The sequence below is a fragment of the Falco biarmicus genome, chromosome 6, assembly GCF_023638135.1.
Source record: "Falco biarmicus isolate bFalBia1 chromosome 6, bFalBia1.pri, whole genome shotgun sequence".
NCBI classification, from domain to species: Eukaryota; Metazoa; Chordata; class Aves; order Falconiformes; family Falconidae; genus Falco; species Falco biarmicus.
In genome coordinates, this window is record NC_079293.1 from 18,454,473 (window position 1) to 18,585,830 (window position 131,358).

At 38.8% G+C, this 131,358-nt stretch overlaps 1 protein-coding gene across 1 annotated transcript; it reads right to left on the minus strand.

The window, feature by feature from the left end:
* Nucleotides 1-35,665: 35,665 nt before the first annotated feature.
* Nucleotides 35,666-100,571, minus strand: FAM83B (family with sequence similarity 83 member B). The gene is made up of 6 exons (XM_056344659.1): nt 100,487-100,571; nt 93,375-93,493; nt 85,465-85,968; nt 52,163-52,327; nt 44,103-44,227; nt 35,666-41,931 (listed from the first exon to the last, which is right to left on the minus strand). Exons 3-6 carry the CDS (start codon nt 85,906-85,908, stop codon nt 39,582-39,584), a joined length of 3,084 nt encoding a protein of 1,027 aa, XP_056200634.1. The 5' UTR covers nt 85,909-85,968; nt 93,375-93,493; nt 100,487-100,571; the 3' UTR covers nt 35,666-39,581.
* Between the last annotated feature and the right edge of the window lie 30,787 nt (nt 100,572-131,358).

The window sequence follows — 131,358 nt, forward strand, 5'->3', positions numbered from 1 at the left end:
GGAACACAACATGGGCCAGTTGCTCTGGAGCTACCAGAGCAAGACAAGTGCCATCTTCTAGCTACACACACTGCTAGTGCTAGCTCTGCAGGGGGCTAATTTCAGCCTGTTTTGAACACTCTCGGTTTTGGGGTATTATAAGCTTGTTTTGAATTTCCTTTTATCACTGTCATTTGCATTAGTCTTTGGACAAAAGGACTTTTCAGCTTGAGAAGCTCTCACTTACCTCCCACTGCATACATGTCCAAAAAGTAACCGCTCAGGCTGTATGTTAAAAACAAGCATCCTTTCCTTCTCTACACCAGCCAAATGCTTTCTGGAGTTTCTCATCACTGACTGTTGGCAGTCAACTGAAAATACCCCTACTGTGGCTGTGAAAGGGAGAGTTAGAATTAAGACTTTAATGATTGCTAAGAAGACCTGACAACAATAAAAGGGGATAATTAGCAATAATTTAAAGAGCAGACTATTGTCACAAAATGTAATTTCCAAATCCAGTTCTCTCTCCTCTTTTCTGAACTAATAAATGTTTTCTGGTTTTCCAGACATAAGCTTTCCACCAGCCCTCAGCACATTGTGGCTGTGCTAGGGGGACATTATTGACTCCATTAGCAATCTGCTAGTCAAGGTTCCTAGTGAAGGGGTTTCTGGATGTGATGCTGGATGGCAAGCTTATTAGAAGGGGAATATGTGGTGTGAACATATTTTTAGTGCTACCCAGCTGTCCTTTTTGCCTTAGTCTTCCATTCTGTGAGTGCTTGTGTAGTAATATAACATCATAAACCACATGAGAAATAGCTTAAGAGCATAAGTAATATGCCAATACACCAATTTTCAATAGTAGATGAAGCTCAGAAACAAGAAAAAGAAGCAGAAGGCTGAGTAGGGTTTTCATAAGAATAGAGGCCATGCTGCCATATCAAAACCAAGAAATGAAATATGATTTCAGTTCAGTTGCTTTATAAATAAAATAATTGCTGGGAAACTGGAGGTCTGGGATGTCTGAGTAATTGCATGCCTAAATGAGCAGAAAAAGGGTAAAGTATAGTTGTCTATAAGCACATCAAGTATCTCATTTCTAATTACAGTTGATGGAGCTATTCTTGATATTGGTGCAGGGAAAGTAATTCAGATCATCTTTCAGCAAAGACCCACAATGAAATTCAGTTGCCTAGACATTGATGTCAAGCATCATTTCAGTTGGTCTGTGGTATAATATCTGGTTTCCAGTTGTCTCTCCAGAAGGATGCAAACCTCCCATGCAATCTGTGTCCCTCAGTAGCTATCTTCCACATCCCACGAACCAGCACTAGGGGACTGCACAGAGGCAGCTGGATCCTGCCTATAATGCTTGGTCAACTAACTCACTCCTTTGTCTGTAATCAAAACTTCAACACATATGGCACACTTACACACCTAAATGGGAGTCTTGAACTCAGTCGTGCTTCCAAAAAATGTTATGAAAACTCTGTAGTTGATAAGAAGCCCATGCTGTACACCAGACTATTTGCTATTAGCTGACATGGCTAGATGAATTATACAGTTACCTGATTTCAGCAGAAAAATTAAGACCAAGTGAAATAGATAAATGTGTCTTAGGTGGGATATATCCCATGTTTTATTTTATGTGTTAGAGGGCTTCAGAAGCTTATAGAATAAACAGAGGTGATGGAGTAGAACAATGTAGAGTCACTCAGCCTGAAGAGATCTCAGGAGTCCATAGTCCCACGTCCTGCAGGGTTGGTTATGGGTTCTGACCACATTGCTCAAGGTCTTATTCCAGTCAGGTCTTGAAAATCTCCAGGGATGGAGACTGAACGACCTCTTTGGGCAATCTGTTCCAAGTGAAAACTCCAAATATAACACACGTACTTTGAGAATGTGAGTTAGAGCTTAGTTTTCAGAAACGTGTAGGCATTGCATGCAGTCCTGAAGAGGCTGAATAAGAGGAAGGAAAGGATTTAACAGGCATCGTATCCACAGACAATGGCAAATCGCAAGGAGTTTTGCAATAAGTGTCACTGACAAAATCAGTCTGGATACCACACTCCTGTTTCAGGACAAAAGATGAGAACAACCTGACAACAGATGAAGTCATGCACAGCAGGCAGTACGTGTAGGCCTGACTCCATCTTTGCCCCGTAGTTAAGACTACCCAGTGTCCCACCCAGCTGCTCTCAAGAAATTAGATGGCAGATACAGAAAAGTAATGGGGATTAGAAGAACAAAAGAAAGAAGAAAGTAAAAAAAAAAGCACAAAGTAAAAGCCCTTACCAACAATACTTAAAACAAGCTGAGTCTTGGACTCTCTCTAGAGACAACTAAAGCAACCCATTTAGCAAAGAAGGAACTATACCATTACTGGGAAATGTAAGTGGGTTTACAGTGGTGTCTTCTCTAATGGGAATGTTTATTCTGGCATAACTACATAATATAGACACTTCTATTCAAGGAAAAAACACTGCTATTTTAGGGGAAAAAAAAACCAAAAAACCAAACAAACTACTCAGAAGACCAGAACAAGAGATTTACGTCTTTTATTTGTCTACCAGTACTTCCATGAAGAATATTTAGTCATCTGCAGGTGTATTAGAAATTTTCTATTAACAGCAGGTTTTATTAGAGATGTTTGAGATGTATTTTCAACAAAAACAGTGACACTTACCAACTACCAATAGGTTTTCTGATAGAGGAATGGGTAGTTCCTATCTCACCATATATGTGTCATGTTTAAATTTGCTCATTTATAAGGTCAGAGAATTATAGGGAAAAAAGCCCCTAGGACCAAGAAATTATAGTCAGATACATCAGAAAAAACCCAGTATGTCCAGGTAATGAATTGTGGAGATGGGATGATAACCAAATAACCAGGAACTGTAGAAGTTATTCAGTCAGTTTGAGAAACAAATTGGTTTTGGCACTTTACACCATTGTGATGGAATATTTAATTAAAAATTAAGAAACTTGTCCAGCCTTTCTATTTCCTGGCCCTAACTTAGCTAGGTCTGTTAAGAAACCTTTCTTTTATGAGGGTAAATTACATCCTGTCTGTGAACTATGGAAACTTCACATTCACACCTCAGCTGTGGAGACAGAAGCATGATCACCATCATCTGTTTCACTAGTGGCTGGGTGCCAAAGGAACATGGAAACATAAGAAACTTTAGGCCATGTTCTTTTCTCCTCTGCTAAAACCCCTTAAAAAATAAGGGAAGCCTTTCTTTGAAAAGAGGGGGAAACTTTTGCACAGTGTGGAAAATGTCAAAATCCATAAGAAATAAATTTTTTCTTAGATCCTTAAAATAATTTGCAAGATTTTCAGTTCATTAAATCTGATGTTACCACTTGCAAAGTAAGCTACATATGTTCAGATCAGTGTGGAACGAGCAACTATTAGTTCTTAGAGTAGCAATTAACATTTAATCTAGAATACCCACCAGGTAGAATATTGTTGCTATTTACCATTTAGGATCACTGGTTTTTAAGTTAATGTTTACATGAAGTCATACAGTACTTTGCTGCGGGCAATACTGACTCAGTACACCAGTTTCTTTAAACTGCCAATTTTCAGAGCACAGAAAACATACGACCAAATGAGATATGAATAAGCATTAATTTTGGAGATTAGTTCTTGACTTCATAGGGTGTTAGCTGAAGTAAATGAGTAAAAGTAAAGACAGAAAAGGGGATAACAGCTAGGGATATTAATAATATAATAAATAGCATCTTTTAAAATTAAGTTGACTGTTATTATATAAAAACAACAGCTGGCAAATACAATCAGCCCACAACACAGAATGAGTGTGGAATGGGAAACTGTTCCTCCAAAAGGTGCAGCATCTGTTTTCTTATCATCCTTCCCCAACTACCAACTGGAGCAGAGAGGTGTTGCAACTTGTTTCCCATCCCTTTAACTCTTCTGGCATTATAAAGGTTTCTGTACTCCTCCAACTCCAGCAATGGATACCTCTTTATTGCCGCTGCATTTGCTTTTGTCACCTGAAAGCTGCTTTTTAGCTCACCCACACCAGGCCATAGAGGCCAGCAGAGATGACTGGGAGGAAGGAGGATTAGGTCGAAGAACCTGACTCATATGAGAGATCAAAAAAATTAAAAAAAATTAAAAATTGTTCACCATGTCTTCCAACAGAATAATATGGGCTATTGAATAAAACCAGAAGGTGGCTAAGCCCCTCACTCCCTCCCCCGTTCCCACCCACCCCCAAGAATGTAGTTCTTATCAGTGTGGGTGTAAGCTCTGAAAGTCCCTGTGTGAAAGTGATGAAAAGATGTGAATGCTGAATTTCATATAGCTAAAAAAAGGGTATCAGTTATGGCCAAGGAAGAAAAGATTCAGTGAAGGTTTATTAAATGCACATCCACCTCTTGATAAAGAAACTCTGAGGCTGCAGTTTGCTGGAAGTTCAAAGAGCATCCTGATGTCCTTGTACACCAGGCATCTGCTGATGGCCACTGGTGATGATGTGATGCAGAGACAGATGGGCTGGTGCAGTCACCCTTTCTGTTCTCCCTGTCTGTATTCCTCTTATGTTTAAAAATTGCTAACAGGCTTCAGATTCTCTAATGCTCAGATAGCTGATCCCTAATGATTAGAAGAAGATGAAGAGCAAATAGCTCCTACTTCTAATTTTCCACTGTAGCTGTCACAGAGGAGACAGAATATGGCCCAGCATTTCTCCAGTAAAAGTAAGAAAAAAGATGAATGCTCTGACTAGAAATGTTCTCTTGAAATCAACTCACTTCTGTGCATGAATACTGACAAACACTGAAATGAGTTTCAGCTACCTTTCCCTGTGGGAAATATCCTGGGATCTTGTATGGGAATGAAAACAGAGATCATGGAAATCATGACTGCATGCAACTAAGTGAAAAAAATTGACTTTTGGGAAAGATTATCTATTTAACCATCTGTCTAGGGCTCTCAAAACCACTTTGAATGAAATCTGTTTCTTCAAATATTTTGCTGAAAATTTTCACTAAAGATTTCAGAGTCGTATGATGGCGACAACTAAATCTTAGCACACACTGTGTCAAACAATGATTGGAATGTATCCTTAAAAAAATTCCAGATGGAAAAAGATATATTTATGCAAATGTTCCAAAATAAGATGATTTTGCGTAAATGTAACAGATATAACTATGGTTTTAAAATTACCGTAACCCACAGAAGAAATCTTTATACTTGGTAATTCTGTCCCAGTAAACTGGATTGTTTTGAGCAAATAGATGCAAGATCCTTCTGCATGACTTAAAGGTCATGGCATCACTGGAAAAATTATTTCCCAGCAATGTCTCCGGTGCCCTTGACTTTATTATGATTTGTCCATTCTTAATATCTCTGTTTATCAATTTGGTATCCTTACTGGCTACATCATGCATTTTTAAAGCAAACATTGCAAGTCAAAGGATGATCCTTTGGAAATGGAAATGTAAAATTTTGCAAGATTTTCTGCCTAAAGGAAAAAAGTCACTAAATATCAATTAAAAGTTATCAGGCTTTTACTATTTAAATACATCTGCACATATTTAACTGTAGGATTAATCTGGCTAGAATATGTCATTTGACCTTGACTAATTTTCCGTAACTCTCTCCTTTGTGGAAAAGTATGAGAGCTGTATTGATACAGATAGATCTAATCTCCTGAACAAACAAGTAAAATGGCAATTTTGAGGAATAAAAAAGGTGGCTATTTACTCAAAATATAACAGCATCTTAGTCTTTTGTCTACCTGTAAGGATACTGATACTAAAAGTGTATAATGTAACTTGTAAAAATATCACCCTCTGTAGCATGTAATTCAAAACCCAACAAAAACTTTTTGTATTTGTACCAGTCTTGAAGAAAAAAGCAAATGAGGGAAGACAACAAAGTTATACAGTCACATTTTTAATAACAAACCATTTCTATTTTCCAGATACTGGTGGGCTGATAATTTTAAATCAAGGCCCCTACTTACTGTTTCTTGTGAATAAATCAAATATTTGACATGTAAACCAAGAAAACTATTTAAATCCCTCATGTTCCTTTTCTAATGGCATATTTTGTAATAGTGTACCAAAGCAGTACTTCCAGCTTTTGTTATAAATTGCTGTGAAGAGGTCTTATTGTGGAAACATTGAGATAAACTTTAATGGTTACAGCAAGAAGACATTTAACTATGTGCTTATATTGTGTTTTCTGCACATTTGTGAATGAAAACACAACTTAACCATATATTTTAGCAGGGTGCTTTCATTCTGCAAAGCTGTAGAGTTCTTGTTAAAAAATAGTGATACTAAAATGCTTTTGTATATGTTTTATACTGAAGAGTTTAACCAGCAGACAACAAATAATGAGTAAGTCACACTCAGAGAGTCTAGAAAAGATGTTTGATCTAAACCCTACAGGATCTTTAAACCTTCATGCTCCATATAAATTCAGTGATTAGAGTCCTCTGAAGTTTCTGAATGCACTTTGGCTGCTCCAAAGAACAATGCTGAAGCCTGAGGAATCCAAGTGCATTGTATCCGGGCAGTGTATAGGGACTATCAGCCATGTCCTGCATATATTGCATTCAAAGCAACCACAATCTCTAGAATATGAACTTCTATATTCAGTCATTGTTCCCTAGATGCCTACTGTTTAATCTTCTTTTATCTTCTGAAGTCTACACAGAAGAATGGTATTAAAGGTCTATTATCCAACGTACTTTTGCTCCCCCAGAGGTATTTATGCTTGTACTGTTATCTCAGCTGTGTCACTGTAAAATCTGGAAGAGCTTCAAGGAAATCAGTGCAATTACTTTAGATTAATGTTGTTATCTCTTATGTCCAAATGTTGCTTTTAGTCATGCAAGACATTTAACTTGTTCTTATTTCTACATAGTGGTGAAAAGAAGTCATTATCAAAATAAAGTAATGGCGTGGAGCCTTGATATGGTCATGAGACAGAGACGAGGTCAGAAATTGAGATACCAGTTCTGGTGATTCTGACACCTTTGCTGGTCATAGGTATCTCCACCAAATTCAGTGAAGTAATTGGTAGCTGAGTAAAGCTATCAAGGAGCATACTCAGGTGTACTGGAAGTACTCTGCAGCTGCAAGATCTAACAAATGAAAGTTCAGCAAAGTTTCTGCAGAGCTTCCAAAACATTGTGGCATCAGGGCAACAGGATGCTTAAAGTATAACTGTAACCACAAGAAAAGGAAAAGCAAGAAGACTACCAGTTCTCAAAATCAGACAGGTCCTTAAATCCCTTTTTAAATTGGGGATTACCTTTTGACTGTGTATATACAGAAGGCATGATTTGAATCACAGAACCATAGAATCTTAAAATCATTTAGGTTGGGAAAGACCTTTAAGGTCATCAAGTCCAACCATTAACATAGCATAGTCAAGTCCTCCAGTAAAGATGTCCTTAAGCTCCACATCTATGTATTTTTTAAACACTTCCAGGGATGGCGATTCCACCACCTCCCTGGGCAGCCTGTTCCAATGCTTGGTTGCCCTTTCAGTGAAATTTTTTTTTCTAATATCCGAACTAAACCTCCCCTGGCATAACTTGAGTCCGTTCCCTCCTGTCCTATCACTTGTTATCTGGGAGAAGAGATGAAGAATGATAATAAATTAGATAGGCTTAACTGAACTGTGGTACAAAATGCACTGGGCAGCAGGTGGTAACATTCCTCTTTCTGCCTTTGAGTTTAATGTCAGAAGTTGTGTATTACATTTTATTAAGACATCGGAAGACTGCAGACATGTTCCCAGGTTTGCAGAAAAACATTCTGTAATTTGGATTAGCTCACCGATATGTGAAAGGAACTGGAGATGCTTTGTGGTCTTTTTTAAAGCTCAGAAAAAAAAGCTGCAAAATGAAGTCTTTGCTAAGCAGAAAAAAAGGATGAAAGATGAACAATCAGTCAGTTGTATAAGGAGCAGTCAGTATCTGTAGGTAGAAACTGTGTATGAAGAAGCAAGCAGGAAGACTGCCATAGAAGTGGGAGATCAACAACCATGACTTCATGAGACACTGACTAGATTGATAAACTGCTGTGCAAAGAATGAAAACAGGATGTTGATGGTCAGAAGACATTAATGTTCCAACCTGATTACTACAACAGGCAGGTAAAAACCTACCATTCCTTTATAAAATAGCAATTCAACATTGATCTGGTACAAATGTCAGAATAGAAGTGTCTTGGGTTTTGTGTGTGTGTGCTGGGATCCTGACATTACAGAGCTAAAATAAACTTAATGAAAATGGAAAATATAATCTCTTTGTAGGATAGAATTTGCTCTAGGTTTTTCTTCATCCCAGCCTCCAGCATGACCGACTATTATTAACTGGGAAGGAGAGGACTGCCTGCTGGGTAAAGTGAGAGAAGGTGTTACAGGGGCTCACTCCATCTGCCTGACTTTCCATGTGACCTTGAATGAGCCATTCAGGGCCAAATTTACTTCTTATGTTTTATTCTCAGTTTCCATTAAAATGGGTCTTTCCCCTTCGATAATGTAATTAGAATTAATTTTCCCCTTTTCAGGGGTTAATTCATTTGGTCTAAATGATATATTATTTTCTATTAGGTCCATTCATGTTAACTGACCTAGTCAAGTTAACGTAGCTATGTAAACTTAGCTGCTGTGATGCTGGGCAAAATTGTGCTCCCTGCGTTGAAGAATTTCATCCACAAAAATGATGGTAGAAATGGCAGTCTGACTCAGGGAGATACAACAAGACTAATTCATTAGAGCCTTTAAAATGCAGTTCATAAATGAGAAAAACCTGTGGAGTCTGGTTTTAGGCAGGTGCAGTAATAGTCTTTCTGCCTCCTAGATGGAGCTAAAGCACTTATCTGTTCTGTCTTGGCTTGTGGCATGGGGGAAAGCAAGTAACATGCCAAACATCATTGCCTTCTCTTGCATTTCATTATTAGTATTACCTGCAATTTTAGACACATTTTAAGAACACATTTTATGGAATAATAATAAAAAAGTTTGGTCTCCATTCTCCATGGATGATGTTTTCTGAGCGTAAATAAGTCTAAAATTAACAGACCTTTTTTTTACTTCTTTGCAGCCAGGCACTGCTTCTCACTAGATATATGCTTCAGCAGGCACTGCCAGGTATCCAATTCAGCTTTCTGGGTGGTAAATGTTCAGTTTTCTTCCCGCTAGTCCTCATAAACGATAGATAAAGGACTTTTGGCCCCAGGAGAGAGACTGAACATATAGTCTAGATGAGACATTTTCGGTGTTCTAAAGGAAGAGACACCACGCTGTTGAAAGCGAGGAATCTGAAAATGAAGCCTACAAAACAAGAGACCATTATGAGCTGAATGTAGACACAAAACCAAAGCAAATCTTGCAGCTTTATTTACTTGCAAACAAAAAACACAATCTAACAAAACCTAGCAAAAAACCCCCAAACACCACCAAACCCCAAACCCCCACAAGAACAAATGCAATAATGCCATTCATATATATATATATATTTTTTTTTTTTTTCTGTTTCTTGGAAGGTTAAGAAAAGGGCATTTATCTTTCAGGGTTCTGGTGAAACTTCAGTGAAGACATAAGCACATATATAAGTCTATCTGTCTATGCAATTCAATACCAAAAAGTATACTAAGTTGCTAAGTAATTTAATTTTCACAGCCTCATTTGTGACAAACATCAGTATTCAGTGCACTCTGCATGCCAGTGGTTTGGGGTGAGTGGACAGAACTAAAAAATGGAGGAGACCTATCAAAACAACCACAGGGTGAAAGTGGAAAGGAAAGAACCAAAATCTCTTCACACTGTACCAAAAGACAAAAAACAACAAATGTGATCAGGGTCTAAGAACATTAAAATCATAATAACATCATACCTAAAAGAGAATTTTTCACAGTTTAAGAAGAGAAAGAGGACAAAGGAGTGGCTGGTGGCCAGTGCACCAGCTGCAGGCCAGCATCAACTAGCATCTGGGAAAAAGATGCTGGCTGGCTGGAAGATAAGGCAGTGAGTGAAACTGCTACAGCAAGTTGACAAAGCAGGGGCACTGCAGAACAGGTAAGGTCCTTTCCTCTGTGCTACTGTGTTTCATGAGTCCAAAAGCATAGACAGAAGCCAAGAGATCTGAAGTGCGCCCAAACAGGCGCTGCTGGATCTTTATGTCTGGCATCTGGCCTGTCTGCATTGCTTGTGATTTTAATGGCATTAATTTAATCCAATATCTTTTGATGGTTTTTAATTATTTAATTTGCTGCTTGAGATGGGTTTTAATTATTTAATTTATGTTTGCTTCCTTATGTTGCCGCATATAATAATCTATGACACTGATCCTACAATGACTTCCTTATTGGTGTGCTTCTTTTCCACTATGGATCTGCACAGTGTGTTCTATGCATGTGATGTGGACTTTCCTCACTTCTTTGAATTAAGCAATAATTATCCATAAAAACTATGCACTGAAATATATTTTAATTCAAGTCTGTAGGGATTTTTAACTCTGTGATAGGAATAACCTGCAACACACTTGAACTAATCTACAGAGATCAGTTTAATGCAGCAGAACAGAGTGGAAATATATTAATGTGAATATGCAAATGTAGTATATTCACTTGGTAATGAGTAGACCATGTTGGACAAGCCATCTATAAATGAATATGTAGACAAATCTGTGTAACCAGCAACTCTACTTCCTGGTGGGACTGCAAATGCAATCTTTTTTTATTTTATTTATTATCTTTAAAGCCAAGGGTCTTTGTTTACCCTATCCTTCTTCCCTGCCAGGTTCTTTCCTCTTATCTGTAACAGAATCCATATGCCTTAGGGGAATGAAACCTTTAAAATTACTACTTGATATTGAAAATCAGGTATTTATGTTGTGATGCTAATCATATGTTGTGGAAACAAAAGTATTGGGAAATCATGCTCCCGCTTTAAAAATGGACATGCATGGTCATGTTGTTACTACACACAAGCTTATACCAAGTTTTCACAAGATAAAATCTTCTGAACAGGTTTGAAATAATAGAATTCTGGACTACCATTGATATTTATCCTGTATCATACTCTGAACCTGGAAATCAATGAAAAATACTTTGTTTTAATGTTTTTTGAGTCCTAACTACCTTTAGAATCTGGTCCATACCTTCATATAGGCATTAAATGAGATTTTTAGCTAAGGGCATAATCCCTCCTTGAATTTCCTTGTGTGAAGTTGGAGTGACAGTGTGATACTGTTTTGATACAGTACAGCTTGTTCTATAGGCATACATGCCTCGACATGCCTGCTCATTTGAAGCAATGTACTCTACACGGTATGTTTCATAAGTTAATAAATATGTTTTAAATCCAGACTGGGTTGGTATCTGGAACCCGAGGCCATAAATCATAGAATTTCCCTGTAAGAGTCATACATCAACTCCAGACCTCCTAACTGAGTGATATTATACCACAAAATGGAATCACATGAAATTCAGGCTCCCTCTCACTATATCAATGTATTTCCTCCTCCGAGCGTGCCCAAGTATTGCAAACACGCAATCCTGATTAACAGAAAAATTCTCTAACAGCTTTCTAGTTTATGGACTGTGGAGTCCTCTGAAAAGTTACTTATCAAAGATGGAAATATCCCATGCCCTATAAAACGTGTTAGTGCTTTGTAACTGTGTTGCCTGTGTTTTGGCATGGGACACAGTATAAAGCAGGCTGCAATAAGAAGCATTACATAAGCCTTTAAAGCGGATCAACGCCGGCCATATCTTGTCATCTTCCTATGGCAAAATCACTACTGAAGCCTCGACCAGCTTCTCAAACACAGCAAATGCAGTTCATACTATCTGGTAGACCTGGTGACACAGCTGAGAAAAACTCTTCTGAGGTGTACCCTAATGCTTACATCACTTGTCCTTCAAAGGATCTATGCTTATGTATGCCCAGATGTTTTATTTTAATTTAATTTGGGTATGTTTACAGAAAAACATGTGCCTGAAGGCTTAGGATGGAATTAGCGCATAGCATTCACTGGAATTCAAACAATTTATGTAAAGAGAGACTTTGTCCCTGTGCTTTGACAGAGCTGCCATGGAACTAGTTTGCACTTGGAAGAGGGAGTGTCAAGGCAGGTTGAAGGCTTAGCTGAGAAACCAAGCCTATAGTCTAATCTATAGCTGAACACAGCTGAAAATGATGGTTAATTAAACTGCAATTACTTTCTGACAGAATTTGCATGTCAATTGATGATAGAAGGGAACAAGCACGAAACTGATGCCTGGGATCATGGAACCATCCAGTCATGATGGCCCATGGATACAGAGCTGACTGGCTTTGGGATTACTGCAGCCTCTGTGAAATGGAATGCCTTCAGTAAGAAGGTGTTCAGAGGCTTTTCTTCATGACTGTTACTTGAACTAAAGCTGGGGAAAACTGACATCTAAATAAAACACTTGTTTTCATAGGAAAAGGGATTCCTCCTGTGCCATTGACTAGCTGTTAGGTAGCACTCAGTTTAGCGTGACCTGCAAAGAAGAAAGAAAGTGTGATCCATGGGGAAGCCGGACAAGTATGAGAAGCAAATAGACAGCATGCAGGGACTGAGACCATGGGGAATGCTGGGTTTGCAGAAAAACAAGTTGCACGATTTTATGTGATAGAAATCACTCTGGAACACAGATATGCCCAAGGAGAATGGACATCAGAAAATTAAGGTTTTAAAAAGTAAATAATAACTTTACAGTCTTCAGAATGATGCTCAGAAGACTGTAACAGTGCTAAAAATGATTGATGAGAGAGACCACAGAGAGATAATTGGGTGGCTGTTTTGTCTTAGCTTTTAAGACTAAAACCAAGAATGAGGAGAGAGGAGATGTGCTGCAGCATTGATCAGTCTGGTATTCACATTAAAAATCAAGAATAAAAACTTGGTAATAAGAGGCTTGGTTATTTTTTGAGGTACCTTAACCCTGCTTCTAGGAGAGTTTGTTGAGAAAAAGTGAGCTTTGCTTTTACATGTTAAAGAGAATTAGCAGGGAAAGATTAAAACTGTGGTCAAAACTATGATGCTGGTAAAATGCAGAAGAAAATCATGAGGTCAAAAGTGAAAACAATCCAGGACTAGGAGACAAAATAACTATATTGTATCCAATGAAAATAATAATAAAAGTTTTAGGTGAACTCAAAAATATTTTCTGATTTTTTTGGTCCCTCCAATTTTTTGGGGGTTTTGTGTTTATTTTTAGTTAAAGAGGGATATTCTAACTGTCACAGGCACAGAGTGGAGTTCTGCTCTGACAGAAGATCTGCTCATGACCGCTTTTTGGAATAGGACAGTTCCATCAGTTCACAAGGATGACAGACAACTTCATGACAAACAACTAAAAGAGAAAAGAAGAAATCTTGAGTAACCTTCGCTGAATACAAGGAAGTGAATATGGGCCTAACTTCAGTACCTTATAAGACACTGTGAAAGACACTAACTTATAATACACCGCATTGTATTTCCATCTCTGATGAGCAGTTTCAGGCAACCCAACAAAGATGGGATACTACAAACGGTAAAATAGTTCAAACTCTAGTGCTGGCCAGAACCTGAGAAATAAGCATCACATGAAGTACTTTCTTCTGTCAGCAAAGCAGTGCAATGTGGGTGGAAGAGTGTGTCTTTAAGAGGATCCAGACTAATACTAGCAGATTTAAAAGGTGACAAAATTTAATGGATGCATATTTCATGCCTAGAGACATTATGCCTGAAAAAAAAGACAATTGTCATGTATTTTGTCATGAATGCCCATACAGGCAAAAGTGCAAAGTACGCGGAGAATGCTTTCGTTACCCAAAGCAGAAAACTTTTCAGACTTGAGAAATCACAGCCCATTTTTAGAAAAGGTTGTGACAAACCCCTACAATTTTAAGGTCAAGAACAACATGGTCACAATTACCAGCCTCTGACAGCTAAATCACACCAGCAAGAACTGTGATAAGGTATTGACAGCAGATTTTACAAGGTGTAGCGTGCTGAAGTTCAGCATATGAGCTGATGAGTCACAGCACATGCCAGGATATTCAAATGGATGTAGTACCAAACAGGAATCACAAAACAACTTGTGACCCCCCTGGACTCCCTAGCAGCATCAGTAGTCCAAGCCATGCTGTAGATCAGCATACTGAACGGTACATGAAGCTTATTGGCATCATTCAGGTTCCCATGGTGTGACTAATTCTCGTTAGATTTGACCCCAGGAAGTAAGACAATGATGCAGACTGCAATCAGATAAAGGAAGGAAAAGATGTAGAAAGACTGGATCCTGGAGGGAGGTACACAGATTGCAGGAAGGAAGAGGCTGGAAGTGCCACTGTGACAGGGCTGATGGGAACCTACCTGCAGCCACACCACCTTACTTAATTCAGTTTTACAAGCACTGACTCCTCTGACGTGATTATGCCCTATGCAGCACACAAAACAGGAACCATGCTGCCCACATACAGACAGAGAAAAAAACACAAGGAAGTCCAAATAGGACACAAAGGTCTGAGACCTGACCCTGATATGGGAAAAAAACATGGATGTGAACAAAAGTTCATCTTCTTCATTGTGATGGAAGACAATGGTTTCAGAGGTACGGATATGAGATGAACCAAGTGCTACACAATAAATACAGTGGTGACCCAGCTCAAGCGGTAACATTTTCATAAGTGCTTAAGTGAATATAATACATAAAAAATCCCAGATTAACCCTAAGTGTTTGCTATGTAGTGCAGCAGGCATATATCAATTACGTCTCAAAAACTACTATAGCCACATTTGCTCCACACTGCACCCCAGCTAATAAAGATGTTTCAGTAAGGCTGGTGCATATTGCCTTTCTGCATCTGTCATTCTTCTAGTTCTGGAGCGGGCTCAGTCATTGCTAGCTTGCACAAGCAGACACCTAACTTGCTTTCAGAATAGAACTTCCCTTTTCAAAATAGTTGTATGTTTTCTTCAAGAATTACTGGGACAGACTTTCTCATACCTATGTCATGTAGGAAACTGTAAAAAATTGTATTCAAGAGAACTAGTACATGTATATATTTTTTCACAAAAAAAATTATATTCTGTTATCATACAAGATGATACGTCATTCTCCCATTTTGATCTATTATTGAGGAAGAATCTTATTCCTATATATTGCCCAATGTAGCCATTAGATTTTGGAACATATGTAATGGAAAATATAGTAGTAGACTACAGCGATCACTATGATTTTGATCACTATGATTACGAAAAGGACCTGCAAGCTATCTCCAATCTCTAGGCCACAAAACACCAACCTAACATAAGATGAATTGAGCAAAACATTCAGGAGTCAACAACAACATCAAAAGCCCTTCATTGCTAGGCAATTCATAGGACAGGGCAGTGTTACAACACAGAACTAGTACACTATATGCTCATTCCAATAACAGACCCAAATGGCACGTGTCGTAACCAAATGCTCATCGTCAAGATATCTTTAAGACAGATCACAAGAAGTAGTCACATGCTAGACAGATGAAACACCTTGATACTTTTAAAGAGAGATTATTTTTTATTTTGTGCTATAATTTTCCTCTGGTATGGCAGAGGAATTAAAATATTTTTTGATGAATTTCACTGGTGTGTATTGACTTAAAGGGACCGTCTCATTACTGCATTACTGGTGAGAGAAAATAGGTAGGTAAATTAAGTAAGCCACTTACCACCTTGGAACATGTATCTTTTCTGCATCAGTGAGCATCTGACTTTGCAAAATGCAGATCTTCAGACCTTTAGTCTTTGTGGAAACTGCCACATGAATCCAAATTACTAGTTTGAAGAGAATTCACATCTTTTCTTTTGTGGGAATGAAGTTGATGTCAGGAAGGCATGAACCATCCTTCAAACCCATCAGGTGACAGTTACCTTGTTCTGATTCTGAAAACTGATCTCCAGACTAGAGTAAAAGAGCACTTGTTATTTCAATGCATCTTCTATTTTTTCTCTTCAGTTTCTGTTAAGAATCGGTGTTTCCTTTTTTTCTGCCCATCGTACAAATAATAGCACATATCTATCTATCTACCTGTGTATATTAATTTGCTTTAACTCTGGAGAACAAAAGTTCACAATAAAAACACCTACAGGGCACATCAATTAATTTATTTTCATCTATCTGAAAAATATTATATATAGATATAGATATACACACACACACATATATATATGTATATATATATAAAACTATCTACAACACTCTCTAAAATCATCATATGGCAGCAGCTTTTCCTTAGGAAAATTCTGGCACTGGTCAAATGGAAATAATTAAAATGAAGTCATTAGTACTTCATATCTGAAAAGTATTAATTGATTTTTCTCTCCTTTTCTGTATGATTAATTGTAAGTTTTAATGACTGTTTTTAGAATAAGAGAATAATTGTTTAGGAACTGTTAATGCTGTTGTTATGATCAAAGATTTGGCTCCTGAGGGTATTGATCTAGGACTCTAAAGACTGACTTGAGATCCAGGATTATGAACTTTACAGTGAGTACAAATGCTACAATCTCTAAATGCTCGGTAAATTGTATTTTTTTATTTTTCCTAAAATGTTTTTCAGGAGGAGGAAGGCAACTATTTCTGACGTGTTTGAAAGTGGTGCTTGCGCAAAGACATGGCCTTAAGGGTACTGAAGGACACAAGTCCAGATAAAGGCATTTGATACATGTTACCTGCTCAGGGCTTTGAGTAACCTGATCTAGTGAAAGATGTCCCTGTCCACGCCAGGGAGGTTGAACTAGATGATCTTTGAAAGGTCCCTTCCAACCAAAACCGTTAAACAGTTCTATGATTCAATAATGTGAGAAAAGTTCTTTCCAATGTGGCCATTAATTTCCCAAGTTTACCTTAGCCTCTGAGTCCACGATAAGCTTGAATTTGCACTCAGTTCCTTCAGTTTATTTTAGGATGACAAGGACATCCTTTTTCACAGTAGTTTTTGCATTTTACCATTTTGCTTACGACAGGCTATGCAAAAGGGCACTCATTCTTCATTAAGTACCCTAAGCTAAGAATTGGCTTCTGTTTCAAAGTATACCTCCTAGGACTAGCAACTGTGTTATTTTATCTACAAAAATCTAATCAGTCTAATACAAAAAGCTATTAAAAGCATTACTTGCTTTTACCTAGAATGCTCCTAAAGTTGATGGCATGCTATTTGAATGCATCTGTTAGCATACTGTATTATAGAAAGGACCTTGTCTGAGGTAGTAATCAAATTAAACTCTAGCTATTTTCTATTGAAAGCGCATTTTGATTCACTTCCCAGCTATCTTTCTGGAAGAAAGGAAGTATTCAAGAATGGTCAAAGAAGGAGCTTACCTGGGACAAGTATAATATAACAAAACAAGAAAAAAAGAGTTTAGGACTTTGCTGTAAAAGACTTCAGTTATCTCTTTTGACTGTGGTAGTATCTGGGGAGTCAGAGTTAGACCATAGACAAAAAGAGACACACAGAGATAAAGGATATGTTTAAACACCCAGATAAGCCAGGATTCAGCCTTTTTCCATCTAATATTGCCTGACCTCCCACAGTTTTTTGCACACAAATTCACAGGTAGGTACAGAGACTGATTCAAATCCAGAGGTCTCTGGAAAGTGAGAAGCTGAGAACATTTGGCACCCCATCACGTATCAAATAATCCCCTTTGTAAATACATGGGTCAAGCACAGGCAAAGTCAGCAACTTTTCTGCCAGCAGCTACACAAAACCAGCTCTTCACAGTCATAATCATGGTTGTCTAGCACAAGAAAAGCAGAGTCAGTCTTCGCTTTCAAGGGCTTCAGATAAAGAAGGACAAGATATATAAAGCTGAAAACACATGCTCACATTGGAGTGGCAGGACTGTTATTACATGTTGCGCATCTCTTCCCACCCTTCCTTTGTTGACCCCCACAATTTTTATATCTGGACAAAGTGAATTTTATTACAGGAGAATAATATATTAAGATTTTTTTTCATGTTAGCTGATTTTTTTTTCATGTTAGCTTGCTCGTTTACATTATCTGAAAAATAGCTTAACAAACAAGTTGTATAATGGTAAGTAGTCTTCCTTCTCCCACAGTATTCACCATTTCAGAGACTTAAAAAGTCAAATTTGATTGTGTTATTGGTAAGACAAGAACTGTTATGGCTGCTTTCTTTGTGTTGCCTTCATGACACATGTTGGTTTGAGTTTTATGGGCTTATGGCAATAAATAAAAATGAAGAACCGTTTGGGTTCTATCTGCATTGTTTCAGAAGTCTTGCTCTTGTATGCTCTCTCTCTCTCTCCTTGCATTGGCAAAGCTGGAATGAGCTATCATGCCAGACAGGGGAAATCTGTCTCAGATTTTGTTTACTACTTAGAGTACAACCTGCATGAATAATACAGTTTGGGAGCTAGTTAATTCTAATTAAGAATGATATTTGCACATTCCTTTCTGAGGCAAAACTCAGGATGAAACCAGTCAAGAAAACAGCATCTGCTAAGCTCAAGATCTTTGGTAGGCACTAAAACTTTTAATCTTCATGACAGAATATGTGTTTCCCTGTGACCTCAGAAATTAAACTCCCTTCTTTAGCAGAGCAGTCCTGCAGGTAGCGGGAGACACATATATGCCAAGGAATAGCACTTCCTCCCTCTGCAGTAATAAACATGCCTGAGAAGCATTGCAAAGAGGTAGCTTAGGTCAGATTTCATACCTGATGACTTAATTGAAAGCCTGTCTTCATGCTACCCTAATCTTACATCTGTTTCCATGGAGATGCAGGTTTTGAATGCATTCATCCCTGAATTACTTCCACTCCTTTGTTATTAGGCAGGTGTGCAGCATGCAAGACAACCACGCCAGAGAAATTCTGCATGTTCACATTGCTCCAATGAATATGAGCCTTTCTGATATTTTGTAAGCTGCACTTTCAGGTGAGTCAACAGGGAGTATCCTTAAATGGATAACCATACACATAAACAAGAGCCTTGACTTACAGACTTAATAGTCCATATGGGGTACACCACATCTGAGGCCAATCTAAGAAATTTCAGAGTAGATGAATAAAAAATGTAATTCCCATTAAACCCCTTTTTATGATTTTTTTTGTTGTTGTTGTACAAGCAAACTTTCCCTGTGGCTGTGTCAGTGCCATTACTATGGTCTTGTTCTTTTGTACAGCAAATTTTCCCCCTCCTTAGAGCTAAACTGCAAAATCTCCTTTTGCACTAAGCAGAGCTCCAGGTCCCACTTTCTGACACGAATATCATAGGTCATGTCCTATGTCATTTCAGGATAGATTCAGAGAAGAAATTTTAGAGAAGAATTGATCAATTCTGCTTTGATATAGTTCACATTTCCTTAACAGTTTATCTTGCAAATTAGTTATTGATTAGATTTTACTGACATTTGTAGTTGAGATCTGAACCAGGTGTTTTTTATGAGCAGTACTGTGATTCAATGCAAATCAGTGCAGCACTTTATAAAAAAGATTAAAGCTGAAAATTTAACAGCATGTACCAAATCTGCATTCAGAAACAAAAAGGTGCCATTACAGAGCACATAAAATTTCCCAGAGTGTTAAAACGAAGATTCACAGCACACAACGCGTAGTATTTTCTCCAGGGTTGAAATATTCACAACTGAGAAGAAAACAAGAGAGTAACTGGGTTGGCTGTAAATCAAAAAGGAACATATGAACTAAAGGCTAGTTCAGTGGAGCTCTGGTCCTTGCTCCCTCCCCAAACATCCATACTAGAAGGTAATCAAATTGAAACAGAAGCAAGTAATGCCACAAGAGGAAGGGACACAGAGGGAATCCTTTTTTTCACCATTTGTAGCCAATTACCTGGGACAAAACATCTGTCTAAGGCCTACAGTTTGCCCTATTGAGTCCTTGAAGATATTGGTCAAACTCACCGGCTGACAGCCTAAGGCTTCTCAGCTTTAGTCCTATAAAATGATGTCACCACTACATATTTGACAGCTATACCTAGAAAATACTGAGTAGGATTTTAATCGTAGGATTTTAGTCATGGGTATTAACTAACTACAACTTCACACAAAGTAACAACATTAACAGCAATAGAAGAATATTTATGGATTATGGCTGCGAGTAATGACTTCAGTGCAGGTGATCCTGACTCACACAATGGTACAGCAAATTTTCTGAAAGGGATAAATACACATGAGACTTTTGTCTGATCTCATATCACTGAAATGCAAGAATATCCCTGCGAAGGTCAGTGGGTTTGTTCAGATGTAAAACAAGTGGGAGAAAACGCAGTTTCCTCCAGATACCGTGATCATCATTAATACGCAATATTCCCAAACAATGCCTAGCAAACTTCGAACAGTAGCTGCACATTTAAGTATCATAAAATACTTTGTGTTTACTAGTTGTTTTCTTTCCTGCATGCTGTTTGTAAGAGGTTATGAAGGATTAACTACACAGGAGACACAGAGATGCAGGGAAATGTAGCCAGTTGTTGAGTGAACCATCCACACATGAGCAGGACCCTTACTTGTGGCAGTTTCCCTGCCTAAAACAACAGGCTGCATCATCTACTGGGTATTAATTTTTAACAGCAGACCTTTGAAGTGATTTCAAAGACATGAGATGATTAAAACAGATAAGAGGAAGCAAAGGGAGAGGCTGGAACACAGGGATGGATGGGCTGGGGATTGCACGCAGGAACCCGGCCAGCTGACCTGCTCCCAGCTAACACCATACACTAACACAACAGTCTCCCTCCAAGACTGTAGTACTGACTGCTTTCAGGCAGTCAGTGCCTGCTGGTTTGTTTCATAAAGAAAAATGTTCTTAACTGCTCATGACCTCCACCTTGTGAGCACGGCAGACCCTGACTTGCCCGGCTCTGAGGGGTGAAGGAAGCATCCTGAGGTGCTCAGGAGTAGTAGCAGAGTGAACCAGGTTTAGGAGAAATTGCTCATCTGCAGGGACTGCATCTGGGGCTAGCTGTGAATTGTCCGTGACTGATATAACTCTAGCTGAGAGCAAAAATATTCTTTGGAATAAGTACACAACATATCCCTTGCATCCCCTGAAACTTATTCTAAGACATCATTCCACAGAATATTCTTAATACAGAGTGGAAAGCAAGCAATCATTTCCTTCTATTTCAGAAAAAAGTTTAATGCAGCTGCAGTGTTGCAGCAGCAATTACAGAAACATTAGTGATACAATTAAAGGAACTTTTTGAAAGTTTTATCCATTACCTCACAAACTCATGAAAAATCTCATTATTAGCATAGTCGGCATTAGCAAGCTACACTTTTGAAAAAAGCAATGCTTAGAAATTTTAACTGCCCAAATTGGTATTGTGTTGTGGCTGGAATATCAATAAGGTGCGAAAAGCCTTTCAGAGCATCTAAAACTAAATCTAAATTAATTTAATTTAACTGATGTGTCAACTAACATTTAATTAAAGGACCATGTACTATTTGGAGAGAAAAAAGGAAGGACTATCTCATGCAGTTCCAGCACAATGCTATTAATTTCCCACTCAGAACAGTGTAAACTTTAAATACTCATTTATTATTTGATTTCCCTCATTTTGCTTCATTTTGATTTTGTGCCTGACTGAATAAGAGGGTTTGGGTTTTTTTGGGGGGTGGGGGAGTGGTCTGGAGTAATTTTGTGGAACACCTTTGATGTTCTGTGGAGCAACAGCAGTTCATAGACACAGGCTGAATGATGCTAAATTAAATCAGGAAACATTAAATCTGTCAAAATAAGATCTCAGAGCAAACTTTGTAGCCACAGAGTTGGCTTACATAGACACAGTCTGCAGAAGATAAAACAAAGTTGAAAAATGCACAACGCAGCTTGCACATTAAACCCAAAAGTTAGCATAAATAAATACTGTGCATCCCTTGAGGATACTTTTTTAAGGAAGACAGATTGTCGCGTGAGAAGAATAGCGATAGCTCCAAATGCAGGAGCAGGTACAGCTTCAGGCTTCATGCCGGAAGGGGAGAACTGAGGTTTCCCCCTCTCCTACCTGCATAATGCCGTTCTGCCTCCTGTGCCCCATGCTGGGGACATGCCCGCGGCTGGGCGTTGTATGCAGGGCTGGGAATGGGACACGCCGCACTGGGCTGCTGCTCAAAAGTGCAACTCCTCAAGCTTCAGCAGAGCCACAAGTATGCTGGCAGGCTATGCAGCAGCCAGCTGTTGGAAAGTGCCCAAAATCACAGTGCAGTGGAAGAGAGGTGGGATCACAGAAGACAGGCCCAAGTCCTGCTAGGCATGTGGAAAGGCAGCTCCTTTAGAATTCCAACGAGGATCACAGCATAATTCAGGCTGGAAGTGACCTCAGGAGGTCCCCAGTCCAACCTCCTGCCCAAAGCAGGGTCAGTTATGGTGTCAGGCCAGGTTGCTGAGGGCTTAAGGTGGGTCTTAAAAACCTCCAAGGATGTAGATGGCACAACCTCTCTGGGCAACCTGCTCTGCAGCTGGGCTGTTGTCTTGGAGTAAAAGTTTCTCCTTAAGTCTAGTCTGAACCTCTTTTATTTCAGCTTACGTCCTTTGTCTTTTGTCCTTCTTAGGTCACACATGTTGCTGTGTATCTACTAACAAGCAGTAACACCATTCTCCTTTGGAAAGCAAAAACAAGGAAGGTCTGACAGTAACGCACTAAATCTTCCTTCATTAATCTGCACGGTTAACAACTACTTTGTGTCTTTAATCTGTTCAACAGAACAATGATACCAGAGCTGGGAAGGAAACCTGTTTTCCATCTCTGTTTTCTTGATATTTAGGAGTAGATTTCAGTTCAAAACCAAACAAAAGGTGAAATCTTTCTAGTAAAAGAAGTTTCAAAATTATACTTACCAAGCCATTCCAGTCAATGATGTTTGACTGTTGTTTATATTTACTGTCTTGTACATGCAGTCTTATTTGAAAGCTAGTGTTCGTTTTGAACTTGATGGTCTGGAATATCTCCACTTCCAGGATGACTGAACACAGTGGTCAAGCTACTTCAGAAAATTTTTCTAAAACTTTTCAAACTGAGAAATTCACAGAAATAGATAACCCCAGAGGAGCAAAATGAAAACGAGAAATGAAATAATAAAAAAATCATTGCCAGGGTATGGGTGTCTCCTCCCAAAACATTTTCAGCTAAAAATTCCTGACTAGCTACAGTCTTGACAGTTCATATTCAGTCCAGTTATGATATTTGTTTTCTTTAAGGAATGATTAGATTTTATTTTTTTTTTTAAATTGCCAAGATGCAAGTTAAGAAGATTCACTTATGCAATGATGTATTGATAAAGATATAGGTGCATCAGAATAGTTTAATAGCATGATAAACAACAAAAATGGACAAATAGTAAAACTGATAAACAGAAGCCAAAACCAGTTTGTTTTTGAGTATTGCTGATCCCATATAGCCACTCAGTTCAAAGTGCTTTAAAGTCCTCTGTTGTAATCAGAGGGGTGCTTAGCAGTTTAAAAAAAAAATCTCTGTTCTGAAGGATTTCTTACCGATTGCCTTAAAATGTATCCCCAGCCTTTTACTGCTTCAGTGACCCTGGGTACAATATGCAGATCTGCAACCAAAAGAAATTTGTTACAAAGAAGGAAAAAGAAAGCAAAGTGTCTGGTTTTGAAATAAGCTCCAGAGTGATGGTTGCATTTATCGGTGCCAGCTCAGCTTTTCGCAAGGGCATGCAGCACATCCTTGCCTAGCCAAGCTTAGCCTCTGGCTTGCAGCAGGTATTTCAATCACTTGTTCAATTAGTGCAGCCACTCCCCCAGCATGGCTCAACAAAAAACTCCTTAAAACATTGAGACTACCAGCAGAGTCTTGGTGATTAATTTTACATCTTTTGTGCAAACGTTAGCAAGAAGAGCTGTGGCTTCCAGGAGCTGGAGGTGCCAGGTCCCCAGGGGGAGTTACCAGCCCTAACCCGTGTGCCATGTCTTCCAGGGAGATACCTGCACCCAGGCACAGCTCAGCCCTCCTCACTGCTCTGATCTCAGTCTCTTCATCAGTTGTTAACAAGGTTACCTTGAATTTGGCCCACCTGGTAGCTATTCCACAGAGGAATCTGCCTCTGTCTGTGGCTGGCAAGAGAACACCTGGCTGATAAATGAGTATGGTGAAACCCATCCTGCTTCTGTAGAAGGTGTGTATATCTTCCACCATACTTTCTGTGTGGTTTGTCCAGGAGCCCCTGTCACCCTGCTCACTTCCATAAGGAGCACCAGCAGCCTGCCTCCTCCCTACAGCATGGCATTTACTTTGCTCTCAGTGCCACGAGGAGAAGCAGCCACGTGGATCTCTAGTATCTGTCAGCTCATTTTCCCATCTTGGCAGAAAACTGTGAGGGGAAAAAAAAATCAAATACCAGAGTGGAATTAATCCTATAAATATTAAGCAATATTGCTTTAAAAGAAGAGAAATAAATAAAGAATTACCCTTTTATTGCCATGGTAGATTTCTTATAGGAAAATTAAATACACTAAGAGCATCATTGAAACTGAACAAGTAAGTACAAACCTTCTTAGTTAAAATATAAAAAAAACCCCAAGATCTTTATTCAGAGCTGCACTGCTGCAAGTGCTTCAAATTAGTGATTGATGTTAAAGGAGATTTACACAGCACAGTTGTTCTTGTCTTTTTCACAAGCCTATAAATTTAGACCAATTCAAATAAGTTACAGAAGTAGTTCAGCCGAATGATGAAGCAGGAGAAGTCCTCTGTCCTGAAGGTTATAATGCATATTACTGAGAACATGAAAAAATAGATACATTAAGGAACAATTTAGAATTTCTTACTGGCTAGACAGAAAGGAAATGAGGCTGCAGCAGCAGGCTGTAGAGCGGGCACAGGGAAGTATTGCAACTTGTCCCTGGCAAGGCGCAGAGAGGTAAATGGAAATGGGTGTTTTTTTCTTTTCTTTTTGCAGTGGGATGACTATGTACGGGAAGAGCAAAATGAATGAGAAACCAGATCAGCTGATGTACCACCAGCACAACACCCATTTTATTCACATGAATCCAAATGTTTAAGCCTCAAAAGCCAGCCTCGTTTTTGTCTGACTGGGAAGTCACTGGAGTCCGGTCAGCTGTCAGTATTATGGTTTTCTGACCATTTAAATTCTGCTTTTGGTCACACCTAAGGGGTCCGGATCTTGCTGGCAGAGAGAGAATCATCATTGCTCTCACATCTCTGCCTTTAGAGTTTCTCAGTTAAGCTTCCCTCCGTTTATTGGATTCAAGGTACCTGGCTGGTCCATCTATACCTGGTCTGCATGTGTCCCCGTTTGATGCAGATGGTTTGCATGAAGCTAAGGGAGAACCAGCAGCTCCTCGGGATTACTCCTGTAGGAGCACCACTGTTGAAGATGAACAATCAGGTAGCAAAACAGATAAGGACAAAAAAAGAGGTGCCTGTTGATTGAGAAATTTAATCAGGGGAAGAAGGAATCCTGCCTTTTGATTATTGCATCCAGCTCTGCTTCTTTATTTTACCTTGGAGGACAAATGAAAGATACAAAAATGCAGTTGTGTGGCTTGTTTAGAAATCAAGTCTTAGCTGGCTGCATAAGAAACCTGTGGATGAACTACTGAATCTTAATCTCCCAAGTGCTACTCCGGTCCTTCATTTAAAAATACTGCCCATCCTGAAAATCAGGACTTGGAACTGCCCTCTCTTGGGTGTAAATCAGCATGAAAATTGCCTCAGTGTTATTTAAATGTAGCAGCTGTGGGCTCTAGTATTAGCTGGAAGTAATGAATACATTATTAACTGTATTTTATAGCAAGCAAAATCCATTCATTCACACTACTTTTATCTTATGATTCATCTGTAGTTTTTAATCTATACAGGGAATATGCATCATGTACATGAAAAAAAACCAAACAAACCACCAAAAAGATGTTTGAAAAACTCTGTCGTCACATCCTCTTTTCTATACTCTTTCTTCTGGTGATCATCCTTTTATGCCTGCACCATCACCATACTGAAAGTAACTTAATTATATGTTTCCTAAGTATCATTTCATATCATTGATTACTAGCTAAAGCAAACCTCAAAAACCACTCTGTCCTTACTTTTGAAGGTCAGTAAGGAACAATCTGCAAAACCAGGGCTGTTTATTATACCTTTTATTCTGAGGCATTTGACTACCTTGCCAGGTCAAACAAATAAATATTAAATATTGATGTATTGTTTATTTAATACTATAAACATTATCTATATACAAATATCATGGGATACAGTCACATATCACATGAAAACTGCTGTCAAATCAATACACTGATACTGAACCTCAGAAACTGTGGATGGCTTAGATGTGTTTTGTCATCTTTTCTGTGTCTGTACTTTTGCCAGCCATAAAGGACAGTAATACCTGAGCAGGCTGTGAGCTATGGCACTTCAGATACTTTAGCAATCTCATTATAACTGCAAAATTGCACATTTCTCCGAGATGTCATTAAGTAGTGACACTGGTGCTACACCGTACCCACAAATGCATAGGTAGCAGTGCGGGGAGAGAAGAAATTCCTTTTGGGAATGAGGGAAAACTGAAGACCAGGTCTTTTATCATGATTGTATGCATGAAATTTTTATCAGACGAGAAACACCATAGACCAGACCTGCTTAAGACTTCTCAGAAATGATTACATGGACAAAGCTATTAACCCACTGTGCTCATGAGGTCAGATTCCTATTTCTTAATGTTTTATGTCGCTTCATGTTTTCCAAAGCCACTGGTTCCTTCTCTGGCCTCTTCAGCACTTCTACCTGCCTCAAGAGATCTCCTGCCTGAAAAGGGACTTTAAAAATATTGGTGGGTGGAGACTCATTTGCTTTTCCCCTTTTTATGATCATCAGCAAGGTGTTTCAGTTTCTCAAGCAGCCCACTTGCCAACAACAGAAATCTCACTGAGGCCTGATGTGGTCATTCACCAACATCAAGATAAAAGATTTTGGGACTGGATTTTCTAACTATTTCATCTGACAATGCATGAGCTAGAACAGGATGCAGGTCTTCTACCTCTAGAGTTGAACTCCACACTTAAAGAAATGGAAACAATTACAGGGAGGATAGGGGATACCTACAGAGTGTTTGGACCGGGGTTCATCCAGTTGCTGGGAAGCACTAAAAACACCAGGTGAGGTCCCCCCCTCCAGTGCGCACTGGGCACCGTGCTGGCACAGCCTCTGCCTTGCCTCGGTGGTGCTTGGCATGGGCACACTCTGCTCTCTGCTCATGTAAGTAACAGAGGGTTGTAGCTTTTGGCATTTTCTGAGATTCACATTTAAAGATTAAAGATGTAGGTAAGCATGATGCTCTGTCCGAAATGCTAGCCTGGGCTTCACCATATTTTTAGTTGTTACCTTATTTTGTTTGTCACTCCAAAGGGCTGCAAATTTGCCTTGCTGCTGGCAGGGAATGAAAACATGACAATGTACATTTTGGCTGCCATGGGCAGGTGGATAGACTAATATGTCTTTCTCTTCTCTGATTCTTTCTCCCATTTAATTAAGAGATTTCTAGATGTGCATGCAAACATTATAATATAAATGCTTTGACCCACATTTCCTCTCACATTAAAAAAAAATAAATTCTAAAGAGTTCAAGGGCATAATGGCTCTTGCTTCACAACTAAGAATAAAAAAGTATTCAATTACTTGTGAAGGAACATGCTAAAATATGCTTAGTGGTATATTTGAGACTTAAGGTAGCTAAAATTGGCAGAGTCATGTCTTTTTTGTTTCTATAATTTTGGAACCCAAGGCAGTCATGGTAATGAAAGGAGTTATTTAAAATTAAAAGGAAGAAGATTTATTAATTAATAAAAAGTGTTTGGTCTTGGGGAATGAAAAATTAAGATTTTTTTTTTTTTTACAAAAAAGAAACATACATTATTTCTGTTCTAATTTACATGTTTATTTATTTTATTTAATTTGTTTATTAATCAGACTTTCTAAAATGTGCCATTTAAAGATACCAATGAATTTCTGATGTTCTTTTGAAAATAAGCTCTCTAAATTTTATCCATGTAACCAAAATTCAGTAAGTTATTCTCTGGAAGGGTGCCCCCTCTGAAGTGCAGACTCGGGTGTGAATCCCTGGTCTCTCAGTATGTGACTGAAGGCATTCTTTCCAAAATGACACAAGTAATTTTCAGGCTTTACAGATTTTTAAAAGTATTTATCTTTGTCCCTTAAAAATCTGTAAGAGTTGAGCTTGAGTTTTTTCAAGCTACGCTTGTCTGCAAAATGTAAGGAGTAAGTCCAGATACAGTGCTTATCCCCCTCCCCCCAAAAAAAACTATCACTTGGGTTTCAATTTCCAAATCGCTGCCATGATTTTTAACATTTTGCTTCAAAACTGAGCATGAGAGGTTTATATCTGCTGTTGTTTATTTCTTTCTGTTGCTACTAGGTCAGTACAAACAGATGTGTGCCAGACCATGCAGTGTATATCCTAGGGTAGCGCTCACTCTTTGTGGAGAGGTTTAATAGTGCTTGCTCAAGGAAATGCAAATGAAATAAATGTTGATTGAATTCAACCTGTCAACTATCAACTTCATTTACTATTAACTCTCAAGGTTATGAGATTAACTTTGTTATAAATAATTGATCTGAAAATAATTCAAACAAATTATTGGCTTGTGAACTGAATAAAATATTCCATATTAACCTGAAGATTATAGATTGTATGTTTTAATCTACTGAGAAAGTAATCTTTTTTGAATTGTAGATCATTGTTGAATATATTTGATGTCTTTAGAGCTGACCAAGCTGGAAAGTAAGTGTGTGTGGGTATGTATATATGAATATATATAACCTTCAAAATACTATCACTGTAACAAGTGATACTCCTCAGGAAAAATATATTTCGGTATAGATTATCTTTTAAAAATCCTGCAAAGGAGTGAATGTAATAATGTGATAAACAGTGGGTTAAACACTAGTCTGTGAAAAGTGGGTTTGAAGACCGGTGTAAGAGGTGCCACTTGAGCCCACAGGTTTTCAGCAGAGAGCTAAAACCACTGTGTAGTGCAGAAGCACCAATAGAAGAAAAAGTATGAACATGTATATGAGGGTCTAAGGTGCCCTCTGGATTACTCTCATTTCCATTTGTTTTTGTTCTCTGGCCATGTCTGTGGAGTGGCTGGGAAAAAAAGGACAAAAATGCTGCAGGCAAAAATTTCATTCTGTTTATAATCTTCTACAGCTTCAATAGTTTATTGTTTGAGCAGTTTTTATTGCTCTAAGTCTACACACCGTGTATGACAAAAGTATAAGGAAATTAAGTTTAAAAAACTCTAGTTTGTGGGACATTCATTCTTGAAATCTGCAGAGGGAGGCACGCTTCTCTCTTGCACCTTGCATCTTCCCAGCAAGTGAGGACACTCTTTTAGATGTGTTTGTGATCCTGTCTCTGCCCGATCACTTGAAGCATCAAAGTATGATGGCATGATCCCTTGGACAACAGCAGAGAGGCTCTGCTGTGAGTTACTTGGCTGAAAAGAGATTGTGTACAGTGACATTTCTCCAGAATATTCCCATCAACATTATGAATTTGCTTCAGAATTTGCTTCTGATCTCCCTAGATTTCTTTTCCTCCAGCTCTTGTGTGTTTTTCCCCAAACCCTTGCGCTGCTCAGAAGAGGAGGAGCAGAGGATATGGACCTTGAGCTGTGCACAACACCTTTACAGCACTTCTCTGGCTGACAGGCTTATCAGTATGGAGAACAAGGATATGGCAACAACTTGCTTCCCTATGGCCTATATTGATCACTGTAATGCTTTTAAGTAGGGAAACCATCATGAGGAGTTTCTGAGAGCATCCTAGCCCCAAGCCCCGGCTGCCTCATTGACTTGTCCACTTAAAGACTGAGTCCTCTGCATCGCTTGGATGCAGGCCCCTCCAGCCTTCAACAAACTGTAAGCGCCAGCTGTTTGTCCCACCTTAGAAAGCACTGAGGTTTTTTTTTTTACTTTGAGGAGTGAGTAGAACAGAACAATTGTAAAGACCTTGGTTGATGGGTTTGAAACTGAGTTTATTACACAGAATTATAGTTAATTTTCTGCGTGTGGACTACTTATTGACAATCTATCACAATATAGCCCCCACTACTGGATAAAAAATAGCTGGGTGCTTCAAATACAGCGTGAAAGTTGGTAATTTTTCAGATACATAGGGAAAAGCTGTTTATTATATACAAAGATCTGCAACATTGAAAGTGACAATTTTACAGGCACTTAATAGAAGCAAGATTTTTGTTAGGGCGTGCTTGTACTTGGCAAGACCCAGATTACACACCTAGAAATGGAGTCTCCAAGTCACTCATATTATTGGTAAATTCAAGGCAGTGGAACTGGACAGAGGTAAAATGATGTCCAGTTTCACTGCCTTGAGGTCTGCACTCACAGCTACTCTGGCATGTGAGCCTAGGGCTTCACATCTGCTGAAAGGGGATGACAGGTCTAGCTTAGCTATGAGGAATTCTTGGAGATTCACGTAATTCTGCCGTAATTCTAATTATTTTAGTTTTTAACAATGTTTTGTCAAAAAGTGGTACATCTTGACTTTCAGTAATGAATGGCATGGAAGTACTTTCAGAAATCCCCAACCCATACAGTCATCAGTCTTGTCCTCATTTGGCTATAGGTATAGCTTCCTACTCTATCCAACTGAAACGACGAGAAAATGAAAAGGTTCATGTTTTTTTTAATAGTTACCTACCGATGCTGAAACGCTGCAGACAGAGTGGCTGGCAGGGTAAGTTCAGGTTAGACCTAAGTGAGGAAAACTAATGAATAGAGAAGAGACGGGAACTACAATGACTTTTCTGTGTGGGAACTGCAAAAAGGCTTGACCTCAATTAACGAAGGTTAATTTTACATGTATTAATATGTAAGTAAAAGTTCCTGTACAAGTAGGAGCCTTGGTATTATGCATGCAGGTACATGCATGTGTGCCTGCATACACACTGCCACAACCCCAACCATCAAAGGTTTTGTATGTGGTAACTGAGTAACCGCCTCACAGCTGTATAACCTCTGTCTTTTGCACTTTTCACTTCCTCTCTTCCTTTTCATTTCCTTCCTCCATTGAGTCTAAATATAGACCATAAGCTGTTCAGAAACACTACTGGGTTTCCTACTGGGTTTTCAAAGGCCCTGAGCAAATATTCAGGACTCAAAATCAATTTCTCATGAGCCATTCAGTATTAGCACGCACTCATGCATGGTGTTGTCTGAAGTTAATTCTCATAAGCAATGTGGTAGAAGTGATTTTTCAATAGCAGTTACAAGGCAAGAGGTAGGCAAACAGATTTCTGAAGGATGTTTCATGTAAATAAGAAATTAAGCTGGAGATGGAAGGAGGAAAAAGAGAAGACTGTTGAACCTGGTATAGCTAGCAAGGCAGAATTAACAGGAAGGCAAACAAATCCAAAATGTCAGCACAAGAAAGTGATACAAGGCTCTGAAAGAAAACATGGGATGCTAACACAGCTGACCATACCCTGTTTAATTTTTGGTCCAGCTTATTTCTACCTATATTTTATTCCAGAAATTTTACAATCAAGTGATACTGGCTTTGGTCCTTTCTCTGTTGTTTGAGTGGATCCTTGGTCCCGTAGAAGGTGCAGCAGTTCTGCAAACATTGATGCAGCCACAAAGCAGCTTTGAGACCTCAATTTACAACATTTCACTCAACATACCTGATGTCAGCATTTTGAAAAAAGGTGTTCTAAATTTTGAAATGAGAAATGTTAATAACAGTATGAGCCAGTGAAAACAAGAACACAGGAGTGAGCTGAGCTTTAAAAGAAACATTTTATTTGGTAAAAAATAAAAGTAATAAATTATTTCAAGACAGTTTTGGTTTGTATCTGTACACACACAGTATATCCAAAACATAGCTGCTACGCAAGCCAGGAACTCAGTCTTAAAAAAAAAAAAAAAAAAAAAAAAAAAGGATTTACACATCAAGTAAGAATTTTAAATGAAACCAGCACAGTCTTTTACATCTGTCAGTATTGAAACCAAATTGATGGAATTCTAGCCCCTGCCCTGCCACTCCAAACTACCCAGATATATCCCTTCTGGGTCTTGTGTGTTTGTAGCACCTCTCATGCTTCTTTTGCATTGTCTAGGTCAGTGTTTCTCAGCTTTTTTTTTTTAATCAAACAGCACCTGATTATTATTTTTGCTGCAGCACTGGTGTTCCAGCTTTCGCTTTCAACTGGTAAAAAGCACATTATGAATGTTCACTTATGACTTTATCTTCTGGTTTTACTTGCTTCCTTTGCTGTATGTGGAAATATGTGCAAATGCTTTTTTGTTTGGCTTGGTTGTTTTTTCAGTACTTTGAATTCTCCACTTCCATGTCCCCTTTTGAAATCTTATGGATCACCAGGGATCCACAGACCCTGCACTAAGAAAGTCTGCTCTAAACTCTGAAACCACGATAATGACGTATTAACACCAGCATGTATGACATTTGACAGAAACATATGAGACACAATGCCTAAATGTGGTGTGGTCAAAATCAGACATGACCCAAAGAAAACAATGAAATTGTCAAGTCAACAGTTTCCCAAAGTACATGAGCTAGGACTACACTGAGATTATTTTTACACCAAAATCTAACAAAACACATATGCCTGCTGTTATGCTTTATCCTGGGACTGCCTCGTTTAAAAAGCTAAGCATGTGTTTAATGCCTTGTTGGATCAGTTTCAGTGTTGTTCAAGAGCTTGGGAAGCTGTACACAATCAGTCTGAATTCTGAGCATGTTGGTTGTTAAATGAGGCAAGAACAGATGTGCAACAGGCATGTAAGAGTCCTGTGTTTGAATGCTAATAAATGAGTTGCATTCATTTCTCAAGCACAATAAAATATTGCCACTGGTGTTTTGTCTTTGAAATATTTCTACTTCAACTGTCATAAATGTCTGTTTTGGAGAGAAAAGAAGCAATTTTTTCCCAGCTGTATTTACATACGGAAGCAACACTATCAGTTGGGCCATGGGCCTTTCATCAGTAATGAATCCTTTCCCTCCAGCTACCTTTTGCCCTTATCCAGTGAATATTTAGTTGAAGTAACACATGTGATGGGACAAAGATGAATAGTCTTCACAGCAGCTTCTTTTCAAGGGTTGTCCAGTCATTTTCAGTAAACCAGATTCTCTTCCAGCAATATACAGATATTTTTTAAAAATACACAAAGATATATATGGACAAAAGGAGAGCTGATGACCTTTGGAAGAAGGTGAAGGCAACTCAGGACTACAAAGACGCCATGAGGTTATGCAGGGCTAAAATTAGAAGGGCCAAAGCCCAACTAGAATTTAATCCGGCTACTGCTATAAAAGACAATGACATATTTATATAAATACATTAGCAACAGCAGGAGGGCTAAGGAGACTCTCCATCCTTTATTGGATGCAGGGGAAACATAGAAACAAAGGACAAGGAAAAGGTTGAGGTACTTAATGCCTTCTTTGCCTCAGTCTCTAATAGCAAGACCAGTTGTCCCCCAGGTACCCAGCCCCCTGAGCTGGAAGACAGGGACAGGGAACAGAATGAAGCCCCCATAATCCAAGGGGAGATGGTCCGAAACCTGCTACACCACTTAGACACACACAAGTCCGTGGGGCTGGATGGGATCCACCCAAGGGTACCGAGGGAGCTGGCGGACGTGTTCACCGAGCCACTTGCGATCATTCATCAGCCGTCCTGGCTGACCGGGGAGGTCCCAGCTGAGTGGCAGTTAGCCAGCGTGATGCCCATTGACAAGAGGGGCCAGAAGGGGGATCCAGGGAACTACAGGTCTGTCAGCCTGAACTCAGTGCTGGGGAAGGTTACGGAGATCATCCTGAGTGCCGTCATGTGGCACGTACAGGACAACCGGCAGATAAGGCCCAGTCAGCATGGGTTTAGGAAAGGCAGGTCCTGCTTGACTAACCTGACCTCCTTGTATTTCAAGGTGACCCACTTTAGTGGATGAGGGAAAGACTGTGGATGTTGCCTACCTAGACTTTAGTAAAGCCTTTGACACAGTTTCCCACATCATTCTCCTGGAGAAACTGGCTGCTAATGGCTTGGATGGGCATACTGTTTGCTGGGTAAAACACTGGCTGGATGGCTGAGCCCATGAAGTGCTGGTGAATGGAATTCAGTCCAGTTGTTGGCCAGTCACAAGTGGTGTTCCCCAAGGTGCAGTACTGGGGCCAGTTCTGTTTAATATCTTTATCAGTGGTGTGGATGAAGTGATCAAGTGCACCCTCAGTAAGTTTGCAGATGACACTATGTTGGGGAGAGAGGGAGTGTTCATCTGCTTGAGGGTAGGAAGGGTCTGCAGAGGCATCTGGACTGGCTGGATTGATGGAGTGAGGCCAGTTGTATGAGGTTCAACAAGAAGTGCCAGGTCTTGCACCTGGGTCACAACAACCCCATGCAACGCTACAATCTTGGGGAAGAGTGGCTGGAAAGCTGCCTGGGGGAAAAAAACATGGGGGTGTTGGTCAACAGCTAGGTGAGCATGAACCAGCACTGTGCCCAGGTGGCCAAGAAGGCCAAGTGCACCCTGGTTTGTATCACAAACAGTGTGGCCAGCAGCAGGACAAGGGCAGTGATCATCCCCCTGTACTTGGCACTGGTGAGGCCGCACTTCAAATCCTGTGTTCAGTTTTGGGCACCTCACTATAAGGAAGACATTGAGTGCTGGATGATCTTAACAGTCTTTTCCAACTTAAATGATTGTTTGCTTCTAATGATTTTCAAGATACAAAAATAATTGATTTGGGAATGTAACCCCCTATATATCCCTGGCTTTTCAGAAATAGGACCTGACCACTTTTTGAAGTGTTACATATATAAGAATTGCTTTTAAATACAGACTGGGGTGTGTGGGGAGGGAGCATTCTCAGCAAGGAGGTTAAAGGGATTAAAACTTAACTAGTCAACATCACTAACGTAGAAATCCCCACTACTAGCTTTGCTTAACGGCAAAGTAGTTCTGTAGCTGTGTTCTGAGCTCTGTTTCTGAAAGCAAATGTTTTCTTCCATCCTGTTTCTCAATACAGAAAAGAGTTCTCAGAACATGGAACATGTCTTTGGTATCACGTCAAAATGTCAAAAATTGAGACCTAACTGTAACTCTTACTTTTGAGTTGAAAATTATGAAAAAAATCAGACCCTACAGAAAAGTACCAAGACATCTGTAAGCACCTGTATGAAATACAGAATGAAATGGCAAGATGGCCTTTTGAGCAATGCAATCTCCTCTCTTGTCACCAGTGTGTTAATGGAATATGTACTCATGCAAGTGAAGACAAAATTGGAGTAACGTGTTTCGATTACCTGTGAAATACTGCAGCTTTGTGATGCTCTAAGTCTCCTGACTTAAATTAAAACTAACAAAAACCCCAAACACTCTATTGTGCAGTAAAATATTGATATGGGGAATACATTACAGTAAGTACCACAGTAACTTTACTGATCTCTCTGCATTACACAGTTGCAAAGCTACTTGGTTGTACAGCTTATCCCACATAATGCAACAAAGGACAAAAAATATAGTTAACATACAGCTTAGTGGAGTAATTTAAAATTTTATTTTTCCATTGTCTTGCAACAGATTTTGGTATTATTTTTCTTATTACTTCTTTTATAATTGACATTTCCTAATACATTTCAGAAAGCTGAAAAATAATTAAACTGTTTTCTCTCTGAACAGTAATTTTTCACCTCTCAATGCACAAACATATATTGCCTGATAAGCATTTTGTTTCTCTCAAGGTTTGTTACAAATACTACTACTCTCAGATATTTAGACAGCTGGAAATTTGATTTTTCTGATTATAACCTTTCATTACATCTAGTTCATGTTTGTTAGCATGAACAAATAGTGCAGTGCAACTCATTAATATGAGAACAACCAACATTTTGCAATCTGAGAGGCAGTAAAAACTGTTTATTATAAGGCCAAAGAAATGAAGCAACTTATTCACTGGGCATTACAACCATATGTAGGGGTGGTTTGTTTATGATGTGAATGGAATGGGCACCATATGAGCAGCCTGTATCTCCCGGATGCACTGCTCCTGAGCCCCACTCGGCATTGCATAACTGATCGGCTTTCGCACTCCTAGATCTATTATGGTGCTAATGGTGTTTTATTTAATGTGGAAATGACACGTTGTTTTTTATGGGTTTCACAATTCCCAAGCCATTTGGCCAAAGGACCGTCATGCACGGCAACAGCTATTACTTCACAGCCTTACAAAACTGGGAGTGCATTAGGTGTGTGCAGGGTGTAACAAACTTGCAATGTGCACAGCACACTTAGGACACATTGAATGAAATGCATGTCCTTGGAAAAGCAGAAACATCAAGACGAGCTTTGGGAAAAGGAAGTTTAAAAATATAAACCATATTTTTCTTTCCCTCCAGAAACGTGCAAATCCTTCTTCTTTTCTCATGCAAAGAAGCTACTTTTCCTTCCTATTTTGTGAACAGCTGGGTTCCCGCAGAGACATCAGGCAAATCTGACCGGACTGGGTGAGCACTGTTTTCCCACCTTTAATGCACAGTTCTGGAGGGAACAAACAACAGTTGGTCCTTGCACCACCTGTGGAGCTCCCCAGTGTGCTTCCCCACCTTCAAAGCCGCAGCTGCAGGCAGGGCATCGGGCTGCCTTTCCCCTGGTGTCAGAGCCTCGTGCTCCCCAAGCAGCACTGGATTTTGTAGCATTTCTAAAATAGTGGTGGCAGTACATTAAATGTCTGATCCTACTTCCACTGAGGTCTGTGGTGTCCTTTTGCATTCATTTCAATTAACCTCAGATCAGGCTTTAATGTAGCAGCATGCCTATGTGGGATCTCTGAGGAGAGATCTGAAAATGAAAAAAAGCTAGTTCTACTGTGATTATCTTTTTTGCATTATTAAGTGTACGAGCAGGCTCTTCACAGAAGGCTCTTAATTTTCTACATAGGTACAAAATAGCAGTATATATCTATAAACATAGATGACTTGGTAAATTAAAATATCTGCCTTCTCAGGACTCTAATTAGCAATCTACTTTGAAAAATATGGTAAAATATTTCCAAACTGTATCAAAATAGATTTCCTGAAGTTTACTACAAAATAGAAAGCACTGTCACTTCAAAACTTGCCCCAAGACCCTTGTTCTCCCTCTCTAAGTTCCTTCCCAGATATAGTACCTCCTACAAGCATATGTCAGAGCTCATAAGGGTAGGAGGGAAAAAGATCCTCCTAAAACCTACCCTCAACATTTTTAGCACCACGTGCATCTTAAGTTCCTTTGCTGCAGTGTTAATTCAGGCACTATCCTGGATAACTGTCTACCCTGCTGAAAAATACTAAGTTATAAAAAGCACAGTATTGCATTGCTGTTGGCGGCGTACCTGGGGAGGTATGTTGTGCCTCTACTGAAAATACACTTAGAGCACTAGGAAGACCCTGCTTACCTTGGGCCTGAACATGCTGCCTCTGTCAGGACATGCTATTTTAGTATACATGTTAATTTGGCAAAAACACCAGCTATGGCATTTCAGCATGGAGTGAACAAAGTCACCAGTATTCATCAAGAAATTCATAAAATCTTTTCTGTGGTTATAGGTAAGGGGGAGACCTAAACTTTCAGCAGAGGACTGAGATGCAAACTTCATCACGCTCATAAATAAGTACCATCCCCACAGTGAAACAGTTATTGCTATGATGCATCAGCCTAATAGGGCTGCCTGAGAAACAGTTGGAATAAAAACCTGGCACTGCTTCAATGAAACCACTGACACTAACTGCGGGGACTTCACAGGAGCCAGAGCAGATCCTCAGTGAGAAGCAGATTTCTGTATGAAATCTCTTCCCAGGGCCACAGGTAGAAGAGACAAGCGAGCTCAATCTAGCTGGTGTATGAAATGCCTTTTTAATGTTTCTTCCTAAAGAATCAAGCCAAGACCTTCATAGTGGGACCCCTCCATAGAACACTGTAGAACCTTTTGGATCTAAGAATAAAGTAGTCTCCTAAAACATGAAGACCCTGTATAAGGATTATAAGCTTTCAGCCAATAATTATCCCAAATTTCTGAATTTGGAACAAAATTGTCACAGAGCATCTTGAAGCTAAATGGTTACGGCATTCTTCTAAGAGACAAACTCCACATCCAGGAGGGCACAAGCCAGCTGGATGCTCTGGCTGCACACTGCAGATGGGAAGTGGATGCCATGCTGCTGCCCAAACACCTCACCCTGCCTGTGCTTTTTGTAAGCAATAACCTGGTATAGTCACTTAATATCAAGACATTTTTTATGACTGAGGGGCTCGGATGAATAAAAATGTGTCCCTTAGACTGCTGTTAGGTCCCTAAATACCTTCATTAAGGTTGAACACTTGCTACCATCACCCTTCTCTGATACATTCTTTGGCTTAGGAGAGGTGCCTTATTGTTTGATGTGGTGACCTTTACAAATCCCATTTTTAGATGTCTAATTGCTCCTAGCCACATAATATTTGTCCTGACATAAGGCAGCATTGCAGGGTTGAGCTTGCAATTTCCCTGGTACACCTAGTCAAAGCACTTGCAACCTTATTTAAAAAATAGGATACTAAAGCCAAAGTTGCAAATACATCTGGCAACATTTAAAACAGACTGTTGCATGTGAAAATCAAAAACTTACCTGAGAAATGGAATTCCACAGACAATTTTTTTTAAAAATACCAAATAGAAGAAAAGTAACAAAAGGCAATTTTTAGAATACATTATAGAATACTGGCATGTTATACAAACGTAATTAACCCATTGAAATTTAGACTAGTTCTAAGTTATGTTCAAGGCACCTTTTTTATAAATAGCTTTTTCAATGTTCATTCTACATTCACACTAGTTTAACCATGTAAACAAGTCTGTGAAAGCTCAGATTAAGGTCACTTTCAGATATGTGTGCCAAATACTTCAGAAAAATATCATATTACATGGAAAATTCAATAAAGTAAGATAGATCCATCTGCTGCCCAAACAGTTCAATAGCTGCTATGGGGTAAATTATTAACAATATGAAGCCTATAGGAGGTTTTAAAAAATTAGTTTAAAGACAAGTATCATGCAATGCATTAACATTTTGTGTTTATCATTTGAAAGTGTACCTAAATGCTAAAAAAATGCGAGCCACTATTCCTAGTGCTATCCTATTTTTAAAGGGCAAGTCTTTGGAAACAGTAGTATTTGAAGTTTAAAAACTGTTTTCCCCACACTTAAATCTTACAATGTACTAGTATGTACTTTCTTCACAAGGAAAATGTATAAAATTAATGTTACAATATAAACACTATAAACAACTCCCTTGAGACACCTTCTGGACACGGAATTTCTGTAAAGACTTAAGTGTAACAATTCTAGGATAATTATGTAAAAATATGTACATTCATTCCAATGTCCTAGATCCCAGAAGAAACCCAAGAAAGGTCTACAAAAGTTGCCCATCGGTCTTGTCCAGTTAAGATTATCTCCAGCTTGGACACTCTTGCTGTATTTCAACATAACCAACAAAAATTTTACTTGCTTTTGTGTAGGAAGTTCCCAAACTTTTGCATAAATCCTCTCAGCTTATTTTCATTAGGCTGCAGTGGATGATAAGCAGTTGAGTTGTAGCTGACCATGTGGTTACTCCTGCCGTAACTATTCCCTAAGGTCTTGCTTTTAATATCTGAGAGATGTGAAGTGCTGTTGGGTGCGTTTCCTGCAGGTTGGCTAGCATTTTCCATCTTACAGAATGGCTCAAAGCGACTATAAACACGCCTTTCACTCAAACGGGATCTTAGCTCCTCCTGGCATTTTGAGCTTGGCAACTGTGGTGTCACTGAACTTGCTCTCTGAAGAGCAGAAACAGGGGCGCTTTCGGGAGTAGTGTTTGTGGTGCTTTCCTTTACATCTTGATACTGAATCTGTTCTGTATTAAATCTTGGGGTAGAGGCATCTCCTGCAGTTTCTATGAACTTACTTTCAAGGGGGCACAAGAGAGGACACTTTTTATTGCTTTCATCAGATGGAGGTTTTTGAGACTTTGGTGACTTTGGAGACTTTGTTGGGCTCCCTGTGACATCTTCTTTACTTCTGTTCAAGCTACCTTGAGAATTTGATGATGTATTTCTCTTTCTCCTTGGGGAAGAATCTGTCTTATTCTCAGAAATCTTTGGTTTTTGATTCTCTTCTTCAGAAACCAGTGTGTCAGAACTACTACACATTCTGTAAAAGGCAGGACCCCTGTTTTTTGACAAGTTTTCCTTCTTGTCTGGTGTGAGGTTAAGAAGTGACCTCAATTTCTGGGATCCTTTCTTTAGAAAACTTGGGGAATTCTTACTTTCTTTCTTTGCTGTGCAATCCTTACTAGACTCCTCCTTGCCAGCTTCAGTGAGAGCAGCCATAGAGATTGCCTTGCTAGAAGTTGGGCTTTTTAGCTCTCCTTTGAGGTTCTTTTCCTCCTGTGGTAAGTGGTTGGTCACACTGTGTAAACTTTTAGAGCTCTTCAGTGTGTCTTCTGGAAGTTTTGGACTAACTGGCTGCTTAAGTCTATGCCTAGTCAGTGTGCTGTAAACGTAATTGGATGCATGTTTGTTGGCACTAGGGTCTAATATGGATTTTGAATTGAACATGGGAAAACTTCTTCTTTTTAGCATATTTTCATTTTGAAGGTTCTTCAGATTTTCTGCATGTTTGTCTGTGCACAGTGTCGTGTACAAGTAGAGAGATGAGTCACCCGTTGCATTTGAATTTACAGTAGGTTTTGTGTTGTCTGCAATATGAATTCTGTGGGGTTTTGGTGCATCTGATTTAAGAGGGACGCTTGTGCTAAGCTCTTCTACAATATTATCTGTTCCATTTTGCACACTAGGAGCATGATTAGATGTCCCTTTAGGTGTTGCACTTCCCTCTGACCCAATTATAGTTGAATTTGTAGAACTTGCACAGCTGCTTACTTCCTGCTGTTCAGGTAAAGTTGGCTGAAACACCAATGATGAACGTAAGCGAGAATGCGAATACAGTGCATGAGCTTTAATATTTTCAGCTGTGTCATAGCTATCATATCTGTCACCCAAGGCTGAGCCATTAGACTCCACTGGATAATCTGATTGATCATTCAAATATGACTTAATTCGCCAGTTACGTAGGAATGATTTTGTTGTGTGTTCAAGGGTTGGCATCCTTTGCTGCAGATGGCGTATATGGTTATCTGTCCCATTAAAAGACCTCCGTACAATTGAATTTCTTTCTGCAAGATTTACCTTTGGTCGTGAAAACTGATCAGCAAAACTTTGCTGGGGTGTATTGTAGTTATTTGTATATCCTCCCCGTAACGAAGAAACAATACTAAGGCTATCAGATGGCATCTTCCAAGCATTTGATTGATTGTTGGCTCTATTAATAGCTCTGTTGAGCAACAGGTAAGGTGTCCTTTCTGGCTTCTCCCCAGCATAACTATGTCTCTTCCAGTGCTCATTTTTTTCACTAGGTTGATACTGCTGGATTGTATTTTGTATATTAAAACCTGGATGAAACGGTTGTTTACTATAGGCTTGATTTCTCAAGGCATATTTATCTATTTCATTTACTGCATATCTTCCACGAGTTTTCCAACAAATAGGATCTATCTTGTGAACCGTGTCTTGCCTACTGAAAAGGTTTCTTTGGCTAGAAACTGAAGCCAAGGAAGACACTGAGTGTTGGTATGTATCGTTATCCCAGAGTGTCCTGCGACTGTTTACACGCACTAATTCTGGAGCAAATGAATTGGGAACAGAAGAACGGGCATACAGTGTCCTGAACTCTTCATCAAAGGATTCAACCAGCTGTCCTGTGATAACTTGAACCATACTGAGGTTGGTTTTTTCAAATGACCACATAAAGCTGAAAGAACAAAAGACCATTAGAAACAGTTCTTTTGAACTGAAGTATTACGCTGGTCCTTCTTAATAAGAAAGCTTTCACACAAACCTGGGATTTGTACAAGTCTTCTCTAAATAAATAAATAAATAGCAGGAATGATTCATATAATTTGGATTTGGAAGGTCTAATCTAATACAACTCGAAATCAGGTGGTGATTTTCCACTGCTTTCAGTGACAGCAGGAATGAGTCTATAACCACTTAATTGCCCTTAAAAAAAGTGAATATTACAAAAAAGCATTCACAAATGTAGAACAGTGGAGTAGAAATACCTAATGGAGCAAAATTACCTCTACAAAGACTAAGCCAGGATTGGCTAGACCCACTGCATTTACTCCTGAGTCAGAGAATGTTAATGTGTAGTTATGTTGTGGAAAAAAAATAGAAAAAAAAAGAAAAAAAGAAAAAAAGAAAAAAAGAAAGAAATAAATAATATGCAGAACTACTTCAACAGTTCTGGATGTACTTCACTCTAAACACATTTTCAAAAAGATGCACCTCAGAATTGTTAAAAAGTTTACATTTTCTACTATGCACACCAGATTGGATATGAACATTTATTTTAATTGCAATGATGCTGTGCTGATGCAGGCAATTTACATCTTTTCTATCCACCTTAGAAAGGCTGAACATATGCTCAAACCTAAGTAGCTGTAGCTGCTTTACAGCTAGAAAATTAGATAAAATACATTAACATGTACACTAAGTATGTTTCAACAAGCCTAGTATCATGGTGTCTAAAGCTTGTGATTTGTAGATTACGACAAAGAAAAAATCAATTTTGCAATGCTATTTTCATGAAAAAAAAATAAATTAAAACTATAAACTTCTTTTATTTGCATTTATCTTCTGGATATAAGAAAATAGGCTTGTTGTATTTACATAAATACCTTGCTAATTTCTTCTTTTTTTTTTTTCTTTTTTTATTTTTCAGGAAATAATACTGTGCTGAGATTAAATCAGATCATGCTGCATAAATCTCTTCTATTTTCACAATTAAAACCAATATGTTTTGTAATACTTAAAAAAACTCTAAACTTTAAATTGAGTTCAGAGAGCAAGAATTCAGAAAAAACTCATCTTTCCTGTTATAAATCACTAGATCCTTTTACACAACACAAGCTTAATGTCTACAGAAATTGATCATTCCATCCCTTGTGCTGCTAGGTCTCAGAGTAGTATTATTTTTCAAAATGAAATGAGAAAACCCATCACATTCTCACAGAAGCTAACACTGTGTGGAGATGTCAAAGCAGGCAGACTCTCCCTGGACTCTCCTACACTGACTCATTTATGAACTTGTCACTTACCTCACTACCCTCTATATACATCAGTCTGAATTTGGGGCTGGCCAAGCCTCAAAGGAAATAAAAAGCCAGATTTTAGAAAGCTTACAGTGGTGCAAATCTGTCAAAGTCAGTGGTTGTGGATCTGGCACCCAGGCACTACGCTGGCAGAAACTAATTCGGTAGACCGAAGGAGAGAAGTGTAGCATGAAAAGAAGGAAAATATTTAATAACGTGTGAGATAGAACTGTCCCTGCTTTAACATATTTTTTTTTCCAGCTCTGCAAAACTGTAACTTCTTCCAGCCTATGCTTTGCACACATACACTGGCAATAAAATGGGAAGTAGAATAAAGAAACTTAGCCAAATATAAAGAGAAACTATGCCAGCTTAACTTGGGCAATTCTGAATTTGACCGTGATACACTACAGAGTGCCACAGAACAGGTCTACAATGTAGCTTTAGAAGATTATTACGAGGAGAAGCTATCCAAGAGAGCTTATGAAATAATTTTGGCAGCCTTTTCTGGAGTGAATGTTAAACAAGAATAATTCAGACAACATAAGACAAATCAGTATTTTTCTCCCTTTTAGCAAGTCTCCAGCTGTGGCAAAAGCTATAGCCTTTATTTCTTATTTGTGAAAACCTAATAGAAGATGTCAAAACTGGGCTCTGTGTTAGCAATGAGTATCCATGATAACTTGTTAAATTACAGCAAAGATAATCAAATCTGCCCATGGAGTTCCCTGGAAGAATTTTCAGAAATAGAAAAAAACCCAACAGATTTGCAATAGGAAAGGTACTAAGACCACAGGTTTTGTACAGACACCTCAGTAACTGTTCTTACCTGTAAGAACCATATATGACTTTCTTACAGTCAACAAGAATAAATTTTTGTTCCATTTTTCCATAGAATTTTGCTCCTGTTTTAGAGTAGTAATCTTGTCCTTTCACTGTCCGCACCCTCATGTTCTGAAAAAGACAATTGAAATACTTTAGTTGATATCATATATTCCATATTTAGCATCCAGGGGTTTAAAAGTCAGAGGTACAGTAGGAGAAGAGTTATCTTATTGCATATCAGTAAAGTCTGCAGGGAAGACTGGTAAAACTTGTCTTCTAGGGACCCAAGTTACTGTTTTGTCTTCAAGACTGATGAAATTCCCTAGGCCATAGAAAATGAAATTTTGCTTTTCCATAGCCACTGCTCCCAGAAATGATGGTCTGGCACAAGATGTCTTTGACAAGAGAAAGAGGTTTTGTACTGAAAAGAGCCAATTGTTTTCATAATCTGATATAAAATATTTAGAAGATTTCTAAGCATCTCATCTAATCAGAGACAAAATCCGAAGAACCAGGATCATTTTTAATTGAACAAGGCTGTTATATCTACAAACACAGATACCCTACTCTGAGATAATCCATTGAATGATAACACCTGGCACCAGAATCCCTTGCAGTTATACCACCATTAAGATTTCTCAATCAGCTTTGCACCATCAATCACATTTCTAAATTCAGAGATGCTATCACAACATGCATAGGTAGCATGAACTCTATGCAGCAGTTATGTTTGAATTCTGTTAAGACACTTTATGTTTTACTCATACAAGCTCAGTAAATTGCACTTGGGAAATTTTCTGTGTTGGATCTCAAAAATGTGGTAAATTTTTCTCCCAGGCTGCAAATGAAATTGGTTCAGGTAAGCCATTGCCTTCTAGAAATAAAAAAATTCAAAAGATGTGTTACTGCACTGTACTAATATAATTTTCAAAAAGTTCTTACATGGATGTAGAAAAAATGTAAAAGCATTTATCAGAAATTGTTACAGAAAGGTATTTATTTATAGAAAAAATAAAATTTATATTCAGTGCAAGCCAACCTACAGCACTGAACTCATGTATCTGTGAGATACAAAATGCATCACAAGACATAAAAATGTCTTAGAATATAGCTGTGAATGATCACAATATTTACTGTAGCTTCTAGCCTTGCAATATTTGTTCTAGCAATGCTGATTTGTGGTAATTTACAAGTATTCCAGTGCAAGTGAAACCTGTAGCTTAGCACTGCCTTTAAGAAAACCCATATGATTATTGCATAGACTGTATAAATGGAAATAGTGGAATATAAGACTTGTGAATACAAAGGACTGTCTGGCTTCATGGGACTGCTACAAGGACAGGGTGAAAATCACAGCAGACATGGTCTGTAAAGGCCAGGTAGAGATGGGTTAAGGTGGTTCATGAAAGCAATACAGGTAAGACTGTGTGCAGGGTAAATTCAGAAAAACTGGGGGGAGAAAGTAAACAGAATAGAATAGAACAGAACAGCATAGAATAGCATAATTTCAGTTGGAAGTGAGCCACAATGACCACCTAGATGGACTGCTTGACCACTTCAGGGTTGACCAAAAGCTAAAGCATACTATTAAGGGCATTGTCCAAACACTTTTTAAACATAGGCTTGGGACATCAATCACCTCTCTAGGAAGCCTGTTTGACCACCCTCTTAGTAAAGACATGCTTCCAAATGTCCATGAAAACCTCCCCAGTGCACTTTTGAACCACTCCCATGAGTCCTGTCACTGGATACCAGGGAGGAGAGCTCAGCGCTTCCCTCTCCACTTACCCTCCTCAGAAAGATGTAGAGATGTTTAAACTTACAAAAGTATTTAAGATTCCAGGCTATAAAGTATGACTGAGTTTACAATACAGTTACATAAACCTTTACTGTCTATGGGAGCACTTACACATTTACCTAAAATATATCAGGTTCTGATAGACAGAGGTGTAGGAGTTTTAACAATAGTGTCTGCTACAATCCAATGAACTTTATCTTTCCAAACAGAAAATTTAAAAAAAAAAAAGGTGAAAACCTCCATGAAATGAATGAAAGCACATTTCCAAATAACACATGCTTTCTAAATCAGTATATAATTCATTGTTGGTATTTGAAAACAATTATTGAAAGAAAAATCAAATCAAAGAAGCAAGAGTAACACTTAAAAGCTGCTGAGCTGGCAAATTATGGTTTAGTTCAAACTATCCAAGTTCTTTACATTTTGTTTCTTTATATAGGTGAATTTTTACTTAGCATCTTTGTCAAACTGTTTGAACAAAAATGCAACTCAGTTAAAATGTACAAAGACAGTATTTAAAAATTTGTAACCTAAATGTTTTTGCAAATGTGCTAGAAACATAAAACGTAAATTTACCTCTTCATTAGGTAAATAATAGAAATATTATCTAGAAGTACTGTAAAACTGTAAAAGTGAAAACCCAGGTGGATGCTTAGGGATATTTTCAAAAACAGCTAAAAAAGAATTAATAACAATAACCACCCAATTTGCATTATTGAATGGGAGGTTAACGTAATTTTGCATCTCTACCTGCTAATCACTTTTGACAACCTAGTATTGTGTCTTTCAAGTTTTCTTCACACCAGTTAGAAGTTTTCTTATCAGTGAAAGTCAATTTTCCCACTTTTCCAGTGTGGTTTTGTCGGACTTTGAACAAACCAATCCCATTGAAGAAAATGATTCTCTTTCCAGCAGCTACTCAAGCTTTAAGTAAAAATAATTAAATAAAAAGCTTTTATTTGAAAGTTAAATAATGTGGAAAAAGTAACTACTGAAAAAAGAAAAAAATACTGGCATTTACCCATTCTGAAGTTTATCACAATAGGAAACCCTTATTTACTATAAAATAAAATGTTGTGAACTAGTCATGAAGTTTGCATTTACTTTAATGACTTATTTACTCAATTCTGTATACCATGTAATTATATTTTTATTTCAGATTTATATTTAACTATAATAAATTATATTTATGTCATTATAATTTGAAGAAGGTAACTTGAGAGGCAGCTTATATATTTTCAAGTAAACATAACAAGTAATGCTGGCCTAAAGACATGTCAGCTGAACACATCAAATCTTACTGAGATAAGGCCGGATTGGTGTTGAACAGGATATCACTTGGGAATCTGGAATGCTGGAGGCACAAGCAAGGCTAATGGCTTGCAAATTACCATACTATATATATATAAAAAAAGCTTTGCCTTAGGTATTCATAAGTGGAAATATAACTTCAAGTAGGCCTATCTAAAAAAGGAATAAAATTTCCATTAAGTTACTGCTTCTTAAAAAAATCATAGTCTCTGCTTCCCCTGTTCTATCATTCTTCCTCCAGCTTTTCTATCCTGCTTCCTTAATCCCTTACTCTTTTCCTGTCTCACCATGTCATCCTTTATACAGATGGGAACATGGCAGCACAAAGGCATGTGCCTGAGATCAGAGATCATGCTCACCTTTCTCACAGTTCATCTGGCGTTCTTCAACTACTTTGAACCCTCTAATTAGGTGCCAGGGATGCATACTGTGAATAATTGCCCAAAATATAGACAAAATTTGAGGATACACAGTGACAATGCCTTCCACTTAGAATTAGAAGCAGTAAAGATGTACATAGTGAATTGCGAGCCCCATCTGGTATGAGACGCTGTTTTCTACCCAGTTTCATCCTCAGGCTAAAGGTCTCCCCTGCTGAAAGCAGCATGTCACCAATCACTGCATCGTTGTGGGTAAAGCAATAGTTCATTTCTGACCCTGAGAGGAAAATCCTGGGCAAACCAGAAACCAACAAACCCACACACCATGAAGGAACCAAGCTAGCCTGATGGGACACACAAACGTATGTAAGGTCAGCCACAGTGATTTAAACGGAAGGTCTGTCTGGTCCTGTAACCTGTTTCTGTCAGTGACTGCTAGCGGATGTGTACGGAGGGGTAGTTTAATCAAGGACTTGATGTTTTAGAAGGTTTTTGAAGCCAGACACAGGATCTCCTCCCTCCTCCAAGGGCAGGCTGTAGGACACTCAGGGACATTTAAAACAGCCACTGGCTGCAGTTTAAGGAAGGCCATCAGGGCTATCCAGTTAAATGACACCCAAATGATGAACAAGAAAGAAGCCCTAACCTCTTCTTACATATCGGTGCACCATTATCTTCCCAAAGAGAGACACATAAGCACAGTTTAAAATTATGAAGTGCAATTCAATTACATATTTATTTTAATCAGTAAAAACCCTCCAGTGTGACAGATAAGTACAGTGAATATAGTGGTCTCAAACCTTTCACTTCAGCACTTACTTGCAGAGACTGTTTTTATCAGTGTTCAATACACACCCTATACTTGCTGTAAAGAATACGCCTAACAGTTTTCAAGGAAAAAAACCCCCACTTTTCTCATATTGTTCATAATTACTAATACTACTTATTATCCTGGGTCTCTCTTCTTACTAAGATATAATAGTTGCTGTAGAAATGCTAAGTAGTTTTCAAGTTTGCTTCTATTCTGACTTTGAATCTGATTCAATGACCACCGAAGACAAAATCTCAGTGACTTCACTGCAATCTGGCCCTTAGCACAGAAGTTTGCTCACAGATACAAGACTGTGCTGTGCAGGTCTATTTAATAACCAAATCTGACTCAGACTTGGAAGTACTGGAAAACTTTTGTTGAATTGGATAACACTGGTGAGAAATAACCCGCTGCAATCAGGTCTCAAGAGTAGCTGCTACTATGCATTTAAGTACACATATCTGGGAGTAGACTTCACAAAAGGAAAGTAAAATCAATTCATTAGTGGTTTTATTTTCTCATTCCTGCAATTCATTAAAAATACTGAGAGGATTTTCAGGTAATAAACAGTTCCTGCTGAATTGCTTTCAATATCCTCCTATAGCAAGATGATTCTTCATTATTGCCAGAGAAGTAAAAATAGGTTTCTGGAGAGCATGGAGCCTCTTCCACATGCCTCACCTTATGTCAAGTAAAACACAAAGATCTGGCATCAGCTGAGGAGCTTGGTTGACTTCTTGAGCATTATGCAACATTGGCTGCATTGGTTCTTTATTTCTAATACAAAATTAAGTTATTGCATTTGAACACTCTGGTGGTTCTGGGGATTGTTGTCTTGGTGCTGCATTCTGCAGTACAAACCTATTTCACAGTTTGCTGCAGCACCTGTCAGTCGTAGGAAAAAGCATCTCTTGAAAAATTTGGCTATTAGGTTTTGAGAAATCACCTGGAAAAAGTCTGAATCTGTAACGACTCTTCATCTTTCTATGTAAAGGAATTGCTGACTGAACAAGTCAGACCAGCGACAAAGTTAGTCAAAGAAGCTTAGGTAGAGAAGAGAAAAAAAAAATGAAACCCATTAATTACTGAGGAAAATTGTAGGACAGTCAGGAAACAGATAAATGAAACTTGGGAAAGAGAAACGTGAAAGTATCTGAGTTGAGTTGCACTGGTGATGTTAAGATGAACATTAATTATAAACCAACCCACAAGAAGAAATACTGTACAGAATTCTAAAAAAGCTCCTAGTAAACCCCAATTTTATATTCTCCTATACAGAATTCACAAAATAATCATAGAATATATAGTCTATCCATTTTTTCAGCTATATCTTTCAATAAAGAGGGAAACAGGCCCTGATATGCAGTCAGATGAAGATTTGAATAAAATATTGTTTTTTTTCCCATGCAGACTACTGAATCGTAAAACTGAATTAAAAAAAAAACATTTCATTCATCACTGCATCTCATATTTTACTGATTCAATGGCAGTGAAAAAGAGCTAGAGAAGGCGCTGAGTCAGAAAAGCTTTACAGAAATTCCTCATCATGAGTGCATGGCATGAGGAGCATCTGCCATACTCCTGCAAGACTGAACCAAATCATGACAGGGAATAAATAACGAGATCAATGTTGCTGGTGCTACAGTTTGAGGAAAAGAAATCGATCCATACACCTCTGTCCTCTTCTTGCTTTCACTGAACAGCACCGGAAGAATGAAAGCCAAGAGCACAGAAAGCTGAAGATGTTTTGTGTGGGTCTTTTGGGTTATTTTGTGTTTTGGGTTTTTTTTGGTTTGGGTTGGGTTTTTTTGGTGGTTGGGGTTTTTTTATTGTGTTTTTTTATTTTATTTTATTTTTGTGAACATTGAAGCAATGGGAAAAAGGAAATGGGAGAAAACTTCTCCAGAGTACTGACTGTTCCTTCACAGTCACCTACAGCTTCTCTTCATCTTCAAGAAAGGCACAGGAGAATCACTGCAGGAGTAGCAAGCTTTTATTCTCAGAGCAACAGTCACTGGGACTAGCACTTGGATGAGAAAACCATTACTTTGAAAAGCTTCATTACAAACTAAACTGGAAACCCAGCGCAACAGGATTACTGCTTAGCTTTTTGGCATGTATTTTTCATTTTCTGATAAAACTCTAAGTATTCTAAGTAAACCTTGCAGAGTAAAGATATATTCTATTTCTCCCATCATTATGAAGTAGAAACATAAAAAACATAACATCACTGAAGAGGCCAAGTCCAAACTTCTCCAATCCACACTAATCTGTACAAAATCCTCTAATGTCTGTACATCAATTCTTTCAAACAAAGAAATGCCTGTGGGTCTATAAAACCATATTAAAAAGACAACCTCGAATCCACAAAAAAGAAGTTAAGCTTTTAAAACAGCTGTAGATACAGAATTAATTTCAAAATGTACACTATGGCATTTTTTGAGATTTCACTTGAAATTAATATTCCCGGTTTCTTTTCTTTTGGGATGATAAAACTCATGCCATGAAAAGACATATCACCATCTTTGGCAACCTCTATGGCATAGTTAATCCAAGTAACCAGCAAATGGTGGTATCTCAAGTTCCAAAGTATGGAAATATTGCCACATACTGACTTCATGAAGGCAATCACGACCAGCGTTTACAGAACCACAACAGGTTTTTGATGTTTTCTTTCCAAAAATTCCCATAGCTCTGTGCATTAGGCCACCAGAGGGCAATCCCACACACTCATACACAACAAACAAGCATAGAAAGTGGTGCGGGAATACTTCTAAGGACCTAAGTCAATACTACAGAGCAAAAATTGGTATAAAATAAGTTTGCTCCAAAATTCTACCAAAAAGCCCTCTTTATCCTCACAAATACACCACATCTGTATCTGATTTTTAGATTGGGTTCTTAAAATGGATGTGGCGAAGAAGAGCCTTTATAGCTTTTTTTGCCTGGCGTGAACATGGTCTAACTAGTTACAGAAGCAAGGAATTGCAAATGGGACTATATGGAAGTTCAGCCAAGGCAGTACTCAGAGCACTGAAAACAAACGCTGGCAAAGACCTTGGAACTTCTTCAGTGCTATCTCCAGTACAGTAAATCTAAAAGTATTTACGAAGCATTTACTTTAGGACAGTGCAGCTCATGGTTTGTATTCTAATCCCTGCTAAATATTAGAGCAGTACAGGACATCTTGTGAAAAATACACGTTAGTCTTGTTATCTTTCTTAGAGGATAAATTCACATATTTCATGTATAAAAAGTAATACTAATATATGATGCAGATAAACATGATAATATAGATTTTCAGAAAAACACTAATGAAATAGAATCTTGGACCTTTTGAAGTATTTTAATACATAATAACTTTAAATAAAAAGGTCATAAAATGAAGTATGCAATATATTAATTTACATAAGCTTCATGACTCTATTCTCAGGCTGCTTTAAGAGAAAGAAGAAAGAAACCTACTTTTACAAACATGATGTATTCCTAAATACATAATAACAGAAAATTATTTTTTAAATAATATATGAGAATTATGTCATTCTATGAAATACTCTTGTTTTGACACATGAAAAAGATAAAAAACTTTCTAAAGAGAAAAACATTTGTACAGAAGGTCCTGCTGAGAGCTTACTTATTTATACCTCATTGTTAATTTGAAAAAGCAGTACTTGATAATCACTTTTTGATTAATAGTCCCTTTTTAATGGGTTGCAGAGGAATGAGTAGTGAATATTCGTGCACAGGAACACAGTAAGTCTTACCCTGAGCCTCTGAACTTGACAGCCTTGTTTCTCCGTCATTTTCAGAAAGTGACTGAAGTTTGACTCATCAAGCAGGAGATACACTGCAATCCCTCTAGCAGATGCCTCCACAATTTCTCTAAAAATATCTACATCTGTAAACATATCCATAACAATGGCAATGACCTGAATAAAACAGAAAAGACAAATTATTTTATTGTATAAACACATAAATAAAACTCTTAACCGAAAGTCACACCAGGCAGCCAACACTAAAATTTTTTTACACATCAAAAAGTTCTACTATTTTCCATGTGGTACCATTTAATCCAGAAGGCTTTACAAGACCACTGGATCTTCTTTTTGAGAAGTCAGATGATTGCTTGTATGGCATCTGTGAGAAGTACCAAAATCAACCAAAAAAAAGTTGTGTTGTGGGTGTGTGTAGTGATTGGTTATACAAGGAAAAGGAAATCCAGTGGAAGAGAAAAGAAGGGGAAACAGTCATATAAAAACAGTGGGGAAAAACACCCCCAATCACAATATAACTGCAGTGTGCATGAAAAAAAAAATCAGAAAATGTTTTTGTGTAAGGGGCTTCTTCATCCTTCATCACCTCTAAAGCTAAATGGCTCAAGTCCTTGAAGGAGTCAAGGAAAAAGCTCCTTGAAGGAGCTGGAAAAGCTGATGACTTCAGGACCCATACTGATTCAGCACTCTTACTGGGATGAAACTTCTTCAGCTGGTGAGAGCTCGGCTCAAGAAGACTAGAGTGCTGAACATGAGCTACTAATGCCCTTTGACCTACAGAGATAGAGTAAGTGTTTCTGATCTTAGGGGCAGGTGTCAAGAGGATGGGACCAGTTGCTTTCCAGTGATGCCCAGCCACAGGACAAAGGGCAACGGGCACAAACTGCAACACATGAAGTTCCATCTGAATATAAGGAAAAAATTCTTTACTTTGAGGGTGACAGAGCCCTGGAACAGGCTGCCCAGAGATGTTGTGGAGTCTCCTTCTCTGGAGACATTCAAAACCCACCTGGACACAATCCTGTGCAACCTGCTCTGGGTGAACCTGCTTTAGCAGGGGGTTGAGCTAGATGATCTCCAGAGGTCCCTTCTGACCCTGACCGTTCTGTGATTGGGGAAAACAATGTCCTGCTAATGGTATTTTGGAGATGATATACTACTGACATAACATTATCAATTTGGCAAGAACTAATACTGAAGCATTAGAGGGAATAACAGAGGAAGAATGGGTATGTCTGTAACTTTTAAAGATGGTATTTTTATCCACTAGAGTCTTCATGAAAAGTTCCAATGAGATGTCTCTGAGGCAAATTCAAAGCAAATAAAAGCCTTTCACAAGTATCAGAGCAGGCTTGATAGTGGGCATGCTTTTACCATTTTCACTAATTCTTGAACTACTTGTACCTCAACTTTAATGGTGTAGTTTTTAAGTTAGTCATTCCAGAACTCAAAACATTTACCTCACAAATTTGGTAAATGCTGTCGCACACAGCCCGGTAGAAGTTATGTCTCCACCAGTTGTCTGAATTACCTTTTTGAATCCTGCCTGCTGAGAACTAAAAGACTCACTTACTTTGAACACGTACTTAAAACAGTAAAAATATGAATGAGAGCTGACTTACAAAAAGTAAAATAACAATGTTATTAGGAAAGCTAAATAGACAGCTCCTGAACTAGTAAAAATGAAAGGACTTGGCCTTACCATAACATGTCACCTGGCAATAAAAAAGACTCTTTACAAATCCATCAGTCAAAGAGGAACTGAATAGCACGAAATAATTAAATTCTTTCAAAAACCTTAGGTAATATGCCCATGCAATACCTCATTCATTTTATTGACTTTCTGAAAATAGAACCTAAATGTGATTTTTACCAGTACAAATTATATTTCTTTATCTAAATTTGAAAGGAAAGACTGAAAACCAAAAAAGTTTATCTTGACTCGAACGACCTCATCACTTTCAGACTGCACCTTCTGCTTGGTCTTTTTTCTGAGATACACAACATTAACTGAACATAGCAACCCTATTTACTCATCTGTCTTGTTTCACTTATGTCTGAGCAGAAATCTGCCAAGACAGATCAAGTATGTTAGGTAAAAAGACCAAAGAAGAAAGACTCTCCTTAAATAATTCTGTTTCGTTACTTGTGTCCCCTCCCTCTGAACTCCCTCATTTCTTCTTAACCTTTCCTTTTCTTCAGGTCTTTTAGAAATAGGGGGTCATTACATTCAAGGAACTATTTAAATGTAAGAGAGAAATCCTGAATGGATTAATTAGCATACACTGACATGAACACATGAAATATTCAAAATCAATAGTACAGCCTTCAAAAATCTTTCTAACATTTTCCTATGGCAGATACCTAAGATGCTAATTTGTTTGCATCATCTGTGGTTGCAAAGACTAATATACTGGAAATACACAGAAAAGAAAAAAACAAGAATAAGTAATAAGACCTGAAAACCAACACTGACTAGAATGGCCATATCTATTTTAATGAAGAGAGGAGGAGAGAAATAAATTCATAAGCAAGCAGGCCAGTAAATTGGTGGCATGAGAGGGATGCATGTGCACTACTATGCAGATATTTTGTAACTTGGAAATGAACAGGGAAACTCTTTGTCTTCACTAGTAGAACTGTTCTTAAACCATTTAGCTTACTAATTTTGGAGTTAATTCTGCAAAGCATCAAAACACTTCCAGAGCTGGAACAAGAATTACATTTTGGGACCTAAAGCTTGTGCTAGCTGGAAAATCCTCACCAGATTTAAAGACATGTATGCAAAGCCACATTCATCATCTGACAACCAACTGGACATCCATTTTTGCGTTCCCTGGAAACCAAAGATGACTTTTGTTTTATGCCCTCATTAGCCTGCCCATTCACTCTTACCAACGCTCAATTAATCTAGTCAACACAAACATAATTAGGCTCAATTGTTGGAGGAAGAAGAGTGCCAAATTTGAACAATGCATACGATATACATTCATAACTGAAAAGTAATTTACAATGGACAATTTCTGTATACTGATTTCTATGTCAGACCGGTTGTTTGATCATAAACTATAGATTTTGGTGCAGAAAGAGTGGATTCCATAAATTTCATAAATATTCTGGTTTTTAAATGTATTAAACTCCCTTTAATATTTTGGAGTGTGTGGTGTGTATGGTGTGTGCGCAGGGTACATTTCTCTATACATTTGCGTGCTTTGCAGCAGAAGGGAGTATTGAGCTTGGGGAAAAAAATAAACAATATGGTGTTCAGGGTCCCAAGGCTTAATTAAGGAGACCAAGACTAGGAAGTTACTTCAAAAGAGCTATTCTATACTTTGTATCTACCTTTAATGAAAGCTGTAACAACAGCTACAGGATTAGTCGCTTGCTGCATCACTATGGAAGGGAAGATTTCACTACTGGGTTTTTACATTTGTTTTTGCAATTGCAGAGGCAATTTTCACCCTGATACTTGTAAGAAGAAGTCATATAACAGTGAAATCCAGCAAGGACGAAAAAATTATACAATTCAAGTTGTAGAAAATAGGTCAGAAAATTGCCTATTCCACAAATTCTGTGCCTTTTGGGCATAATACCACCACCCTGTGTGAAGAAACTCCCCCAAAGACAGCTTCCTTATAAACTGCCATTTTCTTTCCAAAGCATATTTGTTTTCCAAAATGCAGAGGTCTTTTCAAAAGCAAGCACCAATGCTTTTATAGGAAATACAAAGGCCATCCAACCATGCAGGGGACACTGGATGGGTGCAGCAGTTTTCTGCTGAAAGCACCAGAATTCTGGGAGAACTTTCCAAACCTTGAGAAACTGATTATCACCCTGACCAAAAATGACACTCAGTTGAGAATAACTTAGCATTTTTAACTTTCAGGGAGGAGAAAGTAGTGGTGGAGCTGGTACTTGCTGTGCATAATATCACACAATACTGATACTATGCACAGCAAGAGTGAATTATCACCACCTGATTTCGTATTAGATAGAAGAGCTCATTTCAGTGATCAACTTAAAGTGAAGACTGCAGAAATCAATTTTTATACTTGTCTCCTTCCCCTCAAATTAAACGTAAATAATCTTAGATTATAGTTACTAATCTTTTCGTCTTACCTACCAATTCCTTTTTTAAAGTGGTGAATGTTTTTTAAGGTTAAAATTTGGTTTCAATGGCATCCTTACAGAAGGAGAAAATCTGCTGCAGTCAATAAGCACAAAATTGCTCCTAACAAAGCTGATAGTTTTATCAATTTAAATGAAGGCACCAGTAGAGTTATATTCTATTATTTGTAGAGCTAACTTGACACTAAGACTATGGTTTGCAATAGAAAAGTAAAGCTTCACATATTACTTTTTAACATTTTAGAAACATTTAAGTACAGAAAAGTAAAATTTTGTTGAATAGCACTATTTTTATGCAAATATTTTAAACCACATATTTTTTTGGTAAGCTGATGTATTTTACTGAATTTGCACAGTATCGAGTAAAGTAGCATTTTAAAACTCATTATCTCTATCAGATCATTTTAATACAAAGTTCTTTTAATACTTAAAAGGTTTTTAATAATCTCTAGGTTCAGGATATTACTCACTCCTACATAAAATACTAGTCACAAGATTCATGACAGACACACACACACAGATTTTTGAAGGTCACAAATGAACAGCTATAGATGAAATAACCTGCAAAATTATTCATGTTCTTGCAAAACAGGAGCTTAAGTACATGATATCACATCACACTGGATATTATGAGACTGTAAATGGAGGCTGATGCTCAGTTTTGTTGATCTATCATGTCACAGGGCCAGCTGTTGCTCCAAGGAGTTACTAGTTTGGGCCCATTCACATGCATATTGGTTTAAACCGTTCTCACCTTCAGAAACTAATGCTGTTCAAAGACATATATAGAAAGAAGTTGCCAATCCCAACAACACAAATACATCTATCACTAAACATATCCTGAGCTTGTCCAGGGGAGGGCCACCAAGATGTTCAGGGCTGGAGAACTTGCCCTGCAAAGAATATATGAAGGAGCTGGGTTTGTTCAGTGCAGAGCAAAGGTGGCTCTGGAATGTTATTCCATTCCCCTTTAACACAACAGTGGCTTTAGGAAATCTTGCAGTAGTCCCCCAGTGCTTTACAGGACGCGTCTAAAGAAGATGAAGCCAGGTTCTTCAGAGTGTTGGCAAGTCAAGAGTCAACGGTCAAACAGAAACAGGAGCAGTTCTAACTGGATATAGGTACAGAGTCTTGTTTGTTTGTGTTTCTTATAAATAAAGAATACTGAAATGTAAAGGAGTTCTGGTAAGAATTTTGGTAAGAAAAATCAATGGATTTTAATCTTCATAGCTCAGTTTCAGGACATCAAAATCAACCCTGTTAATGGGTATGTACTGAAATTAAAGCATAGATGTAAATAAAGGCCTTTAGTGCTCATGCTCTGCAAGTCTATTTTGTGCACTACTGACAGTTTCATTATCCCAGTATCTTTGCTCCTCTCACAAGCATTAATTATAATTCTTTAAGAGATATCATACAGAGTGAGCCATTTAACACCTCCTTTGCTATAAACAGTAAAAAAGAGGAATTAAAGCAACTGCTTCCTTAGGTCAGGCTTTACTAAAGAAACACCTACCATTGTATCAACAACCTCGTAGGGAATAATGCTACAGACCTACCCTACGCTGCAGCAGTATTGACTCCCTGTACCCACGCGAGGCTTACTGGGGGCATGCTATGGCAAAAGTCCATATCGCTGTGCAGTGCTTGTGAACGCCACCACCCTTCCTCACCCCAAAACCAAAGAACCACATTTCAGATAGAGATGTTAACTCTCTTTTTGTTGACCTTTTCCACCGCGCTCCAGTCAATTTCCATTTCACAGATCTCTGTTTTGGAGAGAATCTTCTTGAGGCACAGGCTCGGTGCTATCCAAAACTGGCCCTTCTCAGAGATCAGGCAGGTCATGACACTTGCAACAGTGCAGAAAGAAGACCTGGTACTGCATACCTTGCTGTTAGCAACAGGAGGAAGGCAGCAAATTGACTGGGTGGGTTTCAGGCACCATAAAAGAGACAAATTTTGTGATCAATGCCGTCAGCATTCCCACTAGTAAGCTATATTATTGTGTTGGTTTTTTTAACTATGTTACACTGTTGTTTATGGTTGAGGGTCTAGATCCAGTTTATGCTTGCTGCAATTCATATTAGCAGCACCCCAATAAATCATCTGATAACCTTACTTTCTGGCACGGTTGCTAGCACCAGAGTGCTTCTAAGATGATAGGTCATTAATTTTGTCTGAATTTTCAAAATTGAACGCAGCCCTGAAATGCCTTGCACAACACATCCTTCCATTGCAAAACATACTTTAAAACCATTGTGAGTTGCACCAGAATATCTCAGGTCACCTTTGGGCCAGCTGAATTGCTGAGGTCTCACATAACAAATGTAGCAGAACAGAAGTCTTGAAATAAAGTGAAGACCTCCTCTGTAAACAGAGCCTAGATACACTAATAAAAATAGTAATCAAACATTGAGTGTGATCCACTCTCCTACAATTTCTGTGGTAACGTAATGGCACAAAGACTGAGATGATTTACACTTACATAACTTCTGTGAAGTTAATGTCACCCTTGTAGTATATTATCACCAACACTGGCTCCCTGAGATCATATTTAATTTATTTAACTTGGCTCTGCATTCAGAGAGCAATAGACCATAACCATACAGTGTACTTTGAAATGTTCTTCCATTATTACATTCTTTAAAAGCAATTTAATTAACTACAGGGTGAAGTCTGGCATTTCACTACAACAGGCAGCTACACTACCTCAGAACCAGCTCTCCTAACCCTCACTATCCTCCTCCTCCTGCTCCAAAACATTTCCACCATCAATTTTGTGGATACAAAAAGTGCACCTCAAAATTGAACATGTCTGCTACTCTGATCACCAAGCCTCAGTTTATCATGTCACATACCACCTACACAACATAAGCATTTTAAAGTGAAAACTAAATTTACATAGAATAAAAATTAACTTCGACATGTACATTAGCAGTCTACCTCAACATCTTCTCTCTGTAACAGGATGTTAGACATGCTCAACATCAACAAAAATTCATAAGAAGAGTCACTGTCCAGAAAACAAAAAGTAAGCTAAAATTCTATAAATTTCCTGCAATACAATATAGAAAACCAATGCAAACTATTCTCAGAAAACTGTGAATGCAGCCAATCACATAAAGCACTGTACAAATAGTTTACGTGTGTTAACTGTGTAGCTCACATGGCAAAGCCTCATCTGTTCTGCCCAAGAAACATGTAAGGTGTGTGAACTTTCTAGCTATTGGTAATGGGGGAAAATGTTCTGATTCTGGTAGCAAAGAATGATATAGCAGTAAAAACTGCAGCTCTGAAGAATGACATGATTTAACTTTGAGATACACTGGGAAGATGAATTTTTTCAACTTTTGTGCAGATTTCCATGTCTCTAAAAAAACAGATCAGAAGATCAGGATTAGCTCTTCTACAAATGAAACTAAAACCAACACAGAAGAAAAGTTCTCTGAAGTGCAGCTAAGCTTGTTTTTCTGAAAAGTGAATGTACAGTATCCTTCTGCATTGCCTTTCAGAAACCTATTGCAGGCTGAGCTAGCAAGTCAGACACGTACCATCCTAAAATGACACCTTCTGTGTTACCTTTTCAATTCACTCAACCGGGAATTTTACAGGTATCCTGCAAAATGTACAGGATTTTGCTACAGGATAATGAGCTACATTAATTCTGTTAATGTGATCTGTATCTATGGGTTTGGCAGTTGTTATTCTGCCTGAAGGATTAGCAAGAACTCAGCTTGAGCTGACCAAATTACATGAGACACCACCTCACTCTGGCTGGCAGCAGAGGTGGTAATTCCTCTGAAGCTTTACTTCCGCACAGGCAGAATTGAGTTTCAGCAAGCCACAGAGACAAGAGGAAGGAAGAGGATATTCTGAGGACTCTTTGCGGGGACTTTCCAAGAAGCATTTATAAACCTAACCCTTGGAAGAAAGGATCTGCAAAGAAACAGCTGCTGCCCAGTGACTGGCACACCATGCACAAGAAAAGATTTATCTAAATCTGCAAAGAACTCTTAAGCGTGATTAAAGCAACAGGCATTCACAATGCTCAATTTTAACACTTTCCTTTCTGCTTGGAATGCTCTGATCAATCACTAAACTGCTTTCAGTATTTCATAAGCAAGCTGTGTTCTGTCACTGCAAACAGAAGTGGGCAGAGGTCCTACAGAGAAGCCTTAAGGCAGCACGGAAAATCCTTGGCATGATGGAGGGAAAGTGTTTGGGAGCTTACTCTGTCCTTTCTTCTTTTGCCATTGATGTTGTTGCTCTGTTCTCACTGCCATGTGGGCTGCAGCTGGTTGGGTAGCAGGACTTTAATATTTGTATTTAGCTCTTCAGAATGTTCTTATTCAGTTGTTATTTTGGGAAGCTGCCAAGCTTTTCCTAAGGAAAGCAAACAGAAAGGAAATGCCAGGATTTCTGACGGCCTACGACTCAGCTATACCAAAATGGAAATTCATGACAAAAATAAAAGGTAGTTCTCTAGCCACTGGCTTTCTCTATTATGAATTTCAAAGACTTGCTACTTAAGAAATAATTTTTTAATGAAAAGATTATTAATAGCCTTAATATGTGGATTCTCTCTGGATCCCTTAATATTTAGGGAATGTTCAGGCTACTTGAATTAAAATTATAATGTTTTACGTCTTTATTTTAAATCTGTTTGTAAGCAGAAGTACTCATTTATTCATGTGTGCGTTACTTAGTGACTGCCCAAAACCAAACAATGTGCAACCATGTGATAAGCATGAATTATTTTTTTTAACGTGTTAATAGTAATTGGAACTAAACTGTTAACAAATTTTACTTTTAGATCTGCTGTGCAGGACTGAAAATCTCGTACGACAGCCTCAGAGACCAGTCTCAGTTTTGAGACTTCTGCCAAATAACTGGAGTACTAGTAAGAGCAGTAGATGCTCCTGGCTAGCTTCTACTTGGCCAAAGGGAAGTATGCGCTGAGCACTGCATGGGTGAGGACTCTGTCAATACTTGAAAGTATGAACAGCTGCCATAAATCACCATACACAGCTAAGAACATGGGAAAAGGCTACCTCAAACTCGGGTGTAGGGGGGTGGCAGTGGACGCAAAGGGACAAAAACATTTTAAAAAAACGTACTGAAATTGTCCATTCAAATTGCTCATGCTTACAAATATTCTTCATGCCAAAGTGAACTAGACTCAACACCCACACTTCTGAGGGCTCTTACTGAGACTTCTTTCCAGAAATCTTAAAATAATTTGCTGCTTATCAAGGAGTCAAAGTAGATGTCTGAGATTTCAGCTAAACTAGGTAACAGTTCCTGAAAAACCATTTGGTTTTGCCACCTTTAAGAGTACATTTTGGTGGGGTTTCTCAGACTGGTAATGGAATGAAGTTCAGAGTCAGTCTGCCTTCCCACTGCTCCACTCAGTTTCCTCAAGTATCCTGTATAAACATATTGTCAACAGTGAACCCCACTTCCTGAGTGTTTACATACTGAAAAACAGTAGACAATGTGTAGAAAACCACAATATTAATGAACACTTACAGGCTGTGGACTTTAAACTCTAAAAACAAGCAACATTTCTTTAAAGTAGACAACTTTGTTGGCATTTGTTAATTAGACACTTGGAAACAATGAGATTCTCTTAGTCAAAGGCAGATTTATAGGAAGAAGAGATGATTCAGACCTACTTTTGTAGACTGGGAAGAATAATTTTGCTTTTAAGTTTGTTTATGCAAGAGCTGTGCACTGTTTGTCATCTTTGGGACCTTAATAGTAAACACATTTCTGAAATGAAATGAAATTGAACGGGAAGAGCTGAATATCTAATACTCTTATTTTATACATAAACAACATATTTTAAATATCCTGCACAGGATTCAATGCTGCTGCTAGTATATATATTTTTTCAGACAAAAAAAAATTGCAATAAAACATAACTATATTGTTCAATTGCATAATACTGCCTTGAAAACCCCTGCTGATACTTAGAGGAATGAATACGTACTACTGATCCCTTGAGAACTTAAGGAAAGAATCAAAAAAGAAAGGTTGGGACTTAAGACAGAGGTGGAAACAGTGCTTCCACAGCAGACCCTGTAAAATAATGGAGGTAGATGAAAATAAGTATTTCAAAAGCAGGAAACACTTAGTTTCTATGTTTCTAAGCACATGAAGATTTTGTCGATTCCAAGTCAGCACACAAACCTGATGCATTTAAGAGTTGTTTATGATTCAGAAAGATGTAATTTCGAATGCCTACATGCAGTATGTTACACACAGTTCACATGGATGGTCTATCAAACACTTTTCATATGTGGAAAAAATAAAACATAACAGTTGTGGAGGACTTGTAATGCATGTACTGGTAAGTCCACAAGCCTTATACTTGGATGACCTTGCAGCAAGTAACAGATCTTCATTACAATATTATTTTTTTCTAACATAAAAGACATTACATCCAAAGGAAAACAAATCTATTTCAGATGGCAGTGCCCAATTAAAAAAAAATAATTAAATTACCAGATTTCAAATGACCAATGAGCATGACCTGATTATACTTAATTCTGAGAAAAAAACCCTAATTATATCATTAGCTGTTGGAGGTTAGTCCTCTACAGACACTCAAAACTTCTAAGATGGATTTCATAATCCTAACAAACACTACTGGCAAAATTGTCTCAGGGATAAATGTAGAAGAAAAAGACTAATAAAAAATTAAAGTCCCTGCAGAAAACATTGTTAGATGTCCACAGAACCACAAAAGAGACAAGAACCCATTCTGGTTAAAAACTTCTCCTCATATCTGCTGGAAAGAAAACACAGCAAGGTACACACAGTCCAGGAGGTTCTTACAGAGCATTGATGCTAACTTTTTGACACAGGTGGTGGAGAAGCCAACAAGACAAGGTGTGCCGCTGGACCTTGCACACACAAACAAAGGACGGGTTGGGAATGTGAAGGCTGGGGTCAGCCTTGGCTGCAGTGACCATGAGATGATGGAGTTCAGGATTCTGCATGGAGGAAGCAGGGCAATGAGTAGGATTGCAACTCTGGACTTCCAGAGAGCTGAATTGGCCTCTTCAAGGACCTTCTCAGAAGAATCCCATGGGCTAGGGCTCTAGAAGGTAGCAGGGTCCAGGAGAGATGGCTAACATTCAAGCATCACTTCCTTCAAGATCAAGAAAAATGCATCCCTCTGAGTGAGTAATCAAGCAAAGGGGGCAGGAGGCCTGCATGGGTGAGCAAGGAGCTTCTGGCAAAACTCAAACAGAACAAGGAAGTTTATGGAATGTGGAAAAAGGGACAGGCCACTTGGGAGGAATATAGAAACATTGTCAGAACATGCAGGGATGCAAGGAGGAAGGGTAAGGTCCATTTGGAATTAAGTCTGGCAAAAGATATCAAGGACAACAAGACAGGCTTCTTCAAGTACATCAGTAAGTAAAGGAAGACTGGGGAAAATGTGGGCCTGCTGCTGAATGAGGTGGGTGATGAAGGACACAGAAAAGGCAGAGTTACTGCGTGCCTTTTCAGCTTCAGTCTTTACTGCCAAAGCTGGCCCTCAAATTTCCCAGACCCTGGAGGCAAGAGAGGAAGTCTGGAGAAAAGATGACTTTCCCTTGGTTGAGGAGGATCACGTTAAGACATCCATGGGCCCTGATGGGATGCATCCCCAAGTGCTGAGGGAGATGCCAGATGGTATTGCCAAGCCACTCTCCATCATCTCTGAAAGGTCACAGAGGACAGGAGAGGTGCCTGAGGACTGCAGGAAAGCCAGTGTCTTCAAAAAGGGCAAGAAAGAGGATCCAGGAAAATACAGGCCAGTCAGCCTCACCTCCATCCCTGGGAAGATGATGGAACAGCTTTTCCTAGATGTCATCTTGAAGCATGTAGAGGAAAAGGTTCTCAGGAATAGTCAACATGGATTCATCAAGGGGAAATCATGCCTGACCAACATGACAGCCTTCTACAGTGGAAGGACTGGCTGGGTAGATGAGGGGAGGGCAGTGGATGTTGTTGTCCCTTATAGGTAAGCTCAGGAAGTGTGGGTGAGATGAGTGGACAGCAAGGTGCATTGAGAACTGGCAGAATGGCAGAGCTCAGAGGGCTGTGATCAGCAGCACAGACTCTAACTGGAGGCCTGTAGCTCACGGTGTTCCCCAGGGGTCAGTACTGGGTCCAGTCTTGTTTAGTTTACTCATCAATACCCTGGATGAAGGGACAGTGTCCCCTCAGCATGTTTGCTGGTGATACAGAACTGGGAGCAGTGGCTGAGACCCCAGCAGGCTGCGCTGCCATTCAGCGAGACCTGGACAAGCTGGGGAGCTGGGCGGAGAGGGACCTCATGAAGTTCAACAAAGGCAAGTGTAGGGTCCTGCACCTGGGCAGGAATAACCCCACGCACCAGTACAGGCTGGGGCCGGCCTGCTGGAAGGCAGCTCTGCAGAGAAGGACCTGGGAGTTCTGGTGGACAGCAAGGTGGCCATGAGCCAGCAGTGTGCCCTGGTGGCCAAGAAGGCCAATGGGTCCCTGGGGTACATTGGGAGGACTGTGGCCAGCAGGTGGAGGGAGGTGATCCTCCCCCTTTACTCTGTCCCGGTGAGGCCATATCTGGGGTGCTGTGGCCAGTGCTGGGCTCCTCAGCTCAAGAGAGACTGGGAGCTACTGAGGAAGGTCCAGTGGACGGTTACAAAGATGCTTAGGGGACTGGAGCATCTCCCTTATGAGGAAAGGCTGAGAGAGCTGGGCCTGTTTAGCCTGGAGAAGACAAGACTGAGAGGGGACCTTACCAATGTCTACAAATATCCTAAGGGAAAGTGTCAAGAGGATGGGGCCAGGCTCTTTTAAGTACTGCCAATTGACAGGACAGGGGGCAACGCACATGAACTGCAACACATGAAGTTCCATCTGAACATGAGGAAAAACTCTTCTTTGAGGGTGACAGAGCACTGGAACAGGCTGCCCAGAGATAATGTGGAGTCTCCTTCCGTGGAGACATTCAAAACCCACCTGGATGTGACTGTGCAACCTGCTCCAGGTGAACCTGCTTTCCAATCTTGACCATTCTGTGATTCTGTGAATCCTGGTATAGCAAAGGTAACAACGAAGTGGAGAAAGCAGTCCTCAACAGAGTGTCCACTTAATCTTTGGAAAGAAGTGCAATAATCTCCTTGTTTTATAAGGGTAAGAATGAATGTTACAGTCCATTGCAATACAGTAATATTTGTTAGAGCAACTGCCATTACCAGACCTGGACAGTTTACACCTAAGACAGTGAGGAATTCCCTGCTCTGTTGTTGGTCATTTTTAATTAAAATTTTGAGTATCAGGGGTATAACGCTTTTGCCCAATATTAAAAAAACAGCTTGATGACCAAGTTCTTTGCTCAGCCCGACTTCTGAAAGGAAAACCAACACAAGAGTTAATGAATACAGAAATAAAGGCGAATTATATATTTAGGGAAGTGGGAAAAAAACCATCTTTTCAAATATTGCTTATTTCATCCTTTCTCAAGATTACAGCTTTTGTATTGAGCTTCATACATGTGATTAAGAGTCAGTAACAGACACATGAGATAAGCATACTTAAGGACTGGTTAATGACCGGATGTTTAAAGCAGTTGTCCTGTGAAAATATTTTGATTGCCTGTGAGTATTTTTAGCAGCCTGTAGGACTCAATGACATTACAGGTCTCCATATTGCTGTCACAAAAGTGAAAGCAAAACCACTAAAATGTACAGGTTATTATGGCCTATTTCTGTTACTCCTTCCTCCCTTCTCTCACTGCCTTCTCCTTCCTTCCTTCTCTACCTCTCTCCTCCCGTTTCCCTCTCACCCTTCACTCCCTTAATTCTTTCTTTCTCCCTTCCTGTTCCTTCTTCCCTCCTTCAAGAACTTCAAAGTTAGTTAAATCTGAGATTCAGAAGAAAATCTGGTTTGGGATACTGAATGTGGCCTTAAAATGAGTTCCCACATATTTTATGCAAACTTTAATACACATCACATTTTACTGCACATTTTATGACCAAATTGTTGTAATATTCACGATAAAGCTTTTGCTTCCTGCTACAGATGCTATTTACTTCACTGCCACTAATTTCAAACCCTATAGGTGTACTTAATTCCATTTAAGGAGTTCAAATCAGGCAGTAATATGGTTACGGTAAACCAGAAAAATAGAGAGTCCAGGCTGTTTATAATTACTGGTCACAGGTCAGTGATGGGTCAGTATGAAGGAAAGCCAACAATTCTCCTGTATAAATAGAAGAGGATGGATAATGAGAAGTTTACCTAGGGTTCAACTCTGACAAATTCTCTGTTCATCTTACATATGTCCTACAATTTTTTCCAGTTCAGCTACATGACATAATAAAATGCATTTATAAATAAAAATATCATGCCTGGACGAATACCTGTAGTAACATTTATGTTGCTAAAAAAAAAAGGAACAGCAATGACATAAGATTAATATTCTGCAATATGTATTACAGACATAAGGTATGTCTGCATATGGCACATAATTACATCTGAACAGCAGGTAAACAACCCAGCCAGATGATTTTAACTATTTATTTTTTTAAACATGGTGCCACTTGAGCAGGAACCTTCCCTGATACTTGGGAGAAGCAGATTATACCACCTGCTTATAGAGCAGCTACAGTTAATGTGCAACATGTTGCTAATGACTGTGCGCTGGCAGGCTGCATTTCAATTTCACCTATTTTAAAGACAGGTTGTGAAACTAATTAATTAATTATTGTCTGCAAATCATGTTGAGATTGTCAGGTGAAATCCATTATCCTGGCATGCTAGATTATTTATTACAGATTAGACGAAAAAGGAAAAAATAATTGCAGACTAGTCTGAAAGCATCAGCAGAATGTCCTAAAGATAAGAAAAGATTAGTCTACTTCATAAGTAATTATGTGCAGCTTTTCAGGAAGAAAACAAATTTAAATTTTTATGCACATTACCATATGGAGCAATACATCTGAAATAGTAAGGAAGCAATTAAAAATACCCTGCTCAAACCTCCTGTGAAGCAAACTGAAATGAAGCAGATAAGTAACTTTACAATTCTTGTAGACCCCAGTGGAGTGAATACTGAATTGGAACTAAACAAGGTATTAAACAAAATTTAATTCCTGGATCAAGTGCTGCGCTTAAAAAAAATAAAAAGAGAGGAATTACAAGTAAAACTATTACTAGTTGGAAGAGCTATGATTTCAGTAGCAATACTATGCTCTAAAATATTGTATTTATAGAAAATTATTTCAATTTTGAAACACTCTAAAAGCTTTTTAAGAGAAACCTGACAGTTTTTATTCAAAAGTGAATCTTCCCACAGATAGTGAGGCATTTGAGGGAGAAGCAAGTCAATGGATAAGGAAGGAAATTAATAGAAACAAGTTTAAAAATTTAAAAGAAATGTTTCTTTCCTATTTATTTCTGTCAGTTGTTTGCTAAACTGGTCTTGTAGTCTCTATGTGAGCTGAATTTTGAATAACCATCTCTGTCAGACAACAACCATGTATATACAGCTTAAGAATGATCTTGGTGACACTATTTTTTTGTACATGCAGTTAACATCAGCTTTCACTGATCTGCATACAGCTCCTCAGCAAGGCCCCAGGAAAAGTATTAATCATTTACAATTTGATACTGCAATTATGCAAAATCACAGGAAAGATTATTTGGTCTTTGTGATAAAGTCAGATGAAGTAATCATTATGCTCCATCTTCAATATCTGCTAGTCTTTCCTTTTGAATTTAAAAGTTTATTTTTGATGTTTAAAAGTTTATTCAGTGTATTCACATTTTCTTAAATCAGTCCTATGCCACTTCCAGGATGCATCTGGGGAGGAGCAGACCCATGGCTGGGCTGCAGGACAGAGTTCTGTGATCCAGATTCCATTGCCACAGGCACTGTCATCCTACCGTCATGGTCTCCTCTTCTCATTTTTCTCATCTTCACAAGGATAATGTGAAGCACTCATTCATAAATGAATAAAATGAACAGTTATTCAAATAACTGAGTTACCAGCGTGCAAGTAACTGAACCCTTTATACTCAACTGAGCTAGTGACCAACATGGCAAGTTAGTAGGGTTTTATTAATGGGTAGAAGAGAAACATGTTATCACGTCTTCCATTGTACAACTTCATGTATGTGAGATCACTTCTCTTTATAGAAAATATTCCTCCTGACATGCCCTACATGCTGCTGGTTCACACCCACTCCACCCCCATTTGGGTAATGATAATCAGAGATCTAATCATGAAGCATGCTGAACACTTGCAAGAAACGCAAAGCTCCCACTGGGGCAAGGGGATTTCTTATAAAACATCACAGCAGGCACCTGGATTTAAAAATAGAGGAAATAGAAAATCAGTCTTGGGGCACCTACTGCAACTCTTCAGTAGCTTTCTTTGAGAGATTCACTGGCTATTAGTGCCAGTGAGACCCTTGCAGCCACAGAACGTTCCTGTGCTGAATAGATGTATACCTCAGGAGTATACATGCTAGCAAATGTGAGGAGTAGAGGGGAAAATTCCCTTGTTTTGCCCTTGAAAACAGAACCTGTCTAATCATAAAGAACAAAGGCAGAAACACCACTGACCAAAACATCCACAGACTTACATTAAGCCACATTCTGTTGGAAAAATTTCCTCTTGAAAAATGTGCAATGCATGCTAATAGCTTAATATGCTAGATGAGTTGTTTGAAATAAGGACGGAGATGAGAACCTCCAATATCTCTGTGGAGCGGTGAACATTTTATTCCAAGAACACTCTGTAAAATAACTGCTTTTTGTGCAAACTAATGCCTTTCAAATAAACGTTTGTTCTTAGGAACAAACTTAGGAAGTACCTCTCTGATCTCAGGAAACATCTTCCTTTGAGTAAACTTCCCACTCCAAATTCATGGTAATAAGGCTCTCTGTACCTGACTGCTATGCATCCTGTGCATGTATGCGTACCTAGAAACCATGCTTTCTGTAGCACAGTGTGTACACATGCATGTAGAGGATTGCACACACATGCACACACGCTGACTGAAAAAGAAATATTCTAGTATTTGCCTCTTTCCTTTAGATAAAAAATTTCAGACCAGCACCATACTGACAAAAGTGTGGAAAAAACTGCATTATTTTCAGATGTAATAACAGGACAGCTTTTATCCTTTTTTCTTGCTCACTTAAAAATGTATGTATCTTTTGTTGTTCTTCAGTCTTTCCTTATAATTCTGAACCTGCTCTCAGGTGTGGTGCAGGCCACACGCACTAGAGAGAGCAGGTGCAGCTGACAGGAAGGAATCTTCCAGGGAGTTTACAATTTTTGGTCAACTGTGGCCAGTAGTTGGTAATTAAAAGATACTCCAGTTTCTTATCAATCATAAAAAATACAATATACATCATCTTAATTGACACAGGAACAATTTTTGCAATGAAACAGGAGCCAGGTATGCAACAGGTAAGCCTTTCATGACATTTATGTGGGTGACCAAGCATTTGCTGAAATGCAATCTAAATCAGAAACACTACTTCAAGTGAACAACAAAAAAGGTATTTTCTTGTTTCTCACAGCTGCATACAGGAATACTGTGAGAAAAAAGTAATAGCAGAACACAGTCAGATAATGGGGAAGTGAACAACTGCTTTGTATTTGGATATTACTGAAATGTTTCTGGTTATCTCATGGACAATAACAAGTACACAAAAGTTTGATACAAAATATAGTTTTAAACCACCAGAAGCACCTGAGAGGGTAGATTCCAGCTTGTCTTGCAACTGTATTCACTACCCTTAGTACGTGAGTACCCTTGACTATGTACATGTCTTCACAAATCACTCTAGGCTGTTATCCATATTTCTAGATGAGGAGTCTGTTCTGAAGGAATTTATAAACAAGTCTTCCATATGCTAGACCAATGTTTTTAATCAAAAGACTTTCAGGTTCAGCAAAAATAAAAGGATACAAAGAATAACAATTTTTTTAAAGGATGGAAAAGGTCTTTGAATCAATACAAATGCATGACCTAGCAAAGTATGTGAATCTTTCCAAAAAAGCAATTTAGCTAGTTTTAGAAGATATTAATGTAGAAATATATTTTTAATAGACTAATGTTATTTATGGCCTTCCAAAGCATCCATGACATAACTAAAAAAATTAAAACTTACTGAAGTCTGCTACTTCTCTATTATGAAAGTCTTAGAAAAAATACTGAAAAAAATAAGCAGCTTTTACAATTCCTCTTAAATTACTTCCAATAACACTTATATACAGAAAGCTTTTCATATGTAAAGTGCAAACCATTTAATAAATGTGGGAATAACATTTTTATTATTATTATTATAATTATTGCATCTATTTTTATCTGGGAAACTGAAAATATATAGGGTGTATATGTGTGTGTGTGCACATGCAAGTCACACTGCTGGGTGTGCAGGGACATTGCAGTCACCCCATTGCTAATTATTTTTGTTACTGTCACATTAATGTGATGCTTTGGGAAGGCAAAAATGCCCTGCTCCTTAGGAATCTCCTCACTGCACTTGACTGTGCCATGCAAACAGATCCTCAGAGGCTAATGGCCTGTATTTACAAAGATGCTGTGCATCCCAGAGTCCCTCTGAAAGCAACCCCTGCAGCTACACAGCAGCTCAAGCCTCACCTCGCCCTCCAGTCCTGCATTTAAAATTCTCTGCACCTTCTCTTTTGGCTGACTGTCATGTTGAGTGATGAGATACACAAACAGAAAGCTCAGGCAGTCTTGGTCTCAGCTTCAAAACGGGTTTCTTCAAGCAAATTCCATCATTCAGAGAAAAGTATACAAAAAAACAATCTGATCTCCTGAGCAATTATGAATTAGTTACCCAGAAGTGCTGACTGTAGGACTAGCACCCAAGCCTTTTAAGGTCAGATTTATTATTAGTATCAGCTCTTTGAAGATGCAACACTGTCAGCCTCATGCTCTGCAGGGAGTCAGATTTCATTATCATAGTGGTCCCTTCTGGTATCAAAATCTGTGAATCTCTCAGTTTTATCAAACCTCTACTGATTTTGTAGTCTGGAAATGGCTGCAAAGATGAATAGGGAGGGCCCTGAAAACTGGTAACAAATTACAAGTTTTTGAAGGATACAAACATTGATCACAGGTTCCTGTCTACCCAGCTCTTTTTCAAAACAACTTCCAATAAAATCAGACAGAAAATAATCTCTGAAAAGGAAAGCAATGACAGGGCCCATGGAGAGGACACGTGAACACAGCATATAAACGAGCAGCAGTGTATAATCAAGAAATAAAGAAGACAGTTTAATACAAAAATTCATATTCATTAACATATCAGAATCACTACTAGTCTTGGCGGGGTAGCGTGGGGGAGATCATGTCTCTGAACGAGCTCAACACTAAAGCCTTGCTGCCAGCATTTGAGGGGAATAAACCTGGAGCACTGGAAGCCTCACTGGATGCAATGCAGAAGACTCATTCCCTCCAAAATCCTGGGCACAAAGCACCAAAAAGCATGCCTGAAAACGACCAAGCAAGCAAAAGCTGCAGGTGAATGACTCTCTGAAACACTAAGGAATACCTGCCAACTGGAAAACAAATGAAACATTTAATTTGAGATTTTCTTGGGTTTGTGGTTTTGAGCAAATTTGAGAAAGGAAGGAAAAAGAGGGTATAGTTTATATACATTAAAATCCTTCCCAGACAACCTGCTGACCTTCAAGAGCCAATCAAGACTTTGAAATAAATTAAAATGTCCTAAGTGAAATGCCATTCTCAATTTTCATAATGTGTTAACTTAGTTAAATATGTTAATATTTACCATGAAAGATTTTTCACATACATCATATTCATAGGTGTTCTGCATTTCAGCCTGTGTGGTGCAATATTTACTGTGGCAGCTGCTGACAGCAAGCTTTTCAATGAAGTTCCAGAGTGCATGTGTGCATATTTATTTATATAAATATTATGTAACCTGCTTATACAGATCATTTGATAATTATTTAATGTCATTTTTTTCCTTGTTTATAGGTAAAGTGATTTCCCCTACTGGGTGTATGGATTCACCAAGGAGGATGCTTTACATTTTACTGTTTTGGGCTAAAATCCCAGCCAGGCCACACATAAGCAATTTAAAAGCAAAACCAGAACAGATCAATGCTTTTACTTACAAGCATTACTGTAATTGCTAAGACCTTTCTTAATAGCTGTTAAAAAACAGATATACCATGATGTGAAAATATAATTCACTATATGTTTACAGTAACTTGGCACTATATATAGGATTTAGAGTCAATAGAAGACAGTAATTTAAAAAAAAAAGTACTGTATTGGTTTTGTGTGTTACAATGCTTCCCATAATTCTGAAATTCTCTTCACTAGAGAAATAACTTAAAGCCTGGTCAAAGCAGTTTCTTGCACAATTTCCAAATTTCCAAACAGAAGAATACTTAGTGCAATTACCAGTAACATCTCCACTGTTAGGACGGCAATGCCCTTGACAGGCATTGACAAGGCTTTTGTACTTCTGTGCGTTATCACGCATTTTTTTTCCTAAACTTTGTGACACATGTTCAGCCAAGACTGATCAAAGAATCTGCCCAAATTTGGTTTTACTGGGCAAGGAAAACCTGTGCTTAAACCTACGTCTATTTCTTTTTCCATGCATTATAGCATGGATCCCCATACAAACTCTATGAAAACAAGCAGCTTTGACCAAGTTCCATTTGTTTTTTTAAAAACTAGTACCTCTATGTGAACATCAGGGTGAACTGAAATGCAGCCAATAATGTTGTCCTTCCTTCTTTAAATCAAGACAGAGAGATATCTATATTTGGAATTAAAATACCAGAACTTTTTGTTACTCACTCAGTACAGTATTTCCACAACAGATAATGCTATATAACTGTGCTGCCGGAATACCGCAGTCAAGGTACTTCGCTAGAAATCCCCCAATATCTTTAAACACCTAGCTTTTTGTGTTCTTTTTAAAGTAATTAAATTCTATGGAAAAAAGTCTCTCAAAGATCATCTTCTAATGCCGATTTCAGATACACTACTCAGCTTTGTAACTTCAATGCCTGCTCTTACAATACTATTATTTGTTTTAGAAATTAAATATTTTCCCTTTTCTAAATATCTGTATTTCTGTTACATGTAGTCTAATACCTTGAAAATGGACAGCTAGGTTATGAACAGAGTAACACATTAAACTGAAATGCTTTCTTCTTCCACTTCATAGCTCAAGAAGGACTATGTTGTATAATTAAATGCAGCGAGTCACCTCCTCAGATAGTATAAGCAATGTCACTCCATAGGATTTAGCAGATTATGAAATTCTGATCCCCAGGATTTTTTGAAACACTGCTAACAAAGTTCAAATTAAGCATGTCTATCTGTGTACACACAATCTTGTATCAGCAGTGTCATAACTGTCCATGAAACTATTTCTCAAGGTGTTTTTTTATTTTTTTAAATTTAAGAATATGCAGCATTTAAAAAACAAAATACATAAACTATTTTGGACAGTACTACCATAATAACTAAATTCCAGATGTTCACTTCTTACTGTATTTTCTTCCTTTTTGTTTGCTTGCATGCCAGCATGCATGAAAAAGTGCACGTGTGCTTCTAATATGTATTTTGCAACCATTTCAAAAGCCTTAGAGTACAAATTGAGAAACTTCTCTATGGAATTTTCCCTGCCTGTATATGAGCTCAGTAGAGCACATGTAATGTAGCAGAATATAATGAAGCCTCTATCCCCAGTACAAACTCTTAAGGTCTGCTAGGAGAGGACTCAGTTACTTTGGTTGAGGCCAGTTATACAAAGTTAGAGAAAAAAAATGTTCTTTGATAAGACATTCTATATTGGCAAAAACTATTCTTGTTCTTTATGCATCAACATGATAAATTAGTCTGGCTCTTGAATTTCTTTTTAAGGGACCAGCCTGCCTTCTATAACATTCATATGTGCATCCCTTCCTTTGGGTTAGACTTCTGTGGGACCTGGGCCTGCGCATGCATGATGGGATCAGTAAAGGAGAACTGAGTAGTGGAATAGCATCTGCAGAAGGGAAAGCCTTCCACTGGTTTCAATGCCTTGCTTGGGTTTCAGATATTCAGTTACTCAACACAGGTTTTATTTAGAATAAAAAAAAATTACTGTTGCATTCTGCTTGGACATATATTACTCTTGTTTTAGTTGTTCACAGTGGATGCAACCAACTGAAGGTACATGCTCATTTTGTACTACAAGTGTTCTGTGGTGTGACTTAAGAGAGAAAGAAATCAGATTCTTAATGATACATGGTCATATCCCTAGGCATCAACCCTGCAAACACATATGCATGTTAAGTTAATGGAGCCTCTCGTGTACACAAATTAAAAGTATTTAAATCCTCTCAGGATTAGGGATCTAATTTTGTTTGAAGAAGAACAAGCGTATTCTTTGAGCAGGTATTATATTTTTCCCTCTCTGCCCTTTACTAAATACCTAAAAAATTCTTCTCAAGTTTTGTTGGATGTATTGTTAGACAAAATGAGATGAGAATCAATTGTGTATACAAGTCATTTTTGTAATTAAATAGCCTATTGTAATTTCTGATACACAAATGTTCTATCTCTAAACTGCATCCTTGCTGCCAAAAACTTCAGTTTATTGCAAAATAAAACAAAGGGTAAATATGAAAGTCCTATTCAGATAATATATCTCCCCTAATATTTAATCTATTAAACCAGGGGTCCTCAAACTACAGCCCGCGGGCCAGATACAGCCCCCAGGGTCCTCAATCCAGCCCCCGGTATTTACAGACCCCCCCGCCGGGGGTTGGGAGGGGAAACCAAGCAGCTGCAGATGACTGCCTGCCACTTCATCCGCGTGCCGGCCCCCTGGTTAAAAAGTTTGAGGACCCCTGTATTAGACCTACAGTTGATAATAAATACCAGAAACCTGCCAATAAAACTGAGTGATTTGACTAGCAATTCAAAAGCATTGCTGTATTTCTAATATCATGACAGTGTTTTACTACTTCTTACTGGGAGACACAGAACAGGGAAAAGACTCAAATCCTCTATACAAGCACTTGCTTCAGGTGTGCTGACTGGCATCCTCCAGGGCACCCAGGTTTCTTTATTGACCTAAGAGGGAGCTCGCATTCCCAGATGTCACACCTGGAACTTCATTCAGGGAAGATGCCAAAAGTACCTAGAGCAGGCATAAATGCTCACCTCTGGCTCAGGTGCACAATGAAAGAAGGGAGGGCTGTCCCAGGGGAAGAGCTGGAGTTGGGGGTGAAGTGGGGGGAAGGAAAGAAGATCTACCACTGAAATGTATAGGTTTCTAACCGTATGATTAGTATGGTTACTTCAGGGTGTGACAGCAGAATATGCCTGCAGAGGTGACTGCATATTACAGACATCATGCACAACTTTCGCGCCTTACTTCCATCCATCTGATACCGATTCTCATGGAGTTACTTTTGATTGACACACGATAGCACAGAGCAGAGCCCAGACAAATCAAACATTGGTCCATCTGCATTTGCCTTAAACTGTTCCCTCCACATAACACTGTAAGACTTAGAGTAATCCAAAGCTGCCAGCATCCTCATCCTGGGTGCAGACTCCAGAGTGTTATGGTCCCTCAGGAGGTCTAAGCAGCATTTAGTTGCTGCACTGGTTCTAACAGGAAGCCTTCCAGCAACTGAAAGGACTAGTGAAGACCCCTGCTTCTCTGACATGCCTCCTTCCCAATTCCCAAGAACAGCATGTCTTTTTCTTCCTTTTCTTCCTCCAGAAAGCACTTGGAGCCCTGGCTTTGCAAGGCTCTGATGTTTACACAGAAGAGCTTCCTGGCCTCTCAATTGCTTCCTGCAAAGACACCGTTTAACTTCTCTGAACTTCAAGTCAAAGTACTGAGCCTTGGGACAGAAATCCTGATCACAGCACTTCAGATCTGGACTGCACTTCCATCATTAAATTTAACTTATGCATAAGAAATCAAATCATCTGACTAATCAGATTTCTGGCACAAGTGGCTTACTGTCATACAATATGCCCAGAATTCCTGAACAAAATAGATGATGATATTACTGCAATCATATAGTGCATCATAAAATCTATCATAAAATATGATATTACTTGTGATCATATACATAAATGTTATACATATATGTTAAAACATAAAATAAGGTTATAGCAAACAAATAAATAGAAGAATCAGTCATAATTCCCAGTTTCATCTCTATGCTTAGTTTTCTCATTTTAAAAGTACCTCCTCTGGGCAAAATAATACAGTTTTTGTTAATTTTTAAAGCAGCTTTTAGAATTACATACTACTGTAAAAGTTGGATCTGTTGATGGTTGATATTTTTAGGCCAATCTTCATCAAACACAGGTTATCAAACAGATACTGTGCAGCCACATATACCTGCCTATTATTTAAAAGAAAACCACACCCCTGACAGTGACTTTTCAGGCAATTATTGCGTGCCTGTGCATTAGGCAGTGCCAAGAAATCATTAGAACAGCAAATAGCTTCAGATATTATTGTGCGCTGTCACGCTGGACAGAAACCTGCTTGCTTTGACAGGCGGTATTCCCCTGGCATTTGAGGGAAATCAGATTTGTGGGCTGACACTATAACTTCTGTTTGCTGCCTCGGATGTCTCTGATCAGGAGGTACAGCTCTCTACAGGTACAGAAGTGAATTCTGCACAGCTTAAAAAAGGCTGTCCCTTGGTGGACATTTCTTGGGAAAGGTCCCACAGAAAATCAGCAGGCACTTGCTCTTCTTCTGGGCTAGTGATTTCGTCTCATCCTCATTATTATTTCTGGCTCATTGAGCATCAAAAACCTGGCAGGAGAACACTAACTACAATACCTTCTGTGGGCTCATGCCACTCAGAATCACCTGAATTAGGAGGTGGTGTCTAGTGCTTTACCTAGTGCTTGAGCCATAAAGGCCGTTTATTGAGCTGAAGTGTAGCCTGCTTGGCAAAGAGTGCTTGCAGCTCCAGGAAACAGCATGAAAATAAGGCTGAGATGTTTTATCTGCCCTTTGAACTGGAGGCACACCCACCTGGCTACCTGAACACACAACCCTGTGCTACTGTTTGAGCCCAACTGCTAAGTGGATGAAGCAGATATCAAAGTTTTCTTTTCATCTCTAAGAGATATGGTGCATAAGTTCTCATATTTTCCTATCGCACAGCTTCATCTCTTACAGCAGGATCGCTGACAGAAGTGAGAAGGCCTGAGGAAATCTGGTGCTGCAGTTAGCAACCCCCCCTGGATAAAAGATGCACCGCAGACATTTTCTGAAGGCAGCTTCATGCCCACACACCTTGCTGGGGAGAGCAAGGGTCACCATAGACTCTGTTTTTGAGGAATCTGTTCTGGTTCCCTCATGTCTTACATCTTCTGGGCAGTCAGTGCAAGCACTCCAGACCAAGAGACAGAACTGGTTAAAATAATCTGCTCTTAACTAAGGTATGAGAACACCTTGTGTATGTCTCAAAGACACACCCTCTTTATCTGAAGATAAGAAAGGACTTATGCTTTTACAAATATTTTTGAAAAGTAAGCACTACAAAGCTACAGTTATATACCAATGCAAACTTTTTTTGAGAAGCACTGATGTTCCCCAGAAATTAGTTTTTATAACTATAACACTAAATGCATGCCTATAATTTTTTTACCAATTAAACCCACAAAGTTAGGAAAAAAAAACTTGTTATCTGGTCCCTAGCTGCTCTGAGTACTATCTGCTAATGTATAATACTCTCAGGCTGCTGGTTTATAACTGTATCTCTTTGCGAATTGTGATATAATTTGATGCCTTTGTGGCTTAGTATTCTCATCTATAAAACTGAACACACTACGGTCGTTTTCTTTGATGGCTAAGGATGAAGGAAATCAATAAATTCTGAATCTACTGTTTATACTGCGGTAGCGGTATGTCTGTACTGGCTGGCACCAATCAGGAAAACTAAGACACCGGTTAACTATATGATATACAGACACACAGCAAAACATTATGATGCTCACCATTTCAGAAAACAAACACAGAGGATATGGGAAAAGATGACAAACAAAGGCAAGGGAAGCAAAGATGGTAGTTTGGTTGCTTCCACTTCTATATTTACAATGTAAAAAGCACTACTGTAAATTCAACTGACTTACTGATCACTGGACTGTATACTGCAAAATTATTAACTTTGTTGATCAAGCAAGCCATAGCCAGATCTTGCAACTGTTTTTTTGAACAGCTCTGTTGAGGTGGGTCATTGTATGGGTGTCTGCAGATCCTACTATAGAGTAGCAATTTCAATGTCTGTTACACCCTGTTCCTGTTGCAATGTCCATTGCTTCTTTCCTCCCAAAGGACAATTATGGTAGGATTTTAAAGACTAAAAGCTCTCTGAGGTCTCAGGTATGCTGACAAAAAGCAGCATTTTTGAAAATGTGGAATTTAACTTTTATTGTACAAATAGCACCTCTCTATTAGAAAATTGTTGCAGACGTACTTTATCAACAAGGTAAAAGGAAAGGCACGGTTGCACTGGTATCAATGGCAAGGTCTGCACTTCTTTTAGAAGTAAATACTAAAATGTACTTTGACTTCTTTTACCACCTGCACTAGAATACTTGCAGTACTCCTTGGGAAAAATAACACAGCATTAAGCAAATTGTTCTGAAATAATTACAAGTGAAGTAGATACCTGTACTCTGACCTGATATATGAGGAAACTTAATACACATAACTTGGTGGCCTTCAATTCAGTCCCTCCAAAGAGCAGCATGGGAATTTCTGAACCTGCAGCTCTCCTTGGATTTTTGTTTTGATCCATGTCAGCAGTTTTCCACTTTCCATGTACCTTCTATCATACCGTATTACACAAATACTGCTGAGGTATTGCAGGCATCTGTATACCGAGATATTCTCATTTAAAATTCTATCATCACAGATAGTATAATATTTTAGTTTCCAAATTCTGATACATAACAAACAAATCTAAAGCTTAAAATCACCCAAAATGTGTCCCCCAACCCTCAAAACATCATTGGCTATGCTGGAAAGCTAGGAGAGATCAGAAGCTATGCTCAAACTGCAAGAGATGAGAAAAGGCCTATGGCAACACGAATGTGAAGTGGTTAAGCCTATAATTCTTCAAGGTGATTGATCCCTGACTGAAAAAAAATAGAAAAACCCAGCTCTCTTGAGGATAGGAATTCAGAAGAACAAAAATAGCACTTCAACATTTCAGGGTTTTTTGACAAGCAAGACAAGGAGAGGGATGAAACCCAACTACACTGGACAGGGCACTGAAAGAAGCATTCTGCCTCGGCAAAATTATTTTACATCAATTGTTTTGTATTTATATCATATTTTGACCCATAATTGCTTCAGTATATTGTAGTACAAAGTTATTGTTGAATATGAAAAAGAACATTTTAACCTACTGAATGTGAAAAAAGCATAAATTACTATTTAATAGCACTTTTGTTTTGACTGACAAAGATCTATGTCAACAAAAGAAAAGATTTTAATGAAAAAATATTGGTACAAAGCATATGTGTATGCTTACTTCTTACATATATGTGAATGAGATAGACGTTAATAAAAAATACAGCTGCCTGTGAGATCTGGCCTTTAATTTTTCCTACTTAATTTTTAAATCCATCACAGAGGTGTGGTATTTTGATAACACGATACCCATTGATGGTGGTCCTCTCTGTCTGCATTATAAGTGCACTGCTGTGTCTGCTCTGGGACTACCCTTACATGTAGGGAGTGGGAGGGCAGAGGGAGAAGGGGACAGGCAAGTAAAATTGTGTAAAGAATCCAATAGCAAATCCAAGCAGAAAAAATACCTGAAATAATTACTTGTTTTGAGCAGATGGCAAAAAGACCTGTCCTCTTCCAATGCATGGCACATGCCCTGGGTGATTAGAAAAGCTGGGACATGACCTCACTCTCTCTAATAAATCTATCAAAAGCTAAAAATCACATTTCACCTAAAAAACATATGCATGGCTGCCATGCTGGTTTTCAGCTAACAGGAAGTCATTTAACAGAAGGTGAGTGGAAATGACTGATGAATGCAGCACCCTTCAGCATAGCAGCTGAACCAAAAACACCTGCTGAAAACCTTGGGGGGTAGAATATTTTGGCAGGGAAAATGTTGCCTATATGTCTTCAGCTGGGAACTGAGTCTTTCTGTTTCACTCTAAGCTTGAAAAAGATATCCACTGTTTATCACTCTACAGATAATATAGAAAACTTTTGAGTGGGATGATTATTGCACTGATCTATTCTTTCTCCCTGAATTCAGCAGACTGTTCTAGCTTTTACAAACAAAAAAATGCAGCCCCTTTCTCTCATCTGCTTGGACTGCTGCAATTAATGAGCTAAGACAAGCATTGCCACAAGCAGGATTCATTACCATTATTCCAGTCTGTATTCAAATCATATTTAAAACAGTTGGCAAAGAGCATTGTTGAGAGAGTAAAAAAAGATTGCTCAACACACCCATATTCTACAAGTTTCTTTCTGTACAGAAACATCACTCTTCATATAGGCATGTAAAGAATTTGATCTTCCTTCACACTAGACTGCAGCCAGAGCCAGTTTTATTATTATTATTATTATTATTATTATTATTATTATTGTATTATACACACAACCAAAGGAGATCAATAGTGAATAATCATTTTTTCTGTAATACATAACCTCTCACTCTTGCCTGAAGGAAAAAAAAAAAAAAAAGAAAAAAAAAAAGAAAAAAGATCAATCCAAACTACAAGAAAATGTTTTCATTTTCACACGACTGTAAAATGAGTCAATGTTTGTTTTTGTTTATTTGACTGGGTCCACTGCTCTGGAAGACAACAGAGGCATCAGATTTTGTACATAACTCCCTCACAAGAACTCAAAGAAAGTCCTTTTTGAATTACTAAGGGCCTACCTACAGTAGGTCCAGCAAGACTTAATAACAAGTTACACTCATTTACAGTGCAACTTAATTCTTTCCCAAGGGTCCAAGTTTTGCAACCCTTTCTCACATTACAAAGCTCAGTCATGAGTAATTCAGCAAAAGCAACTGCCCTTTTTGAGTTTCTGAAATGATACACTAATCATCTAAATTTTTATTTAAGCTTCTAAACAATTAACTTTTTTAAAAGTCTTACAACTATCACTGATTTTATGAACCCAGGCTTAAGACTACTAGTCTATTTGAATAAAATAAAATCAGGGAAAAGTACTGCATATTTACTGAATAGCGTGCAACTTCATACATTCCATCAGGAATCCCAAAAGTATGTCAGGGAATTCTTTCAGTTTTCTGGCTTGTGCTAGAAACCAGCAAACCTTGGGTTGTCTAAACAACATGGTTCTTTAAAAAACAGGTTTGAGTTCTCTCCAGGAAGAGCTGATCCTTATTTGGGTATCAATCTAAAAGACTCAGAGCTATGCATTCTCTCTAAAACTGTGTAGGAATGCCTCAGTGGTGGAGAGAGGAATCTAGTTAATGAAGGAAGAGAAAAACACATTGCCAGAAGGACCCTTTGGTGCTTTGTCCTGTCCTTTCCCTGTTGTCTCACCATGCCTGAAAAGATAGTACAAGCTGTTTCTTGCACACATGTGCAAGTCTCATAACTGAGAGTTTTGAGGCAACTCTTATGAAAAGTCATACAGGGAGAGGACACTTCATTACCAAAGTCTCTGTGTTGCTTTATAGTAAGAGAAGGAAGTCTCACGTTAACATGACACAGATGAGTAATCATCTTGATACCATTTCCCAGATGAATAATCTCAGCAAAAACTGCTAAACATTATCAGTTGCAGTTCAGACAACCCAGCCAGGATGAGTCAGGCTGTAGGAGCACCTCAAGCTTCAGAGAAGCCGGAAACTACCAATGATTAAAGGTAGAAACCTCCAAAACACACAAGAAATAAGGCTACTGGCTTATTTGCAAAAGTCTGTCCATCATTAAGGTCAGACAGACCTTGCAGTGCTTTTTCCCCACGTGGTTATATCAGCATCTGAAAAAGACGCGTGTCTCCCCAGTTGACACCATCATGCCAAACAGACAGGTTATGCTGACAGAGGAGGGTGGTTGCCAAGCTGTATCATTTGGAGATGAGGTCTAGTTACACCAACAGAAAACCCATTTTGTTGACATGTTAGGTTTGACCTAAGGCACTCCGCTAACGTCACACCTATGCCACTGAAGTCCTGTTGTATAGACTGCAGCGTAATGCCATCCTATGTACAATATGGTTCCCCTGCTGTAATATAAGTTCAGAAACATATATCACAAGCATGGATTCATCTCTTTAAAATGATTAGCTCGTTTTTCTAGTATTTAACAATACTGATCCTTTTCTGTAAGAAAAGCTCCATTATTACATTGCCTGTACCTACCATAAAGGTGATGTGTGCATAATTTTTACGCAGATTATGCATTTAAGAAACATTTAAGTGACAAGATTTTCTTATTACACTTTTTCATAGTCACTGGTTTTAGTCTAGTGTAGCATAGCCTTACAAATTATTTTCTTCTTTAGTCAGGAAAATCACTGTCAGCAAGCAAGTTGCTTAATGTTGTTTACAACAGGTTTTCTTAAGGTCAAAATTAACATATGTAATAATCATTTCAAGGAGTGACACTGTGATGCATCAAGCATGAAAGAGGTCAAGAGTAAGTCCACTAATAATGTCATCTAACCCTTATATATCTCCAAGTATTCAAAAGAATCTAGGTTTTAAGTGGCTGTCTCCTTCATGAATTTTTGGGCTAGTATATACATATAAATATATATCGAACGGGTTCCTTCATGGTGTGAATCAGTGCAGAAACATTCTCTGCCTTGCCCTTGTAGGAGCTGGTTTCCTACTGCTCTGAGTGTTCAGGTAGCCCAGGGAAATCAGTGCCTGAACTCAGGCACTTGGGTTTGGTGCTTAAAGCTAGGTGGTATGAATACACCCGCCTCCAACAGTCTGTATATTTTCCCAGAGAAGTTTGCTGTAATTCCCACAGATTTTGCTCAGAGCTGTAATGGTTTAATGTGATTTGCTGAAGAACTTCTTTATTCTTTACAGGTTTCTGTTTTTCATGTGTAGCCTTTTCTTACTTTGAATATTCTCATAAGGCTACAATTTCCACTACTACATAACAAAGAAACCTGCTTAATATAATTGTATTTTTATAAGTGGCTTAGCAGACGTAGGTTAGACTGTTTACAAAGTGTTTGCCTGCTGTATGTTTTAAAAACCTTACTTTACCTTATTTAGAAATCCTTCAAACTTTTCTATGCATCTGCAGAGAGAAGAGGCTGAACAACACTGTGTCTTCTAGATTTAATTGCTGCTTCCTGAAGTGACCAACCCATATCACTGTATCAAAAGTGCTACAGTTGTTGCTGTTGAGGTTGTGCTGATCAACTAAACAAACCTTTCAGCTGTCAGATTTGACAATGACACATACGTAACATCCTCTTTATAAAGTGGAAACACCACAAGCACATCAGAGAGCCAATATACTATGCACTCAACCTTTTCCCAAAGGAGGCTAAGAATCATACCTAATTTTGCTCCATAGCGGTATTCAAAGGCTTAAAATGGCATTTTACAAGGTAGCACCACCAGCTGAGAGAGCCACTGGAAAGGGACTGGATCACTTGCAACCAGCCAGCTAGGCACAAAAAGCATGGCAACTAATGGAAAACAGACTTTCTTTACAGCATTTCAAGACCCTGTAGGAAAATTGAATTAGTTTTCACAATAAAGTTATCTATGCTTTTGTGGCTTCCCTTAGAGTGGATACATTGGCAGCTCAGGAGGTGCTGTTGAAAAAGATCACAGCATATCTTGGGCTAGTCACAGTCAAGACTCACTATAAACAAAAGCAAAAAACACCAAATTTTGCTCTGAAAGGCACAGCAAGGAAAAGAAGTAATTAATTCTCCTCTTCTTTGAGTGTACAGTCATTCTAGACTGTAAACTGCAGGATAAAAGGCCTAGTGATAACTCTATTATGAAAACAAATTATATGCTTTATCTAAAAAGAGGAGAGACATTGTAAAAAGACATTGTCCTTCCCTTCCCCGCCCTTTCCAGTCCATTTCTATTGCACATGTTTACATGCACGTTTCAGCCACTGAAGTGTTTATGGATGCACTGGAGCTAGAGCCCTATCCTACCTATTTAAAGCCCATAAAGTCACACAGAACCCAATTTTTTTCACAGGGAAGACAGGAGAACATGATGTACTTGCTAGGAATACTTCTGAAATCTTGTCAAATCTGCTTAAAAAGATAATGTCGCCCAGGGTTGAACAGAGCTGTATGCTAATACATTTTATGGTGTTGTTTTTTTTTTTTTTAATATTGGCACTGGAAAGCAAAAAGTGGTTTGTACACACAGCACCCTGTCACTGAGGTGTAAGCCAGGTGTGCCTTAGGAAACAAGATGCAAGTACCCTTAAGTGGAAACAAGTGCATTTGGAGAAGTGTCCCTATTTCTTATAATTAGTCATTAGCCTGAAATGAAGGTAAGGTACCCACGTAAAATCTGTTTCCTTGTTGCCAAAACCTTTTTTTTGTTTGGTTTTTTTTTGTTTCTTCTGAGCTCTCTTTAATACTTTCTGACTAATTTCTGCAAGGACAGTTGGCATGCAAAATCACAAAACCAGAGACTCTCAAAGTACATGAGTCAGGCATACACCAAGGTGTTATTTTCTTGTAACAGCAGGGTACTGTTCCAAACCAATGCATGTTCCCACTGACAGAAGAGAAACCTTAGGATATATCCTGAAGTTAGATAGAATTGTATCACTTGAGGTATACTCAGCTGAGGTCAAACAAAAGGTGTGCTGTTTATCTACAAATTCCCCATGGACTGGTCAGCATTACAGAAAAATGTTAATTATGCTTCATTAATCCCTCCAATTAATCCCTGACCCCTTGTAAATAAGGTTAGTAACATTGGTGCATGTGATACCAAGGGACTGATCTCAGTCTGGGAAAAGCTTTTCGTTTCAACTGTTAGCAGCCAGATCATTTTTTACTGCCAGAAATAATAAAAAAAATCTCTAGTAAAACAGCAACTAGATTATTATGGCCACATGGTTTTTTCAACAATATTTTTCATGTTTACCTTTCTTGCATCTCGTATCATCTTCCGAATGGTTTCCTTTATGGTGTAAGGCTGTGCTCGTGGTGGATGAAAAAGCAGATCAATATTCGTGCCACCAGAAATTCCAGGCATCAGGTAGGGCCAACCTAAGTCAAGATTTGGAGCTTCCACATCTGATTCAATGGGCCAGTAGGTTCCCGAGGAAGAGGTGTCATCAATGGCATGGTTAGAGGAATAAATTGTGTTTTGGGGAAGTTTCTGAACATTGTTCAAAATATAATCAATTTCCTCATCTGCTAGAAACTCTGAGCATCTCTCTTTGGAAAGAAATTCTTTGTAGGACTCTAAACCTCCTTCAATCAGAGCATCAATAGCTACTCGGTACCATTCTTTGTAATGAGGTTCAATATAGTTGTCTGATCTGCATTCATCATGTAAGGATGATAGCAAAGATGACGTTTCCATTTTCACAGATATTTTGTATAAAGTCTCTTAAATTTCCATTCATGAGCTGATGAAATGTATCTGTAAAGAGAGAAAAGTAAGAAAACAATCAGAATATTTGTAGAGATGCACATGCACACAGATGTTATTCAAAATACTTCTCTGGTAATGTTGCTTTACGTTTTTCTAACACCTTCCAAGAATTTAAAAATGTTTTGAAAAGGCTCAGGGATTAATATTGCGAAATGAATATTAAAGAGGTAGATAAAGAGCTGCTTCTACACAAGGCAAAACTAAACACATAATTAAGTGATTTGATGAAGTTCTCATATTAAAAGCTACAGCAGAGCTCACAAAATAGTGAAGATCTGCACCAGTAACACCAATACATACCTGACACACATTCCAATATGCTACTGTAGGTTGTGTTTCAAAACTCTCTTCATAACAACTGACAGAGTAGTGTTCAGAGAAACACTGCAGAAAGCAATTGTGTTTTCTACTTCTTGATTCATTACTCTTTCTCTGCAATGCATTTCTTTTCTCTGGCTTCTTTGAAACCACAGTCTTTCAGGTCCTTCTCCTTATCTATCTGTTCTCCCATGCTGATCTAATCCATTTGTTGCTCCCAAGCAGGACCAGCCTACCTCATTTCAGTGAGTTATGAGGAACTCCAGAAAGATTTATCCTCCCACATCTGGGATCAAACTCTGAATCAGCAATCTGATGTCTAGTTTCCACCCTACTCATTCCTTCTGCCAAAAGGAGCGGCTGCTTTAATCTTAGCTTTTTTTTTTTTTTTTACCTCCAAAACATTAATAATAAGTTGTTTACTGCTGAAGATTTATAAATTCATTCTTACCATCTTTTTATTTCATTTAACAAGGGCTGAGAAGAATGGTTCCTGCTGTGACAATCTGGGATTTAAGACAGAGAGAGGACAAATGGCCAGCATTTCTTCCTTTATGTTAGTGCAACCCTACAGGACGCCAGCAACTCCACTGTTTGCCTAAAACCTAAACTGCAGTGAACGTCTGCACTGGGCAGGTAAGCCACACACAGAAAAAAAAAAAAAAAAAAAAAAAAAGTGGTGGGGGTGGGGGGATTGTCATGAGAGTGGCATGACCATGGCTATGTAAAATAGATGATACATGGTAGCACTGTTTCATGTGTTTCAGGCTAAGGCACGAAGGTTAAGAGAAAGACAGCGCAAGTAAGAATATCCAGCAAAGGCAGAATAGTTAACAAAATAGTTACAAAAAGCATATACAAAGTATAGCTTGAAAGTTTACACTTGGCTTCCCTACAAGCCTCATTAATAGCACACCGGTATAATAGCAAGGAATAGTCCTATAAAGTTCTAATTTCATATACTGGCATATAAATGCAACATAATTCTCTCTTCACATCAAGACCTTTCAAATATTTTTGCAAACAGTTCATCTGCTTTCCACTGTCTGTTAGGAACAGTTTAAATGTTCTTGAAAGGAAACATAAATTAGCTACATTAACCTAAAGGAATGAAACCCAAAATCTCTATACATCAATGATACTCCAAAATCCAACTAAATGTTCAATCAAACCAAGATTTCTGAGGAACTTGGGAACTCTGAGGTTAAAAAAAAAAAAAAACAGGAAAGAAAAATCCAGATCTGAGGCTGGCATCAGCATGTCATATGAAATAATTCCATTTGAATCCTGTCTCTCAGCCAAGTAGCAGGGTAGATCTTCCCAGATAGGATTGCTTTCGAGCCTGGGGGAAAGGAGTGTTTCTGGCTGCTTCCAGAGTAGCTCTTTGTGGTGAACTGGAAAGCAACAAGCGAAAGGGATCCAACTGCTCTCCCCTGATCGAAAATTAAATGTATTCCCGTGACAGATATTCAGGGCTTCATTCTGCACTGCTCTCACAGGTAGAAATAAAATCTTATAAACCAGGAGGGATAGCATTACACTTTGCCCAGATGCAGATACAGCCTGTGGCATAAGGCGATGGAGAGCCGAGCACGCAGTAAAGACAAGACAGACCAATTCAAAGGTCAAACTCTTACAATGTTGTAAAATTAAAACATTCCCATCAGTGTCGCATGGAAGGAAATCATCTGGAAGAGATTCTCAAGACATTTTAGATGAAGAATGAAAAACTACTGAGAGTTCCAAATGCAGAGTCACTCAGCTGAGCTGTTCTGAAGAGTCTGAACATGCATACAGGCGACTTGACCGAGAATCTAACATTCCCCTCTTGTAGGGCCCTCCAGGACAAGTAACTAAACAGCGTGGTAAAACAGTCAGCCTTATTATGACATTTAAGACTAAATCTGATTTTACAAAGGCAAGTGAAAGATATCTCTGAATTTCTTACTACTTTGGAATGGATATACTTCTAAAATAGGTATTTTGCCACTGATTGCATATATGGTTGAGAAAGACCTAAGTGTTTATTTCAAAAGCTGCTACTTCTCACTCTTTCCTTTGAAAATAATATAAGGGAACAGAACTATACTTAATATGTAGTGTTGTGTAATATAAAATATTGAATGTTATGAACAAATAAAAGGCAAAAAATGATTGCATGTGTGTGCTGGCTCACATGCATTTTTGTTTGGTTTGGTTCTTTTGATTTGTTTTTTTGTAATAGTATAGTACATTGTTTGACTTTTCATTGAAAACAATGTCAATGCAATAACTCATGCTTAGACTTATGCTGAAAGCAGGGTATAAATATACTGTAATCTCAGAAAGGTGAGAGTTTTAGTGCAGTTTCTTACAAATAAGAATACTTATTTTACAGTGAACATCTTTGCTGTTGATCTTTGCTTTGCAAGTGCTGTTTATAAAAGAAGCTTAAAGCACTGCAGATTTATTTAAGAAAGTAAATGTAAAATCTGTCAGCATGGAAATAAATCACAGAACAGAGGAGACAAATGAAAAAAATTCTAATTCTTGTTTTTGGTATTATAAACATCAGCATGTGATACGTTCACAAGAAGAAACAAAAGAAAACACCCAAATTAAAACAGTGGCTTCAGGTGTATTTGACTAAAGCTCTAGATGTCTTGACACGGGTACTTTCTGACTTAGAAGGTTAGAGCTATTTTGTAGGAAATGCACCTATGAAACCGATATAAATTTGGATAGAGAAGCAGAGGTTTAGACAAAATTCTGAAACAAAATTTCAGGCGCCTTCTTTACCCGTGTATAATGATTTCTGCATAATCAGCTTGATTCATCAAAGATCCTCTTCAGGACAGCAATTCTATTAGCAAGGTTGCGCAGAATGAGGCCCATCTCTGCAGGCTTCCAGAGCTTTATCAGACTTCACGCACATGATCACAAATTTTACCAGCACCAGAAAAGCTGTTACTCATCCTCTAAGAAACAACCTTGGCTAAACCTGAATCTTTTGCTGAAGAACACAAATTCTGAATCCTGCAGTGATGTGATCATCTTGTCCTATTAACAACATGCTCAAACTTTTCCAGTGTCATTATCAGGAACCCGGCAGGAAGACCACTTTTTCTTTGAAAGAGAAGTAAATGTGCCTTTTCGCAGAAAGATACAGAGAGGTATCCCAGCTTCCACAAAAGCAGCTGATGACAAATGCCCACTGAAGAAAATGATGCAACATATTGCAGTGGTTCCAGAAGCACAGTCCTCCAGGCTAGAGCTAAAGAGAAGCAACTTCCCCGCCTTACTAATATTCTCAGGATTTGAAAAATTTCCTATTCAGCAGCTTCGGGGAGCAGCCTTAACCTCAGGCTCGTACAGCCGGTCCTTGGCAAAGCCCTGGCCATGGTGCTCTCCTGGGGATGTCCTTATCTCTTTTCCGACTGAAATGTGATTGCTTTGACGAGCCTCTGCATAAAGTTTCGACCTTGTCACCTGGGTTAAAGGAAATTTAAACCACGGGAAGTTCTTGTTGCAGGCCCCTCTCTCAGGTACGGTTTATGGGGCACCCACCTGAGCAACCCCGACCTGCAGCTGCACTGCGGGGCCTCGGCACCGCTCGGGGGCCGGTGTGACAGAATACACAGGCGTTTCTCGACAGCTGCTTTTCACCAACCTTTGTATTAGGGAATTGTATCAAGAATAAATAATAATTACCTACATTAATCTGTGACAGGCAATTACTTCATTATTAACGAAATTACAGTATTTTCCGTGGATGCAAAGGGCATGAAATCCGAGCGAAAAGCTACACCGCAAGCGTTCCTGCTTCTTTCTCTCGCCTTTTTTTCCCTGCTTCTAAACCAGAAAGTTAAACTTCCCAGGCAAAACGGCGGCCACCCCCCACCCCCCGCTGGCACCGCCACGTGCTCGAACACGCCTCAGCCTTGAGGACACCGCGCCAGTGTCACGCCCGGCCTCGGCGGGACCCCGGCGGGAGGCGGGGGGGGGGCTGCGCGCGGCCCCGCGAGGGAGCGCGTCCCCGCCGGCCGCCCGCCCCGCCCGGCCCTTCTCCCGCCGCCGCCGCCCCCCAGCCGCTCGGCGCCGGCTCCCCTCGCCGCCGCCGCCGCCGCGTCGCGATCCCCGCGGCCCCGTGCCGTACGCCCCGCGGCGCCGAGCGGCCCTTGGCGGGGCGGGGGGCGGCCGCCCCACCCGCCCGTCCGCAGCGCGGGGTCGGCGGGCGCGCAGCCTGCCCCCGCCCCGCCCCGCCCCGCCCCGTCCCGTGGGGGGGGGGGGGCAGCAGGGGTCCCACTCACCGCGCCGGTGCCCTGCGCTGGGGTCTCGCCTCCGGAGCGGCGGGGCGGCTCGACCCAGCTGCTGCGATCGCGGCGGCGGCGAGTCAAGGCGGCGCAGGGCTCATCGCAGGTACTTCCCGTCGCTCTCGGGCGCGGTGGGTGTGGAAACCAGTTACAACATGTCAGGACGGTGTCGCACCAAACCCGCCGCCGCCGCGGGAGCGGGGCAAGGGCTTGTCTGAACTGGGGAAGCCCGGCCCTCGCGCGGAGCGAAGGGCAGCGCCTTCCCAGGGGCGCGGCGGGGCCCCCCGCCCCACCCCAGCCCACCCCATCCCTCCCCACCCCAGCGCAGCCCGGCCCTGCCCTGGGCAGCCGCGGGCGCCCGCGGGGCAGGGGCCGGCCCCAGCCGCGCACATGGGCAGCCCGCGGGGGGGCCTGGCCGCGGGCCGTCCGTGTGCGTGGGAGAGAGAGCTCAGAGCAAACCGTGGCTTGAAGAAAACATAAACCCGTCAGCCTTGAGTCACAGTTTTTCAGGTTAAGTCCGGGGAGCAAGCCGCGGCGAGGGAGTGATACCCGTGTGGGACCTTTCAACTCGGTGCTGTGGACGAGCCCCCTTTCAACCGCTCAGTTGCTTTAAAATTCTCTTCTTTTGCTCGTGATGTCTCAGGTCAGGGAAACGGACCTGAAGGCAGAGCTCCCCACCCTGCAGCCAGCGCCAGCCTCCTCGGCCACGCCAGCGTGGCAGCCCCACTCTGGGGGACGTTTGGGAGCCCTCACTGAAAGGCTCTTCCCAGCCACGGTCATCTTTTCAGTAGGATCATGCAACTGCCCACAGATCAGGTCGTCACGCGTCCGTAACTTTAGCACACCGAGACTTAAGCACACCAAGTTTTCTTTGTCATTTGAAATTAACAGCGATAGACAGAAAACTTTGTATAGGCTTTGTCCATACCATACCCTGTGGTGCACAACTGCAGGCAGCTCTTTCATGAGCCATTTAAGACAATGCAGCGTAACCCTGACAATTATGCTTTATCAGCAATAATTCATCCAGTCTGGCTTTAAGCACAAACTTTTTTTTCTAACCTCTACTGCCCAAGAGTAGGTGCAGGGTATATCCTATTTCTGAAGCTAAGCATGGTTTTACTGAGACTTTTTGATGATGGTTCCCTGAGGGGGGGGGGGGGGGGGGGGGAGTAAAAATATGCAATATCTATACAACAATATAAGTATATAAATGTCTAAGTCTGGTGGCCACCACGCAGTGACTTTTTCTGTACAGTTCATTTAGGTAATGGAATGCGCAAGAGGAAATAGCTGGTGTCAATATGCTCATGGACTACCCTTTACAGACATAGGTTCACCTGGGTTAAATAATTAGACTTTTCTCACACCCGAAAAAGAATTTCCCTGGTTTTGATGAAACATAAAGGAGAAAAGCTGCTGTAAAAACAAACAAACTTTTAAAATGTACTTAGTACTTTATAGTTAGTTAGTGTGCAACACTTTTTATCCCATGAAAATGTGCGGTCAGGAAGGAGAATGTTTCTGTGGAAACTTGTCTGTTAAAGAGGTGGGGCCCTGTAAATTTTTTAAAGCAGTTCTATTTTCTAAAATTATTTTTGAAAGGGTAGGAGGTAGAGAGATGATCATAAAAGCACTTTTGACCTTGACTGAATTGGTTGGACTTTTATTACATAAAATTTGCAAGTATTACTGGGCCTTTCCTCTAGAGAAGTCAGTGGTTGAGTACTGGCTTAGCATAAACAAAAAGCTGTAATGAGACCGGTAATAGCTTCCTAAATAAGGAAAGCTACATGAAAAAAGTACCTAAGTTTTTTTGCTACATGAGTGTCTGTACAAGAAGAGGGTTTTTTTCTGTGTCTTTACAGTGTCCAGCTCAGTGGGAAACTGATCTAATATTGGCATCTTAAGCAACACACACATATATATGCAATACAAATGAACAATACAATATAAACCAGCAACAATAATATCAGTAATTTGTTGCTGTTGTTACTACGGAGAGCACTGCGCTCTCTAAATAGCCAGTACACCATGCCAATTTTAAAATTAATGGGTAAACAGAATGATGAGAGGAGGTGAAGAAAACTTAAACACATCTTCTTAAATACCGTGAATTGAATACCTTGCACAGAAGACAGAAAATGGGGATGGCAAATGCTGTTGGAGAGTCTTCCACACATTTGGGGGCTGCCCAAGTTTGTTAACTGAAGCCCTAAAGTAGCTATACTACTAGACAAGACATTTCATAAGACCTAGCTTGGATAGCATGTTTCAGAAACCAGCTATCCACAGTCAACTGTCAAAATAAAGAACTTTTGTACTCTGCGGGTAGTAAGCTTCTGGGTCTTACAGCCATGGGAGGCAGTGGAAGCAGACAGTATGAGCAAGCTCAATAAGTGGTACGAGAAATTCTTAAACAATAGGTATAAAACTGGATTCTAATAGGTTGAGGTGGGGATATGCCCTTCAGCATCCTTACTCCTAGAGTTACGGAGCTGTAGCAGTTTGAGGGGAGTGGACTGCAGAAACTGGCCAGGCTTTCACTTGCCTAAATAGCTTTTCCTTTTGCCATTGGAAACATAACATTGAGCAAGAGCAGTTGAAGCATCTTATTGATTAGAATTGTTTTACTGGAATCCCACTGCTTCATGAAGCCTCAAAACTACAGAAAAAGTTCTTATTGTAGACATAGCTTGTTCATGGGAAAAGAATCAACTACGTAAGTCTGATACCACCATTCTGAGAATGTGATCAGAAGGTACACTGTTTGTCTTAAGTGACCTGTGTACTCAGATGATGGTGGTGATGGTTGATCATCTCTGTAACTTCCATCAGTTTCCAGTTGTCGCTTCTGAGACTTTTTTTTGGTATTCAAAGATGATCTTGCCATGCGGGTCTAGCTGAATGCAAGCAGAAGATAAAAGATTGTTATCACATATACAATGACACCAGTCCATAAGTTTATGATATGAGTAGTTATTAAGGATAAATATTTATATGAACAATACTTATATTCCTACTGCATGTTTACTAAGATTTAATTTAGATTTGCTAAAGGGGGTATTGATTTGGAAGCAGTGAATGTTTATACAATTCATGACATCTATGAGCTGAGTTTTATTAGATTTTAAACAGATGAAGAAAGAGTACAGTCCTGAAGATTCATACTACTCGTGAATCAAAGGCCATCTCATCTAAAGCATAAGTGCAGAGGCTTCACACACTAATCTTAAAATTAGAAGATATGTGCTATTACAGGTATGGATATAAAAGGAGCTGCACTGCACAAAGCCTGATCGGTACTGATACAACACACACACACACACACACACACACACCCTACACACACACACACACACCCCTTTCATACAGTAGCAGAGAGAAAAATGACACAGAAAGGACAAATTAATATGGGAGAGCAGGTGTCCTACTCTCAGTACATGCTTTTTTCAACTTAAATAATCATAACCTACTCTATTTGGTATCATATTCTCAAATCAGGGACACATTAATTTGGTCATAGTGATGTAATGGAAATACTTGGCAATGTCCAAACACTGATAGTTTACCAGTTACCCCCACAGCTGCTATCAAGTAATGGCCATTAGTTGAAATACAAAGAATTAAGATTTTTTACTGAGAGGGTGTTCCTAACCGATATATGGTGGCCTGGGTATATATTCCATATACTATATGGTAGATTTTTATCCAAGGTCAGGTCCTGTGTCAAAGCTTTGTGCAAACCTACTGAAATGACTTCAGGAAGTTCAATTGTGAAGAGAATCTGGAGGTTTCCTCCAAGGAACTTATGGTAAGAGCAGAATAAAATTATGCAAAACACCTTATTTTTGAGACACAAGTAAATACATAAAAATCCACCAGTCTTTATTTTCTGCCCTCAATATATATAGCTGAGAGATAGGGTAAAAGAGCAGGGTGAGAGAAATTATCAGAGGTGAAGAACAGCTGCCATATGACGAAGAACCATGCAGACTGGGACTCTTCAGGTTGGTTATGGAATCGGTGCCTGAGGTTTCCTGATGTGGTTTGTCACATCATGTGTAGCTCTGCTGTAAAACAGGGCTGACTACAGAGAAGGAAGCTCCTCTGAGGTCTGCTGTAATATGAAGACACCACCTCTGGCTCAGGAAGGTCTGAAATAGGAAGTTCCAAACTGGCAGAGGATGGCAAAGTATTCTTCATTCTTCTGCTTCATTCCTCTCCTTTTCCTCTTTGCCACATGTCTACATGCACTGTTAGTCACCGAAGGGCAGATATAGGGCCACGGAGACCTTTGCTCTGACTTCATACAGCTGTTCTTCTATTCCTTACAAGCATGCTAAGGGCAATGTGTAAAAAAGGGGGAGGAGTGCAGTTTCCGTACTTCAGATTAACTTCTTTCTCTGTGGGTCAGAGAGGTGGCTCCCCTTGATCTTCTTGCAGGCTTCTAGACCTCTCAGTGTGTGCCCTTAGACACGATTCTACCCCTGCCCCAGGGGAAGGAAGGGTGCACAGCTAGCAGCAGGTAGCCCAGTTTCCCTTGTTTTCTCCATGGCTTGTCAAGTTTTTTAGTTACACAGGTGGGTATCTTCTTCAAGATTACCTAAACCTTTATAGTTTTTGAGGTCTTCTCAGACTTCATGTGTCCTTGTGATTCAGGCTCTATCTTAAAAATCTTTTTGGCCAGGTGGGATCCATGTGCTTGTCGTAACTTCCAAAATACATACTTCAGGCTGACTCTTGTCATTGTTTTTTTCTTTTCTCACTTGCTCTTACTTTAACATCCACCTTTGCCTTACTCTGGAAATAGTACTCATTGTACTATTGCTACTACAAGCAGGCAGTAATACAAAATTGACCAGAAAATAAAGCAAAAGAATAAATACATCTGTTTTTCCAGTTTGTTGGAAACCTCTTTTATAGAATGAATCATAGAATGGTTTGGGTTGGAAGGGACCTTAAAGATCATCTAGTTCCAATATCTAATTCCAGTATCTTGGTCTCCATCTTCTCACTTTCCCAGGAAACTAAACTTTCTGAAGTATTTTCCCTACTGGGCTTAGCCTTTCCTTCTCATCACATCTTCGCAAGGGCTGGTACACTGCTGGAGTTTGAATGACAAAATCCTAACCATATATTTTGTGATCTAGATTCAGGATTTAAGGTGTTAGAAACTAGGGATGAATATGCTTGCCTCTTGAAGCCAAAGGTACTTTAGAGTAATGCAGAGATCAATAATAAAAATTTTATACTAATTTAGTAAAAGGCAAACCTACAGAGAATTTTTTATAGCATATATTTTAATGTTATAGAAACTATTAGATGCAACTTCACAATGTGTATAAGTAAGAATCAAATTATTGAAAGCTAGACTAGACTTAGTCCCAGGATACACCAGTTGGACCAAGATTTAAGTACATCAAAGTCCAGTTTGCTGTCGATGCATTATTAATGGAAAATATCTCTTCCCATTTAAGCTGTTTCTCCTTAGTACAGGTTCCATGAGTGTTCAGCTCCCCACAGGAAGGGAGAATAATTTCCTTGTGGAATGGCAAGCTGTCTGCTGTTGTTTGATCTTAATGTTTTAATGAACTGCAGATCCAAATCCTGCATTAGGCCATGACCAGGAACCCGAAACATGTACGCTGGGTTTGTGTAGACTCTCACTATATAGCCATAAGGATCTTCTAGCCAAAAGGAGAATTCACAGCTGCTAGGTTGCTTCTGACTGAGAAAAAAAAGGTGAGTCCTGTAAATAAATGCATAGAAAGCGAAAAATGAAATAGGGCTAGAGGGAACAAACTGTTTCTCAATTTACACACAGTATATTTTCAAAGCTATAACCACTTTGACAGGCCTGTGTTGGCACTTAGAAGGATCTGCTTTTGGCCTGGTATTCACCTCTCTGCTTGGAGGTGAGGTTGGCAAAAGGATGAAAGGTCTTTGTCTCCTTCCAATCCCAGAAGTGCCTGAAGCTAGTTTTCTTCCCACTGCTGGTTACAATGGATGCTTGGAGCCTACAGTGTTACCCTTGTGTTTACTTGGGTGCTTATGGTCCTAATAAGCTTTGTAGACCCAAGCCCATCTCTCCTGTAGCCTTCTTCTAATACTAAAATTTGGGAAGGATTAAAGGTTTCACAATACCTTTGGGAGGTCTCTGGCCATCAATTGTAATACTGGCAGAAGTAGAAGGGAGAAATTTACAAGGGAATAGAGCAGACTATATCAAACAATAAAATCACATAAAAGTCTCAACGGCACAGAAAGTTATGTTAATGTTCCAAAGTGTCAATAAAATTGGAGGTCTGGATGCAGCTGCTAGAAATGGAAGACTTGTTCTTTTCTGGGTAGATTCACAAACTGCCAATTAATTTATAGCCAAGGAAGTAATTATCAATGGTATAAGCAGTAAACAAGTTCCAAAAATATTCCATACTCAAAGACAAGGTTTTCTTAACTGTCCACATACCTGTCCAGAAAACACAAACGGCCAATATGATTAAGGACTGTTTACTGGCTGAATGAAACAAAACAAATGCTGGAGTTCACAGGAGCTCAGCAAATGCTTTCCTGTGAATTTGATGTTTCACAATCAGTGTGAAGTTGTTAACTTATATGTACAATTAATCAAACAAACATCATTTACTCTGTGTTTATCGAGCAATCTATAAGAATTAATGTAGTAGTGTTACTGTAACCATGATAAACTAAGGATATTGATGATAAATATTTTTAAGTAGAAGTAATGTTTTTCATCAAGTCAGCTAATACTGTTGTGAAAAGTAGACAAGCTTATGGACACTGAAGCTTCTCCAAGTCTGAAACAGATGCAGCAAACTTCAAATCCAAGTACAAATTGTGAACAATTGCTCTGAGTTGAATCAGAGATGTTTCAAGTACCGAAGAGAAAAAACATACAAAGACAGGAGTAGCCATACTAGGTCCATCAAATTCAATATCATGCTTCTGATCATAAGTGGTTAGAACAAAATATTTGGGCAAGTCTTCAGTCTCCCATCTTCAGCTGCCAGCTCTTTCAGAGTCATAGGTGAGTTGGGGATGATGGATAAAGTGCACTGGAAACCCAAACATAACTGTAATCCCAAGCAGAGGAAATACAGTCACTTGTTTCAAGATGTTTTTAAAAACTCTTGCTCTGAGGTTGTGAGAGGAAAGAGATGAATTGTGATGGCACTTATGTAGTGCTCTCCATGACTTTGAGACAACAAGGCGCAACAATCACAAGTTGCAGCAAGGGAAAATCTAATTGGGCAATGGAAAATTTCTTCTCTGTGAGGGTGGTTAAGCACTGGGATGTACTTCCTGGACAATCTGTGGGATCCGCCTCCATGGAGATTTTCAAAACATGATGGGACAAGGCCTTGGACATCCTCTTTTAATTTTTCAGTTAGACTGGCTTGAAGCAGGAGGTTGAACTAGATGACTTCCAGAAATCCTTTCCAACCTGATTTTTCCATAATACTGTGATTTTGTACTTATTCTTCTTCCTGTAACTTCCGTAATTCTGACAGTTTACTCCATCCCTAGAACAGTAAAGTCCTCACCAGAGCTTTGCTAAAAGGCAGTTTTCCTTTATGCTTCTCTGCTGTGTGTTATAGTCCTCAGTCTTTAACTGGAATTACCTGCTGATAATCAAAATTTTAGTTTTACAAGCTTAAGAGTTTTATATTGTCAGCATGTAAGAGCACTGCAGAAGTTACCTCTAGGAAACTGAGGGGGTTGCCAGTTCATAAGAGAGGCAACTGAGAAATAGTGAGAAGTAATAGCTTGAGATTATGAAATAATGTTATTACCTGATTGTGTCTACTAATATTATCAGCAATGGAATAGCTAATTTCTCTGATACTTAAATTGGCTTTAGAGTTAAAATACCAAGAGTAATGGAGACCATTCATTCCCAACACTGGAGCCTTCAGTTAGCTGTTAATGTCCTTAAGGTCTGTCTTGAAATCCTGAAGCCCAGAAATACATTTCTTTTTTTTAAATGCAAGCTGAGATCTGAAACAATAATTCTGTGATGCTATGTGGATTCCTTATATATGGACTATTCATGATTATCCCTAACAAAACTGCAAGTCAAGCAAAGCAAATACTGTGAGATTGTACCGGTTATTATTGGACCATCTAATGCTGGAGAGAAATTTTATGTCAAATGTTTACAAACAAGCAAGCTGAAAAGTTTCTGCGCTTTATCAATAACTTTGACATGTCTGCAAGAGATTGTGTTGTGCATCAAACCTTGAAATAATTTAACACTTTGAGTCCTCTGTGATATTTGATGGTTAATCTGAAATAGTCAAGTTCCTGAACACTATCTTGGGAAAAACATACTCATAAATTCAAATGTTTGTGCATTCTCTCCATACCTTTCAGCCATGTGAGAACCCATGTGATAAAGACCTAGAGGTGGATTTGAGTTATCATCTCACATTTCCCAGTTATGAGACATCACGTGCTTGCAGTTTGTTTTGATCAAACAAATAAATTAACATTTAAAAGGCAATCCCAATCTGATTAGGATTTACAAATTTAGTAATTAGTAAAATAATAAGGGTGGTTCAACTCAGGACCAAAAAATACAGAATAAGGAGTAATTCAGTAAACATGGCTGGGTTATGAACATGGAAATTTGCAGTTGCCCTTGCCAGGGATTAAACTTGTTTTAAAATGGAATCATTTCTACAGAAAAAAAGAAAAGTGTTTTGAAGCTAGACAATGTCTGAAGTTCAGTCATGCTGAACTATAAATGTATGGCCAACTAGAATGAGGCGGACTATCGTAGAAATGTAAGACAGAATAAAAACCTTCTCCAAATGAAGTAAATCCTATCCTTTCAATTTTTATCAAAGCCTAACAATTTATACAGTGAAGTAGCCAGAAGTATTTCAGCTCTAACAAGGGACTTTGATGACTAACACAGGACCTCAGGCGCCTGTGTGAAAATTGCTCATCAAATAAGCCCTTCTCAACTGTTACTTAAACTGATTCCGCAGGGTCTTATTTTAAAGCTCCAGGGTGCCTGTCGCTCTGTGCCTGCATATACACAGATCTTGGCCCCTCTGGGCACCTTCACACCTAACTCTTAAACTTGATCAACATCGAGAAGCTTTGAATTCCTCCTCTTGCATCCCACGTGATGCTCTAATCAAAAGGGTTTTAGGGATGTAGGTCCTCTGTTGGCTTTGATCCTCTCCGCTGTATTTCAGTTTTCATTTACTGTGATTTGCAGTGGAATGAAAGAAAATGGTTCAATTCTAATTTCCTTTAGTCAGCTTTAATTCAGGCCCATAATAAACATCACAAATCTCAGCGGAGACACGAGCAGAGTGCATCATAGGAGACTGGTGCATAGACTGCAGTGAGTAAGTCTTCCGGTGACCTCAGAAAAGTGCAGTGTCAATGACCTTCTACATCATAAACCAGCATGCAACATGTCCACACCCACAGGAAGAACAACAAATACAAGGTTATGTCCAGTTGTTATTACGCATATCCTAGCATTAGGAAGCAATAAAAGGATAGTGGAGTTGGAAGACAATCACCACCACTTACATTTTGATCAATGGCCTCCAAACTGGCAGTAACATTAGGCATTTAACAGCTGTATTATTCATAGAAGAAACAGGTTTTTTGTGAAGGAGGGTCATAATGAATCATGGTCTGAATTTGGGAAACTACTCCCTATGTCTAAAAGTAACACAGAGTGAGAGACAAAAGGAAGAGTGAGAAATGTCAATACAAGTAATTGCAGATGCGATAAGAACAAAAGTGTTCCTTCAGGGCTATTTTATAGGCAAATCACTTAATAGCCTCCTGTGTAATCTCCCTTATCCCCTTACCTGAATGTGCACATCCATACTTTTGTAACATACCTTCTTAGCAATGTAGTTTTCACTGTCAGAAATTTGATTGTTTCCTTGTCATCATTCAGTTTCCTGATAACGCCTGGTATTCCTGAAAAAAAATAAATTTTCATTCTCCTTTCCCCTGTGGGTTTATCCATTATTTCTCTAAGGCATTCCTCCACAGCCTAATAAACTGAAAAAAATGCACATAGCACTGAGGCTCTGTACCTTGTATATAAGTTTTGATTTGATTTAATTTCAGATTGGGCATTGCCAAAAGCCAGGTACAACAAACATCAGTAATGTTTATGGTCAGAAGTGCTTGAGTGACTATGTGTTTGACTAAATTCTTTTTACTCCATTGCCAGATAGAAAACAGTACAGTGGAGATGGAGATCATGTTGCCGACTGAGATACAGGAGTTACCCCGTCCCTATATCTCAATATAGGGAAGAAGCCTTGACCGAGTTCTGAAAATGCTTGGCTGTAAGGGTGAACTTGGCCTTTGAGACTAAATATGAAGACAGGGTGAAAGGAGATACATATGAGTTTTAATGCTGTGTAGTGTAAAATTAAAGTTCTAATTCAGTGTTATAATTCATAACAACTACTGGAATCTATGCAAGAACATTCTGAACATGTATTAGCCAGAGTGCTGAGAAATGTGTAGGGACAACTGGCGACTTTGAGGAGAGCTGCCACAGTGGAACGGAGTAGATTAGTCCAATGAATTACTGGCATCATAGTAAATGGAAATACAGCTCAAAATACAAATAATCCATACAGAGCTTAAAATATTTATGGTGGAGCTTAAATTATTCAGATCAGCAAATTTAACATAAAAATGAGGTGCATTGCATATGAGTTGAAAAGGAAGGATAAAAAAAGGAAATCATGTGATAGTGATGGTTTATTTCATAGGAAAAACAAATCAATTTATTCATAGAACTAAATGAACACATTTGTCCAGAATATGCTGGTGCTCGTAATTGGAATACAGTTCTTCTTCAAATTAACATTAGTTATTAAAAAGAGAAACAAAGATTGTAATGCAGGAAAGATTGTAGTGAATTAAGGTTAATATTTTTCGTGTGTTTGTTTACACCGGACAGCTTTATAGTTCAGATATTTTACCCTGATTATAATGGAATTTGTGTGATATTAAGTGACATTTAGTGCTAGTAAACATACTTAAGTATGAGTGCATATGTTTGCATTATATACTCTTAAATACACTGAAAACCATATTGCAATCAATACAGATTTTGTTGCTTATCCTTCACCATTTTATCCATCACTCCAAGTTTTGGCTAAGCCTTGCCAATAGTGTATGAAACACCGGTTACAGTTCACTCTGTTCCTTTTCCCTCACAAGGAAAGTTGTTTACATTTTATACTGCTTAGGTTTGTAGGATTTCTTCCAGGAAGAGTTGGGGGATTTAAAAAACAAACAAACAAAGCAAACAAACAAAAACCTGGCATGTTTTTACTGCAAAATTTAAGACTGGAGAGACATGCTTTGCATCTGAAATGCAAATTGCTAAACATGCAATGGTTATAATCTTCTGTACAAAATAATATTGCGCTTCTTGGAATAACCTACAAAAAATTCCTTCTCTTGGAGACTCACTTTACTCTTAGACAGAAAGTTGGACTGTTGTGCACATAAATTTGTTAGAGCATTGTACTGAACAACAAATTTCATTTACAACTTTTTGATACCAATTGGATTTTTTTTGAATTTTTGTTATTTTAAAAAAAGTCAGAAGTCTATTATTCCATTAATTTAATTGATTCCACCTACTTCATGCATTATGTAATTTAAAGTACTGCTAAACTTCCCAATAAGATTTCAGTAACAATAATGAAAACAATAAATTATTTTATTGTAATATAAAAATACTTACAAAGGAATCAGAAATACATGGTAAAGATAAAAAGGACAATCAAACTAATTTTAATGACATTGTATATGAAAAGCAGAACTTTAAAACTTTTAAACTGCTTAACTAGTTTATGCAATAAACTCTTTATGTAATTAAAATAGAGTTGCCTACAGGGAGAAACCATACGAAAACAGTGATGAGAATTGCGAAGTCAGGTGCATAAAATGTGAGGAATGTAAGAATAAAGGCTTCCTGTGCAAATTTAATTCTGCCCTTTTTATGTACATACATTATCAGGCAGCTTTTAATTACGTGATTGTGTAGGTATTGTTTTTTCCCTCTTTGGGAAATCCTGCCTTATTCAATAAAGGCGTAGTTACTCCATATTTCTTCTTCATTCAATATTTAATATCAGATCTTACTCAACATTCAACAGGGAGATCCTGCATCAAATGTAAAATTATCTAGTATCTTCATGGATGATTGTGCTGTGCTGTCACCATAGCATGTAAGTGCTTCATAAAATTAGCTAATCTATTGTTCCCTACAAAATTAAGTGCCACTATTATCCTCATTTCATAACTAAGAAATTGAGACACACAAAGATTAAGGTCAGAATTGTCAAAAGCATCACCTAATTTTGGATGCCCAACATGAGATGTCTCACGCTTCATTTTCAAACCACGTAATACTTTTATCACACTTTTTATCTTCAAAGCACAGCTTTAATCAACTTGAAGGCAGTCGACTTTAAGAACAGTATTGTAGCTGTGGCTCAGACTGGAGAGACTGAGATTGGATCTTTAGTGAACGGATTTATAGCTCTGGCTCTGAGAGATGAGGTACCGAGTGTCACAAATATACCTCGCCAAAAGAGAAAAATGGTGTTCTTCGGTTCTGTCCTAGGCCTTGGAAGAGAGTGTGCTCTGATAGTTTTGTGCACAGATTTGTTTGTATGGAGTGAATTGTAGAGATGCTAAACTAGTGCCACTTGAGTTGGATGTCCACGTACATCCTAGGAAATACAGGCACAGTTCCTGTGCTATCAGATCAGTGGTATCTTTATATCAACATGGACATATCTCTAGTAACAAGCCCCAATTTTCAGATGGATGAATTGGCATAGTACCTTAATGGCAATTGTTACCTTGTTTTGGAACCAGCCCGCTTGCCTCACTGTGCTAACAGGGTAGGCTGTCCATAGAAGAATCTGTGCCTGTTTTCCCTAATCATGACTGATGCCACTCCATTGCACCTCTTTTCTCCCAGCAGTGTGTTTGTAGTCCTGCCTCCTAGTTTTACATCAGTCCCAGAACTCACGCCTCTACCATTACAGGTCATCAGAGTCCTGTAAAGTTTATCTTCTCTTGGTGTGCCTTACTGTGGTTCTGGTCTCAGTTTTCCATTAATGCTCAGTGGCTTCTGGCTCATGTGGAACAACCAAGTCCATCTCCTGTGCCCTCTCCACTTTCTCCCTCTTTCATCCCTTCCTGCCCGTTCCTTCTAGTTCTAATTCCAAATCCTTCTGATAGCTGTTCTGAAAGAGCCCATGTGCTTCTACTCACAACTCTTTCTACTTGACCTTCCAGCTGGCCAGCTGACATGTTGATTTGGTTTCATCCCTTTGCTGCAGCCTCCTCAGAGCTACTGCATTGTGATGAAGCACAGGGAGGTGTCTTTCTCCAGTAAGCAGTGCAAGAACAGAGATGGGAAGGTAAGAAATGATCAACAAAAGAGATATCTAAGGTCAGAGATTCCAACCAACCAGTTAACATTTGACAAAGTTGGAAGCAACTGAAATTAGAGTCTTCCCAGGGGAGATGCTTGTTAGCAATGTCTGTATCGAGAGCTATTTATGAGACCTCTAAGGAAGACTTCAGAATCACACAAGTGTTTGAATGGCTAACTCGACCATGATGTCCCACACGTCTTTTACTTGCGTTGTTGAAAGTACCAGCAGTGAGAATAGAAACTGTGCATAGGATAGATAACAGAGCAACCCAGGCAGGCTGCAAACTAACCCTGAAATGATGTTTGAAAATTCTGGTTTCCATTAATCAAACCCAAGGTCTTTTATTTTTTTATTAATTAATCTTTAGAGTAATTTTCTTACAACTCTTATTTTTTACTGGATATGCATGCCATGTAAGGCTCTTACATATCTCCTATGTAAGACTCCATCTTATGCAATAATGTCAGTTCCTTTCTAAAGGTCTCATGCTTTAAGTTTTTCTGTCATACTGTGCAGGCTGTCAGGGCAAGATTAGCACATTTCTGACTGACCAGCCAGGCTGCTCATGCAGGGAAACAGAGCACATGGAAGGCTTTTTCCCCAGAAAAGCATTAATATGCATTCCTTTTCCCTCCCCAGAAACCAATTTTCATGAAATTCACAGCAATTTAATAAAGCATTACCTGCAGGTTTGTGTGCAGTTGGCCAATGGACTAATAGTACTGTAGAGGTGGAGGGGGGATGAGGACACCAGATGGACTGACACAAAAATGAAAGACAAACCAATCCTTAAATAAAATAGACACTTGGAATTAAAACTGGATTACTAAATGAAATAAAAGCTTTTAATGAAATTTGGTTTTCAGTTATTATGACTAAACTACCCACTTTTAAGAAACTAATGCCCAAAGTCTAGGATATGTAGAAGATACTGTGTTTGCAGTAGTAAAGTGTAGTCATACTAAGGAATGGGAAATTTGCTAATGAAAGGGGAAAAAGCCAAGAAGATGTCTTAATCCTTTTTCTAACTTGAAGCAGTGTATCAGGAAATTCCTGCTAAGAATTCCCTGCTAAGGTAAATGGAGAATCCTTTCTGAATAAATTAGTATGGAGCTTAATAACAATGCATATGTTTTAATGCTTTTTTGTCCTTTAATGTAAACCAAAGTAACTGATCTGAAATAAGATGATGTGTTGATAACTACTGTCCCAACTTGCATCTAGTCTAAACTTAAATTGAGAGACATCCTTAATTAGCTTAGCACCTGAACAGTCTCAATGATTTTGAGGTGTGAACACCTTAGTGCTATGAAAGACTTTGTATAAAGCCCTTTGTCTTCTTACTGTGGTGCTTTAAAAAAAATTTGTTTCATGACCTTCAGGTGTTACGAGTTTTTCTTTCCTTTATTTGCCTTACTGTTCTTTGTCTTAGAATTCTGGGCTTTCCTTCACTAGTAACCATATTAAATCTGTGTCTGCTATTCTTACATCTTACTATTCCATATATTTTATGTACATTTTTAAAGATATTTTAGATGGATGAACATGCATTTTTTTCCCTTTTTTATTTCACTTACATGTATTTTCCATCAAATTTTAAAGATATTTAGCATGCCTACTGTCAACTTCAACTTTTCTTATGATTTCTCATTCCTTCTATCCTTGAAACACAGCATTATATTCCTACATATAATAATCCTCTTTTCATTTCTTCCTTCTCCAAAATACCATTGACTACTTGGTGCTGTTGATTGTCCAGGACAGGGGCTGTGCTGGAGCAGCAGGAAGGACTTTTTTACCTTCTCTCAAGGATTGCTCTTCTCTGAATCCATCCCTATATCTTTCTTTGGAGTTTTCCTTTGTTTTTCCTTGTGTGAAAAGCTGTCACTATTGCATGGTGTTTGGGAAAGATTAAACTAGTTCTTCTTTGCCTCTTTCCATGTCTCAAATTAAGATCCATGCTCCTAAATTGGATTAATAATAGAGTAGCTTCAATGTGCCCTGAAGTTAACTGCTGTGTTTGTTTGACCTAATGTAGGCCATGCAAGGTTGGTTCCTGTCCCTGCCTCCCTGTGTTCCTGCACGCAGATGTGTAGGAGGGAAGGTAGGACAATCCATAAGGAAGCTGAGAGTGGCACTTTTTCCACTAATATCCTGTGTTATCCTTCCTTTTATACATTTCTAAATAATGAGTTGCTTGCTAAGCTTACATGATAACATGCAATCAGCCTTTAGTGCACTCCTCCACAGTCTTATGGGATTGGTTTTATCATTGCTATTATTCAGCATGAAGGTAAACCCACTCTAAGAACTGATAAGAAACAGTGATATTATTAGCAATCTAGTGCTCATATCTGACTCGTTGCACAATAGGGGTGTGGGTTTTTTTCTCTGCCGCTGCTAAGGACTTGGCCAAGCTTGGTCCCAGCTTTAGTTCAGTGTCCACTGCAGGAAGGGTTAATAAAAGGAAATGTCATACTATGTATGACAGAACTATTTCTTGTACCTTGTTTAAAACACCTGGAGAATTTTGTGTGTTTAGTGATTGCTCCCTATAGAATCTTTTACAGCCATCAGAGCTACCTTGATGATTTGCCAAGGACAGAAACACTAATTGTGTCCAGGATATTGACAGATAGGACATGCTGGAACTTGGAGTTCATTTCTGAAATACCAAGTTGTTGGAACTTAGCATCGGTCTGTTCTTAACCATTTTGCCTAAGAATGGTAGTTGGTAAACAAGGCAGAACTTGGAAAAATGTTTATGGCCACTGGAAGCACCTCTGTGCAGGGGATTGTTCTCAATCCTGGAGATCTGGACTGATTATTGCAATCCAAGCCTCTTGACAGGGCTTTAGTAAAATGACAAGGATTTTATTTCCATGTGAATGATTCCCTCTCTATGTCAGCTACTTTAAATTCCTGCAGCTGAGTCTGTTCTCTGAGATATAATATAGTGTCACAAGTTTACGTAATTAAAATAAGCCTGTGCAGATAGATCTATAGATGTACAATTCCATTGCATTCTTAATGTGGTGGCAGAAAGCTTATTTTGCCTCTAACTGCATATTTATTCAAAGATCTGTTTGTGATGATTTTGAAGTGTTGAATTGCTGATTAGTTGTTACTTTGAAAATATAATATTTGGAGATCAATTGATTGCTGTGACCTTTTTGTTTTCTCAATTCTTACAAGGTCACAAGGAAATAAAGACAATATTACCTGCCCAAACAAGATGAACATTCTTGTTGATTTCAAATGAAGTCAACATGAATAAGGGCTGTTCTTAAGAGCAGAGATTTGTGAAACTTTGTTCTAATTGACTATGATGACATAGTAATGAACAGGCCCTAGAATTCAATCAAATGCTGTATGGAATTTAATGTAGATATTCACCGTATGTTATCATCTGCCTTCCTGCAACTGGCATCAAGCCAAAATTAAAAACATTAATCTGACTAAATCAGTGCATCGTGTCTTGTGGCTGCTTGCCCGTTTATCCTCTGCAGTGTGATTGTGTACCCCTGTGTGACCCAGGACAAGTCTGTCTTGTTCAGGGATGTGGTAATGCATGGGTGGTATTAAGGATGGTGAAATCACAGCCTCACTTGTTCCCTGGGTTGTGCTGTCTTGTGTAAATACTGAGTAGGCTTAAATTTTCCTTTTGCCCAATATTGCAGACATAAGAAACAAGCTTAATTTAAACTGGAAGAAACATCTTCAAATTAGCAGCATGTCTGAGCTCAAGGATATTAACCAAAGCGTAAAGGATTTACCAAAGCGTAAAGGATTTCAAGGGCAAATTGTACAAAGGCTGTTAAATGTTTTGGGGAGTTTAGAACCATTTTTACAAGTGCTGATAAAAGTGATAAAAAGTGCAGTTTGCTGACACTTCGATATGATCTGAGAAGTCATACTGTTTTAGATACAATAGATGAGTGAGATTTCATATATCTACAGATGCCAGTAGGTGACCTAGCCAATGACAATGTGAGACTAAAAGACACTGTGTTTCAGTTTTAGACTGGCAGTAACCTACATGGCTTTCAGTGCTTGTATTAGGCTGAAATTGTGTTTGGTTGTTGCTTATCCATTTAGAAATAAGTTCATTCTGCAAGTGAAATTTGTGTGAAGTAAAGGACAGGGAAAGAATACTTCTGGCAGACAGGGTGTCTCCCAGTTCAAGCTGCTGTTTGATAGAATTATATAAGGTTGGCACAAGCAACTATTGGCATAACTTTTCTCTGAAATCAGAAAACAACTAGCTACTATTTTCCTTGAGCTCTGAAATAAGTATTCATGCTTTCTAAGATTTGCACTTTCAGTAGTATGAAATAAGCTAGAAAAAAAATGTCTACTAAATATTTTTTAGGCAAAGAATGCGATTGACCACAAACCCATAATTTTTAATATTAAAGGTCAAGGAGGAGGTTCTGTGTTCATCGAAGTCACAGAGACAGAGGGTTACATGTAATAAGGTTTCTATAAACCATGATGGCAAAAGACTGACAATGTAAGTATGTTTATTCAGGATTGTGTAATTTAATTCACTGATCAAACCAAGGTAGTAATTGACTTGGAATACTGGCTGAGGTCTAGTGATAACTATTAGTCTGAGCATCAATATCAGATCAATCCCACTGCAGTCAGGGAATCGTAATATAATGTATTGCTTTGCTTTGGTTTTTTTTCCCATTAAGTAGGGATTTGCTTTTTCAAATTTCAGTCTAGTGCCTATGAAATGGCCTTATGCTTCCTCCGCTTCTTATTTTTCCGTGAAGCTTAACTGCTGTTTATGAGGCTGCAGTCTCAGGAGTGCCTGTTGCTGTTGGACTGAGAACATCACTGGTTACTTCACCAAGCTCATGGGCATGTTCCTGAATCATTTTTATTTCTTCTAAAGGTAGACCTAAACTGCACTCTCTGGAGGCTGGCTGCAGGCTCAAAAGACGTATCTCAGCTAGTTTTAAATGGATTAGATGAGTATCGGGACTCAGGTGGTACAATGTACTGCAGCAGCATGATGTTTGTTGGTTGACTTCTAAAGTATTTATTCAGCTTCCCTAGTGGATTTTGCAGCCTCGCTCAGGTATGTCAGCACCATCTGCAGTCACAGCAAAACCAGCAGTGTAAATATATCACTAACCTGAAAATCTCTCCTGCAGCCACTAACATAAGGTAGACAATGGGGTAAAAATTCAAATATAAACAACAGGACCTTTACCTCGAGTAACACCGCAAAAAATAAAGAAGTATTCCTAGAGAGAAAAAATGTGTTTTCATCTATTTGGCATGTGGATAACAAAGATTAAAGACTCTCTCAGGAACTGGTACAAAATGGAGATTGGTGGTGGTAAAGTCAGTCACTAATTGCAATAAGAAATTGTTAGAAAGAAAGGAAATGTATTGGGTTGTGGGCCTTTAACATTGCAAAATGAAGAAATTCAGATAAGCTTTACGCATTACCTTTTGGTGAGCAGATAATTTTAGTTAAAAATTTCCATCAACCAACTAAACACTAAGAATTTCGTAGTTTTTAGCAAGCTTCCAGGACTTTAAATTTTTAATAAGACATTGTATAAGTTCTTGTGCTCAGGAAAAGAAATTCAACTTAAACCAGACACATTAGAGCATTTTAAAGCAGCTGTATAGTAAAATATAGACAGTAATAAAGATTTAAAATGCCTTCATTGATGCTTTGAAGACCTCAGTGCCTCCAGAAACAGAGAATTCTGTTGTCTTAAAACGTTCAAATACACTGATAATAGATTTAAATTGAAAATTATTAAGTTGAAATTATCATCTGGGAACTTAGATGTAATGTAATCTATTTTAATACTTTTCCAAACAGTAAATTGTCAAATATCTATATTTACAACAATTGCTGTGGGTTTGAAAGAGGAGATAATAAGATTCTCATATGTTGTTAAAATAGAGCCTGAATGAAATAGAAATTGCATATACCAAGAGAACATGTGTTATCTGTCAACTTCTCTTTTATTTTAAATCCTCTGTATACACAATTTCTCCCCTGCCATGCAAAAGTGAACACTGTGTTACTATGGACAATGTAATTCTGTTTCTTAGACTTTTCTGCAGCTTTTAATCCACATGCTGTTCCAAATACTAACCCAGCAACATGATACTACTTGAGCAAGATGATGCAATATTAGCCAAATCTTCTGACAGAGCACAGAGAAACTACAGGTAATAAACAGACAAAACACTACTTAGAGAAACCTATAAACTTCCCTCCTGAAGCATTTACATGAAACCTGTTGGACATGCAGGATGACAGTGCAGGCTGCGGTGCCAATGGTTTTAAGATGTATTTGTCATTTTCAGTGGTGTAACCACTACCACTAAAAAGATACCACAAAGCCTTCAAGAAATTATTTCCTCAAACAGAAGCAGCTGCCTGAATCTTAAATTGTGAAGACTCACTTTTGAACTTATAATAAGGAAATTTTTAGAGATGTTATATAGAAGCGCTCCCTTCCTACCTTCTAGTACCAAGCTCTTCACCCTGGTCAATCATTAGACCAATTTTGCTCTTTCAGGAACAGGCATCTCTTACTTTCTTGGAGATAATCTTATATCTGCCACATGTTTCTTCTTGGTCTCCAAGTAGATATTCTGGACATACTTAAAACTTCCAAACAAGCAGTGCGACTGTCTATGGGAGCCAATATCTGACGCAGATTAAAATACAAGCCCTTTTGCTCCTGCAGTTATCCCTCCTAATGTCTACCACTGCAGTTCTTACCTGGGCCTGTTAAACAGAATTTACCCACTATCACTTCTAAGCATGCCACAGTACTTGTAAAACTCTGGAATGTGGTGATAGAAGAGAGAACAAGTATGTGATGTTATCTCCTTTACCACTGGTGGTGGGGTAACAGAGTCGACATGCATAACGAAGGGAAGTGGCAAACTTGACAGTGCCTGTAATCAATGTGATAAGCACCTCCATATAATTGCTAGGAAAGCCCTAAAGCTTGGGAAAACATAGCAACAGTATACAGCTTTAATGTGCTTTTTAGTTTTCAGTGCCTGAAAGACACACACCAGACTAAAGACATTTTAAGCCATTTCTGTGGCAAAAAGTCTTGAAAGGAGCCAAGGGTCAGTAAGGGTGGAAAGGACTAACCATCTACCCTCATCTGATCTGTGCAGAAGAGGACCACAGTCCTCAGGAGCACTTTACTGCAAGGCGTTCCCGATGTAAACCTTTCCCAGCACTGCTTTTTTTCTCCTTTCCCCCTTCTCCACAGCACAGGCAAGCAGTGCAGCCAGCCATCCTAACCAGGCTGTGGCAAAGGCTTCAGCAAATGTTCAGCAAATATTCACAGCTCCAGCCAACAGGAAGGAGTTGCCATACTGAAAGCAGAAGAGAACACCCCTGTGTTCTCCCCACTGCACTTCACAGTAAGCATTCAGTTCCTTATCTGCTACAGAGCTGACCCACTGGTGGTCCAAGTGTTAGACTCGCCCAGCAGGACAATCTTTTTTGGTAGTGAGTCAGCAGGCCAGTGACATTGAGGATGTTGCTGTATTTGTATCGCTAGGAGAGAAGTGCAAACTAGGTCAAGTGTAACAGGATTTATTAGATTAATTAAACATGGTATGTATTGATCTGACCCATGAAATATGAGTGGGCTCAAAAGCTGACCATCTCTATTTAGACTTTATTTTCCTTATTCTAGGAGCTAGAAAATATGTATTCTAAATGAGACAGGAGTCTTTGGGGAGGAATATTACCTCTTCATGCAATCATATTCTGTAATAGACTGCATGGATACAATAGATCAGGGTAAACATTTCCAGTGCAAGATCATCCTGCTGCAAACAATACATGCACTAACAGTAAAAATGGAGGTCTCAGAGCGATAAGCATTTGGTGAAATGTTCCTAGGATTAAAAGGTGTAGATACATAGTTATTGCCATCACTCCCCCTTTCATCTATTACATCTACATGTATGTTTGTCTCTCTGCTTAGAACACTGTCTACGCCCACATGAATGTGTGCCTGTGTTAACATTCACCACACTCAGTTATTTAAGCTTTCAAATCCCTTCTCAGATTTTAGTGCATATCCACACAGCCAGTATGATGTGTTCTTGCTGAAGGCATCTTCTAGTGGTTGACTTTCCCTACACTCAAGCTCTGAAACCATCCCAAATACGATCTCAAAGCCCAATGTTACAATTTCTTTCCCATTGGTATCCTGCCACTAGTTGGCCCTCAGAGCAAGATGGGTTTGACCACCAAACCAAATGAAACAAAAAGAAAACCCTTACCCAAACATTAATATCTGCAGCCTTGAGTGTACATGAAAGCAGTGCCTGCCAAACACTGCTCCCTGACTCGATCACTGTACTTCTTTCACCACCCAAAGATCTCACATGATGACACTTCATGTGCTATGTCACACTGGGTACCATCAGTGTGCTTTTACGTTCTTTAGTGGTAACTAGTTTCTTAGTAATAGGCATAGCACTAGACTAGAAATGAAGTGGGAAGCATTAGACGTAGAGGTCTCAACCGGTAGCTATTTGTATATCAAGCTTCAGGATGGTGTATAGCCCTACTAATAATCAATGTGATTTCTCATGGTAATAAGATCAATGTTTATATAAATCACTGCTCAAATGAGGGCTGTATCTGATTTAGACTGGAAATTAATTAGATGTGTATTTTATATGCCTTTATTTGTGAAATGGAGTGCATATCTATGGGACTATCAGGTAGTGTAAGAATGATCTGCGGGTGAAAAGAAGGTGTGGGTAGGTTTTCTAAACACCAGGGTGTGTTTTTATTTTTATAAGTGTCTGTGTAGACTTTTGCATATCTCAACACCTCACCCCTGCTTTTATCTTCCTTCTCTTGTTCTTTTTATTCTTCCCAATCCTTTAATTTTCTTGCTGCTTTTATCTGCTTTGCTTCCTTCCTTCTATCCTGACAGAACACCACTTCTGCTTTCATCTATCAGACCCTCTCCTCTCTCACTCTGCAGTCGTCTCCCAAACATGTATCTCCAAGCTAACTCGCTTCTTTATAATCCACATTAAGAGTCTCACACTCTTTATTTATTTTAGCCTTTAATCCTATGTTTTGTGCTATGTTATGTCTGTGGGTTCTTTGGGACAAGGAGAACACCTTGCAGTGCAGTACTGTACACAATCTGCAACAAATACATTGGAAAAACTACAATAAAGTGTAAATTGGTCTTGCACAATTTTTTGTGTTTTAATCTGGTATTAGTCTGTTCTGTTTCATAACATATATCCTGAACTCAGGTAATTCTTTTTAAAACTAATTGTTACTAAAGAAGCTACTCAGATGTTAGCTGGTGAGCGAGACAGCTCTTTTTAATATCTGGCAAAAATACTGTATTTCTATTCAAAATAATTTTAAGCTTGCTTCTTCCTGAATTAATCTCTTAATGGCATTGTTCACAGAGAAAAAAATGGGCGTGCCCATCATGAGCACAGTGTATCAGTCTCACCTATGGGGGCTAATCAGAGACAGTTTATCCAGACTTCTGTATGGCAAGAGTGACACAAAACAAATGGTTGGAAAACTATAATCTTCTGTTCGTGTGGATTTGGCAGCCTCTGGGCTATAATAATCTTCAGAATGTAATAATAAATTAACATACAGAGTTACTTTGACTTTTTTATCCTTTTTTAATATGCTCAAGTAATTGACAAGTAAAACAATTGGCATATTTTAGCAACATTTCAGATAAGTTATGCCTATCAAGTTGAGTATTAGGCAGAAATTACTTCAACTAATTTTCTGACTGGTTCTGAAAGCTAGGATCATTTTTCTGAACATGTATGCCTTACTGTCTTAATTTAGATGCTTTATATCCATCTCAGCTTAAAAATAGATGAGAAATTTTAGTTATATGGCAGAACATAGAAAAAGATTTATACATGAAGATATTGCAAGTTGCAATCAATAACTCTCTCTTCTTCAAGAAAATAAAATAAAAACCTGACAGTCTGTAGACCTACTTGAAGGACTTCTCTTGAATTTTGAATGTTTGTTTGTTTGTTTTTAAAAAAGCAATATTATCTGCCCAAATGTCACTATTTCAATGTTTTACTCAAAACATGAAAGTATTTTAAGATCTCAGCAGCTGAAATCTGACTTTTTCTTACCTCTCCGTCCCTTCCAACTTTGAGCTTTAACCTTTCAGCAGAAGTAAATTCCTGAAACAAATTTTCAACAAAAATATTTTTACAATTTTGGCCTATTTTTTTTTAACATACTTTCTTTTATTTCTCCTTAGTTGTGGTGAACAGAAACAAAGGAAAGGAATAATGTTACGAAAATCATGTTACTATACAGGCAGGTGACATAGTTGTGAATATAATTGCTGTCAGCTCAACCTGACCTTGAAATTTCTTTCCTGGGCAGACACCCCTGGTATCTCTGGGATCAGACTCATCTGGTAAAGCTTCCTTATCTCCTGTGCCAGTGTGAAAACAAAACCAAATTCTCCTTCCTTCTAATATATGATCTCTTCTACAGATGATGTGTCCTATTCTGGGAAAGACTGCAGTGGCACTGAACCTATATATGCTTTCAGACTACAAAAGGTCCTTTTCAGTCAGTAGCCACATGCTGGTTTTGCATATTCTACCCTACCTCTCTTAACCCACACAGGAAGAAATTGCACCATAGATTAGTCACTTCTCAGTCCCCAGGTCTGAATGTGGAATTCATATCTTCTTTCTCACTTCTGGCCTCAAGTAGGAAGTCTCCAGAGACCTCAGAAATCCTTAAAATGGCTGAAGAGTCCTCATCGTCCTCGTCATCTGAGGAAAGCCCTAGGCAATTGGTGTGTTTGAGGTAGGAATGCAAATGCAGAAGAAACCAAGCATGAGGAAAAAATGTTGCAGCTTGCCATGTGTTATAACAGGATGCCACAAAGCTTTGGGCAGGCTCTAATACTTTAATGAGAACTCATCTTTCATTTATGCTATATATACAATATTATTACATTCATTTAAGGCAATTTAATGTAAATACTGGTGTTTTCATAGCATATGTAGGAAGAACATGAAATTATCTCTATTTCAGAAAAAGAAAAACAATCAGGAAGAATTTGCATGACACAAACATTTATTTGCCACCAGCCATCAGCTGCTGTTGAAAGAACAGTCTACTGCTAAAAATAAGAGCTGAAGAATGGTCCGCTAGCTCTGGCTCCCGCTGGCCATTCATCTGACATTGTCTGATTCATACACTCCTACACTGTCCCTTCAAACAACCATTTGTAGCAGACTGAGCTGTATTAGGGCAGATTACACCTGTCCCCTGCACAGTATCCTTGGGGATTAGAAGTCACCTAAAGACAGTGGAATACAAGAACAGTCAAAGTTATTACTTTCCCTTTGCCACATTTTTACCTGATTCTTGAAGTCCCATACAGACCTGGTTCATACAGGGTATGGAAACACATGTGCGGCTGAGTTTCCTAGATATTCACCAACAGCATTAACCTTTTATTTTGGGGGGGCAAATACCTGGGTTTTATGTAATGATACAAGGTACCGACTCTAGCGACTATTGTAGCTTTTAAAAAGAAACACCTCCTGTCCAGAAAACAAGCAATTGAGCAATCACACACATAACTCCGTATTAGCAAATGGATTATCAGAGGGTCAGGTTGTTCAGTCCTGCTCTCACTTGTGGTCTCAGAATGAGCAACAGATTTTGCTGATGTCTAAAATTGGTGTAAAGTAGCACAGATTAGTGCCAAAGAATGTGCAAATGGAAAGAAATTACTAGGTCATCTTGTCACCTTCCAGCAGTGTAGGACTGCTCCTTACAAGTGGTTTTATCAATTAAACCAGCATGGCTGCTTTTAAACATGCCAAGCAATGTAATTTTTTCTGCTCCTCCATAATATTTTTCAATATTGACTTTTGGCTGGATTCTTCTGGCAGAATGTCTAAATTTCCTTTTCCACCATTTCCCCCCCCCCCCCCCCCCCATTTTTCTAGGAAAAGTTGAGTATGTTTCTCCATTTTACTTTTGGATGCAAATGCAGTTCATCTGTGGACAGTGAGACTGATGCCATCTTCCTTAAATGCACCTGGCCTACATCTCCCAAGTGGCTCATGCAGAATAAAACTGGAGCACAGCAGTGTATGGAGGAGGGCAGAGAGACATTTCCACACAGTAACTGTGTAAGGACACAGTTCCTTGGCTTCCCTTTGCCCACAGTGCTGCCAGCATGTCAGCAGGGAAACAGGAAGCAAGACCTAGGAGACCTGGTCTCTTGGGAGATCTAACACCATACTGATAAATATGTTCTCTGTTTATAACTTCTGAGTATTTTCAGGCTCTTATGTCCTTTATTCTTTATCTATAACTTGTTCTTTCTCAGTAAAAATAAGTCCCCTGCCATTTCTCTGAACTGTTTCTCGCTAAGGAATCTCATTTTTCAAGAGGATGTGAACTTCAGGTGGGCATAACATTACCATTGTCACTTCTGTTGCAAACACGATTACTAGGTTTCACTGTTCCAGGCGTCATTCTCGGACACTTCCAGTCCGCAGGAAGCTCAGCTGATGCTAACAGGATTATTCACATGAACGTGTGTCTATTTTTGCAGGCTTCAGCTATTTGCATGTAAAGATTTTACATGTCATCTGCAGCATAGCTGACTGTTTACACAAAGAGAAGTGTTGCTGATGCTTCAAGGGCCTGTAGAAAAAGTTCCCATGTCAGTGTGCTTCACTGTGGGGAATTTATGTTTCTCTTGTGAAAAAAATACTACTTTTTAGAAATCCAAGGAACCACTGGTAGACTGCTGCTTTGAACAAAGTCACAGCAGGTATCTAAATAGCAAAGGGGAAGTTCTTTTTTATTTCCTTTGTCCCTGTTTCATCATTCACCTTTGTTTTATCTCTCCAGACTCATTTCCCAAGGGGATTTCCCATTCCAGCACTGTCTCTAGTGAAGGTAGTGTTACATGTATGACACCAGGAAGGAGAGTTTCCTTTGATACATACATACCTCATGGCTTTGATGGAGACCTCTAATGAAATATGCGTATAGATATTATTAATATTTAATTAAAAAAACACCGTAACAGTCAACTCTCCAAAAAATTGTGTGAAAAGGCACGAATACTTTATATCCCAATGCATCCAAGCTCAAAATCTGGGTCCAGTAATTCAAAAACGTAAGACCTTAAAACTTTGTGTATGCTGATTGAAATAATGGCTTACAGTGGTTTGTTATGGCTTCTGAGAATCTCTCTGCACAGAACCTTATGTCCATGTCTACCTTGCCAGCCCTTCCAAGATTACTTCAGTGAACACAAATAAAAAGCTGTAAGTTATCAATGCTTCCTCTGATCTTCAGCTGGCATAGAAATCTCTCCAAGAACAGTGAAAATGAAACTTGCTTGCTGTTCTCACTTATAGGGTTTCGGTACCTACAAATGTATTCCCTACTATAGAGGGCTTGTCTTCCACAGGTTAAAATTTCACTGTTCCCCTCCATGTGTATTCTGATACATGGCAAGCTGTGTTGGGTGCTTAAAAAAGCATGTGTAAAGAGACGGCCACACAGTTTAGGCATGGATTTGGCCATTTAATACTATTGTATTTTGGTGGGTTGGATTATAGATATCTAAAACCCCAATCCCTCATTAATTAACCAACACTTACATAGGATCTGTTTTATCTCTAATTGTAGAATATCTGGTTACCAGGAAGCAAACATTAAGCAACACAGTTGCAGCTGGTTTTATTGCCAAATGCAAAGTTCAATGTGTGTGATTAGGCTACCAGGACTCGTGACACATTCCGGAGTTCCCATCAACAGTGTTGCATCCAGGTAGTGCTGGTAGGAAGGCAGGCAGAGATAGAATGTTAGGTTGTCACACAATAGAGAAGCACAGAAGGGGTTTGATTATCACAGATGTCTTTATATCAACACCCCCATCACTCCCTGGATAAACACAGTGCTTTAAGTTTGAAGGAGTCACAGACAGAGGGGTGACAAGGAATAGAAACAATACTGAGGACATCAACTTAAAGCAAGCACATATACTTTGACAGCCAGAACCAGTAAAGCTGTCAGATGTGAAGCAGGTCTTTCTTGGAGTAGAACATAAAAATATGCTTATGTGTCACACAGTTTTATTCAAAGATCCTTTGCTATTTTTCTTTTTTACTGCTCAGGAGAAATCTCTGCATTAGAGCATCCTGTGCTTGGCAGTGGTAGGGGTGGGAAGCAGACAAAAACCCATGGTGTTTTAGCTTTCAGATGCAACATCTTGCCCTCTGGATCCAGGACCATGAAGTAAATTTATCTGCAGAGAAGATACATGCTATGACACTCTGCCAGTCATCACTATGAGGGCAGTATGGAGGCTCGTTATCATAGAGTTCCTCTGTGAACTGTGGCTGCCGGTTGTTTATCTGCATCTTCTGGCATATAAGAGACCATGGACTGCGTTTCTTCCAGTGCTTCCTCAACAACTTCAGGAAGTCCCAGCACAGGGTGATGGGGGGTGGTGGGGTGGTGCGGAGGGGCTGTATTTGCTTTTAGATACTACAGAGAATGTGCCATGTCCTTGCTTTGAGATTCTGAGAATCCCCTTGATTGTAAAGCTTTGTTCACATTTAGAGGAATTTGTCATTATGCTAGTTTACACATAAGGAAAGGAGTGAAAAATAGACAAATGTCAAGTTGATGTCTTCTTGCAAGTGGAAAAGGAGCAAACGTACTAATTTGCAAATTTATTTCCAGGGTTTGAAGTGACATTGAAATTTTTGGGAAGGGAACGTGAAAAAAAAAGAATGGATTGTTGTGCAAAAGTTGGTTTGATTCTGAGGTGAACCACTTGAAATAATAACAGTTCTAAGACTCAGCCTTTTCATTTTTATGTTCCCCAAGTTTGCAATACCCTATACCTAATCAAAGGGTTTTGGAACCAGGTTAGTTTTAAAGCTATCCTTAGCCAAAATTACATATTCACCACTGATTTTCTTGATTTATCTGACTGGACAGCAGCGAAAGCAGACAGATGTTAGCAGTAGTGTCAGCTCAGGAGAAGAGAGAAAGTTTTAAGCAGCAGAGTATGCAATGGCCTGATAGAAGAAATACACAGGAGCAACAAGTGAGAAGACAGAAGCCCTAGCTTAAAAGCAGCCTTGTGTTTCAGTCACTACTATTGTCAAGTAACCCCTCTTTATATCAGTATTAACAGGTTTCTGGAACACCCACCAAAAGAAAGATAATGAAGTAATCACATGAAGTTGTTTAGTTTTTCATGTAAGCTGTTGTGTTTTAGCTTACATATAAATCTTTGGAACCAACAGTTTATTGTCAGTCCTTACCAGAATTGCATAGCATTACACTGTGATCTGATTAGGTTGAAAGTCAGCAGTTATGCTGAGCAGACATGTGAGAAGATGCCTGCTTAATTCTAGATTTAGTAGTGAGCCACTCTTTTCATCACGGTTTGTGGCAAAAGGTTTTACTGTATAACAAAAAACTTGGAAGTACACGGTTTCTGAATCAACTGTGTCTGAATCACCATTTAGCAGATTTGAGCCAGAAGAGCTCACCCTTGCTTATGCATGGCATCATGGGCTGTATCTTTGAAGAGGACTGCAATGGTGGGGTTTTGGAACTAGATGTCTGAGTAATATGAAATTAGTACTAACAAATGCATGAATTCAAGTCATCTTCTGCCAGCTACAGACTTCTGGAGGGATTCTGATAATGGACCTTACTGTTAGTTAGAAGCATCTTTGGATTGCTTGAGAATGAAGCTCATTTCTGGCAAAAAAATTTCCGTGTTATTCTTGAAGCACCAGTTCAGACTATCCATGAGGATTTTGCCATACCTTTTTTACGTGTTATACGTGTAGCATCAATTAAAAGATTATGACAACAGAATTATTAGAAATGGTGTGTCCTCACAAACAATCCCAACATAGCTGAGCATATATAGAAATGTATATTACCAATACTGCACCCACAATTATGTGGAGCAATCCTTATTGTATTTTGTAACTGGATGTTACTGAACTAGCTTGTTTTTTATTGTGACTTCAAAAAAGAATGTTGTTTTTCTAAAGCAGAGACCCAGCAGCTGTACTCGGTGACATGAGGAGGGTACCCCTAAAATGTCACTAATGGAATGATTTAAGTTATTGTTTATTAGGAATATTAGGTCAATGTTAATGATGCATTTTTCTAATACTAACTATTGGAAGAAATTCATTGTCTTGAACAATATTTACACATACTAATTCATATTTTTAAGCTCATGTTTTCACTTTGGTTGGTCTGAAAGTGTGAAAACCCACTCAAGAATACTGTATAAAACATGGATATTGCATGCTATGATTAAGTTGACTTCTAGTGTTATTGTTGGCACACAATGGTCACGTCAGGTATAGTCACAGTCAGTGTCATAGGGTCATGGGATAATCCAGGTGTGAAGGGATCTCAGGAGGTCTGTAGTCATGCCTCCAGCTCAAACGTGGGTCATCTGTGAGGTCAGAACAGGTTGCTCAGGGCTTTACACAGATGGGTATGAAAACCACCAGGGAAGGTGACTTGTACAACCTCACTCTGGGCAACTGGCCATGCTGCCATGCTACCCTTAATGGTGAAAAAACTTCTCTTTATACCCACTCCAAACCTCCCATTTCAGCTTCTCTCATCCTATGATACACCACTGTCTCCTCAATAACCTTGCCATAAGTATCCCCTGGAGCCATTTCTTCTCCAGGCTGAACAAGCCCAGCTCCCTCAGCCTCTCCTCACAGGGCAAGTGCTCCAGCCCTGAGCATCTTGGTGGCCTCTCCTAAAATCACTCCAGTTTATTGATGGTTTTTTGGTGGGGTTTTTTTCTGTTTTTTTTTTTTGGGGGGGGGCAGGGGTCATGGGGGAGACAGGGGGGGACAATACTAGGTGCTTTTATTTACATACAATTTACATACAATTACTATGTTGTAGATGTGGTCTAATGAGTGTGCTAAACAAAGGGGAATAAACCTTTCCCTGACCCCCTGGCCATGCTGTTGTTAACACAGCCCTGGGTGCTGCTGGCTGTCCCTGCTGGCTCAGGCTCACCTCGCTGCCCACAAGGCCTGCCCAGGCCTCCTCAGCAGAGCTGCCCCTCAGGCAGCCAGGCCCCGGCCTGCATCACTGACAGGAGCTACTGGGTTTTGTCCATCCTCACTGAATGTCATAACTTGTCCTCAGGGTACAAGTTAAAGGAGTTGTCCTCTGTGGTACCATTCCAAACCACACACACAATTGAATCAGACAAATGGCCCTAACCAGAGGACCAGGAACCATTCCCCTTTCTGCTCTTCTTGGCCTTTTATCTTCCTTGGGCAAATCGTATCACCTCTCTCTGTTTTGAATTTGTCATCTGCAAAGGCATTTATTGGTATATCTATTTCCCTTTGCAGAGCACTCCTGTCTAGGTTTACCAGCAATATTTGGTTTCCTTCTCTTGAAACCAAGAGTATGAGGACAGTCAGGGACTGAACCCAGGTTTCCACCTGCAGAGTCATTTATGAACAGGTGTTCAACAAATAGAAAAACTCAGTGTATAAATATAAATACATAAATGTCAGGCAGTGAATTGAATTAAAAAAGAATTCTGCTTTAAACCTATATCTCAAAATGTCTAAATTTGAACAGTAACACAAGCTTAATTCTCATCGGAAGCATCCTAGCAGATCTCTAAGTGTAGTGCTTACAGACTAGCTCTAGAGCGACTTAAAATAGGATCCTGTGTGATTTATAATGATTTTGTCTTTGACATTTTTAATGTTTAATATTTCACCTTTTAGATAATTTCTCCATCCTCTACTGTAGATGGTCAGTCTTCTGTTGATACTCTTCCCCTGACAGAGTGCTTATAGGCACTTCATGATGTTGCAAAGTTTGTCTTGGGATTTACTAATTGGAAGAGTAACGTCCCAGAGGCAATGTCTCCTGATGAGCTTACAGATACAAGGAAATGCCCTCCCAAGTAAAATTTGCACATAACTTTTTCAACTACTGTGGGATATCTGCACTCTGAAAAAAACCAGGCCAAACTTTCAAACTGTCTTTCCATCTCTGATTCATGCTGTAAACGCCATGCAGCAGGGTGTGACTCTACTTGTTGTGAACATGTTCATACAGATCCTCACTGAATACCTTTAAAACACAACACTAATTCTGACAGAGGAACAAACTTGCTCAGTAAGTAAAAATGTTCTTCAGCTGTCACAGTTTTTATGCCTTTTATTTTAAAAGGGCCAGCACTCAGACACACAGACAATACTTTGGAGGGATCCATTGAAGACCAAGTGTTCGTTTTACGAAATGAACAGAAATACATGAGAAATACAACATAAAACATTGATTCCTTTTACCATTTCATCTGCCAGGTGGTTAGTAATAAGAAACTGCTACCCTCTAGAGATTGTTTAAAAGTTTATCTGAAGTGACATTGTTCTTCTACCTGATCTCTTGGCACTCTTGTTATTCCTCCCACAAAGCAGACCATGCCACAACTAGATCTACTAGAACTTTTTGTCTGCAGATTCAGAAGACACAATGTGTCTTCTTTATGTGATGTTCCCTTTTGACATTAGTGGGATCTCATACCATGACCACATTCCCTCCTGAAAGCTGTATCAGCACTAATGTCTAAGAAAAAAGAGTCAAATGGAGTAGTGAGGGCCAGGTATCCACCCAGGGTCTCCCTGCAGACAAGAAAAGGCAACTAGATGCAAGCAGTTCTGAGTCTATCTTAGCCACAAACACCATAACTTTTTTTCACATATATATAAATATGTAAGGAAAGAAGGATTTGGAATCCTTCCACAAAATTCCTCTGGAGTAGTTGTACACAGCATCTGATTTGTAAGTGTTGTTCACGTGATAATCCTGATTTGAAAAGAAAAGAGCATTCAAACTCGGTGAAAACGTATAGCAGACATAAATCCTGGAAAAGAAGAGCTCTTAAAGGAAACATTGCTTGGCTGTGTTTTTCTCTCCCACACCAAGATGTGCTGTACTGACGTTTTATAAGTGCTGTAGGTGTGGTTAGCAGTAAATTATGACTCTTCTGGGGAGTTCACTCCTCTGCACCTTCAGCTGTACTATGCCTTGCGGGCAGCTGTCTCACAGCATACTCATGTGTAACTCAATACTTAGGTAAAGAATTTTCAAATTCATGTTACAACATGGAAAAAATATTTCTGCACATCGGTATTTTTCCAATTGGATTTTCTCATACCTGATGATCATCCTTATACTTCAGGGCTCTTGAAAATAAATGTCTTGGCTGTGTAAACAGCTACAGCTGATAGGGTTTTGGCATTTCTCAGGAAAATGACATTCACCTTTTTTGACAGAGTGCCAAGCATAAAAAACCTGCTTCCTGCAGTATTACAGTTAAAGAAGAGAAGTTTAAAGGGGAAAAAAAAAAAAAAAAAAGTCAAAGCCAACAAGACAACCCCCTCTTATCCATTATCACAGTTGCAGGCTTGGAAGGAGAAAACATGACAGCAAATTGCTAAAATAAAAGCTGACAAGTTATGGTGTTTCAGTTGACAGAAAGAAATATTTGGATACCTAATCTCAGTGGTATCTGTACAATACTATCGCTGTTAGGTCTGACCCAGCAAAACATCTATTCATTATTGAAGTGTAAGTGTATGACTAACACAGCTTAAGTTGGTTTCATTCTTTTTATTGTGCCTTGTGCTGTTAAAGATTAGTGTGCTCTTCTGATTGCCTTTTGTTCTTCAACTAGACTAACATATTCTGCATCAGGCAGCATTGAGTTTAGTGTTAGGAATACGGATTTGAAAGTTGGCTCCATCGCATTGATACACACAGAGAGTCTCAGGAATTCATCCAGTAATGAAAATGTAATAGGCCACAATGGCTATTCAAGCAGAAACTATGAGGAATAAAACTACATTAAGTGCTTGTGTTGAAGATACAGCTCTACCTTTGGTGCCTTTGACTATTAATCAACATTTTTTAAAAGCTGGTTAACACTTTTTCATCTTTTAATGATATTTTCTATGTTTAAAATCAAAACTACAAACCAAGTGGAGCAGTACTGTTATATAAACTTTTTTTGTTGTAGTTGTTGTTGTTATACAATGCATATTGTAGTGTTAACCATTGCTTACAATTCTTGTTCAACAGCAAAATGAGAATAAGGCTATTTTACAAACAAAACATTGTGGTGGTTAGAAGATCTGTGTTTAACCTCTTGTTTATAATGTTTAAATCAAACCAAACCTGTTCCTTCACCAGCTGAGTAAAGATTGAAAGATTTTGGTGTCATCAAGTCAATAAAATACAAGTAATTCAGGAGTTAATTTTTGATATTTAGGATTTTTTTAAGACACACAGTAAAATTAATTTCAAAATTATTAGAAAAATGTGATATTACAATACTATTATGATATGCTTTTAAGATACAATTGCCAGCAATGGAATGGGATATTTATAATTTCTGTAATTTTTGGTTAAGGTCAGTTTGTATTGTATCAGCCTCAGGTACATGGCTGTTGTTTGTTCTTCTGATCCTTTTTGTTTCAAGAAACAAACAAACCAAAAAGAAGTGAGAACTGCTTGCTATACAAAGTCTTATGTTTGTTCCGGATCTACGCTGAGGGTTTGGAAATTGTGCAGGTTTCTGCAGAACTCTCCTGCATTAGCTAGAGGTTCTTGTTTGCTTCTTGCCTTTTTTGTTTTGGTTTGGATTTTTGTGTTATGTACCATGAAAGCCCATACAGCTTCACCAGCCAGGCTAGTAAATCCTGTAACCAAGCTCAACTGCAATCCTGCAGTTCTGTGACCGAAAAAAAGGAAGAGAAAACTTGAAACACTAACCCCTCTGTCATGTTTTCTCCCCTTCATTTTATGTTTCCAGTGAGGTAAGGGAAAAAACTGAGACATGCCACCTCCCAGGATTTGCCTTCATGTGATGAGAAAGAAAAATTACTTCAAAGTCAAATATGGAATTCGATAGTGCTCAGAACTTTCCAAAATATTACTTAAAAGGACCAGAATACTGACTTTGCAATATTTATTATATGTAATCCTTCACGTCTGTCAGACTGAATTTGGGAAAAAAAAAAAAGGTTCTTGTGATGAGGCTATGAGGAAAAAAGTCAGTCATAATTCTTTTCCCTTAGAATTATGCTTTTGCAGATGAGGGAATCTGTTTTCTCAAATTTATGCAATACTTAGCTCAGTAGTATAATCATAATGGAAATTTTTAAACACTGTTATGACAGAAACAGTAGATAATAGAATCCAAGAAAAACAGTGTAACCCTTTGTAGGTTTGCACCAGAATGGGATTTCACTTTGGATCAGGACATTTTTATTCAGTGAGAGAGTTAGCATGTTCAACAAGGTTGATATTCTGTCATTATTTTCAAGTTACATATGGAATAGTCATAATGTGGTGGAAACAACACCTAATGTAAATCACATTGACTCTTATTAGGACCCTGATAAATTCAGATTTCATGCACTAGTCATAAGGAAACCAAGAACAGACCTCCTTTAGACTTGTCTACAAGCAAGTCTAAGGCATCACCGTAAATGCTGTTTTATACAGTTAATAGAAGAAGCTACTCTCCCCAGACTATACAGCTTATCCTATACGTTAGGATAAGTCAGTGTTTAGGACAGATGCAAATGGATTGTTCTGTAGAAGCTCCCACTGAGCAAAAGGAGAGCCAAGGATGGCTGTCTTTCACTTAGATGAGTAACTCTTAAATGTATTGTATTGTATTGCATTGTATTACAAAAAAAGGTAAACAATTATTTCCCAGTCATCCCATATAGGCTACTCGTGCCCATTTTCTCAGAAGACATTAAGCCAACCTTATTGTCATTGTTGGGAAATCCTGTTGGATCAGATGGACAGACATATTTTTTTTATAAGAATGCATGGCATCTTTTTTCTCTCTGCATGTTGTGGTACCATCTCAGAATCTCAATCAGGGTGTATGGAGTTAATGTCTTCCTGGAAATGCATGACAAGGCCTCTGTGGAATTGTTCCAGGAGTAACTCATGTGTCTGGCTGGTGCAGACCCAGCACAGTTTGACACAGAGGGCACAGGGAGAAAAGAGAGAGCATTGCTCTGCCCACCCACTAGCACTACCTGATATGGGGAACTTCTCATTATACAGGTGTGAGAGGTTATGTTATCATGGCCCCCTCTCCTTACTTTCATCATGAACCTCATTTCAGCTTCAACTTCAATCTATATTGACAATGAGTATCTTGAATTATTGCTTCCCCCTAAATTCTCCAAGAGCATTTCTCTTGACTCCAGATGGTTTTACTGGGCTCTAATTTGAATCTTTTGCATTACCAGGAGAAAGATTTTATAAATTGACAATAGGAGAATTAAGTATTTCAGCAATGGTGGGACTGCTTTGTTTTGTTTTGTTTTCTAAAGAAATCTAAGCAAATAAAAAAATATAGCTCATATTTCTTCCATTTCTCTTTAAGCATTTACCACTTGGAGCAAAAAGCTGAACTGTAGCACAGTAAAATGAACTGGTCTTATATTAGTAATGCTTCCTGTATTAAAAAGTCTGTTCCATTGCTCCTTCAGCCTTTAGCAAGGGAAAAAACTCATACCTTTCTGTTTGCTTTTCACTGGAAACAGCAGTCTCTCTTTGATGAAGAGTTACAGGCAGATCACCATACAATTCATCTGAGATGCAGTGGTGCATCTGTCATCCCTCAAAGAGATGGATGTAAGAGAGGATGAAGATGAAATAATACTGATTCTTATGCTGCAATTCTAGTATCCCAAATATAAAAAAGAAAAGGTGAAAAGGACAGTAAGTAAAGTTTTTGGTAATTTTTTATCATTTATTATGAAGTAGTAAACAGCAGGCTAAAAAAAAAAGATGTTCTTACTTTGCAAATAATCCTTCCAAACAGCTTTGGTTATTAGACATAAGGAGTGACTGACTGTAACTCCTCATAGAAATAGAAATTTCCCCTATTTTTGGTAGAAATTGAAGAGCAAAAACCAAATTATAAAAGGATACCTGCATGTCTAAGATATCTTCCTCAAAACCCAAGTTCTATACGTCCTGAAAGAGTTGTACTGGAGACTGATAAGAGAAGAATAGTGTTGGAGGTAGGTAATAATTTCATTTAGGGACAAAACTCTATTTCAAAAGGAGAGGATGGGGGACTTCATACTCTACAGAACCTGGTGGAGCTGGAACAGTAACAAGGTCTCCAAGGCACAGTGCCTTTTCTGGAAGAAGTCAAATAAAAATGAATGCAGTAAGCTGAACTTCTGTGTTGTTCTTTACCTAAAGTAATTCTCATTGGAAAAAGAAAGCTGAGCTGTCTCGGTGATCTTCCTCTGTTATAGGCTGTAAGCAGTTTGTAGGATCATCTGGGCAAGAGTGTTGTTTTCCTATCTGACCACAGTGTGTCTGGTGTATGTATGTGGTTCAGTCACATGTATACTGAGAGCAAAAAGGACTTGAGCTTTGTCTCCTTTCACATAGCCCAGCTGTGGGCACATGACTACAAAGCCCTCCTGCCCGCATCCATTCTCAGAGACAGACCTAGCAGGTCTGCCTGGGCAGGTATCTTTCTCACAGTGTATTCTGATTAACATTTCTAAAGACATTTTTGGGTGTACTGTGGACTACAGGGCTTCTTCCCAAATCGTAAGAAGCTGCGTATTTCTTTTCTTTAGAAGTCCTACCTCACCTGGGTCATATCAGTCAAATTTTTGCTAGAGGTCCCAACTGAAGCAAGTCATGGCATTAACTACTACAGAAATGGATTATAATTTACTCCAATGAAATTTGAAAGCTCTGCAGAAGCTACAGCCTCTTATTGCTTTTCAGTGACCTGGCTGCTACTGTAGATGGACGAAAATAGGCTGTATCATAATTTGCTGTAAAACGGCTACTTGTGCCACACTGGATTCAATGTAGTACCCTGAAATGCATGTTTGCCTATATAGCCTTCCTGTTCAGCTTCTGCAGCTTGCTGCTTTACATTGGTTTCCTCCAAATGCAGCTATTGCATTTGATGGTGACACTGGAGTTCACAAAAGCTTCAACTCTGACAGGGTGAAGGCAGAGTGTTTTCAGTGAAGGGTTTCTCCCTGTGGAGCATGCTGTTGCCAGAGATAAGCTTGTCCTCAAATCTAAAGGAGCATTCAAAACCAGATTACTTTCTGCAGGTGCCTAGCTAATGACAGAGTTGCTCCTGGGAGCATGCTGTGGGATACACTGTGCTGTGGATTATTTCCTCTTGAGGAAGAGATGAAAGAAAGCAAGTTTGTCTGTAATGAAGGATTTGCTGTTTGTACTTCATGTGGTGTTGCCTAGATACTGTAATGATTGATGTCTTTAAAATATAAATAATCTTGCACACAAAAGAACATTATTAAGGTTACAGAGTCAAGTACTCAAAAGATAGGAGATGCCAGAATTAAGATTGCCCAGGAAACCTTAATTCAGCTCTTTTTTTTCTGAATGTACTATAACACTGTAATTACATAGGACCCCTGCTTCATTAAGCATGAAGAATACACAGTACTCCAACAGCGAGCAGTTGTATATTATATTTACCTCTCACTGTTCACTGTATACCCCATGGCCTTATTTGCCTTGCGTTATTCAAACACTGCTGGAAGGCAGAATTATTCATTTCCTCTAGGGTGTTGGAGTGCTTCACAAACATTAATTCATTCAGTCTCACAAAACTCAAATTAACTGATTTTTTTTCTTTTTCAGTAAGAAAAACAGTACAGAAGTTGTTTAAGCTTAAAAGGTTCCAGTGATTTGGGATGTTAGTCTGGGTGACCTAAACCAGGAACTTTCAGAGAACTTTGAACATTCAGAAACAGAGTCTGTTGATGATAACTGCAGCTTTTATTTCATGTGTAATAAAATTTCGTCTCTAAATACATAGAGTTTGCACATGCATGTGAATATAATGTACCTAACTGGACATTATAATAATGTATATCTGGTCTATTGTGTTCTGAAAGATGTTTTGAGCTCGTATTTTCTGAATCAGTGCTCATCATATGCATTTGTCATTGCAGACTGCAGACTGGCATCGATGCCAGGGATGCCTTCAAAATGCCTTGAAGACTGTCTATAATGCAGTGTTCTGAAGGAGTGGATTTGGCATAGGGATTTCCCATAAGATTCTACATTTTATTGGGGTTATCTATTTCTTTATTTATTTTTAGAAATTAAGGTCTAAAGGTAAAAAAAAAATAATTTAATTGCTAGCCACCTTGACAAATGGGTGTGTTCCTCAAGTTGGCATAAGGACACAATCATAATAGTTGCACCTTTATTTAATACAGGATGTACTAAGGAACCTCTGGAAGGGGTTTCCCTACCAGATGACATTTGCACGCTTGATAATTCCTTGAAAATCAGGCTGCTTTTTTTCCTCTTGCTGAATACCTTCACCATGACATTATTCAATATCCAGATGAAGTGATTTTAACCTTTTTTGAATGTCCATTTAAATTAAATGTTCATTAAATACATGTACAGCAATATAATTGTTTCTATGGAAAAAAATATTCTTATGCTTTCTATATTTTAAGAAAATTGTATCTCCTGTTTACAGTGATATAGCATAAGCTGCTTTATTACATGAAATCACCTATTGTGCATATAAAGTTCTGCTCTAATTTTAGGATGAAAGGGGTTTCCTGGTACTTATAAACCCCAGTCTAATATGTATTTGGCTGGTCCTCTGATAATCTAATAATTTGGGAGGGTTTGGCTCTGCTTATTCCATAATATATTCCAGCATCTATGTGCCTTTGTCAGAAAATTTTAAGAAAATATAAAAGGAGAGTGCAAAGCCACCTTTACACAACTGCACAGGTCACAGTATACTGCCATAAAAATGTATTTGCCTTTGAAAGCCATGGTAAAAGGACTTTAGAAGTTTGCTGAGCAATACAACAGTCTAACCATAGTTGTGACAGTCTTACTGTCAAAAATAAAAGTATTTTGCAACAAAGAGCTCTGAAATACTTATTCTAATAACAAAGTTTTATATTTGGATCAGACAATAAACTGAGAGCTGGACAGCTGAGAAAGAACCTTAACAGGACTTTATTACATGTTGAAACTGTTTTGGGTTGACCTATTGAAATAACTGTGTGGAAATATCTGCAGGATGAAGTTGCTGCTTCTACAAGAAAATAAAATGCAACCACAGCCCTTGGACTCACATGAGAACATAAAAGTAAAGCCTAGTTCTTTCTGGTTTGCGTATTGGTGATGTTAATTGAAAAAATGATGTGAAATATAAGGACTCGTTTTAAATTAAGTTTTGATTTAAATGGAAATTTGATTCAGCACTTAGTTAATAATATTACCAGTGATGTATAAACTAGTATAGAGCTTTATTTGTTGCATATCAGTAAACACTTCCTCTTGAGTTTTTTACTTAGTTATGGATTTGAATACGCCCATTAAGATGCATGTGGCTAGATTCAAAACTCCTTGATACCATCACCTTTTTGAATATGAATTAGCTTTCTGAAACAGTATTCTAATAATCTTTAATTTTATCAGTTGCTACATCTTTTTCATGACCTCCAGATTTCAGCAGTTTTTTCATTTTATATGTATTGTATCATTCACAGTTAATTTCCTGCAACTTTTCTAGGCAATTCATGTAATCATGCTTTGTCTGATAGAACTTTCATGTAACTACCATTTGTCTGGTATATCCTTACCCTTTCTGATTCATACTTCTTTAACAGCTGGTTTTTAAAGTCCAAGATGTGTTCTTACTTCTAAAGCTCAGCTCAGTGCTAGCACCAGGCACTGTGAATCCAAGTCAAAGGCAACTGTTGTGCACTTGGATGAGATTCTGCCTCCTTAGAAGCTGCATAACAGTGGCCAACAAGTAATGCATGCAATGAAACCATGATGTTTCCATTTCCATTAGCAGGAACCCCTCTAGTCACTTCTGTGCTGATGTGACTGCAGGGGTATTAAACTCATCAGCAAGTGGTTAAATAATATTTATTTGCTGTGAAGTCTCTTTCTGGAATTTTACTCCCATACTGGGATGCAAGAGGATGGCCCAAATTCTTTATGATCCTGATGATTCTCAAATAGCAACATCTTCACATTTGTTATTATTTCTCTTCATCGAGTAAGAGACCTAGAGCAGTGTAAGAGGATCTTAGCAGGTGGCCTGCTAAAGACA

What these genes read in the sequence shown, in the direction of transcription:
- FAM83B (XM_056344659.1), bottom strand. Translation starts at nt 85,908, where the DNA reads ATGGAAACGTCATCTTTGCTATCATCCTTACATGATGAATGCAGATCA. An exon ending in TGATACGAGATGCAAGAAAG is followed by an intron (nt 52,328 to 85,464) that starts GTAAACATGAAA and finishes TGTTTTATTCAG; the next exon opens with GTCATTGCCATTGTTATGGA. An exon ending in GTCAAGTTCAGAGGCTCAGG is followed by an intron (nt 44,228 to 52,162) that starts GTAAGACTTACT and finishes TGTCTTTTTCAG; the next exon opens with AACATGAGGGTGCGGACAGT.